General features: G+C 43.5%; 1 protein-coding gene across 4 annotated transcripts; it reads left to right on the top strand.

Annotated features, from left to right (window-relative positions):
• Positions 1-65,984: 65,984 nt before the first annotated feature.
• On the top strand, positions 65,985-116,318 carry NGF (nerve growth factor). 4 transcript variants are annotated; one of them, XM_045546892.1, is made up of 4 exons: positions 65,985-66,020; positions 102,607-102,693; positions 108,840-108,963; positions 115,444-116,318. In XM_045546892.1, the coding sequence occupies exons 2-4, from the start codon at positions 102,665-102,667 to the stop codon at positions 116,179-116,181; spliced, it is 891 nt and encodes a 296-aa protein (XP_045402848.1). In that variant the 5' UTR covers positions 65,985-66,020; positions 102,607-102,664; the 3' UTR covers positions 116,182-116,318. The 4 variants fall into 4 exon arrangements, with proteins under 4 accessions (XP_045402848.1, XP_045402850.1, XP_045402849.1 ...); XM_045546894.1 differs by lacking the exon at positions 102,607-102,693 and having other exon boundaries at positions 65,992-66,020; XM_045546893.1 differs by lacking the exon at positions 65,985-66,020 and having other exon boundaries at positions 102,499-102,693.
• The last annotated feature ends 27,861 nt before the right edge of the window (positions 116,319-144,179 follow it).

Here is a 144,179-nt window from a genome sequence, read left to right as displayed (position 1 = left end):
GCTTGAGAGATTTTACAGATCTCAGCTTTCTTACCTGTAAAATAAGGGCACCTCACAACCAGCTCTGAATGTTGCATTCTGCTCTCAGCTGGGAACCTGGGGCTGCTGCACATCCTGCAGGAACTGCCAAAGGCTGAGCCCCAATGTTGCCCTCTCCTTTGGTTTTATTCTTCCTTGAAAAAGAAGTAAAATCCGTTAGCTTTAGAAACTGTTGGTAGGAGACTATATGTATACTATGCTATGGGGAAAATCCTATCAAGACTATCTTTCATTCATCATCCTGGGAATATTCATTTTTGTGGGGAGAGGTAACTAAATACTTACATATCTTTATATTCACTCCCTGCAGAGAAATCAGAAAAACAAACCTGTTGGCAAGAAGTGGAGGTTGAGAGTTGACTTCCCTTCCTTTACTGCACCTCGCCCTTCCTTCCCCACCTCCAGATCAAGTGACTGTATTTCAAATTCTGTTATATCCTGTCTCCTTCACCACTACCGGTTCTCAAAATCTTCCATTCTCACTATTATTTCAGATACCCCCTCCCCAACAAAGGGTAAGTAAGAAGGAGTTAATGGAAGTATTGAGGGAAAAGAAAAAGAAATAAAATATTAGATTAGACAGAATATATCTCAGGCTTTTTACTAGTCACTTAATATGTGCCATTTGATTTAATAATGATAACAATTTTGCAAAGTAATTACTGTTATCACCATTTTGCAGTTGAGGAAACAAATGCTCAAGGAAGTTCAATAATTTGTCCCTTGTTGCATAGTTGGTATTAGTCAAAGTAGGCTTTATAGCCAAGGTCTGCTCAGCTTGAAAATCTGTGCTTTTTTTTTTTTTTTCTTTGCTCTATCAGTGATCCAAGACTGCTAAACAAATTATCACTAAAACTTAGTTGCTTAAAACAACAAACATTTATTGCCTTGTAATTTATACGAGTTAGGAATTTGAGTGTGGATTAGCTGGACATTTTGGATGCAGGGTCTCTCACAAGGCTTCACACAAGGTGTTGGCTGAGGCTGCCTCATCCATCTTGAAGCTCGATCTGCTTCCAAGCTCTCCTGTGCTGTCGGTAGGCCTCAGGTTCTTGCTGGTTGTTGGCTGGGTAAATTCCTGGCCATGTGAGCCTCTCCATAAGGTACCTCACAACATGGCAGCTGGCTCCCCTCAGAGTGAGTAATTAAGAGAGTGAGAGGAGGCACCCAAGACGGAAGCCACAGTCTTTTTATAACCTATTCTTGAAAGGACATCAGATCACTTCTATTGTGTTCTATTCCTTGGAAGTGATCAATAAGTCCATGCCATACTCAAGGGGCAGTGGGTTACACAAAAGCATGAATACCAGGAGGTGTGGATCATTGGGACCTTGTAGAAAGCATCTTTCTGAGATCACTTTTATGTCTTAAAATATTCTTTGATTTATAAGAACTATTTTTGTTTAAACCATCTCTTAGGTAAAACAGCCTTCTACCTGTGTTTAGCTCCTCACGTGAACTATTCTTTACGGTATATTTTCAGGAAAGAATTTCTGAAAAGTTCACATGGACTTTGAATCAGACAGTTCAAAGTAAGTTTAAAAGATGTAGTTGTGCATATATATTATTTATTACACTATATATTATACAGTACATCTTATATAATGTTATATATATTATATATACAATATTGCTTTTGGTGTGTGTATATACACACAAGCTGCAATGTATAAAATATAATAATAACATAATAAAGATAAGCAGCATCTGGTACAATGTTCATTGCATTGATGCAAGTTTTATTTTGCAAAGATTTCTATAATGTTATAATTTTCATAAGAATCAAAAGAAATATCTTAGTGGCCACGTGAACTATGCTATGTACATATGTGTCCCCTCATGAGCATCTTATTAATGTCCAGAATTAACCAAGAACATTTACCTACTACCTACTAGGAGCAGAGTCCTTTGGTGAACACATGATAAATAAAGCTCTTTATAACTCCAAAGCACTATAATCCAATTGACTAGGCTGAATTATATGAACCTCATAGAACCTAATGGAAAAGGCAGTATGGATAGACATGGAGCACTTGCACAAGTCCTTGGGGTCCCAGAGACCTGGCTTCAAAAGTCTGCTCTACTGGCTGGGGGTTCTTGGGAAAGGGCTCTTACCTGAAAATAGATATAATATAACAATACCTACCTGACAGGACAACTATGAGCAAAGACAGCGTAGCCAAGTGGTTTAGATGCATGGCCCTTGGAGCTGGACTGCTCGAGTTCAGTTCCTGACTCTGCCACTTACCATGGGCAAGCCCTTAATGTCACTGCTTCAGCTCCCCAGTCTGAGAAAGGGAGATACGATGGCATCTACCTCATAGGTCTGTTGGGAGGATGAATTGAGTTAATATGTGCAGAGCACTTAGAACATTAATGGGCACTTGGTAAGTGTTAAATCAATAAGGAAAAATGAAGTCATTTGCGTAAGGCTCTTAGCAGAGTACCTGGCATAAAGTAAGGAAATTAATAAATTATTCTCAATTTTTAACCTTTAATTTCTTCACCTGTAAAATGGAGATATTAATGCTTATCTTATAGAGTTCTTATGAAAATAAAACCAAATAATATATATAAAGCATCTAACAGTTCGTGGTCCAAATAAGGACTTAGTAAATGGTAGCTATTTTTATTATGAATATTCACAAGCATTTATAGAGCTAGCAATAAGCGGGAGTTGGGAATGTCAAATAACTTAGTGCAAACCCCCTCCTAAACCAGGAAGTAAATATCTCAGCTTCAAGTAAATGCCTCGCTCTGAGATTACTACAAGATGTTCCCCTGCTGTCTTAGTCTGGATAGTAAGTGCTTTCCAGAGTTCCTTTGGGGCTGTATGTATCCAGGGAATTGTGAGTCTGAGAATGGTTTCTTCTGGTTTCTGCTTGGTATTTTAATTGGTATATTAAGTCTCTTATCTACTTCCCTTTTGTCTTTTTAATAATACCCCTTTGTGGCTGCAGGCTGAATGCAGAAAGAATGAATTAGGAATAACCAGTAGAGATCAATGCCTTAGGTACATGGAGGGCTTGCAGCCTGGGATCCTCTGGTTCCAAGCAGTGGGAACTGGCTGTCAACACTGTGAGCTGTTTCTGGAGGGCTGAACTCACAGAGTGACAAGGAGGGGAGGCCTGGGGACACCCAAAGGACCAACTGAAACTCTCTCATTCTGCTTTCTCATGGACTGCTACGGGGCCTTGTCTCCTCTTCTGAGAGTCCCACTCAAGAATGCTCAATGTCTGGGACTTCTCCTTCAAGGCCGAGAGTGATATTTAATAGGTAGCACTAGCTTGGGTAGAAAAGAATGCATTTCTCAAAAACACAAGCCTGTCTTTGGCCCTGCTAATGATAGCCACAAACCAAGGGGGAAGGAAAACATTTTTAAAGCTGGTTCTGGGAAGTAGATTGCCCTCTGACCTCCTCCCCAGGGCCAGAGCACCAACTATCAGACTGAAGGCAAACATACTGCAAAACAAGACAGCGGGGGACACCACTTCATGACTAATTGGCTTTAGGAACATAGAATAAAGGAAAAATATATAAACAACTATTTGAGCTGTGAAAATAAACACTGCGAAGGACTATGGATTGCTCATATGATTTCGTTTTTATTAGAAATACCAACCCCGGTGACTATCACTGTCCCACCCTAGTGGTGCATTCATTTGGGATGTATCATTTCTAATGGTAATCTTCAACTCAATTTGGAATTTTACTTGTTTTGGATCCTCCTTTCTCTTTTTTTTTTTTTTTTTAAACCTGGTGGCTTCAGAAAAGCCTCATTAGAGTTCACTTGGCAATAATTTATGTACCTTAAATCAAGTAAATTTCATAAAAGTCCTAACTTTCATCATCTTTCAAATGGCATTAGCTTGGTCCTAAATTCCTTAGTTGCAGAATCTCAGTGGTAAAGGATAAGTTCCTAGTATCTGTTATCAACTCCCTATTTGGGGATTAGTGCTGTGTTTTCATGTGGGATATAAACATATCCGGATAATTCTCCTGAGCTTCACTTGTTGAAATTTGACATTTGTCCTATCACTTAATTATAGCTTAGCTTCCAGAAAGCTTTGCTGGCACCTCTCTGACAGCTGCCTGCCCCTCTCTCAACACACACAACCCGGTCCTGGCCACAATCCTTCCCTCAGCTGAGGAAGCAAAGCTGATAACAACATACATTCTAGAAGTCTTCCATCTTGAAAGAGGAGATAGTCTTTGGGAGGCTTGGGGCTGTTAGCTACAGAAAGGTCAAAACGTCAGATATTTGGGTTTTCCTCTCCTGGTTTGGTAGGGCTCACAACTATTTACCCCCACCCTGCCTCCTGGCCACTGCTCTCAGCCTACCATTTTAGCTTTCCTCTCTGAGAACTTGTCCTGTTTGGTCCCAGGAGTGTCTTTTCTAGGGAGCATTTGCTTCCTCCAGTGTTGCAGAAACAGAAGCTGTTGCCCTCTAACTTAAAAATCTTTTGGTGGAATATAGAAACAGAGGACTGGAATTAGTAGAAAAGACCAGAGAGGAGAGAGTGAGTTTTTATGTGAGATATTTGCAACTTGAAAGGAGCATACAATGATCTTAGCAGTCAATTTCAGTTCATGTTATAATCCTCGTTTTATTACCATAAAATGTTTTCTTGCTCTGTGAACTAAACCATTGGGTTGTATCAAGTAGAATGCTGGTAGATGTGTAAAAACTAGCTCTTCAAAAAACGGAAAAGTGCTGATTTATAGCATTTGCTGATGTCCTTGGTATAAATATTTCCACATGATAAATTTCAAGATGCCAAAGTGAAATCACTAAACAAGGACTTGGGAAAAGATGCACACAAGCAGCTTTTGCCTCCAGCACTGGTGGAGCCCAGCACAGGGGATGGAGAAGGCCAGGAAAGGGTTTATAGAGCAAGCACTTCTGGAGCTTGAATCTAGAAAGGTGAGTACGTTCTAGTGGACAGAGAGACAGGGGAAGAGGGCAAGAAGCAAGTATTTCTGGCAAAGGGTGAACAACTTTGGCTGCATTCTAAGCATACATGTGTGTAGTGTGCACACACAGACTTGTGTGTGTGGCATGTGTGGTGGTGGGGGGACAGGACATGTGTGGCTCTAGCCATGAGTCTTAATCACCTACGTAATTCCAAGGATTCAACATAACATCTAGAGTCTCCTTTTCGGACTATTGGTTCCAAATCAGGAAGAAAATCTACCAACTGGACTCCTTTCAAAAAAGTTGTTTCAAATACAGGCATACTTTGTTTTATTGTGCTTTGTTTTATTATTTGCTTCACAGATACTGCATTTTTTACAAATTAAATGTTTGTAGCAACCTGCATCAAACAAGTCTATTGGCACCATTTTTCCAACAACATGTGCTCACTTTGTCTCTGTGTCACATTTTGGTAATTCTTGGAATGTTTCAAACTTTTTCATTAACATTCTAACTGTTATGATTATCTGTGATCAGTGATCTTTAATGGTACTATTGTAATTGTTTTAAGATGCCATTAACTGTGCCCATGTAAGACTATGAACCTAATCAATAAATGCATGTGTTCTGACTGCTCCACCAGCTGGCCCCATTTCCCCATTTCTCTCCCTCTCTTTGGACCTCCCTGTTCCCTGAGACACAAATTAGGCCAATTAATAATCCTAATATGGCCTCTAGGTGTTCAAGTGAAAGGAAGAGTGGCATGTCCCTTACTTTAAATCAAAAGTTAGAAATGATTAAACGTAGTGAGGAAGGCATGTTGAAAGCTGAGACAGACCAAAAGCTAGGCCTCTTGCACCAGTTAGCCAAGTTGTAAATGCAGAGGAAAAGTTTTTGAAGGAAATTGAAAGTGCTACTCTGTGAACATACAAATGATAAGAAAGCAAAACAGCCTTATTGCTGATATGAAGAATGTTTTAGTGGTCTAGATAGATCAAACCAGCCACAACATTCCCTTAAACCAAAGCCTAATCTAGAGCAAAGCTTTCGTTCTCTTCAATTCTGTGAAAGCTGAGAGAGGTGAGAAAGCTGAAGAAGAAAAGTTTGAGCTGGCAGAGGTTGGTTTATGAGGTTTAAGGAAAGAAGCCTTTTCTATAACATGAAAGTGTAAGAAGAAGCAACAAGTGCTGATGTAGAAGCTGTAGCAAGTTATCCAGAAGATCTTACTAGCTAAAATAATTGATGAAAGTGGCTACACTAAACAACAGATTTTCAATGTAGATGAAACAGCCTTACATAGGAAGAAGATGTCATCTAGGACTTTCATAGCTAGAGAGGAGAAGTCAATGCCTGGCTTCAAAGCTTCAAAAGACAGACTGACTCTCTTGTTATGAGCTAATACAGCTGATAACTTTAAGTTGAAGCCAGTGTTCACCTACCATTCAAAAATCCTAGGGCTCCTAAGAATTATACCAAATCCCCTCTGCCTGTGCTCTATAAATGGAACAGCAAAGCTCAGATGACAGCATATGTATTTATAGTATAGCTTACTAAATATTTTAAGCCCTCTGTTGAGACCTACTGCTCAGAACAAAACGTTCCTTTCAAAATATTACTGCTCATTGACAATGAAGCTGGTCATCCAAGAGATCTGATAGAGATGTATGACAAGATTAATGTTTGTTTTCATGCCTGTTAATAGAACATCCATTCTGCAGCCCATGGATCAAGGAGTCATTTTGACTTTCAGGTCTTATTTAAGAACTACATTTTCTAAGACTGTAGCTGCCACAGATAGTGATTCCTCAGATGGATCTGGGCAAAGTAATTTGAGAATCATATGGAAGTGATTCACCCTTCTAGATGCCTTTAAGAACATTTGTGATTAATAGGAGAAGGTCAAAATAGCAACATTAATAGGAATTTGGAAGAAGTTGATTCCTTTTATTGTGCTCATGGATGACTGTGAGAAGTTCAAGTGGAGGAATAATACACTTCTTGCCTTCAGTGGAGGAAGTAACTACAGATGTGGTACACACAGCTGGAGAACTAGAATTAGAAGTGAAGCCTGAAGATGTGATTGAATTGCTGCAATCTCATGACAAAATTTTAAAGAAAGGAGTTGCTTCTTGTGGATGAGCAAAGAAAATGGTTTCTTGAGATGGAATCTACTTCTAATGAAGATGCTGTGAACATTGTTGAAATGACAACAAAGGATTAAGAGTATTACATAAACTTAGTTGATAAAGCAGCAGCAGGGTTTGAGAGGCTTGACTCTAGTTTTGAAAGAAGTTTTACTGTGGGTGAAATGCTATCAAATAGCATCACATCCTACAGAGAAATCTTTTGTGAAAGGTGGACTCAATTGATGTGGCAAACTTTACTGTCGTCAAAACCCCTAAGGCAATCACAGCAACAATAAAAATAAATGAATGGGACCTGATTAAATTAAAAAGCTTCTGCACAGCCAAAGAAACAGTCACGAAAATAAACAGACAGCCTACAGAATGGGAAAAAATTTTCGTATACTACACATCAGATAAAAAACTGATAACAAGAATCTATTTAGAACTCAGGAAAATCAGCAAGAAAAAATCAAACATTCCTATCAAAAAGTGGGCAAATGACATGAATAGAAATTTTTCAAAAGAAGATATAAGAATGGCTAACAAACATATGAAAAAATGCTCAACATCCCTAATCATCAGGGAAATGCAAATCAAAACCACAATGAGATACCACTTAACTCCGGTGAGAATGGCCTTTATCAAAAAATCCCAAAACAACACATGTTGGCGTGGATGCGGAGAGACAGGAACACTCATACACTGCTGGTGGGAATGCAAACTAGTGCAACCCCTGTGGAAAGCATTATGGAGATACCTTAAACAGATTCAAGTAGACCTACCATTCGATCCAGCAATCCCATTATTGGGCATATACCCAGAAGAACAAAAGTCATTCTATAACAAAGACACCTGTACCCGAATGTTTATAGCAGCACAATTCACAATCGCAAAGATGTGGAAACAACCCAAGTGCCCATCAATCCACGAATGGATTAGTAAACTGTGGTATATGTATACCACGGAGTATTACTCAGCTATAAGAAATAACAGTGATACGACATCTCTTTGGTTCTCCTGGAGAGAGTTGGAACCTATTATATTAAGTGAAGTATCCAAAGAATGGAAAAACAAGCATCACATGTACTCACCAGAAAATTGGTTTCCCTGATCATCACCTAAATGCACATCGGGAAAGGGTACCAATTGGATATCAGACTGAGACGGGGGTGGGGGGGGGATGGATGTATGCCTACATGATGAGTGCGTTGCGCACTGTCTGGGGAATGGTCATGCTTGAAGGTGCTGACTCGGGGAGGTGGGGGGGGAGGGGATGGAGGTATGACTACAAGGTGAATGCCAGGCGCGCTGTCTGGAGAATGGACACGCTTGAGGCTCTGACTCAGGGGGATGGGCGGGACATGGACAATGTATATAACCTGAGCTTTTGTACCCCCATGAAGAGCTGAAATAAAAAAAAAAAAAAAGAAATTGCCACAACCACCCCAACCTTCAGCAACCACCACCTTGATCAGTCAGCAGCCATCAGTATCCATGGAAGACCCTCCACCAGCAAAAAAATTACTACTTGCAGAAGGCTCAGATGATTGTTAGTATTTTTTAGAAATATGGTATTTTTAAGTTACGGTATGTCCTTTGTTTTTATAGACATAATGTTAATCCACACTTAAAAGACTCCAGTGTAATGTAAACATAGCTTTCATATGCACTGGGAAACACAAAATTTGTGTGACTCACTTTATTGTGATAATTTGCTTTATTGTGGTGGTCTGAAACCAAACTGCAATATCTCTGAGGGATGCCCGTAATCCTTTGGTTACAATAGTCAGTGAAATAGTCACTAGTCTAGGAGCCAAAATCAATACGTTATTACGGAGAAAGGCCACACAACAGGGCACAGCAAAGCCAAGGAAGAGAGAATTTCAGACTGAGAGGATGTTAAAGGTCATGCTGTGATTTGGTCTGTATAGGAAGTGGAGAAAGTTTAAAGGGTAAGAGTGATGCACTTATTTGCGTCAAAATAAGAGCTCTGTGTAACAAGAACTATTTCAGAGTGGGCTAATTACCAACCTTCTCCATCATATTAGCTTCCTTCCAAAGGCTGTTTTTCCTTTGTTTTATCCAAGGGCAATTCAAAGTATTGCTCCACGGCAAGAATTTTATTATTCAGAACTCAAGCACCGGGAGGTCTAGCTCTCTAACTAAAACCACCAAATATATGGAGTGGCATCCCAGCCCAAGTTGTCAGGTTGATTCTCACTCTCAGCACGGCATCCCAGGATGCTGAATGTCCACCTGTCACCACGCACACTGGCTTTTTTGGGCAGCCAAAGCTTGTCAGCTCAGTCCACTCCTGCTTCTTGACCTACAGGGCAGGCTCTGGGGCTTAAGCATTCTCAGATACGATTTCTCTGGCTTCTTTCCCTTTCATGAAGATTTTAGAGTTTAGCTTTTGTAATTCATTTAACTATTTTTTGTATAATTTAACTGTATTTAGACATATAATTGAACTGGAACTAGATAAGAAATATTATTATATAAATATAACTGTAACTAATTTAACTATTTTATAACATGGACATGTAATTAGAGGCCTTTGGGTAAGGGGTACTTTAAAAATGAACCTCCACAAGTCATAATATATCAGAAGCACAAGTTGAATGTCTTTTTTAAGGTCTCTTTTTAAAAACAGGATTTGCCTTTTTTTTTTAACTATGGGAAAAATGCTAATTTTCTTGCATTGGAAACTTTAACAATCCAATTACAGTAAATAGTAAAAATAGTTTCCTAGTGGGAATATATTAAGGGTATTGAAATAAAAACTTACTAGTAGCATCAAATATCAGCTAAAGTATATGGATAATTAGGACAGAAAAGTTCTAATAAAAGGCAGAAATAAGAATTTAGAAATAATTTATTACCTAAGTCATCATTTTGGTACCTGGTCCTGGTGGCCAGCATGGTTCTTTCTATGTTGTTTAAACAATGTTGTACCAGGATAAACATGAGATTAAGTTTATATTATCCTAGTGCTGCTGTCAGCAAACTAACTTTTCAGTGCTATTTTCCCTTCGATTACTAAGTAGTTCCTAGAAAATATCTGGTAGCCAAGGATGGCCATTATGAGACACTACTTCCCTGGTACAATTTTACAAGGTTGGTTCCAAAGGAGCTCTGAGTGAGTGGAGAGCAGCCCCTGCTAGAACCCCAGGCTCTAGAGGCTGTTCTCTTCAGGATATCATCCTTATCATCTGTTCCCCTCACCTTAAGCCCAGCCCCATGGCACAAACAGAGGAATGAAGGTGGAGAATGAAGTCATTCTCTAGCTCTGAGCTCTGGAGCTGCGTCTCTTCCTAAGCCAATGGTGGTCCAGAGCTCATCTCTCCCATTCTCAATGGTCCTGAAGGAATGGAAGAGCCAAGTGTTGAGGGAGACTTCCTTTGGAACACAGCACTCGGAGGAAGGGGGTCATCCGGTGTTCGCCTCTTACAGCTGAGTAAGCTAGGTGGGCTGTTCAACCCCTCTGAACCTGTTTCTTCATCTGTAAAATGGGGTTAAAGGTATTAACCTTACAAAATTATTTGAAGGGTCAAGTGAAATAGGAAGGTCAAGTGCTTGGCACAAAGTAGAACCCTGTCAGTGGTGACTCTGGTCATACCTCAAAGCTACCTCAAATCCTCTCCACAAAGGAGTTTCTTACTCTCCCCTCTCAGTTCCTTTTCACCCTCCTCTCAGGAATAAGAAGGAATGGCCATCTTTTCATTGCCTAGAATCACCACAGGCAGTCAACTACAGACTGAGCATGAGGCTGATGGAGAGGAATCTCCCACATGTGTGGCCAGCTAGAGCCACGTCTAGATAGCTCTAGAGGGGCCGGCTGTTCTGAGGCCAAAGGTCACATGGTGGGGCAGGAATACCTTTCAGTGGACACGAGCCCAGCTCAGTAAAGTAGGGCCAGGTTGCATGGCCTGAGAAAACAGGCAGCCCCACTCTTCCAAAAAGAGTCAAAAACATCCTGTAACATTCTACCACTTGGCTGAGATGCGGAGTGCTTGAGCTGTCCAAAACTATCTATGCTACACACTGTGTATATTGCTGTCTGTCTGTCCGTCTGTCTGCTTGTGTTTGTTTTCAGTGTCTTAGCAGATTGGCTCTGAGTTCATGCTGCATGTTGTATTTGGCAAGAGGAGGTATTTTAATATCCTTGCTTGACTGGAGCTATCTCAATGGTGGTGAGTTCTATTATTTTGAATAGGATAAAATATTGCCCCAGGTTTCTGCATAATCATAGCACAGAATAGTTCAACTTTAAACTTGGGTTATCTACCTTAGAAAATTCTAAAATAACCACAGCTGGAGTGTTCCCCTACAGGTTCCTGGAGCTCTGACCAACTCTTGGACAAACTATGCATGTCAAAACACACTTGATCTTTTATCTGACCTATAATCTGGGGAGGTAAAATTAATAGAGCACCTTTGTCCCTACCCTTAACTTTACTCTGTGAGTAGCTGTAATCCAGCACCTTAAGTGGGTGAGACCAGTAAAGATATAACACTTATTTTAGTCAAAGTTTCTATGATTTATATTCAGTCCACAAAGGATGTGCCCACTCACCCAAATGAAATGAAGCTGAATCTATTCATTCATTCACAAATATTTTATTGCATCCCATTTGTGCCAGACACTTTGTAGGCACTAGGGATACAAATGCACATGACCCAATGCCTGCCTGAAGGGCTCACGGTCTAGCAGAAGGGTCAACGTTGAGGGTCTAAACAGGGGGAATAATCAATTGTAAATCAAGAACAACTTCATAGGAAAAGGGACACTTTTTCAGGGTCAGGGGTTCAAATCAAGAAATCTTTTCCAATTTCCAGTTGTCATAGTATTGACTCCCATGAACTCAGGATTATTCTAGCAGCCAGTAAGAATAAATCACACTGTGACAACTTTTCTGGCTTGAATTATACATGTAGACTGTTAGAATGACCCTAACTTCACTAGATAATTGAATAGTTACTGATTTTGTGACATGAGTTCATCTCTTAAGTCAGCAAAAGAAACTCTGCTTTGAAATTTGACAATCTCAGCATTTCTAGCCAACTCTATTAAAGACTCATGTGATCTTATTCTATAAACAGAAGCATTTGGGAAAAAGAAGTACCTGAAATTGTGCCCTTTGTATATAACTCATCTCTTCCTGAGAGGGAAAGTTAAGAGGTCGACTTTTTAAAAGGTTTGAACTTAAGATGAGCTGCCTAGTGTCAAGAGTGAGGAGGGATGGAAGACAGGAAGTGAGTATCAAGCTCTTGGCAATGAGCATTATGTCCGAGGCACTTCATGTTTCCTCCCAAATGTTTCTCACACTTCTAAGTGATGATACCTGAACTTCCATTGGTAGATTCTCATTTCTTTATTACAAGATTTGATCCTATTTAAAATATGACCATCTCCACAGATATCTTTTATATCTCAGTATGAATAAATTCATCAGACACTTTCTTGAGATCACTGGCACCCTCGGTGAAAGAGGGGTTGCTGCTAGGGTGGAAAGAGAGGAGGAAGAGGGAATAAGATAAAGGCTGGGATACCCTGAGCTTTTTCACTTGCAATTTGCTAAAGGTCAGCCCTGGCCACAGTTTAGAAAACATTAAAATTCATAAGTGAGAAATGGTGCCCAAGACTTGGGATTATAAGGTGCTGCAAGACAGGCAAGTTTGATGGTTTTGATAGCCAAGACTAAGACACCCCACCCTTATTCCCCTGCCTCAGCTTGTTGTCACATGATAGTTTCTGGTGCAGAACCAATCAGATTGCAGTAGGCACCTGATGACATGGCGGGATGTCACCTGTCCCTGTAGCACTCTGAGAAAACAACCACAGTCACAAGTCCTTTAACAAGGATGTTCAGAGTCATATTTCACATTTTTATTTTTATTTTTTTAAGTTGTATTGTGACTCTGTATTCCTTGTTCTCAGTTCCTATTGTTGTGCAAAGCATCTCTCATTTCTCAGTCCCCACCCACAGGCCAGTGCAGACCTGCCAGGAAGGGGGTGAGTCAGTGTCTCAAAGCCCCAGTACAGTCACCAAAGGAACCTTCCACTCCTACCTGGGCAGAGCATTTGTGCCTGCACACATTCATCCAAAAGTATGGATTGAATACTCTCTGCATAGCATAGTGGACTTGCCCCGTAACAATATCAGAACAGTGTCAGACACAGTTGTAGTCTTGTGTTTAAGACTGTACCGGAGAGGCAAGTCATAAATGCATGAAAGTTTGAGTCACATAAGAAGCAGTAGGGGACTAACTATCCAAAGAGAACTATAGAAGGTCAGGGAAAGGAGCGATCCCCATAGGCGGAGGAGGTTAATCTCTGTGAAGTCAGGAATCATGGCTGGCTGTTCCTCATCATATCCTCAAGATTTATCACATGGTGGGTACTTAATAAATGTTTGTTGAATTAATGAGTGGATGTGTGGATGGATAAATGATGAATAGATGGTTCTTATGAAATATTCCATGAAAGAAGTGTTTTTGAAAGTTGGCTAGGCTTTTGAAACAGAGGATGTCTTAGTCTGTTTGGGCTTCTATAAAAAATAACACAGACTGAGTAGCTTATACACAACAGAAATTTATTGCTCACAGTTTTAGAAGCTGGGAAGTCCAAGATCGGGGTGCTAACAGATTCAGTGTCTGCTGAGGACCTACTTCCTGGTTCATAGGTGACACCTTCTTCCCGTGTCCTCACATGGTGGAGGGGGCTAGCTCTCTGGGGTCTCTTTTATAAGGGCACTAACCCCAATCATGAGGACTCCACCCTCATAACCTAATCACTTCCCAAAGTGATTCCCACCTCCTAATGCCAACACCTTGGGGGTTAGGATTTCAACATATGATCATTCGGGGAACACAAACATTTAGACCACAGCAGAGGAGAAGGAGGAGGGTAAATCAGAACAAGTTCTTCTTCTAATGTTCCCCAGAACATTTGGCAGGATTGAGATACCACCAAGATACGGTAAGCATCCAAATACCTGTGGCAAATCCTTAGCCCCGAGCATGCCACAACTTCAACCACAGTGGTGGAGACTACCACCGGTAGGCATTCAGAATAGTGGTAGCCTAGAATCCAGAAAGAGATGAGAGATAGAAAGTAGAAGGGAAGCTTCTTCCAAACACAGCCTCGATGCCTCTGGGCTCAGGTCTCTTCCACCAGCAGCTCATCAATCTACAGAGCAGGCTCACAGAGAGCCAGAATCACCATGATTGCCTGAGTTCATAGTAACACTAAAGAAACCAGAGCCAATTTGTATCAGTCACAAGATGGGCACAAAGGTCTATGAGAAAACAGGAATTCAACCAGTTCTAATTTTTCCCATCTCTTTCTGGGCCTTGCCAGGTTTGGGCTTCCAATCTTAACCCTGACATTCCCTCAAGCCAATCCACTCGATCCACATCCACAGGCTCTTAATACCGACTACTTAACACATCCAAGCACTGGCAACAGAATCAGGCCTCTAATAAGACCCATTAAGCACATCCTGCCAGCTGCACTTATGCCCATGGCTGGCAGCAAGAGGTATCCACGCTGAAGGCAGGGACTATGTCATCTTTTATATTCCTAGCATTGAGTACAATGCCTGACACAGAGTAGGTACTCAGCAAATATTTGTGTGTTTTGTTTGTTTGTTTGTTTGTTTGTTTTTTCTTTTTTCCTTTTATTTTTTTTTAATTTTTTTTTTTTTCTGAGACAGAGTCTCGCTCGCTCTGTTGCCTGGGCTAGAGTGAGTGCCATGGCGTCAGCCTAGCTCACAGCAACCTCAAACTCCTGGGCTTAAGTGATCCTACTGCCTCAGCCTCCCGAGTAGCTGGGACTACAGGCATGCACCACCATGCCTGGCTAATTTTTTCTATATATATATTTTAGTTGGCCAGATAATTTCTTTCTATTTTTTTTTTTTAGTAGAGACGGGGTCTCGGTCTTGCTGAGGCTGGTCTCGAACTCCTGACCTCGAGCAATCCACCCACCTCAGCCACCCAGAGTGCTAGGATTACAGGTGTGAGCCACCGCAACCAGCCAAATATTTGTTTAATGAAGGAGTAAAGTAGCTCTGGACCCACAGAGCAGGTCAGCCTTCTGTTCATCTTCCCCTGCCCCAAACCCTACTATAGACAACTGGACTTCCACAATTGCTCTGTTCTGATAAGCTACCATTAAGAGTAGGGTTCCTGCTTTTCTTTTGTATATCCAGGACCAAACTCTACCCTAAGATCCAAATCTATTATCTATTTCCTAGATGGCAAATTGTTTGCATTTCTCAGATATTGTTTTCTCCAAACCAACTTTGGCCTCTATTGTGCACAGATCTTCAAATACATACTCATTTTTCTGTCTATCATAAACTCTCCTTCTCTTTATTAGGTTTTATTCATGTTTCAGAGCTCATCTTGACTGTCACGTCCTCTTGGAACCCTACCCTCTTATGCTGTGTACTCTCCTCCCTTAGCTTCCCAAGGCCTCCTGACACCTCTCCACTCCCACTGCCTATTAAGGTGCATTACAGTCACTGATCCACTCATCTCTTCCCCACACTCGACTGTGAGCAAATGGAGGAAAGAGAATATGTGTATGTCTTTGTATCCCCATCATCTATAAGTGTCCAGCATGTAGTATTTCAATAAAAGTTTGTTTAAAAAATGAGTGATTGAATAAATGAATGCCTTCTACCTGTCAGGATAACCTGAGCTGAGACCTGTTTTTGCCCTCTGTCCTGAATGTCCCATGTTGCCTCTCACACTAACTATTCCTTTATCTCTGTCCCTATAGTTCAAGTGCCTGAACTACTCCCTGCCCCTCCCACTTACCACCCCTGCCACGTGTTTGCCTGTTATGTCATGAGTTATGCACTACTATGTCCCATGATAGGATGCTTTGTTTAGCATTGGCCATGGTGGAGTCCCATCAGACGCACATTTAACATTTATAAATTCAATTCTAGGTCATTAAATATGAAATGTCTGATTTTGAATCAAAAGTATAGTTTGTTATATCTCAAACAAGAGGCAGTACAATTAATCAAAATATGTACCTAAACTATCAAAATAGTTTTGCCATCTTAATGGTATCTTGTTTATGCCAGCAGCAAAGAAGCCTGGAGAACAAGTGGCAATGAAATTGTGAAAGGCGTTTTCCACAGCTTGTTAAGAATGATATATTTTTCCTTGCTAGAAGTGGTCCAAAGCCTGGAGGAAGTGGTAGCCAGCTGGTGCAAGGTCTGGTGAATACAGTGGATGATAGAGAGTTTCCAAGTCCAGCTTCTGTAGTTTGAGCAGCGTTGTTTGTGTGACGTGTGGTCAAGTGTTGTCTTGCAAGAGGATTGGCCTGTCTCTATTGACCAATCGTGGCTGCTTAATCAAAGCATCCTCATCATGTCATCCAATTGCTTGCAGTAGACATTTGTTGTAATGGATTGACCAGGTTTCATGAAGCTGTAGTGGATAATACCAGCACTGGACCACCAAACAGACACCATTACCTTTTTTGATGAATATTAGGTTTTGGACTCTGTTTCAGCACTTCGTCTTTATCCCACCATTGTGCTGAATGTTTTCATTTGTCAAAATGAATCCATTTTTCATCACATGTAACAATACGGTGTAGAAAGGGTTTGCCTTTATGTCATGATAGCAAAGAATGGCAAGCTTCAAGAAGTTTTCTCTTCTGATGCTTGTGTAATTCATGCAGTACCCATCTGTCCAGCTTCTTTACCTTGCTGATTTGTTTCAAATGGTTCAATATCATTGGAATAGCAACATCAAACCTTGCTGCTAATTCATGCATAGGTTGAGATGGATTCGCTTCCACTACAGCTCTCAGCTCATCATTATCCACCTTGGTGTCAGGTCACCCACATGGCTCATTTTCAAGATTAAAATCACTGGAATAGAACTTCTCAAACCATCCATGTACTATGTGTTCATTAGCCACATCCTTCCCAAACACTTTGTTGGTATTTAGAGCTGTCTGCACTGCATTGTTTCAACAATGGAATTCATATTCAAATATAACATGAATTTTTGACTTATCCATGGCTTCACAAAAATTGCCCTAAAAAAAATTTGACAGATGATCACAAGCCAAAACATGAGCTTGAAAGACTGAGGATGTACCTTCACAATAAAAATAAAACAAGAAGTTTTATTTAAGTGAAATGTCAGAGATATCAACTGTCAAACTTAGTACTTAAGGAAATTGGACATTTCATACTTAATAACCTAATGTGCCCTGACTGCTTATGATTTCACAATTTAATAATATAATTTTTTAATATAACTTGGCTTCTAAATATATGCCATCTATTTTATTGGCACAAAGACACACTCATTTGTTCCAACAGTAAAGGGAAAACTGTCAGATTTATTTAAAGATGGTTGACTCTGTTCTGCACTTTATGGACAATTTAAAGGATTTTTCAAGGATAATTTTTGTCTATAAAAAATTTTTACTTTACTCTCTGATTTAATCATATTTTTTAAAAATGTCATTTGTTTGGTTTAGTATGTATCTCCAAAAGACAAGTGCTCTTTTTTAAACATAACCACAATGCTGTCATCACACAAATGTATCCAGTAATAATTCCTTAATATTATCAAATATCTTTGAATGTCCTATACATTAATATATTTTAGTTTTATTTTTAGATTTTTTTTCTAAGTTGAAAGTTTGAATTGGGATCCAAATTAAGTCCATACCTTGCAACTGACTAATATATCTCTTAAATTTCTTTTATTCTATAAGCTCCTTCTCCATTGCTTTTTTTTAAATTACACCTTCTTGTTGTTGTAGAAACCACACTGTTTAACTTATAGTTTCCCACAGTCTGGATTTTTCTGATTGCTTCTTCATGATGTTCTTTAACATGTGATTTTGTTCCCTGTATATGCTTTAAATTGGTAGTTAGATCTAGAAGCTTGATTAGATTCAGATTTTATTTTTTAAAAAAAACTATTTTATAGGAGATGTTGTGTTTCAATCAGGAGGTACAAAGTGTCTGGCTGTCTTCTTTTTATGATGGTAGTAGCCAGTGATGATTGTTACCTAGATCCATTATTTCATTAGGTTTTGCAAACTGGTGAAATTCTAATTCCATTATTTCTTTTTCATGTATTAACTGGGCTATTCTAAAAGGCAAAATTTCCCTCATGTATTATTTATTTACCTTAAGTTACAGTTTGTTTAGGAAAGACAGAATAAATACCTGATTATTTTCTTTCCCAGTTTTGTTTTGTTTTGTTTTGTTTTGTTTTGTTTTGTTTGAGACAGAGTCTCACTTTGTCACCCTGCCTAGAGTGCAGTGGCATCATCATAGCTCACAACAGCTTCTAACTCCTGGGCTCAAGTGATCCTCCTGCCTTCAGCCTCCTGAGTAGCTGGGTCTATAGGTATGCACCCCCACGCCTTGCTAATTTTTCTATTTTTAGTAGAGATGGGGTCTCGCTCTTTCTCAGGCTGGTCTCAAACTCCTGAGCTCAAGTGATCCTCCTACCTCAGTCTCCCAGAGTGCTAAGATTACAGGTGTGAGCCACTGTGGTAGTTTTAAGAATAATAAGTTGCTTTTCTAACATCCTTTAGAGGGGATTAATGGAAAAATTTTAACTATCATTATACACTCATGGATTTAAACATGTTATATTTGATGTATTTCATTTCATTGTGGTTATTATCCTTATTAATGTTCAAATTGTTCCCTCTTTACCCAAAGGGAGACTACTTACCTGGCTCCTGAGCTCTTTTCACATGGCCCTAGTAGTTGCAATTTGGATTATAAGATTTTTCAGGCATATTTTGTACATTTCATGCCCCAGACCTGGAATCAGCCATTTATTTCTCCAAGAAGCCCTAGTTTCTTTCAGTGGACAATAGTATTTAGAGGCAATAATTTGGGCCTTCGAAGTGCTCATTGTTATTGACTTGCTCATTGCCTCTGGATCTTCTGGTGAGCTAGAAAAATCATGAGTTTATAAAGATAGCTTCAGTTCAAATTCAAGACTACAAAGTTTCTTACTTATCCTTATTGCTCTTACTTCTGAATTTCCTTTCTCCCACAGCAAAAATCTAGTTTCTGAATGACACTACATTATTGTTGATTTGCTTTATCCCACATTACATACATAGTCTTAGAATAACAATATTACCATAATAGATTATTGAAAATAATTGAAATTTTTTAGTGTTTTTATTAATTTGCTTTTTGCTTTGGGGTATATACTATTAAGGATGTATGGAAACATTACTGTGCTTTAAAGTCACTTGGAATAGCTCCTTTCTGTGTGGTTATGCCACCAACTAGAGATACATCCCTAGATTCATTTGTTTCATTTTACTTTTGTTTTTAGATATTGCTTTTGCTTTTGAAATTTTAATTTAGGTTTATAATATATAAAATACTTGCAAAGTTTTAAAATAAAATTTACACAGAACATAAATTCAAAAATGTCTAGCTTCTCTACCTGCTCCTTATTCCCTCCCTCCTGATAAACAAAATTTGAAAATTGTATGGCTTATTCTTCCAGATTTTCAATATAAACATATATGTATGTGTGTTTATGTGTGCCTTCCGTTCCAATATAAAAGGTGGAATATTAGACACAGTTTTCCTCACCATGTCTTTCTTTACTTAGCAATATATTCTGGAGATTACTCCACAGTAGTACAGTAGGATAGAGAAAGATCCCCGTTCCTTTATACAGACGTCCAGTGCTCCATTTATGGACATAGCACGGTTTCTTCAACCAGCCCCCTAGCAATGGATATTTGGGTTGTTTTTAGTCTTTTGCTATTATTAGTAGCACTGTGATCAAATTGTTTTATGCAAATATCTTTGCATAGTTTTGTGCTAATGGGTATATCTTTGGGAGAGATTCCTAGAAGTAGATTGCCAAGACAAAGGGTAAATGCATAAATAATTCTACTAAATCTTGCCAAATCCCCCTCCATAGGGGCTCAACCTTTTGTATCCACACCTGCAATTTATGAGAGTGCCTATTTCCCCATAGACTTGCCAATAGCATTTGCTATTAAATTTGAATTTTTGCCAATCTGATAACATGGTTTAAATTTCATTTCTCTTATCATGTTTAGGGTTGAGTATCTTCACATAACTTAAGAACCATTTGCACTTTTTTTGATCAATGGTCTATATGTATGGCTCATTTTCCTATAGGGTTATTGGCTTTTTTTCTTCTATATTTCTATAAATTCTTTATATATTAAAAATAACAATTGTCTGTAAGTTGCAAACATTTTTCCTAACTTATCGCTTTTCATTTTACTTATGATGTATTTTTCCACTTAGAATTAAATTTTTTTTAACATAATCACATTTTCAATCTTTTCCCTTAATCACAGTTAAAGTTTTCACTACTCTTAGGTTATAGAGGCATTCAACCTTGTTTTCTTTAGGTGTTTGTATTTGTATGATGCATTTGGAATTTATCCTGGTGTACAATGTGATGTATGCATCCAATTTAAGTATTTTCCATGTGTCTATTCAATTATTCTAATATCACTTTCTAAAAAGATGACCTTTTCCTCCACTGATTTGAGATGCTGCCTATTTATTGTATAGTAAATATCCATATGCAGTTGAATCTGTTTTTTGTTTGTTCTGTTGGTCTGTCTACTCATGCACTAACATTAAACTATTTTAATTATACAGGCTTTATGTATGTTTTAGTGTCAAGTATGTCAAGCCCCTCACAGTACTCTTCAGAGTTGTTCATTTATGCTTGTTTGTTCTCCAACTGAACTTTATAATCAAATTGTCTACGTCCAGGAAACAATCCAGTTGCATTTTATTGGGATTGCATTATATTTATAAATGAACTTAGAACTGACATCTTCACAATTTTGAGTCTTTCTCTCCAAGAACGTGGTAATGTCCTCATTTGTTCAGATCTACTTTTGAAGCATTCAGGAGAGTGTTACAGTTTTTCTCTTATAATTTTATGTCTAAGTATTTTATTTTCTTATTTGTTGTTACAAATGAAGTTTCCTCTTCCATTATACCTCTAACTGGTATTTGTTCATATATATGTGTGTGTGTGTGTGTGTGTGTGTGTGTGTATGTATATGTATGTGTATATAGTTTTTGTTCATATATATGTGTATATGTACATATATATGTGTGTGTATATATATATAAAGGCTATTGATTTCACATTAATTTTATAACTTGTTACCTTACTAAATTCTTTTATTATTTTAATAGTTTTTCTGTTGATTCTTTTAGATCTTCCAAACACATAATTTAATCATGTTACCTGAAAATAAAGATACTTTTACTCCTTTCTTTCCAGTTTTTATGCCTGTAATTGCTTTCTCTTGTCTGATGACATTGATTAATTCCCCCAATGAAATACAAAAGAGTCAAGGACTTCAAACCTAACATCAATGTAAGAAATTACTTCACTGTATTTTAAACAAACTCTGTCTCTAAGAGAGAAAGAAACCTCTGGAAGTAAGCTGCTCTCAAAGAACACTATGTGGTTTCAAACACATAAACTGGAAGCAGAATGCTCACATCAAAGCAGAGAGATGGCTGGCTGGCCTGGCCACAGGCCACCAAACACTGAAGTTAGTGGGTTTACTATTCAGTAGCTGTAGGTAACTTGCAAATATGAAGGGGGAAAACATCTTTAGCTATACCAATTTGTATAACGTCAAATCACATATTCTGTAATAAATCTGTAACAAATTCTGTAATAAATCACATATTCTGTATCACTCATATGGTATCTCTGATCAAACAAATAGGGGTTGGGAAAAAAAAGTGATATAAACATTGGTGCTGGAAGTGGGTGCTGTTGTAACAAAACCTAAATGTATTGATCAGGGTCCTCCAGATCACAGGACTCATAGGATATATATAGACATAGAAGAGGAGATTTATTATGGCAATTGGCTCACACAATTATGGAGGCCAAAGAGTCCTACAATATGCCATCTTCAAGCTGGGAACCAGGGTAGCCAGTGGTATAATTCAGTTTGAATCCAAAGGCCTGAGAACCAGGTAAGACAATGGCATAACTCTCAGTTTGAGGCCAAAGGCCTGAGAACTGAGAAGTATGAGTTGGGGGGGAGATGCTGGTGTAAGAATCAGAATCTGAGGGCCCAAGAACCTGGAGTTCTCCCATGTCTAAGTGTGGGAGAAGATGTATGTCCCAACTCCAAAAGAGAGAGTGAATTTGCCCTTCCTCTGCCCTTTTGTTCTATCCACGTCCTCAACAGATTGGATAATGCCCACCCACATTGGGAGCTCAGATCTTCTTTACTCAGTCCACTGATTCAAATGCTAACCTCTTCTGGAAATGCCCTCACAGACACACACAGAATAATGTTTTACCAGCTATCTAGGTATTCCTTAACCCAGGCAAGTTGACAAATAACTTTAACCATCACAAGTCCACTCCTTGTCAACTTGGCATCCATATGCATCTTCTAAACCATACTCGATCTCCAGATAAGACAATAACACAGTGAGAATTCCACCTAACATGACATGACTGTTCTTCATAACAACCAAAAACACGCTAATCCCTTCCCCAAAAGAGGAAGTCCTTGAATAATGTTTACTCTTCTCCTGATATCCTGTAGCTTAAACACTATGATGTAAAATGAACATAAATGTTTGTACCCCCGTAATATTCTGGAATGAAAAAATAAGTAAATAAAATGAACAGTCCTTAAATACTGATATAAAGTCGATACATCTTACGTTACATGATAAAGGAATAAGAGAAGAAAGAAACAAAACAAAGATATTTGCTTAATATATGCATATATACACACACAAATGTATAACAAAATAGGGAGGAAATACTCATGATAAGTATAGTCTTTGTTTCTGTGACTGACCATGTGTTCATAGCTGGTATTTATATAACCACCTTCTTCTATTACCTATTTTTTAATTTCCTTAAGTTTCAGCAAGAACTTCAACTGGCATGGTTCTTTACCTGGTGAGATCATATAAACCTTCATTCCTGAAAGGTCTGGGCCATTCGCAGTCCTGCCTAGATTGGGTTGTTGTAGTTTTCCATTTACCTTAATCACAGGGCATAGTAATTCTAAGAGACATCCCAAGGGATTGTATGTATTCCAGACATACTCTTCAGAACTACAAAAAACAGTGTTGATATTAGTGGAAAAGATACTTAAACAACTATTATACATATGTTCCTTGCTATGGAATGAAGGAATAAAGATTTCACCAGGTAAATACACAAATAATTTTCTGTATATTTAAATTCATTTAAAAGATTTTAAATCCATTTAAAAGTAATACATAATTTAAAACAAAATTAATAGTATATTGTGATGTTTATAACATGTAGAAAAAAAAGTATGACAATAGCATAAAGGAAAGAGATGTGAGGGAAGTGGTAAGATTTTCATAATATACATGATGGGTATAATAATATACAAAGGTAGACTGTGATGAGCTAAAAATGTATATTGTAAACCCTAGAAAAATCACTAAAATAATGAAACAGATATAGCCAATAAGTCAATAGTGGAAATAAACTTGAACTACAAAAAAAAAATTCATCGATTAAAAAAAGGACTAGTGAGGAAAATAGAAACAAATAACAAGATGGTAGATTTAAACCCAACTATATCAGTTATTACATTATGTTAAATATAATTTATCTAAGCATTCCAATTAAAATGCAGAGACTGTCAGATTTTACTTTAAAATAAGCAAAATTCAACAATAAATTATCTACAAAATACCCATTTTACTATAAAGACACTGATAGATTAAAAGTAAGAGAATGAGAAAAACTATACTATACAAACACCAAAAAAAAGAACTTATATAAATGGATATAAAGTATCAGAAATTTGATTCAGAGAAAGGAAGAGTTGCAAGTAATAAAGGAGGATATTTCATAATGACAAAGGCATCAATTTATTAAAAAGACATGTAATCCTAAATATATATGCACCTAACAACAGATTTTTTTAAAAGCAAAAACTGATAAAACTGAAAGTAGAAATAGACATCTACAATTGTAGCTGAATATTTCAATATTCTTCTCTCAGTAATTGAGACAAAAGAATCAGTAAAGATACAGAAGACTTGACCAATACTAATTAATCAACCAAACTAATTGACATTTATAGGACACACCACACAACTAGAGCAGAATAAACATTATTTTCAAGTGCACATAGAACATTCACCTAGATCATACCCTGGGCACTAAAATTGGTCTTAATAAATTCAAGAGGATTGAAATAACACAAAGTGTATTTTTTCACTGCAACAGAATCAAACCAGAAATTAATAACAGAAGGTTAGCTGGGAAATCCCCAAACATTGGGAAATTAAGCCATAAAAGTAAAAATAAACCATGGGTTAAAAGAGAAATCACATGGGAAATTAGAAAATATTTTGAACTGCATGAAAATGAAAATACAACATATCAAAATTTGTGGGATTCTCCTAAAACAATGCTTAGAGGGAAATTTACAATATTACATGATTATATGAGGAGGAAAAGGGTCTTAAATCAATTATCTAAACTTCCACCTTAAAAAGCAAGAAAAATAGAAGCAAATTAAACTAGAAGTAAGTTAAAGGAAGATAACAATAAAGATAAGTATGGAAATAAATAAAACTAAAAATGGACAAATAATAGAGAAAAAGCTATGAATCCAAAAGTTGGTTTTTTGAACACATCAATAAAATTGAAAGGCCTGTAGTTTAGATTAACCAATTCATTCTGGTTTGTCTAGGACTTTCCCAGTGTTAGTCCTGGACATCCCACATTTCAGAAACCCTCTCAGTCCTGGGTAAACTGGGATGGTTGGTGACTTTGCTGTAGCTAGAGTGATCAGGAAATAGAAAAGACACAAATTGCTAATATCAAGAATGAAAAAGACATGATTATAGATCCTAAAGACATCAAAAGGATAATAAATAAGAGAATATTATGAACAACTTTATGCCAACAAATTTGATAACTTAGATGAAATGTACAAGTTTCTTGAAAGAAAAAAACAATACCAAAACTTACTCAAGAAAGTGGATAATCTGAATAGCCCATTACCTATTAAATAAATTAAATTTGTAGTTCAAAGCTTTTCCACAAAGAAATATCCAGGTTTTCACTGGTAAGGTCTGCCAAACATTTAAAAAAGGATTAAAACCAATTCTACAGCAATGACCCCATAAAATAGAGAAAGAGGAAAGACATACCAAAAGGAGACAAAGAATTACAAGAGAATAAAACTATAGATCAATATATTTCTTGAACATAGATGTAAAAATTCTTAACAAAATTCAAGCAAATCTAATCCAATAATATATAAAATAAATAAGAAATCATGATCAAGTGAGTTTTATCCCAGGAATGACAGTTTGATTTAGCATTCAGAAATTATTAATGTAATTCATCATATTAACAGACAAAAATAGGAAAATAATATGATCTTCTCAATAGAGGCAGAAAAACCATTTGATAAAATTCAACACCCATTCATGACAAAAATTTCTAGCAGAGTAGGAAGGGAAGTGAACTTCCTCAATATGATAAAAGACATGTAGGAAAAACCTATAGCCTATAATATAATTAACAATAAAAACAGTAAAATATTGAATGCTTTCCTACTAAAAAAAAGAAATGATGTCTGCTCTCACCACTTCTATTTAACAGTGTACTTGAGATCCTAGCCATTGCAATAGGGAAGGGGAAAAAAGCATACAAATAAGAACAAAAGAAAGAAAATTGTCTTTATTTGCAGACAACATGATTGTCTATGTAGAAAACTCTAAGAAATCTACAGAAAAGATATCAGAACTAAAATGTGGGCTGAGGTGCGGTGGCTCATGCCTGTAATCCTAGCACCTTGGGAGGCAGAGGCAGGAGGATTGCTTGAGGCCAGGAGTTTAAGACCAGCCGGAGCAAGAGTGAGACACTGTCTCTACAATACATAGAAAAATTAGCCAGACATGGTGGTGTGTGCCTGTAATCCCAGCTACTTCGGAGGCTGAAGCAGGAGGATCACTTGGGCCCAGGAATTTGAGGTAGTATTCAGCTATGATGATGCCATTGCACTCTAGCCAGGGCAACAGACCAAGATTCTGTCTCAAAAAAACCTAAAATGTGATTTAGCAAAATTATAGGATATAAGGTCAATATGAAAAAATCTATTGTGTATCTATCACTAGTAACAACAATTAAAAATTGAAAATAAAAAAAAGCATCAAAAAATTTAAATACTTATAAGTAATTTTACCAAAATAGGTGCAAGACTTGTACAGTGAAAACTATAAAATGTTATTGAAAGATATTAAAAATGCTTAAATAAATGGCACAACAGATGATATTTATAGATTAGAAGACTCAGTAATGTTAAGAAATCTAATTCTCAGCCTGACCTGTAAGCCTAGCACTTTGGGAGGCCAAGATGGAAGGATTGCTTGAGGCCAGGAGTTTTAGACTAGAGTGGTCAATGTAGAGAGACTTTGTCTCTACAAAAAAATTTTAAAAATTAGCTAGGCATGGTAGCGCACACCTGTAGTCCTCACTACTTGCAGGGCTGAGCCAGGAGAATTGCTTGAGCCCAGGAATGGGAAGTTGGAGGTTGCAGTGAGTTGTGATTGTGGCACTGCTCTCCAGTCTGGGCAACACAGCAAGACCCTGTCTCAAAAAAAGAAAGAAAGAAAGAAGAAGAAGGAGGAGGAGGAGGAGGAGGAGGAGGAGGAGGAGGAGGAGGAGGGGGAGGAGGAGGAGGAGGGGGAGGGGGAGGAGGAGGAGGAGGAGGAAGAAGGAAGAAGAAGAAGAAGAAGAAGAAGAAGAAGAAGAAGAAGAAGAAGAAGAGGAAGAAGAGGAAGAAGAGGAAGAAGAAGAAGAAGAAGAAAAGTTTAATTCTCCTAGGCCTGCTATAATAAAACAATATACCACACACTAGTTAGCTTTAACAACAGAAATTTATTTTCTCACAGTTCTAGAACCTGGAAATCCAAGATCAAGGTGCTGGCAGGTTTGATTTCTTCCTAGGCCTCTCTCCTTGGTTTGCAGATGGCCACCTTCTCTCTGTGTCCTCACTTGGCTTTTTCCTCTGTGTACACATCCTTGTTGTCACTTTGTCTTCTTATGAGGACACCAGTCCTTGGATTAGGACCCCACCCTAGCAGCCTCATTTAAACGTAATTGCCTCTTTAAAGGCCTTATCTGCAAATACAGTCACATTCTGATGTACTGGGGGTTAGGGCTTCAACATAGGGATTTGGAGGGTACAAAATTCATTTCATAGCACTCCTTAACTTGTTCAATAGATTCAAGGCAATTCCAACAAAAATCCCAGCAGATTTTTGTAGAATTTGACAAGTTTGTTTTAAAAATTTATATGGAAAATCTAGGACCTAGAATAGCCAAAACAATTTTGAAGGGGTTAAAAAAAGAACAAAGGTGATGGCTCTATACTACCTAATTCTAAGAGTTACTATAAAGTAAGTCAGTAATCACAAAATGCAATTTTGGCATAAGGATGGACATATAGATATATGGATCAGGCATTGGCAAACCACAAGCCACAGACTAGCTGCCTGTTTTTGCAAATAAAGTTGTATTGGAACCTAGCCACTCCCATTTGTTTATATATTGTCTATGACTGCTTTTGTATTAAAACAGCAGAGCTGAGAGGTCATGTCAAAGATAATGTGGCCCACAAGGCTAAAATACTCTCTGTCCCTCTAAGTAAAAGTTTGCCAACCTCTAATACAGATCCATGAAATAGAACAGAGTCCAGAAATAGCCTAATACAGGTTTTCTTAACAGCTGCACTGTTGACATTTTGGGCTGTGTAATTTTTTTCTGGAAGCTGTCCTGTGCATTGCAGAATGTTTGACAGCATCCCTGGTCTCTCCCCACTTGATGTCAGTGGCACCGCCCACTTGTGACAAGCAAAACAGTCTCCAGACATTGTTACAAATGTCCCTCAGTTGAGAACCACTGGTCTAATACATACATGGTCAATTCATTGGCAACAGAAGTGCCAAAGTAATTCAATGGGGAAAAATATAGACTTTTCAATAAATAGTGCTGGAACAATCAGATATCCTTACAAAAAGTAAACTCCCACTATATATTAAAAAAAAAAACTTTACATGGATCATTCACCTAAACATAAAAGCTAAAATTATTTTTTAAGTCTGTAAGAAAATGTAGGAAAAAAAGTCTTTGTAACCTTGGGTAAGGAAAGCTCTTTTGGATAAGACATGGAAAGCACAGACCACAGAAGAAAAATAGTAAATTATACATCATCAAAATAAGACTTTTGCTCGCTCTTCAAAGAAATTGTTAAGAAAATTAAAAGTCAGACTTGCCCAAAACAAAATACTTGCATAAACCTATATCTAATAAACAATTTATATCTAGTATACATAAAGAATTTTACAACTCAAGGAAAGCCAAACAACTCAATAAAATTTGGGCAAATGATTTCAACAGTTACCCCACCAAAGAAGATATATACAAATGGCAAACGAAAACTCATAAAAAGGTCCTTAATGTCATTAATCATCAGGCAAATTTAAATTAAAGCCAAAATGTGGTACTGCTATATAACCATTGTATAGCATGAATGGCTGATTTTCTTAAACAATGAAAAAACTTTAAACAATCTGACAACACAAAGTGTTGGCAGAGATGGAGAGCACCTGGAACTCTCATAAATTGCTGACTTGTATACAAAATGGTACAGTGCCTTTAGAAAACAGTTAGAAGTTTCCTGTAAAGTTAAACACTGTTTACTATAAAACATTTCCACTTCTTGTTATATTTTCAAGAGAAATAGAAACATACATTCACACAAAGACTTATAGGACAATATTCATGGCAGTTTTGTTCATAAGTGAAAAAAAAATAGAAACAATCTAAATGTTCACCAACTAGCAAATGAATAAACAAATTGTGGTGTATTCATACAACAGAATACTACTCCACAATATAAAGTAAAACAGGTATTGATGCCACAATGGCATGAATGAATCTCAAAAGCATTTTGCTAAAGATCAAAGCCTAACACAGAAGTCTATGTATGATGTAGTCTTGTATATGAATTTAAGATTTATATGAATTCTAGATTCACTATAGTTACAGAACTCAGATCAGCAGTTGCCAGGGATTAGGTGTTGGGGAAAAGATTGATTGCAAAGAGGCACAAGGGAAGTTTTTGGGATGATGGAATTGTTCTATATATGTGACTGTGTACGACTAGATAGTCCCATGAAGTAACTAAAGCAATCAAGGTTTTTGTGATTAGAGGGGGCAGAACAGATGGTGGTGGTGGCTGTGGTGACAGTAGAAGCAGCTGTAATGACTCTTCATTGTGCCAGGCACTGTGATAAGTCCTTTAGATGTATTAATACTATCTCATTCATTCTTAAGAATACCATTTGAGCTGGGTACTACTGCTTCCCATTTTTACAGAGAAGGGAACTGAGCCCCAGAGTCTAAGCAACATATCCAAAGTCACTCTTTGTTCAGTAGGTCTGGCTGATCACCAAGTCTGTGCTCTAAATTATGGACTTATCCTGCAATCCACAGGATAAGGATAACACTATTTATCCTTAACAATACGATACCGATATTCTTTATCCTGATCTGATCCTTTGCAATATAAGCTTGTGTGAGTGTGAGCCTAGACACAGATGGCTAGAACATTTCAGCCTAAATTGAGACTCCCTGAATTAACCCTTCTTTGGCCATCTAGGAAAAGACACTTCAGGTCTTCCTGTGTGTTGCAGGTTGTGTTCTCTGGAAGCAGCTGCTTCCAGATTTGGGGTGTTAATTCTGTGATACCTGTGAAAGGAAGAGAGTGAGCAGGATTGGGCAGAAGCAGAAGTCAGACCACAGTGTAGACCCAGATAATGTTGGCCAACCCGATGGGGGATTCTGGAGCAAGTATTACCCAGCAGCGCAGCCCACACTGGGCCGAAATGATAGAGCTTTTTATTCCTGCTGCACTCAGTCACTGGCTAAGGGTTGCCCCGGGAAGGGTAAGACCACAGGCAGGGCAACTCTTTGCAGCTGAGCAACCCTGAGTTGCTGACGGCTGCCTGCTGACCACGTCATGTGGTTGGGGAGAAAGTCCTCCCTTGAAGTGGGGTGCATTTCTGAGTCCACAGCATGTTGTACCATCTTAGAATGCTTCCTCGTGGCACCGCCATGTTACTAAATTTGCCCAAGTCCTCCCAAGAGTTTCTTTCGTAAATGCTTACAACATATTATTTTAATGCACATCGTGATACTTGAAAAAAGTAAATAAAGTCCAGAAAGTGTTGTCTTAAGGAACTTGTTTTAATGATTTGAAACAAAAACGATTCAACGTAATATCAATATTTTCCTTGTAACTAGGTGCTACTAAAGGATAATAAACTCAACTCTTTTACCATTATCATTCAGTTATTCATCTGAAGTGTATGGAATACTCCTTCTATGCACCAGGCACACCACTGACTATTGAAAATATGAAAACAAATATGCTGAGAATAAACAAATAATCTAAAACGCTTGCTTCTTAGCCTCCAGGAGCATTCAGTTTACCATGCGAGGACAATAGGGAATCAAGTAACAATACAACAGTGCCTGGCCTCGGAGCAGGTGGAAGAGAAGACTTTGTGGCATTTGAGATTACCCTGAGGATGAACTGTTGAATAGAGAATGGTAGAAGGACATTCCAGGCAGAATTGCAATGTCAGCAAAGTCAGAAGTGTGCACGGTCCAGTGTGTGGAAAAGAGGACTGGCAGGATGAGGGTAAGGAGCCTCGAAGGCTGGTTGGGATGGCTTGTGAGTGGCCTTAAACATCATGCTAAGGAGGTGGATGGATCCCATGAAGGCTCTGGATAGATCAAGGCAAATCCATTCCTAGGACTGGATGACTCAATGCATGTGTCCTTTTAGGTTAATGGCACCCTTCCTTTTCTTTTATTTTTTTAATATTATTATTATTTTTTTTTTTTTAGCAAAGCAAAGCTTTCTTTGGTCCTTGCTTAGGCCTTATCCTTCCATGTGTTTTAGGACTTTTGATTTGTTTTCATTTCAAAACCAACATATTCTTATTCTTCCATATCATTTCTACCTACAGCTTCTATAAACATGCCCTCCCATCCCTTTGTTAAGCAAGACAGGGATTTCAGGCCACATAAGTAACAGCAAAACTTTGAGCTCAATGAGCAGCTGCTGCCAGTCTTGCAATGGAAACACCATCATCCATTGCACGGCAGGCAAAGATGTCTACATTTCGGTCACGTCCTTCTCTTTTGACCAGTGCTGCATGTTATGTCTTCATTTTCTCTTGCAGTTTTCTGCTCCATCCATATGGCCACTTTCAACAGTGCTAGATACAAATACTTTATTTTGACACGATCCCTTAGAAATCAAAGAGAAATCTAACAGATTCACTTAACTCAATCAATTTCTAGAAAATCTGCCTCTGAATAACACAGCTGATTTACATATGGCAAGTAAAACAGGAATTAGCAAATATTTTCTGAACTTGTAAAATGTTTTTAAGACACTCTGATGAGTCAGTGTTTAATCTCTTCTCCCATAAATAGGATGAAAGATCTTTGCCATGTTTTCTCTTAAGTAAATATATTTTAAAACTGTGCCTACATGGTGTTCCAATTTTCTTTTCAGCTGTCACTGTGAATGGACATAGCAGCTGGAATGAAGGATAACACATCACACCTCAACTTCGAATTTCCTGCCTTTTGTTTTCTTGAATCATAGCCTTGATGTTGTTTAAATAGTGCTCTGTATATTTAATTTCCTTCTTCTCTTCACAAAGACCAGACAATTTTAAAAAATCACCCCATCTTTCACAGCAGGTTATAAAAGTGTTCTTGAGCTGTAATTGAACTGGTTTCTTATTTAAACATATAAATATCTACTTAGGCAGTTTAATACACTGTCATTTATTTTATTGGTTGACTACTTGTGCACATTTTATCCATGTCATGTGCTTTGCATTTACAGATAACAACACTGATAGTGATTGCCAATTGTGTGCACAGATGGTTGAGCAAATAACATGCATCTTCCAAGGTACGTGTGCACGAAGTCTCTCCTTCACTATTTACAGACTGTCATTTGTGACTCTGCCTCTTCCTCTTTGATCCTCCCACAAGAGCCAAAGACATGTGGAGTTAGAAGGATATTTAGATATTATTTAGCCTGACTACCCAACTGAAGTATGTACCCAACACTCTCCAACCTCTGCTTGCAAATTTCAGTGATAAGACATTCAGTTCTTCAAAAAGGCAGCCCATTTCATGTCACTCATCTCTAATTATTAAAAGTCTTCCTTTTATTGAGCCAAAGATTTCCTTCAACCTATTTTTAGTGCCCTTTGGACCTACACAGAATAAGTATGGGGGAGTTTTGTTTTGTTTTGTTTTAATTCATTTAACTAAGAGTACAGAGAAGCCTTTGGGAGACAATTCATACATTTTCTCTTTGGTCCTCTCCAAATGAAAATTTCTCATTTCCTTCAGCAGTTCCTCACTATCCTGATAACTGCATCTGAACTCATATCAGTTTGTCATCTTTGCTCTTTTATGTAGTCCTGAAAACCCCTCCTGTGGCCTGACCAGTACAGTAATACAGAGGAACCCAATACATTCCCCTTTCTTCTTTTCTCACCCTTGTATAACTAACTTATGCTCCAAAGTTTTACATTTTTTAATAAGCAATTAAGTCATATCTATTTCATCTAGTATTTGTCCATTTGAATATCGAAACTAAATTATAGGACTTTGCATTTAAATCCCTTCTTGCTTCTTTCTTCCTGTCCATTTGTCCAGAGTTATTTTTTCTGATTCTGTCAACAAATATATTAGTTTTCTGCTCAAGCTTGGTTTCGTCTGAAAGCTGACAAACATATCCTTTATGTCTACATTTAAGCCATGAATGAAAACACTGCATAGGATGGGGCTCAATATGGAACTCCTTGCTATGCCATTGAAGACCCCCCCCCAAGTTTGTCCCAATTCGTTCATCAACAACACCCAGTGAATGGTCTTTCAACCAGCTATGTCTGGCCAAATTTCTATCTTGTTCAAAAGATATAATGAGAAACTTTTTCAAATGTCTTACTCAAATCATGCTAAGTCAAAAAGCACTTTCTTGACCTACATTTTAGCAATCCAATCAAGAGTAGATGAGATGTTCCTCCTAAGTGCTTCAATAGCAAACTATGCTCATGCTGTTATAGCAATTAATATGTTGCATTATAATCATTTATTTATATTTTTTGTCCCAATTAGATTGTAGGCTTTTTGATGGCAGGGACTAACTCTTTTTATTCACCGTCATATCCCTAAATACTTACTGGTGGGGTTTAGCATGTAATAGGTACTCAATAGATACCGGTTAAATTAATGAATAAATTAAGAGTGAGATGATGTAACACAATGGAAGAAGCCATTTGGCAGGATATGCCGAGTTTGAGGTGTCTGTGGGTAAGTAGAGTAGATTCCACATTAGTAGGTTATCTATACAGGTTTGAAATTCAGGAGAAAGGGTTGTGTCCCTTTTCTTTGCTGCTATTGCCCTTCTGCCTACTGTGATATTTACCCTTGGTACGCTGTTTTGTCATTTTTTTGTGTATGTGTTTGGCTCCTGCACTAAACCGTGAACTTCTTAGGTAAAAGGCTGTGTGTTAATTCTTCTTTATAGTCATAGTTTCTAATGTAGGGCTTGTTATATATTCAGATGCTGACTGAATGCACGCTCGAGTGAGTTGAATTAATGCCCATATTTATAGATAATACAACTAAGGCACAGTTTAATTAAATACTAGTCTATATTCTTGAAGTGATTGTCTTTAAAGAAACGCACCCCACCTGTGTTTTAAGCACTTACTGGCAACATGGTTGTCATATTCACAAACCCTGGGACACGGAGGGCGAGTCTTCAGGTCCAGTGGCAGCCTTCTCGTCACAGCACCAGAGAGGAGTGTTAGTGACCAGACGGTCCTGAGAGACTGGTGACTAGAATATAGATTCCAGAATAATTCAGGTAATAAATGAAATTGAAACCAAGGCCATGAATGAGATTGCTTAGGGAAAGAGTGTTGGGTAAGAGGAAAAGGGAACCAGTGAGACACAGTGAACAAGAACATGGAATTCTAGAGTCAAATTGCCTGAATATAAATAAGTTCAGCCACTTCCTGAACAAATAATAACCTCACAGGTCTTACACTGGAAGAAGTTTCTGTCAAGATGTAGCAGGAGAAGATGGATTTTAGCGTCCAGAGGAAGTGCTGGGAGGTAAGCAAGTGGAGATGGCATGTGTTTATAAGGCTCACTAAGGCTAATGGTCGTGGAGAGAGGACAGGGGCTGGAAGTCAAGGAATTTCATTGCTTGTTTTATAGGCTAGGCCTGACCTGTACAGGGCTACAGGCTGGGAGAGAGGAGCCATGAGGGAAAAAGAATCTGGCATTACAGAGCATAAAGAAGATAACTAGGTAAGAGCAAGACCCAAGGAGGTAGGAGGAGGGCTCAAAATGAAAAAAGGGGGACCTTTGAAACTCATCAGCCTGTCATATCCTGATGACAAAGGAAGTATAGCACTTATCTTTGTGCAGCAGATAATTAATAATATGAGACTATTTCCTAGGGTGGGAAGAAAGTATGGTATAAGAAGATGCTGGGGTGAGGGGCAGCAAGTTGATGAGCTCTGTATTGTCTGTGGAATAAGCAGTGACGACATCTGAGACAGAGGAGTCTAGGGTTGAGCAAGCATCTTGGAAGGAAGAGTTGAGATGGATCCAGAGGCAGCAGGCCAGGACCAGAATGAGGCTAATTGGTGGAAGCAAGGCTGGAGTTGATTGTTCAAAATTCAACATATACTTACTTACTGAGCACCTACTATGTGCCAGGCACTATTCTAGGTGCTGGAAAGATAGCAGTGAACAAAATAGACATTCTCCCTGCCTTCATGAAGCTCAAATTTTAGTGGAAGGGACAATCAGTACACAAATAGGGATAATGTCTACATTGTAGGTGTTATGAGGAAAGTTAGCAAGGGGATATGATAGGCTTTGAGTAGAGTTGGGAGGGATACCGTTTAGATATAGAGTAATCAAGGAAACCCTCACTAAAAAAATAATATTTGAGTTAAAACCCTGGCACTCAGGGAAGATTAATTGGCTCTCAAAAGAGGAAAAATCACACCCTATTTATAGTTTTGCTGATTATTGTGGTGAAAATGTACAACAGCTAATTTCCAGGTATTGGCATGACATCAGCGAAGGCAGAGCTGGGAAGAGAGGAGCATATTTGGCTCCACGAGCCTGGAGAAGCCATGTCTAGCACACCACAGGAAGAACATTCCAGATGAAAGAAGAGCACGTGAGAAGGCACTGCAGCAGGAAGGAGCTCAGGTGACCGAGGAGGGAGGAGTGTGGGAAGTCAGAGAGGCTGGCAAATGCCAGATGCTCCAGGTAAGAAGCTGGATCTTATTTTAAATGAAATGGGACAAGATCTGATGTACACTGTAAAAAGATACTTCTCATTGTTATGGGAGAATGAATTAGAATAGGGGAAGGTAGCCAGTTAAGAGTTATTGAAATTATCCAAGAATTAGGATGAGAGTGGTGGAGACGAAAGACTATGAATAAATTTGGAAACATATTTTGGAGGCAGGAAAGAGGAATTATTGCTCAGGGAAGGGGGCACTAAGGAATGATTCCTAGGTTATTATCTTGACCAACTGGGAGGCTTCTGAAGACATTTACTGGGATGTGGAAGAGTGGGAGAAAATAGATTTTGGTTTTGAAACTAATCTGAAATGCACATTAGGCATTCAAGTGAAAATGTCAAGTCAGCATTTAGATATATGAATCTGTCACTGAGGGAAAGCTATAGATTTGCATGTCATTTGCATAAAAGGTGACAGTTGGACGACGGGACTGCTTGGAATTACATAGGGTATATTGATAGAGAAGAGATTAATCTCTGAGGAACACAAGCATTTAGTGGTCAGCTAGAAAAGAAGTGAGCAAAGGAGGCCAGAGTGCACAATGAAGAAAGATAGAAACAAAGTCATTGTGCTGTCACAGAAGCCTGGAGGAGACAGTCTTTCCAGAAGGAGAAAGTAATCAACTGTATTGGATGCTGCTGAAAAGTCAAGTGCTGTGTAGATGGAAAAGTGCCCATGGGTGAAGCAACATGGAGGTCATGGGTGACCTTGATAAGAGACATTTCAGGCCCTAGTGATGCAGAATGAATCAGGGCTATGTCACCAAGTCTGACGGGGCAAAGCAGAAGCCTGCCTGAACTTCTCTGTCCCAAAGTTAGTCTCTCCTCTGGGGAAGCTGGTGCAATGCACTAGGGAAGAAAGCAGGAGACTAACAGGCTGTCTCCACCCACCCACTAAATAGCTGTGTGATCCTAGCAAGCCAAGGAACCTCTCTGGACTTTCATCTTCTCATAGGTAAAATTAGATGCTCTGAAATTTTTTAATTCATTTACGCATTCAGCAAATAAGTATCAAGCAGCTATTCTATGACTGGTCCTGAGTATGACAAAGACCATGTCTCTGCCTTTGGATAATTGTCTCTGATTTATTAACTTGCAGCATAAACTTTTTTGTGTATGTATGTGGCTTACCTCCCCAAACAGATGGTAGGGTCCTTGAGGCTGTATCTTCTTCATCTTGGTATCCCTCATAGGACCTAGTATAGTGCCTGGCACATGCTGCACCCTTAATATTGGGGTCATGAATATGACGTGCTATTAAAAATATTTATTATTTTCTGATTCATGTACAAATCCTGACTCTGCCATTCATTATTTGGGCAAGTTACTTAACCTCTTTGTGCCCCAATTTCCTTAACTGTAAAATGGGAATAACAATAGCATCGACATCATAATGTATTGTGAGAACTAAAATGGGAGCCTGGCACATAATAAGCTATTATTCTTAATAATACATGCTCATGGTACAAAATTCAGAAAAAAACAGAATTTATTAATATGAAGTAGTATAAACTAAATTACTCATGATTTCATAACTAGAGATAACCATTGCTAACATTTTGGTATGTGCTTCTCACTCTTCTTTCTGCATGATACAAAGAATTATGTCCTGAACTCAGGTGGCTCAAATGGCAATTGAGATGATGGTGGTTTTATGGAAATACTGTGCAGAGCTATTGATATCATTCTTTCTGCTTTCCCTTCATGGAAAATAGATTAAAATTATGTGCAATGCTATTATATTTTAACATATATAATAAATGCCAGCAGTCATTTGAGTATATAGTTTGAATTCTAAGCATTTTACAGACATTATCTAGTTGACTCGTCACAACAACCCTTCATGGTAGGCATTATCCCCATTTGACTGATGAGGGAAACGAGGGTGGAAAATGTGACATTGCTCTCCAGTGTCCAGTTCTGCTTTCTTTCTGGGCACACGAGAGTAGCTATTCTCAGCCATATTGATACTAGCTGTGGTCATATGAATTTTGGCTAATGAAAAGTGAGCAGAAGTGATGTTGTTACTTCTGGATAGGAACATTTAGTTGCTGATGCTTAATTCTCCACTTAACCTTTCCCCTGCCATGGTGAGCCAGGAAAGCAGTGCAGATGTGGAAGGTTAATTCTGAGAACAGCTGGGCTGGGGAGCTGCCCTGATCAGATTTCTCTTGAGTAAGAGAGAAATCTTTCTTGTTGTAACCCATTGACATTTTGAGATTGTTACTGCAGCATAACTTGGCATACATGGACCAGTGCAGAGCACTTAGATTCCCCAAGGCCACAGAGCTAGTCAGTAGTGCAGCCAGAATTTGGAACCAGAATCGCATGCCCCACAGCCCATGTTCAATAGCTCATCTAAGAAGGGTCCAGTGAAGACTGTGGGAAATGGAGACTAGACCTACCATAGCAGTGCTGTCATCAGCTTTCTTATTTCACCTTGGTAATGATAGCATTATCTTATCTGCACATATTGGGGGAAAAAATAAGCAAACAAAATAACCTCACCATTTGTGGTGGGATATATGTTTTAGACACTGTATGAGAATAAGGAAAAAAGTCACCTTAAACTTGCAAAGCAAGAAAAAAAAAAAGTAGGTATCAAAGCTTGGGAAACATCAAAATGAAATACTGTTAATAAAAATCTTTTACCTGGAAAGAAGTTTTAATAACAAATCCTTCAGAGTAAATCTCTGGGAAGCTAACCCAAAGATCAATGAGAAGCAAGGGTGATAAAATTGGTTAAGTTAAGCAGCTAGATAAAAGGTCTTTAACACAGAAATTGCTGAATACCCGGCCAGCTTGAGTGGTTAAAAGAGGGAAAAACAGGCAGAATACAAAAACAGCATAGTTTTCAGACTACAACTGTTAAAACAGCATAAAGCCCTGTATTGTATGAAGAACCATAACAGGAACCCCATAACTTGTGGAAAAATCCTTCACCACAAGCATCTAATTGCTGGCATATCTCTTCCAAAAACTAGGGCAGAAGCCATGTGGTTAACTTTTGGTGATTTCATCCTTCATGATAGAAGATATATTAAGATTGAATATGGCTCCTAAGTTATTCAAAGAAATTAAAGACAGCCTCTTCTTAGTGTCTCTACCCCATCATCACAACCTGATCAAATTAGTCGTTTCTTAAAGCCACAACATTAATAAATAGGAAAAGGGTCCCGGCACAGTGGCTCACACTTGTAATCCTGGAACTTTGGGAGGCCAAGGCAGGTGGATAGCTTGAGATCAGGAGTTTGAGACCAGCCTCAGCAAGAGTGAGACCCATCTCTACCAAAAATAGAAAAAATTAGCTGGGCGTGGTACCATGTACCTATAGTCCCAGCTACTAGAGGGGCTGAGGCAGGAGGATCGCTTGAACCCAGGAGTTTGAGGTTGCTGTGAGCTATGATGACACCACTGCACTCTACCCAAGGTGACAGAGTGAGACTCTGTCTCAAAAAAAAAAAAAAGGAAATGACTCCAACTGTCTATTTCCCTGATCCCAGGACAGGATATTTTCATAGTTCAGGCACTCTCCCCATAGCGATAGACGTGATGAGTGACAAATGAGGTGTTAATGGCTCCCCTAGACCAAAGTTTAGATGTATGTGGGTCTCTGCTACAGCTCTTGTCCAGGGAGAACCGAAGGAACAGTATTGGGTCTTGGTGCATCATCCAAACACAATGGAGGTAGCACCAACTGCAGTAACCCCAGGCCCTGACCAGGGCTCCAGCATCTTCTAGTGCTCCTCACAGCTCCATTCATGAGAATTAGGCCGACTCCTTCCAGGGCTACCTCCACTGTGGCTTCATCAGCACTGGTTTAATTGCTTTATCTAAGACATTTATAATGAAGAATGAAAATATTTATACGGTCAAGTTGTGCTAAGCATTACAAGGTTGTTTCTAATTTCCTGACATCCTAAACTAATAAATTTTCAAATGCTAAACCTAAACATACTCAAAATAATGTTCATTCCACCTTTTCTCAATGAGAGGTAATCATGATATTGTATAAGAACTCCTCACCATAAGGAGTGCTTTTGCCGTCTTGATGGGATCTCTTTGGGTTAGTATTGCATGTGAAACTATCATGCTCCCTCATCAGCCCCTCATATGGGTATGAAGAGAGCCCCATGCACTCAGAGGTCTGTTTATAATTTCCTAGCTTGGTGGCCACAAGCACAGCTTGGGTTTCCAGAGACACAGGGCTGGCCACTAACTGGTGGCTTGATGACATTAAGTCTCCCCAGCTAAAAGCCAAAACTTGCCTGCAGTCAGAGTTCTGTGTTTCCCAATCAGCTCTCAGCACTTTTCTGTTTGCAAAAGGAAAATTCCAATTTCTGTGCTGGCAGGAAGTATATAAAGAGTCCACACTCATCCAACAAATGTTTATTAAACACCTACTATCTGCTGGCCTTGTGCTAGATAGTAGGGACTCAAATTTAAATTATACTTCCTTCCAAATAAGTAGCATGAACTTGGAGTTGGATAGAATCTGGATGATTGGAATTTTGGCTATTTTTTACTAGCTTTCTGACTTTGTGCTAGAATCTTAACCTCCCTGAGCTTTTGTTCTCTTATCTCTAAAATGTGGACAATAAGAGTATTCATCTAATTAGGGTCACGCAAATATTTAGTGAGTGGACATGGTGAGTTAGAACAGCGCCTGGCACACAATAAGATCTCAATAAATGTTAATTCTCCTCCCTATTATTATTCTCATCTTATCAGGAAACTGAGGATGAGAGAGAGGAAGTAATTTGCTGATAAGAGCCAGAGCTAGAACTTAAACTAGGCCTACCTGAAACCGTGCTATATCCTGCTTTTTCCTGAGAGCATCAACATCTTGGAAGGCCTAGATGCCTTCCCTCTCTCCATTCCTCCCTTCACATTGCTGTTTCCTCCTAAACCTGGTTCACATCATGGTCGTGGGACGGCTGTCGTAGAAGGCAGGGCTGCATGCTTCCTGGTTTCATCCACTTGGAGAAAAGATAAACCTCATCCACGTGTCTTTCATTTGAGAGCAAGAAGAAACTTTCCCAGCAAAACTCTTCTGCTATCACTTTGGTCAGAACTGGGTCACCTGGCCATTGAGCCCATCATCTGTAAGGGGATGGAAATGTCCTCAGAGTTTTGGGGCCCTTGGGATTTTTCAGGGTACTTCCTTACTTCCTCACTTACTTACTTGATTTATATTCATTATAACCTTTAAGGTTGGAGAGATTAAATGTGTTTAACTATCTATGGTTCAATCTGTGACAGATAATTGATTATAACAGAAAAAGATGGTAAAACTGATAGTGTGTAGTTCCCATGAATGAGGAAGGAGAAAGGACCAAAGCTCAAGTGCAGGGAGGACTGTCCTCAGGTAGGGGAGGGGCCCCTCCTACAATACGGCAAGAGACAAGAGGGAGCAGATGGGCTCCCATCTAGGCAGGTGACTCTGGCCAAAATCATTCCCTTCAGAAGTCTGGGTTGGAGCCACCAACACACTTCAAGCCACAAATGCTTTCAAAGGGACAAGTTCTCTACCTTCTGGGCTGCTGCCCTGCCCTGCCTGAAGAAATGACAGAAAAGTGTGCCCTCACAGCGCTAGCATTTCCAGCTGGGCTTTTTTTCAATCAAGGTTTGACATGGTATGACATGTTCTAAGAAGCATATACTGTTTAGTTTCCTCTTTAGACAATGCCTTCTCTTCTAATCGCCGGTCCCTCACGGCAAACTCTGGCTCTGCTTTGGACAAAGTGGCCCAGAAACCCACAGGCTTGTGGGGCAAGATAAACTAAGAAAGCTAGGAATACACACTTCATACTTATCAAAGTTCCACTAAAGAAAGCACTCTCTCCTTAGTTATTTATTAATTACAAAGGAAAAAATCATAACTTTGCAGCAGAAAAACCTGGCAGACACCAATTAGCCCACTGATCAAAGTTAATATCACCAGTACTAACACATATTGACTTCATATACTCCCTGATATGGTGAACTCAGAAGGGCACAGCATTTTTGTGGTATTTATGCCAATAATGCATTGCCACAATCTAATAGTGAGGAAATATCAGACTGACTCAAATCAAGAGAAATTTCACAAAAAACTGAACAGTACTCTTCAAAAGAATTGAGTTTGTTCAAATATCCTTCAACAGCTGAATGCTCAATCAAACTGCGGTACATCATACTGTGGAACACTACTCATCAAGAAAAATGAACAAATTATTGATCAATGCAACAACTTGGATGGATCTCAAGGATTATGCTCAGTGAAAAATAACAGTCTCAAGAGGTTACATGCTGTGTAATTCTATCCATATGGCATTCTTGAAATAACAAAACTAGAGAGCAAGAGAGCAGAGTAATGCTAAGGGATAGAGAGTGAGGGAGGAAGGGAGGTGGCTGTGGCTATATGAATATAGGGCTACGGATCCTTGTGACAGAACTGTCCTTTGGTAGTGCCACATGAATCTTTGCATGAGATAAAACTGCATATAACTAAACAGACACACAAAGATACACATGGGTCCATGGAAAACTGATGAAATCTGGATAAGGTCTGTCTATTGCATCAATGCCAATTTCCTGGTTGTGATATTATGCCACAGTTACGTGAGATGTTACCACTGGGGGGAACTGGGTGAAGGATATAGGGATATCTCTATTATTTCCTACAACTCCATGTGAATTTATAATTATCTCAAAAAGTTTTTAAAAGTATTTTGAGGTTGTAAAAGTCAAGGAAAGATTTAAGAACAAGTCCATGTTGGAAGTGAGTTAAGTATTCATGATAACTAAATGCAGTTTGGGATTTGGATCCTGAATTGGATCCTGAACTAGAAAAATGACATTAGTGTAGTAAAGTCTGTAGTTTGGTTCATAGCATTGTACCAATGTTCATTTCTTAGTTTTGATCCATGTATTACTTGGTGTGTACTATGGTAACACTAGGGAAAGCTAGTTGAAGGATATACAGGAACTCCCTGTACTATTTTTGCTAATTTTTCTATAAATTAAACAAATTTTCAAAATAAAAAACTAAAACATTTCTATAAGGAAAGGTTTCTTTTATTCTAATTAATCCAAAATTTGATAACTGATTTTTAAACATAAGTTGGAAAGCTATCAAATTAAAGTTAAGCAAAATGAATAACAAAGAGAAAACAAGGGACATATATAATTTCTTAATAGTCTTACCTATAGGTTTCTTCAAGTTCAGGACCAGTTATAGCAGCCGTAATACAAAAGCCTATTCTAATTCTGTTTACAGGAGATTCTACAATCCATTTTGTTACATTTCCCTGATATGATGCTTGTTTCTTACAGCAACTGTCCCTGCTACTGACTGTCCTGTCCTGTGAGCAAGCCATCTCCTGCTCTCCTCACCTGCCCTTTACCGTGGAAACCCAAGCTGGCCTTGTGGCCACTTTGGCTGGTCCCAAAGAACCCACTCAGGCTCTCTCTAGTCTAGATGGATGACCTGGCATAACGCAACACATTTTTCAACAGGATCGGCTAGAATGCTTGGTAAAGTGATCCCTCCACATATCATAAATATGAGATAGATTCTTCCACACCATGGTCTTGGTGTCACACTCTCAGGTCTAGGGAACTCAGAAGGGACAACCAACTCCCCCCTAGCAGTACGCACTGTGCAGGCATGTTCTAAGGCTCAGCTTCTGCCACGTTCCTAGGCCAAGTCATCTAAACAAGCCAGGTTTTGCTGTGTGGACTTTTTTTTTTTTTCTTCCTTTAAATAAGTACTTTTCCAAGCATGGAATTCAGAGGAGAGGTCACTTTTTTCTGCATGGGAATCTGTCTGCTTTCTTTTTATGGTCATTTCTATATAGAGAAGGTCCCAGGTCCAGTAAGCCACGAGGTACTCTAGTAAAGCTCCCCTGAGCAAGTGTCCCCGTGTTCACTTGCTGTCTCATCACGAGTTTCACTGAGACACCACACCCTTCCAGTTCCCTTAGTCCCTGATTTTTCTGCTCAAGTGGGGAAAAAACACATCTAATGGTACACCATTTGTTTCTTCTTTGGATGCTTATCTGTGCAGCTCTGGTCCACGGCTGGACTGGTCTGGTTTTCATCCATCTGACCGTAGAGGTTATAGCAGGATGGACAGAAGTTTGGACATAGTGGTCTGGGAAAACTTCTCCTATAAACCTGACTTGATACATCTGTCCTGCTGGCAGCCAGAGGCCCACCAGGCTTCCAGCTGGCTCTTTGCCTCCTAAAAGAGGCTTAGATGAGGAGCTCCCTAATATTCTTCACTCTGGCAGATGCAGGCTTCCTGCCCAAGACAGCCCCAGAGGGATAAGCATGTCATAGGCCCAGGTGTGCCACCAGCATTCTCCCCCTTCAGCAGGTGTACAAGAAAGAACTAGACATTCAGCAATGAGAATAAGAGTCGGGGATCAGATTTTACCAGCCTTTGCATCTTCAGAACAACATTCTTCTAAAAACACAAAAAACAAAGCCCCCACTTTCAGCATTGTCTGGTTCCGCTAGGTGAACCACTAGAACATAAATCTAAGTTCCCAAAGTTCAGACTCCTGAATAAATACATCCATTTTTATACAGAGGATCCAGCCTAGAATGTCAGGTACTTCATTTCCAAGCCAAAGTCCAGTGGCGGCAATAACTCTAAAGGAAATCTACCTGTCCCCTCAAATCCCACCAGTATAAAAACCATATTCACTAAAATGTTAAGGAAATCCACTGCACAAATATCTCAGGGTGTGTAGCTGGCCAGGGTGTTGAGCACAAGGGATAAGGGTAAATAATCCAGGACAGGGGAGGAGCTGGATGATATTATTTCAGGCTGCCATCAAGGGTCTCTGTCACTTGGGTGATGCTGCCAAGCTAGAGGGTCTCCAGGGCTCATAGGCTGAGCTCATTCTACTGGCAGGCTGCTGGCACTTACTGAGAGTTGGCCAATGACTATCACATGGCTGACTTTAGATCCCCTGTCCTGGGGCTTGCACCACACTGCAGCCACAGCTGGAGGTACAAGGTGGTGCTTGGAAGGGGCAAGCCACTGACATTCTCACCCAGCCTCTCCCTGCACCTCTGGTGCATCTGGAAGGTCCTGCAAGGAGGGGTTTTGGGGCCCTGGCCCACGGGCACTGTAGGTGGGGGAAATACTTCATGGAACTCAGTGACATTTTCTTTCTGTTTACTCTTTATGTTTTAATGGAATTCTGTGGTCCAGACTTGGTTTCAGGCTTTGTGCTCTCAGAGTCAGCTAAAGTACAAAGGGGAAAAAAAAGAGAAAGTAGTGGGAAAAATTAGATTCTTGATTTGTGTCCAGATGGTACTGGACAAAAATAGACTCAGAGATTCTCACTGCAAACTTGCCTCTGGTATGAAGCTCCCCCCTTCCCCCAGCCTTCATTTAAAGTCTTCTTGGTAGAAGAGGGAATGGGAATGGGAAAAATACTGGGAACGTTCATTTTTCTTTTTCCCAGCCATATATTAAAAGGCTTGCACAGGTTCCAGTTGAGGACGTTTGTGGAGCACCAAGAGTCGTACCCCATGCAGGCGCCTGGATGATGTGATTTTAACCAACTTGGAAGAGACCCTCAGCTGGCTGGCCTGAAGGCAACACAGAGCCCACGTGGTCTGCACTAGGTGGCCCCATGTGTGATCTGCTGGGAAGCCCAGCAGCAGTGGCCAGCCCACACTCCCCGACGGTGCCATGTCCAAGGAGCTCACAGCAAAGGAGCTATGCGGGACAGGCCCTGGGGCTCTGCGTCCACTGCCTGCAGGGAGCAGCAGCATTTCACACACATGCCCTTCTCCTTCACTCAGGGAGAAGCTCACAGGGCTTTCCTGGTGCCTGCTGGAAGGCCAGCTACAAAGCAAGCATAGCGTGGGGAGCGTTGAGAAAGTTACCTGTCAGAAGCAGGAAATGCCACAGATTTAATGGATGGCTCATTGGAGATTCCGCAGGACCAGGTAGAGGCCATACCTTGTGGTTCTCTCATCCCAGAACTCCTGTCATCCTTTGATGCTCACTGGGAGCCCAGTCCTGCAGCCACCACACAGGGTGGCTGTCCTACAGTCTAGGATCTCCTCCACCGACAGGCAGCCCGGTGGCGGCCAGTCAGATGCCAATGAAATGATCAGTGGCCTGGGAGAAGGAACTTTTTTTCAACGCAACTTTCTCACAATTGAGTTTTCACCCCTCAAATGTTTAGATGGCCTTTGGGTGCTGGGGCTAGGCATGGGAGTACAGCCAAAAATCTGAGAAGCAGGGATGAGGCAAATGTCAGAACCTAGATCCAGCAAACAGTCCCAAAAAGACATCATCTGAAGGTCAGGCTGCAAGGTAAGAGGCAGCACCGAGGTGACAGGGCTGCCCCCAGCCCCCAGGACAGACATTGGGAGAAGCACAGCCCAGAACGTTGCCCCAGACAACGGGATTTAGATGTGGGGATCTCTTCAGAGTCTGCCTGTGGCCACATCTAGGTTCCAGCCCTGATGTCTTCTTTCAGAGCTTAAGGGTGTGAACTAGTATCTTTAAAGCTCCTTAAGCCCCTTACTTACATGTTTGGTGTTTTCTCAATTTCAGCTCAGCATGAGGGGAACTTCATTGTATGGACAATGCTATCAATACATCTGAACAGAGAATAATATTTTATATTTTACTGTGCTTTATACTTGACAAAGTACTTTCATATTTCTTCCCTCATTTCTACCATGTGAGGTAGAAGGGAAAGAACTACTCCACAAACCTTTGGGCTCTATGAGGGCAGGGACTCTTCTGTTCATCATTGCAACCCAGCACTCTATGCTGCCTGGTACAGAGAACATGCTCGAATAAACACCTGCTAAACAAAGGGGTGAATGGCTTGGCGGGTGGGTGAGAGGGTGTCTGGATGTAGGGTATTTGCTTCAGTTTTCATGATGGATTCAATTCCTGCTTCTGCTTACTAGTGAGTAGCCTTGTTCAAATCTCTAAACCTTATTTTCCTCAACTATAAAACTGTGGTGATGATATTTCTTCTGCTACCACAGTGGAAAAAAGACAGACTTGTTGAGCGTCATAGTGATTAGGAACAGAGCCAGGGCTCAAACCAGGACATCCTGACTTTTAGGCTACTGTTTGTCCCAATGTATATGGCACAGGGAGGAAGGAAGCTGTGTATGAAGTGTTGATCTCTCCGGCACTGTTTTAGGAACTTTACAAGCCTCATAACAGCCCTATGGAGTAAGATTTACTATTATTATTATTCCCAATTTACAGATGAAGGAACTCAAATTCAGAGAAGTAAAGTGACTTGTCCAAGGTTCCATAGTTGAGTTGGCATTGGATCCCAGGTTTACTGACTTCAAAACCCAGTTTTTTCTCCACCTGCCATATTTTTGTAATAGCTCACACCAAGTCCAAGGTTGGAGGCCTCCCAGGTTCCCATCCACCCTGGAAACAAGAGTGGCAATGCCTGCCAGCAACTCCAGTCGTGCAGTGAAGCAGCCCCTTGAGCAGTTACCATAGTTTTAACTATTGACCAACACATACAAATAGCCTTCCAAATTGGAATATTTTTGCCAAAAACATGGCTATACATTGCCACATTCTAGATCATCAAACTGCTCTCTGTTTGCTCAATTTTTTTATTCCAGACAGTTTTGAAAAACAGCAGTTAATGGTAACCTTTCTGAGATGGAGTCTATGGATCCATTTATGGCCCAAAATAATCACAAAGTATATGAAGATTTATTGTGGAAATAGTCATAGTGCAGGAAAACCTGGCGGAAAATGAAAACAGGGCTTAGTCTAAACCTTTTCATAGTCTTTCTATTATAGTAATTGGTTGAGTTACCTTCCAGCCAGAAAGCAGGTATACAAAGCAACTTACAACTCAAAACTCTGATTCAGAATGTTCCAATGTGGGGCACACCTGTGCTCAGGAAAAAGGAAAGAAAAACGGGGTGGAGGAGACAGAAAAAGCTTTAATCCTGGAACAAATGGAAATTTAATGGGTGGAGCTCACACATGCTGGTCTCTTAGATGTGTTTCTCTATTAGTTAAAGCTCAGCTACAGGTGGCAAAGAACCCAACATAAATTAGTCTAAAGTAAAATGTTAATGTATGAGTCCATATAACTTACAAGTCTAGAGGCAGGTCGCTGTAGACTGATGTTTGTGTCTCCCTCACATTCATATGTTGCAGCCCTAACCCCCAATGTGAGGTATTTGGAGGTGGGGCCTCTGGGAGGATTGTGTTTAGGTGAGATCATGAGGGTGGGGTCCTCATGATGACTTTAGTGCCCTAATAAGAAGAGATGGGAGAGTGCCCTTCCCCCGCCTTCTCTGCCAAGTGATGAGAGAGCAAGAAGGTGGCCATCTGCAAGCCAGGAGGAAGGCCCTCACCAGAACCTGACCATGCTAGCACCCTGATCTTGGACTTTCCAGTCTTCAGAACTGTGAGAAATAAATGTCTGTGGTTTAAACCACCCAGTCTATGGTATTTTGTTATAGCAACCCCGGCAGACTGACACACGAGTCTAGCTTCAGGCATGGCTAGCCACAGGGGGTCACGGATATCGTGATTTATCTCTCACAGTATCTCAGCTCTCCTTATTCTCTCAAGGCCATTGTCAGAGGAGCTCATGCCCCAGTGCAACCGCAGCGGCCCTAGCTTACATTGCCTCGGGTTCAAGTTGGAGGGGCAGCCTAGTTAGAGGCATCTCCTTCTGTCCCAGATTTCTGCAAAATCTCACTGCATCTAAATGACTCTATTGGGGCCACATGCCCATTCCTGAACCAATTCCACAGCCGGGGAATGCGATGTGCTGACTGCCTCAGGCCTAGGCCACATGCTTCAGCCCGGATTCTGTGGGTGGGGCCCCACTCAAAGAGCACAAAATAAGGTGAGGTGATCAAATCACCAAGGGACATTGGGGGGTGGCACTGAAGACACAAAGAGCACATATCTACCAAATAGCTTAGCAGAGCCTGGGTGGGGGCCAGGGACTAAATCTCAAAAGCAAACCCCCAGGATCAAGAGAGCAATGCAGCAAGTAAACAGACAAACACCACCAAATAAAAGGCTGACTTGTCTCAATAAGCTCCTACACTGAGTTTATTATTAAGCCTTGAAATGTTTTATCCCAAACCATACGTTAAAAGGGGGAGTTTGTTAAGATGAAAATTCACACCTTCAACTCCAAAACTCAGCACGTGGGACTCTGTAAAAAGGTAGTTTATCCTATAGAAATGTTTTCTAATTAAATAATTTACAAGTGTGCCTCCCTTTACACTGTGCATTCATTCCTGAAATACTGTGTGTAAACTGAATTTTGGATTTTGTTTTCAAATTTGGGGCATTAAAAGGGCTATTGCAAAATGCATCTATGATGTGAAAAAAATCTCCTTTATTTTCCCTATAAGTTTGAGTTGTGGCCTATTGGCTTTTTGTAAAGGGAAGCCTCTCGTGGCATCCTTCACACACACACACACACACACACACACACACACACAGACATCCACTGGCTACATAGCAGTACCTGCAGAAGAAGCTTGACAGTTTTTTTTTTTTTCCCCTCTACAATCTTTTTCCATATGAGTCCACCCTTGTGGGAATAAATCTTTTTAAATTCACTTTGCCAGACTGTGTCTGCCAGGACAACAACTTCCATAAACAAATGGCCCTTCAGCAACTTGACAGCAGAAAGACTCCAGGAGCCAATACTCCCCGAGCCAACAAACAAAAATTCTGTTTCAATAACGTCTGTTTCTGTCCGATCAAAGTTCAGGCTTCCGCACATCTTGATGGTACCAATTAGCACAGCAGTCTGGCTAAGCTAAACAGATTTCACCAGCAGAATCTAACCCCTAGTGGTGGTGCCACAAGGACAGATGCCAAGCTGCGCATAGACCGTGGACTGTTCTGATTTGTTGATTTGGAAATTTTATTTGAAGTGTTGATAAAAGTTGATATTCAATCAGTACTAGAACTAAAGTTGTGCTTATTAGGAATTTGCTTTCAAATAGGCTGGGAACGCAGAGGTTTCCTTCAGCCAGGGGAATGCATGGCAATCTCTTCCAGCTGAAAAGTTTTAGGATACATGACTGTGATCACGATATAAACTTCTGAAAGCAGCAAGGGCAGAAAGACATATTTTCAGCTTCTGTACCATAGGTCGCTTTTCAAGCAAAAAGAGGGAGGAGGGCAGACTGCAAAGGACTTACAAGTGCTTGTTAATCCTTATTTCGTCACCCCCTGTGACCCTCCTCAGGAAGGAAGCAGAAATGGTCTTTACTGGAAGGAGCAGGTAACTCTCTACTCAATGTGGTTTCCAGGGGCACTTGAGCTTCAAACCCAAGGAGTATCTCCCCAAACTGCTATCCTGTTGCCAAAGCTCTTTCCACAGGGGTCACACTGCTCTGATCATAAGAGGAAAAGGCAACTGTTCTAGAACATGCTGGCTTAAAGCCCCTGACACGTAAAGCAGTGATGTCAGAGCCTTTCCTGAGAGGCAGCCTCGATGACACTGGGCATTCATTATGGGAACCATCTCATTTAATCCTCCAAGGAACTTTATGAAAATGCATGCTATCATCAATATCATTTTACAGATGAGGAAACTGACTCTTACAAGATGAAAAGCTTGCCTGGGCTACACGTGGTTTTAAGAAGCACAGAGGGGCTGGGAAGGGACAGAAAATGATGAGAAGAGGTAAGCGTTACCTGTTTCACCACTGTTCCTAGGGCTGAGCCCTGCGACAAGTCACAAACATAACTCTCTCTGTTCTCTCAGTAAGAGAAAGAGGCTTGAACAGGCACAGGGCGGGGTGGGGGCAGAGGGTTTCCAGCCAGCACCTCTATGAGTAAACAAGTCAGCAGCATTTTCCCATAGGTGAAAAAGAAGCAACATGATTCTCCCTTCTCCCCTGTCAGTCGTGAATATGCTTCCATCCCACTGACCCCGTACACTTGAGACTTGATGCTTGAGTGTAGCGACAAACAGGAAAGGGATTCCCCACAGGCCTTGCACAGAATCAGATGCTGGCAAACAGAATCAGGTCCAGCAGTAAGAATCACAGTGCCTGATACTCCCCGGGTCTACCCTCACCACTATACACCTTAAAGGACTGCCATATGTAATATGTTTAAGAACATGAACATTCTCCTGTGTCCTCGCTGCCAAGAATTTTCTCTTGGTATCTACACTTTGCTTTGTAATCCTAAGCCAGTTCCACCACGGAAAGCTCCAGTGCACCCTAGATGGGACACATCAGGAAATTGCTGATTTCACAGAGCTCCCTCAGGCAGCTGACCCACCTGTCTTACATGTTGAACCAGAAAGTGCTACAACGTCCCAGGAATCCAGATGCTCCTTATTAAGATATTTCAAGTTTGTGCTGTTAAGTTAATTTGTCCAATCACAAGGAAAAAATCTGACTTGGATAGCTCTCTTTGCAATTTCCCACACTTCAGGGGCTCAAAATTCCCTCCAACACACCAGATAGGGTGTGCAGTTTGACTTTCACTCAATGGGTTTCAGAATGTCTCAGTCATTTAACAAGCCTTCACTGAGCAACTAATATGTGCCTGGCCCAGGGCCTGCTGCTGGGCCCTTAGGACTCCCCACAGCAGAGAGACTGCAAACAAATTGTGCAGACACTGGTCAAATCATGGTCATGCCAATTCGCAATAGCTACAGGCATACCTGGCACCCAGGGAGCAGAGTGTAGGGTTCGAGGCTGCAACCGAGGCTAACTGGCCAATGGAGTGTTTGTCCTTAGGAATCAGACTCAGGTTTCGTCTGTACTCTGACATCCACTTATACTCAGATTCAAAGTATCCAAAGAATGGAAAAACAAGCATCACATGTACTCACCAGAAAACTGGTTTCCCTGATCATCACCTAAATGTACATCAGGGAAGGATACCAATTGGATATCAGACTGGGATGGGGGGGTGGGGGGAGGGGATGGGTGTTTGCCTACATGACGAGTGCATTGCGCACCCTCTGGGGAATGGTCATGCTTGAGGGTGCAGACCCGGGGAGGTGGGGGGGGAGGGGATCGAGGTATGAATACATGGCGAGTGCCAGGCGCACTGTCTGGAGAGTGGGAGCGGACGCGCTTGGGACTCTGACTCGGGGGGATGGGCGAGACAGGGACAATGTATATGACCTGAACTCATGTACCCCCATGATGAGCTGAAATAAAGAAAAAAAAAAAAAAAAAAAAAAAACAAAGTGCAGCAGGAGGCTTCCCGCTCAAATGAGCCGTGCCACCCATCACACATCATACATCTAGGAAGTCCCCACAGGGGTGGAAGCAGGTGCTTCAGGGACCCTGAGCATGCACAGTTTGGCCAGGTGGGGGGAGCTGGCCCCTTTACAGTCCTCCCCATGCTGAAGTCTGGAGAGCTTGGGGGTAGGGAAGGGGCCAGAGGAGAGTGAGTGCTGCTGGCCAGCTTGCCCAGTGCGCTAGTCATTCAAGCAGCCGCTCACTCGTTTACTCAGTAAGTATTAACATTTATGTTGTGCCTATTGCATGGCAGACACTGCTCTGGGATCAGGGCTGAAACAGGACAAAAATCACTGTCCTGTGAGCTTCCATCCTAGCGTGGCAAGTCAGACAACAAACAAGAATAGCAGATGCCATTACCGTGTGCCAGCCCCTGTTCTCCCTGCTTTGCGTATTTCATCTTCACCACCACTCTATGTGGTTGACACTATTATTAACTCTGTTTTACAGACAAGAAAACTGAGGTTCAGAGAAACTAAGTGACTTCCCCAAGGGCACTAGCTGGGAAGTGGAGGAGTTGTGGACTTGAACCTGAGTAACGCAAAGCTCAGGCTTTCAACTCTGCCACGAAATAAATCAGTGAGTTGTGTGTTGTGTTAGAAGGTAAGTTCAGTAGAGAAAACAGAGCAGAGAAGCAGAATAGGCAGAGAGGGGTGTGGTGGGGAGAGAGGGTAGTTTATATTTTTAATTACAGTGGTCACGAAAATCTCACTATGAAGGGGGCACTTGAACAAAGACTTGAAGAAAGCAAGAGAGTGAGCTATGCAAACCTCTGGGGGGAGAGGTTCAGAGAGCAGTTTGCAAGTGCAAAGGCCCTGAGGGGTGCATGCCTGGGGTGTGGAAGGAGCAGACGTGGAGGGAGAGGGCAGGTACAGTGAGTGCGATCCGAGGGGTAATGGGGTCGGGGGACCATGCCAGGCAGGGCCCTGCAGGACCCCATGAGCAGGACATGGGATAGCTTGTGGGTGAGATGGGAAGCTGTGGTAGTCATCATGCTTTTGGCCAAATATTTCCACTCTTTCCCTGGCCACATGATAGGATGGCCCTTCCTTGTCCCTTTGAAGCTGAATATGGCCACGTGCGTGACTTGCTCAGCCAACAAAACAGGAGCAGAGGTGGTGAGGTCACTTTAAGGCAGAAGCTTTAAGAACTGTTGTGCGAATTGCACTGTCCTTGTCCCTCCTTTCCAGTGATCGTGGGAGTCTCCTTCATGCCCAGCCCCCAAGTGACCATGATGAGCAGAGCCCTTCTGCCATCCTTCCCTGGACTTTTAGATTGAATGAAAAACAAGCTTTGTTGGGTTAAGCCACTGAGATTTTGGCGTTGCTTGTTACCCCAGCATAATCTGGCCCAAACTGACTAATACAGTTGGGTTTGGGGAAGAGGAGTTTTAGCAGGATCATTCTGGAAGGAGCTGATGTTCACAGTGGACTGAAAGGAGATAAGATTGGCAGCAGAGAAAGCAGCTAAGAGAGTGTTGCTATAATCTACGTGAGAGATGACGGTAGTCCATTGGATCATTGGTAACACTGGAGGTAATGAAAGGAGATCATATTCTAGACATATTAAGTGGAACCACTAGGATCTGCAAATGAATCAGGTATTGGGTGAAAAGAAAGAAGTCCAAGATAACCTCAAGGTTTTTGGTGTGGGCAACTAAACGGATAAAAGACTCTAAACCCTGCAAACCACCTCCTCCATAGCCACCACCCTCCCCCCCTCACACAGAGGTTTCAAAAACACAACTCTGTTCTTCATTTGGCAGGAAAAATGCCTGAAATTTTGCCATTAAACAGTCATTCTTCTTGGACAAATATTGCCATTTTCAGGTAGCTTATTTTAAAATGAAAAGATCCACGGGAGAGGTTGCCTTATTGTATATCAATTTATTTTAGCAACTTCCAATTCAAAGAAATCCTTGAAATTATCTTTTCTAAGCTTCTTGTTTCATTTGAAGAAACCGAGGTTCAGAGAGGTAAGTGATCTTGCCCAAGGTCATGTAGAAAATTAGAGTTGAGCTACGAGGCAAAGAGGAAGCTTCCTGACTCCTAAGGCAGTGCTTCCTTCCTGCCCCACGTCCAGCCTGGACCAGGGGAGGTCTTGGAGGACACGCAGGGAGGAGAAGGGCAGACATTTAAAGGTGCATTACCTCCTTCGCTATTTTGTGTAGACCAGTCCTAAGCAAGCCTCAGGGACCATCTTCCATTAAGGTTGCAAATACTTCCATCATAGTGACCTTGACTTCACAAGTCCTAATCCAAAGATTAAACCTGAGAAGAAAAATTATTAATATGAACTAAAAAAAATACATCCTGCTTTGTTTGTATATGTGTTTGATGCCTACAGAGCATGGGGCACATTTAGTTCTCTTCTTCCCTCTGTCTTGTTTGTTGTTTTCCAGCCCTGCCAGCTTTGTGCCATTCTTTTCGCTGCTCCCCATGGGTTGGGCACAGCTAAAAACAGACAGTGCCAACTGTCTTCATATCCTAGTACACTGTATCCTAGCACACCAACTAGAGTCGTTTGTATTATGCACTTCTATGTCATAGTTTAAATTTGCAAAGTGTCCAACTGTAATTTTTATTAGATTTTTATTAGTAGTTGTACCTTTTAAAACAGCTATTTGAAACCATTAACATTGGCATCCTTCTCTGGCTTTTTGCAAACCTTGGACAATGCCCATTTTTAGTGACTATTGTTGGAGACCTGCTCTGGGGTCCAGGGAAGCCAAACCACCTTTTTAGGTAGTTAGCAATTGGAAATTTCCCAGGGGTGGCAGAGTGGTAAGAGGCAACGAGGAGGTTTAGACCCGAATCTCCTCTTCTAAGAAGGCAGCAAAGAATTACCTGCAAAAGAGATTCACAGCCTTAGAGGCCAAATGGCAATCCTCAGAGCCATCCACAGCCAGAGGGACAGCTTGAAATGTTCACCAGGCCCCAGTATTTGAAAAATGTGTAGAATAAACTGAAATAGTGTTAACTTCTCATTCTGAAATTTAAATGAATATCTGCATTATATAAAAGTGCTGAAAAGTATATCAAAGCCCATAAAAATGTTAACTAAGACAGGGTGTCTCCAGTGAATTTGCTTTCATTGGAAAAGAAATGTCCCCATAAAAAGGCATGCTCAGTGCTTCATTTCTCTATTGAGAGATCTGCAAATACTGCACTTGATGTGCTGGGTAAACCTCTCTTTCTTCCAATGCAAACCAATTTTTTCTTTCCTTGCACATGTGCAAGGAGTGTGGAAAGATCACTAAAGCCACAGTTGGAACAATGTGACATTGTACGCTGTTCCTGGACACACGACCTGTTTCATATATTAACTGCATTCTAAATTCCATTAATGACAATGCCATATGTGCTTTCTTCAGCTTTTACCCTCATTTATACCTTTATTCTCTCCTAACAGATCCCAGCTGTTATTAAAGAACATGGTTTAAGGCCCATTACAACAAAGATTTTTCTATAACAAATGATCCCAAACAATAGCCCATTTCTTGGAATAATTTTACTCAATTCAATTTAATGACTATTTCTGAAGACAAATTCTTCCAAGTACTGTACTCAGTTCTGCTGATGCAGAGAAGAAAAAAGCTGAATATCTGATCTCAGAGGGTTCAATATTTGAAATGACAAAATTCCAACACAACAAAAGAACTGTGGTTATCCTTTGAACTTTATTCTGATGGGACCTAATATAGGATTCCAAGTGGGGATGCTGATTTTATACTACAGGAATTTGAGACTATTATTTTTTTCTCCTTCCATTTCTGCAGCTTTTTGTCAGGGGCCTATGGCTTCTAGGTTCTGTCACCAGGTTAGAAGTTCTTTATCTCCAGCTATTCCTCTGCTATAACACAGACTTATTTCCAAGGGGGACTAAGAAGTCCTCCCTGTCATCTTAATCATGCCCATCAGATCTGACAACACGATATTGGCATTGATACCACACAACTGAATTGGGATTTATCTGCACCAACGTACACATCAGATGCAGAGTTTAAGCCAAGTCTTTGTCCCATCCTGCAGCCTTGGTAGCAAAATAACTCTTTATTTCATCTCTGTCTGATGAAACTACGTCACACACAAGAGATTTTCTTCTCGGGCCTCTTGTGCAAGCCTTTTTTCCCTCACCACAAATGTTTTCCTTTTTTTAAAAAAATGAACTTGTTGCTCCAAGCAGCTTGGTATCTGGCTCTGGGTCCAGAACTTGAGGGTAAGTGGTGAAGCTGAAATGTGTTTCTAGATCCTGCGGTTTCAAAGTGGTTACTCTTTCCAAACCAGGGTGGGCCCTCTGCAAAACTGTCAGGTTGGCGAAGTCTGCCTCTCCCCTTTTGGGGGCTGCTCTCTCATCACCTCTAGCTTGATCTAAGCAGAAGGAAATGTATCTGCAGTATCCAAGAATAACCCCTTGACGAAGCACTCACTATGTGCCAAGAAACATCCCAGAAAGCCTTACCTACATTGTGTCGTTTAAACCTTCCAACATTTCTAGTGCAGAGCTTCCTCCTCTGAGGAATTGGATGCTCAGAGAGGTTAAGTAACTTTTCCAAGATCACAAAGGTAGGAAGTGGTTGAGGAGGCTGGATTCCCAACCTGGGATAAAGAAACGTTGAAGGCCACAGGCTCAACCTCTATGCCTTTACAGTCTCCTATAAACTCCAGCCACGTTCTTTATGCTACATGGTACAAAGATGTGCTGTTTTTTTAAAAAAGACAAAGAAGAAACATTTCTGGAAAAACATATAATTCAGCTTTCACCAAGTTATTCACAGTCCTCCTAGGACATCAGGAAACCCCAGGACTCACTTGACGCCTGGAACTTGAGCTCCTTGCGGGAGACGTTGCTGGTGCAAGCAATATACGGCATACACCTGCTCGCTGGGGCCGGAGAAGCCTGCCTGTCAGGCAAATGCCTTCCCCTAACGCACTTCCTTCTTAATTAAAATAACATTTTGAAAGTAAAATTATACAGTGTGTAGAATAAACAGTACAACAATAGCTGTGATTAATCTGTCAGAGGTTGTATAATGTGATGCTAATAGGAAGAAATAAACTCCTGCTGAAGATCAAAGTCATCTCTGCACATGGGGAACTTTTAAAATTAGAATGCCGATAAATGAATCTCCTTCCTAAAAAAAAAAAAAAAAAAAAAAAAAGCTCTGCAGGCTTGCAAAATGAGGGAGAAAAGACAGCTTGAGGACATCCCGCAGCCCAGAGGAGCTGGGAGCCTGGGGAAGAAGAGTTCTGGTCTGAACCCTCGCCTTCTGTTGTTCCCAAGCATCTGGCAGCCCCTCTTTCTTCCACCTTGTATGGGTCACTCAAGCCTCCCCTAGTCTACCCAAGTACTGCTACGATCCTGCCAGGCTCAGCCCGTGACAGAGCGTGTGCGCGTGTGTATGTGTGTGGGGCTGTGCATGGCAACGTGTGCCTGGAAGTGCGGTGGAAGAGAGGGTGCGCCCAAGTCCGTGCTGAGCACCCACTGAACAGACCCTCTCATATTAGGTATCATTTTAATTTACATGCATTGGACTCAATAAGTGAAAGAGCTGGAATTTGGAGCTCACATCTTCCTGGTTCTAAAGCCTGGGCTTTTTTTGCTTCTCTTGGGGGTAAGGTCTATGCTGATAAAATATGATTGTACATGCTCTACTTACATCCACAGAAAGGTAAACAAAGAATTGAAGAGTATGCATGTAAACATATGGCTGAGCAACAATTAAGAAAGGAGTACCTGCCCTGTGCAGCCGTGGTGTTAGGTGCTGGGGATGCCACGGCCCCTGCTCCCTCAGTAGCTCGTGAAGTGGGGTTGGGGGAGAAGGAGGACAACAAGCAGACAAGCCTTGGTAACGGAGTGTGGCGTGTGGAGCTGTGAGGCCCAGTCTGAGGGGACAATGGGGCCACAGAGGAGGAGACCTCACACAGACTTGGGCAGTCAGGCTGCCTTTGGAGGCCACATCTGCACGGAGCCCTCAGGGATGAAGTGGGATCAGAGCAGAGAAAATGTCCCAGGAAGAGGAGGCAGCATGTACAAAGGCCCAGGGGTGAGACAGAGCATAATCCATGGAAGTCAGTACAGCCTGCCAACAACCCTAACGCCTAAGCACAGTGATTTCAGGGGCCTGCCCTCTGACCTTCTGTTCCCCCAAGGATCTCCTTCACTCGATTTACAAAGTAGCTCTTCCTTCTCTTGAGTCAGCTCTACACCCACTAAAATGCAATTGCCCCGTGAGAACCAATAGACTTCGGACAGTGTCCTCTCAAGGCAGAGAGTACCCCAGGCCATTTCCTGAGAGTGGGATTGAAACCTGAGGGCGACCTACGGTCCCCCAAACTCAGAATTTGGCAGAAGTTGAAGTCCTGCTTAAGGCAAACCTCTTCTCAAATAAGGGTGATGCGTGTTTCCCATGTGCTGTGCAGCAGCTCAGCCTGCAACCCCACACTGAGGAGGAAGCACATCTTCAGTACCTGAAAGGGGTCCCGGGAACTCCCCCCTGGTCCCAAACTGCCGCTCACTTAACAGGAATGCCGCTCTGGACTGGGCGGGGCTAAAGGAACACGGCCATGGTCATGGTGGAATTCAGTTGGCCAGCACACCTGAGTGACTCACACAGCCTTTCTAGCTTCTACCATACCGACAAAAAGTGATTTGAGAGGCCGAAGACTTGGTTCTTTCAGAACTGTCCCATATATAGTAAGATATAAGACTGAGGGCATGGATTTGTAGACCGACAGACTAGATTAGTTATTTGCTAGTTATTTTCCAGCTGATTACTCAAAACCTGTGAGATTCAGTTGATTCATTCATATATTAATAACATGCATTTATCGAGGGCCTATTGTACTCCATGTATTATGATGGGTATTAGGAATTTAAAGTTCCTAAGGATTTTATAGTTTAGTGGGGATAGCAGGTTGTTACCTATCATATGAATGTAATAAGGAGTGTATATATATTCTCATTTGCATGTCCCAGTGTGTGACCTCCCCCCATTCCGCCAGAGGCATTTTTGTAGGGTACCTTTGGGTTTGTTGCAGCTGAAATGCAGAGTAAATATTCAGCCTTCCACACCCAGAATAGGATTTCTAGTCCATGGCAAGACAATGGTTTTGAAAGCCAAGCATTCTCATGAAAGGAAAAAAAAAAAAGGTTTTCTGAATTTCTTAAGCTCACATAGAACATCAACAGCCAGGCTTGAGGACCTGATCAGAGTTTTACTGTGAGCCTGTGGTGGAGACAGCTCAGGATGTGACTTAAGAGAAGTTCTGACTGAGAGAGGAAGAGGAGGAAAAAGCACTTCCCCTCAACCCAGAGGAGAGAACAGGAAAGGGAATGCTGGGAAAGGCAAGATGATCACCTGCCAGGGTCCTCGCTTTCTCTCACTCTTTGGCCTGCAGAGAAATGAGCAGGGAGGAGGGAACCGGGGAACAGAGTGATGCTCCGTTTCCCTTGGTTCAGGCTCTGGGAGATGCCCCACGGCTGGAGGAGTGAGAGTATGGCTTTGACACGGAGGTGAGTCCTCAGTGGAGACTCTGAGATGATGCCTCTGGTTCTTTTCAGTGTGAACACAGCGTGCAGAGACCGCCAGCCTCGGCATCACTCCTGACCTCCAGCCTGGTGCATTGCACATATGCCTTTGAATGTTCCATAGGCCGCACAAAATCCTCAGACCTTTGCTTCCCACCCCCGCCGCCAAAGGGCCTGCCTTTGGATGCCCATCGTCATAGTCGGCACCACTGTTTACCTGGCCAGGCAAATCAGGAATGCAGGGGGCATCCAGGAGATGCCTTCCTCTCCCCCACCCATGCATCCGCCCATTCCCCACATCCTGATGAACTTACACCTGAGTTTATTTTGAATGTGCCTCCTCTGCATGCTTAGCTCCCAGTGCCTGGATCAGGCCACTATCATCACTGTCCCCCTGGACCAGGACTACCAATCCAGGTGGTCTCCTGCGTTTGGTTCCACATTCCTTAATCCAGGCCTTCTTTGGCCTCCCCTGCGACCGTTCCAGCTTCACCTCCTGCCCCTTCACGCCCCGTTGGTTCTGAATTGGCTGCAGTTTCCTGCACGCACCATACTGTCTCACATTTGCCTGCCTTAGCTTAAGTTGTTGCCTCTGTCTCAAATGATGCCCTTCCCAGCATTCTTCTCCTGGCTGTTACTCAGCTTCCAGGCATAGCTCAGGCAATACCTCATTTAAAACTATTTATTAAGCATGCTCTCTGGGCAATACAGAGTGTTGCAGAAGCACCTAGAAAGGGCACGCAGTCTTGACTTGGGTATCACAGGAAGCACCCCACCGGAAGTGTCATCAAAGATTCTATGAGATGAGTTTCAAGGGACGAGGAACGGGCCAGATGAAAAGGAGGTGGGGGGAGGGACAATGGGTTTTGAGGCACTGGAAACACTACACAGGGCCTGAGGTGCTGGCACCGCCTGTGAAACGAACTGAAAAAAAATCACCATGGTTGGGGCTAGAGCAAAGACAAGCAAGAGGAAGAGAGGAGGATGGATGGTGGCGGTGGGGGGGGGGGACGCAGATGGGACATGTCCTCATAAATCTCTTTAAAGAATATGAAATTTATGCTAAGTGCAATGGGACAACGAAGAGTCCCTGAAGCTCCAAGTTGGTCAAATTCCCCATCTCCCAAGCTTCTATATTTTCCTCTACAGATTTCTCTCCAGTTTATGTGTCTGCTTCCCCATTGGACAGTAGGTTCCTATATGGCAGGAAACATTTCTTCTTCATCTTTGTTTCCTTGTGCCTACCACAGATCCTGCCCCAGAATAGGATTTTAATAAACGCATTGAACTTAGTGTCACCACTGAGGTGACAGACAGCCACCAGGATGCGGCACAGCCCACCTCTCCCAGTCTCCTCCACATGGAGGTAGGAGGCTGCTGCCTGCCTCAGCACCACAGAACCCAAACTCTCTGCATGACCCCATGTGATGGGAAACAGTAGCTATGACACTCTGCACCTGAATTTGATCACTGGGGAATCCTGCCCCAGAGGCATCTCTGGGGTGGCCCCAGGAGGGATGAAGGCCAGTGAGGGCTGTATAGTGAGGTAGTGGCAGGATGCCTTGGCCATGGGCTCATGAGGGACCCTGAGGGCTTTTCCCAGTGGGAAAAGACTGGGAATATCCCAGTGGTCTCTGAAGACAACACCAGTGAAGGCCACAGGGTCACTGGGGGCCCTTGTAGGGACAGAGTCAGACCAGTATGAGAAGGTGGAGCTTGCAGCTGGTTGGATCAGAAGAGCAGAGGACACGATCCAATCCCCAGGGGGCTCACCTGACTCTCCTCACACCTAAGGAGACCACTGCCTGTGTCACCACTGCCTGTCTCTGCATCTGTCTTGCTCTCCTGTCCCGATCAAGCTCACCAAAATCACCATTTTCTTTTTGTGGGTCTGGCACATCATATACATTAAGTAATGTACATTTATTAAATAGCTGAAGCAAATTACTCGAATTTAAGCTCCATGTGTCTAAAGCCTATTTTGTTCACTTGCTGAATCCCCAGCACCTAGAATGGGACTCGCATGTAGCCAGTGCTTGAAAATTATTTAATATATTTAATCAATAAAATTATAAGTAATTATGGTTATTATGGCTCAAAGAGGATCGATCTTTTTCCTAAGGACACACCATCTTTGAGAATAGATGGGATAGATAGCTAAATCTTGCCAGTTCCAAGCTGCTGGCTTTCCTGGGCTGCGGTGCCCCCGCAGGAAAAGAGCTGAACTGTCCTTGGCTCAAGTATTAATAGATTGCCTGACCTGAGGATCGCATCATAGGGTGGCTGCCTGGCTGAGCTCAGAGCAAGGACTTTGGATGGAGGGGTTGAGAGTCAGAGGTGGGAGGGAAACACAGTCCTTGCCAGTGCCTGTGCAGGTTGGCTGAAACAAGAACACTTTGCATGTAATGGACACTCAAATGTTGGTGACTGAGAGATCAGAGTTGAAGCTGTGGTTAGAATTAGTAGAGAACACGTGGAAGAATGAGTGTGGAGGAGAATGCAAAGCCCCAGGACTGAGTTGTGGGAGGCCCACACACACCTAGGGCAGATGGAGAAATCAGAGCAATAGAGAGTAAGCCAGGACAGTAGAGTCACAGAAGCCTCAAAAGGAAAATGTCAGATGCAGAAGGTCATCAGGAGAGGAGACAAGAGGAGACTAGGACTGGCAAAGTCAGCTGAACTTGGCTGAAAGGAAGAGGAGGCATGACATTTAACAGCAAGAGCTTCACAGTTTTGGGTTCAAATCTCTACTCAGCCATTTGACTGGGCCTGAGACCTGGGAAGTGAATTACCTCTTAGGGCTTCACCTTTCTTATCTACAAATGGATAGGACCTACTAACAGGGTTCATAAAAGTGCCTTGCCCAGTGCTTGACAGAAGGCAAGCACTTGATAAATGCTTTTAGGATTATGTTGGTGGTGTTGTTATTGCAACTGATGATCTTTAAAAAGAAAATATCAGTTCAGAAGGGGGAAGGGAAGGGGAGCAGAGGAAGATGGGAACCAGACTGTGGAAAGTTAAGGAAAGCCAAGGACACGGTGGGTGTAGATAACTTTGCTAAGGAATTTGGTAGTGAAAAGAAGTTGAGAAATCCAGTGGTTGGGCCAGTAGTTTCTTTAAGAGAGAAAAGGCAAATGAATGTTCACAAACAAAGGGGAGGGAACTGGTAGAGATGAAGAAACCGGAGACATGAGAGAGAGTGAAAGCTGGGAGCAGGTCCCGGGAGCAGGGGCACAGGGCCTGCCCCTGACTCCCTCTGCACCCTGGCCTACCTCTGCTCCTTCACCAGCTTTTCCCCCACAGAGGCCATGTGGGCCAGTTTTTTTCTCAGTCTCTTTCAGGGAGTATAGTAGAAAGAAAGCTTGCTTAGAAGTCAAGAAGCTGGAGTTCTGGTGCTGACACTGGCCATTTGTCCTTCCTGAGCCCTTGTTTCCTCATCCATAAATAAGGTGGCTGGATGGATCCCTTCTGTGATTCTGTAACCATGCCATAAGCATTATGAAATATTTCCTCTTCTGAAGTTTTTCTTCATTCTAATTAGAAGGAAGAGGAAAAAAAAAATCTTTGAACTGAAGCTATCATTTCATTCAGCAATGGGAACAATATTTCTGTATTTCACACATAAAACAAGCAGATCCAGCGATTCCACCCTTGCTGGCAGACCGCTGCTGAGCTGCTGGTGTTTTAAATAGCATGTGCACTTTGTCCTGGCCTTCTGGAACGAAGCAAGAGAGAGGCAGGAGGTTTGTGCTAGGCTGAGCTGCTGTTGATGAGGCACTCAATGGCTGCAGGCTTCTGAATCCTCAGAAATAACAACAATTACTATACACGCCACAATCTGTCCTCCAAGTCAGCAAATGCATCAGCTGCTGGTTATTTTGATACCCTGGATAAAAAGCTCTTTCGAGAAAATCTAGTGCAGAAAAACACTCTTGTCCTCTGCTTGTCTACACCACTCCTCTGGCCACTGCCCGCTCGGCTATTGTTCATTCCTGTGAATGAAGCTGGTCCAGGCCTTGAGGTCCTTCTCTCAATGACCCAGGAGAAGGACATTTCTATTTGAGCCTTTCATGAAAGTGGAAGAGGCAAGAGAAACGGCACCTGGCTATGGTCTCTGTGCCAAGACCAGCCTGACCTGGAACCTGCAGGAAACCAATGCAATGTGGATGGGTTGTCTGACAGCCACAAATGGCTCTGACCATTGTTGGATTCAACAAACATTTACTCAGTACCTACTATGCAACAGGTGGTATGCTAGAGAGACTATGATACGATAAACATGGCCAGGCCTAATAATGAAGCCCCCACTAGAACACAAATCCTCTGAGAGCAGATATCACAGCCTGGCACATGGAAGGCTCTCAGTAAATAATCTTTGGAGTTTTTGTATGTTTGTTGTTTATATGATCTTATTTACTCAAGATCCTTAAAGTCCAGGGACAGAAACAGAGCTAGTTAGGGACAAAAAGGAGCTCTTATTAAACCAACATGTGCCATAAGAATATGATCAACAATTTAGGGGGTAGGGGGCGGGCATATAGGCAGGCTTATATTCTGCTTACATCATTTTTAAATTTCCTTCTTACATACCACATGAAAAAGAACCACAAGTGCCCCAAATCCTTTTGTTCTTTTGGGTGATACCACAAGGACACACACAAAAGCTCTGCATTCAACAACCAAATTCTCTGTTATTCTAAAATTTTTAACTTCATCCCTAAATTCTTGGGCAGCTATTATGTAAGGCTTGGGGCTGATCCTTTCAAAACAAGTTTACACATGACAAGATTGATGAATGAATTTGTCCCGTTGTCTGGAAATTCTTTTGTTTAATTGACAATGATAAATTTCCTAATAGATTCCCCTGACCATGATGATACTTTTGCCATTTGTGGTGTTCCCGGGCCTCTTGCCTTCACCTCCAAAGGGTGTTCATACACCAGGCTATATGTGAATAACTCCAAAGTGGACAAGCCTTTGCTGGGAAATAACGAGGTCACACCAGAGCTAAAGTTGACTTCCAATTCTAGGGCTTTTTTCCTACTTCGTCCTTCTCAGGGCACATATACATGGGATGAACTTACTTATGGAGGCAAAGGTGAAAATAGAAGCTGAAACCTCAGTCCAATCTGTGTCAAGGGAGTTGGAAATGCCTGGGCAGGGCTTCATCTTGCTCAAGTGCCCTCCACTGGGGGCAAAGGACCACTGCTGGGCTTATAACAGGCACACTGCACCTCACTAAATCCCAGCACCCTGGAGGGTGCCCTTCCACTTAGCTGCACTGGCATGGTGTCACCAGCAATAGGGAGATTCAGTGCCTCCCCTTCCCTCTCTGGTACTCTCCCCACATACCGTCCTCCTCTGTGGCATCTGCACAGGGTAGAGGCCTTTGCTAAAGGAAGAAGTGAAGACACCTGACAAGCTCAACACAGAAGAGAATAGCGCTGTGAATTTTCAAAGGGCTATGAATCCCCTAGAACATTATTACAATTAAAGACGCACATTTGGTGAAAAATCTGACCTCAGGGATATTTGTGCCTTGCCAGTGTTTGGCTGGGGTGGGAACAGCCTGGGCTGAGGGGCAGGTGGGAAACAGGCAAGCTCCCCTGTCAGGATCTGCATCCGGGGAACCCAGAAAACCTTGGAGGGCCAGCTGGGAGACCCCACTCCATTTAAGGTCCGCACGGTGGATATAGGGCGGAATTTGGGTAGGGCCTGCAGCGGGGCTGAAGGTCTGCTGTTTATGTCAGTTTGGGGTCGCAGATCCCTTGCAAAACTGAAAGAAGCTGCAGACTCTCGAGGACCCAGAAAAGAAAGAAAGAAAAGAGCCCTGCACACAGATGGACAAGGCGGCCTACAATTTCGAAGGGGCTCAGGACCCCGAAGTTCGGGGAATTCAGGGCCTTAAGGTAAGGCCGGGGTCTAGGTCCTGACTGCTGAGGTCCTCTACTCCCGGACTCCGTGCCGGACTCGCCCCTGCCCGGGGGCCTCCTAACAGGTTCTGGCTCACGGAGCCGCCGCCCTCCGTGTGTCAGAGGAGCCCGGGCACCTGCGTCTCGCGTAGCTCCCCTGGGCGCTCACCTGTCCCGGGGTGAGGGGGGGCGTCCCGGAAGCACAGCTCCCTCAGACGGCGCAGGGAGCAGCGATGCCCCGGGGCACCGAGGGCCACGCAGGGCAGACCCGGGAAGCGCGGGCGGCGGGCAACTGCGGGGGCAGGGCGGGAGGCGAGGGGAGCTCCGGGCGGCTCCGCCCAGCCGCAGCCCGTCGGACCCAGCACCCCCAGCCGGAGCCCTGGAAAATCCGCGTCCGGGCTTGGAGCGCGCGGCCCCTGCGACCCCAGCGGGTTTCCCTTTGACCTCTGGAGGCCTGACTCCTTCCCGGGCCGGCGGGGTCTCCGAGAGCGACCGCTCTCTCGAGCCCAGGACCCCCTTCAGCCGGGCACCTCAGCGCAGCCAGAGCAGGTGCGGGGCTGGGGGTGGGGAGGGGACGGTGGGGGGCAGGATTGGGAGCGGGTGTGACTCAGGAGCCCGGGGGGAGGGGCTAAGAATTCAAGAAGCCTGTGTTGGAGCAGCTCGGCGCTCCGGCACGGCAGAGAGCGCTGGAGCCGGCGGGGAGCGCAGCGGTGAGTCAGGCTACCCTGAGCCGAGCCCCGAGAGGGGCGCAGCGCGGGCGCCGGCGCGGGCACGGGCCGGGCGGCAGGGCTCCTCGGCACAGGGCGCATGGACCCCGGGCTGGCGAGATCTCCGGGCACCTCCGAGGGTCCGAAGTGCAGCCCCGAGAGGAATGTCCCGAGTGGGTGTGGGGGCGCGGGACCCTCGCGGGCGGGCGGGCGAGTCGGAGGGAGCCGCGCTCTCTGTGGTCGTGGAGTTCCCGGTGCCGGGATGGCCCGGAGTCCAGGGGGCAACCCTCCCGCCTGCAGAAGCCGCAGGGCCATGCCGGGGACTAGCGCGAGGGCTAGAAGGGGACAGCGCGCGGTGGAGGGAGAGTGAATGTGCGCAGAGATGCGCGGGCTGCGTGCGCGCCGGGCGGGGGAGCGGTGGCTCGCAGCGCGCGGGCTGAGCTTGTCGCCGAATCGGGGAAAGTACTATGCTGCCCTCAGGTAAGGGGACGGACGAGCAGGGCAGGCTGCTCTAGACCTAATGCAGGGAATAGAGCCAGGGCTCCTCGGCGCGTCGCAGGAGGGCTGGGAGTCCGGACTGAGGGCCACGGGGGTGGACACACCAAGTCTACGGGCCAAGTGCGGGGGCCGGCCAGGGTACCAGGGCCCTCCACGGAGCCGCGTTGGACGTTCTCAGGTCGAGGTCGCCAAGGCTAAACTCTGTTATTTGTTGTCACTCGCCTCAGCTCCTGTCTGAGCCAGGTGTGGAAGAAGTTGGCATGGAAGGTCGAGGCGGGCAGCGCCAGGGTTCAGGCGGTGAGGATCTAGAGAAGGGAGAGAGAGAGGACTCAGGGGTCAGGGAGCTGCGGCTTTGAGCCAGCATAAACAAGCGGCTTAGCTTAGTTTGATTACAACGCTCCTTCTTAAAAAAAAAAAATCTCTGAGATTCTTATGGAAGATGTTTTCTGCTTGAACTTTCTCTTCTCTTGCGACTTGAGAGATTAAAAAAGAGCGTGCTTGCTAGGCTGGTTTTTCCAAGTTGTTCCAGGTTGGAAGTTGTAACAGTTCGAAGGATAATTTATGGGTGTTTCATGCATTAAAGTGTATTACAGCAAAGTCTTTTGGGTGCTGTGGGTATTAAGGAAAACTTAGTGCACGTTCCCAGATGGAAACCAAAATAGTGCTCTCCTGGGTGTCTCTGCTCCATCTGTCATCTGAGGCCAATGGAAATCCTGGAGAAAAGGCACTTGATTAATTGCCCTGGCTCCATCCTCTGGGCGCACCCACCGCCAGTGCCACTCCCCTCCCTACACGGGCATGGCCAGCCGCATTCTGCAAATTCAGAAACGGTGGTGGAGGGCCCACCAGCAACTTCTCTCCAGGGTCTTCAAACTCTTGAAGCTGTCAGTTAAGTCTGCTGGAGGGGACTATTTCTTCCTCTCAAAACAGTGCAGCAGGGCAGCAACAGTTGGCCCCTGCCAGCCCTTCTTGCCCAGTGTTTACAGTTTCCTACCAAATGTCTGAAACTCTCTCCTTCTGCAGAGTCACAGAAGAAAGGCTATATTAAACCTGACGCATCTCTTTTGTTGAATAATACGTCATATGTCAACCTGAGCAATCCAAATGTCACTTCATGATGGGCAGTGTTACCAGAGGTTCAGAGGGGACTGATGGCTTGGGGTTGAGAGTGGTCTGGGGGCTGAGACTGGCCCAGCTGGCATTGAGTCATAGAAGTAAATGCCCCTCCTGTTGAGGGGGGAGATGGGGTTAACGTCACATGCTGCCAAACCCCTCCCCAACTCTTTTCCCAACATTTTTATGCAGGTGAAAAAAGGAAGCCTTGAAGGGAAAAATGTTAGGAGGCACCACAAATGGGAAACAAAGATCTCTGGGGCATGGGGACACACGAGTTGGTAGGGAGGTGAGAGTACCTCAGAAGATTTTATAACCCCCTCTTGGTACCACTGCATCTCCTGGGCAGCCGCCTTACCCCTGCAGCGGCCCAGGCCCACCAGAGAAGAAAGAACTGCCACTCAGGGCAGTCGTGCTAGTGTTGGTGGCCTTTTCCCCACTTTTCATTTTTGTCAAGGAATGAGGTTCCCTCCTCCTATTGCCCACCCCACAGCTCCCTGACCCTGAGGGCCAGTGGGAGCAGGGGATGAGGCTTCATGCTGCCATTCTCTTCCAGGGAGAAATCTGTGCCTTGGCCAGGAAGGGGGCCCCAGCTGCCGGCATCAGCAGGGAGGGTAGGGCAGGGCAGGGCAGGGCTGGAGCCTGAGGGAAGTTTCTCATCATTACTGAGATTAAACTGATGAAAAAAATCAAACAACTTTCCTTTTAATGAATGCTGAGCCCTACTGCTGCTCATTTGTGGAGTGCCCTATTGGAGCACCCTGCATTGGAGCCTCAGAGAAACTACAAAGATATGCAGCATCTGCTCTTCTCTTTTGGCATAGAGCAGGGCCAAGGCCAAGGCCCCCAAGCAGACATCAGTGCCAGACTGGAGACCAGGGGCCCAGCCATTTACCTTCTCCCAGTCAGAACTTGCAGGGACTGCAGGGTCCAGAGTAGGCCTTGGAGACTTGCTGGCAGCAAATACTTTCTGCTTTCAGGAGGCAGTGGAAGGTTTGCTAAGGGTTTGCATAAAAATCTCTAGATATCTGTGAGCAAACACCCATGTTCCCAGAAGACACTTTTCTTTGACACAGAAAGAGTCACAGTCTCTTTCTTTGACTGGCACCTCTGATCTTGCAAACCATGAGCTCTCAGGCATAGCAGGTCCTGTGAAATCAACTCTGTAGTGGACCAGTTTCATAGAACTGTGTATTGTGCCATCAGACAAATAAATGAGGATGAAAGACTCCTATCCACTTCCTATGTGACCTCACTGCCTGACAGTGGGGAAACAGTCAAGATCCTAACTCCAAATAGCAGTGAGACCAGAATGACGCTGAAGCTGATGTGCAAATGGCGACATTGAGGCTTTGGGGTCCTTGGCCTTTCAGTTGGGTGTGCACGAGCATGGAAATGTTGCTATTTGAGCTGAGGGGAATAGACCTTCAGCCACAAAGTTTAGCCATGGCCAGAAAAATAAAAAGTTACAGTAGAGAAGAGTTTCTCGTGGTTTGTGATGTTTTCATTGCTTCTCTACAGGCTACTTGACATGCTTTCGAGGAGTTTCTATAGACCATTGGCCTCAGACTATGACACAATAGGAATCAGATTAAAATGTTGAGATGATCTCTTGATATTTTTTCGCCTGTATTTTGGGTAAACTTCCTGTGGTAATTTCTAAGTTATGAGAAAAAAGGAAAAATAGCTTTATGACCTTTAGCAAGTCACTAAGATTCTCCAGCCTCACTTTCCCAATCCATAAAGCAAGCATATTGGATTAATATTGTTTCTCAATGGGGCTATCAGTATTTTGGGACAGTTCTTGAATAAATGTGACCAATATGCACAGTACAGGAAGTTTAGTATCCCTGCCTGACCTAGTAAATTTCAGAAATCATAGTGACAACCAGAAATGCTCCCCATATGGAGATAAATGCATGTCTTAAATGATAATGCTGCTCCCAGTTGAGAACTCCCTTGGAAATTATCAATAAAGGCCAGGCCCTCTGTTGGGGCATCTATGATTGATTATTGAATTGGGCTTCATAAGCATAGCCCTGGCTTCATCCTTCAAGAGCCAGCATATCAGACTCCAGGCTGCCATCAGCAGGAACCTCTGTGCTGTGGCCCCGCCAGGCATCATCCTTTGCCTTTTGCGAGTAGAGTGTGACCAAAATTGACCTATAAGAAAAGGAAACCAGGAAGAATGGGGGTAAGGGACAGGTGCTGTTAGAGCAAAGCAGCTTCCTTCTCTGCCATATGCTATTAAAAACACAAGCAGACTGCCTGCCTGGGGAGTCCACAGCTCTGGGAGGAAATCCTCTCTCCTTTACTAAATGGATCACACTCTGGCACCAGGAGGTCCCTTCCCTGAAGCAGAAGCCTCCCAGTGCTGACAGCACTTAATACAACGTGAATACACGTTGACATCAAATTAATACAACTGTGCCCAAGCTGTGAGAATAAATGAGAATCGATAATGTGACATTTGATTGAAAAAAATAGGCTAGTAATGCTATACTGGAGAGATGGTGCTTGTGGCACTGGGTTTTTTCTCAAGCAGAACAGCTCACGTTATCCTCACCTCTGCCCCAAGGTCTCAATGGGGGACAAAAAAATAGGATCATTGTTTATTAATAGCACAAAAAAAATAAAATAAAATGAATACTATCTTTGGAGGATATTATAGGAAAATATACTTGCTACTAATGCCCAAGTCATTATAAGTAGGAGAGAAAATGAACCGCAGAGCTTGGAGCTGATTCCTAACAAGGCAAAAAAAGAGAGAGAGAGAGAGATCCCCAAATAAGATTGGTCTGATGATGAAATCTGTCAGGTGGGACTAGCAACAATGCTTTTTGAATTGCCCAAGAGTTTGGTGAACCTCTTTCACGTGCAGGAAGTCTTTTTATTAGCAGTAGTATTAGTCAGAGTCAGACAGTCAGGATTTTCCTGAAAATTCACCACGAGGCTAAGCAGATTGAGATGTTTTGGCACTGCCTGTGGTGGCTTCTGCAGGTGGAGAGCCCTGCAAGTGGAGGAATCTGGCTACAAAGTCAGTGGGAAGGAACAGCCCAAGTTTCATACAGAAGCCGTCCCACATCGGCAGTTACAATCCGCTACTACAGGGATAGTTTCCCAATAACCACAGAGTATTTGCTGTCTGTACAGACAGGCAGATTTCCCTTTGGCTGGTCCTTCAGCATCCAGGCTTGGTGGTGTATATCACCTTCCCTCTGCCTGCTGCTCCTAAGGGAGCCTGGGGAGGACTGTCCCGTGTGGTAGAAGCCTCAAGAGCCCAGCCCTTGCCCAGGTTGGGGGTGGGGGGAACTGTCCTGTCTTCAGTTTGTCATCACTGGGGATTCTTCATAAAGTGACTTCCATTTCTCACTTGTTCAGCCTAGTGAAATGCCATCCCATTTTTGGATCTTAGCAGACCTGGCTCAGACGTCAGCAGACGGAGGTGCCACCTCGTCATTGTGAATGACCATGTGTGGAACCCCCATGATGTGCCCCCAAGAGGGGCAGGCTCCTTCTGGATTGAGGATTACAAGTTTCAAAATTGTAGGAGAAGGACAAGTGCTGGTTTCTAGCTGCCTGAAGGATGCTAGACTAGCTGAGCGGGGAGGAAGGACATAGCACCCCAGGAGGACAGAGACACAGGCGGGCCTCCCCTGTACCTGAGTTTCCTTATCTGTAAACAAAGTTAGCAGCAGCAGCTACACTGTCATCTGGCTGTTGTGCACACTGAGTGGGCTGGCGTAGGTAGAACATCAGCACAGCCCAGCATGAAGCAGGTGCCTGACAAACATGAGTTTCCTTCTTTCATGTTCTCCCCTGTTGGGGCTCATCTGAGGGGAGCCCTCCCTTCATGCTCTTTCATTTCAGGTAGGACAACATCATCTTTATATTTTGGCTTTTTTTTTAATGTCTCTGTATATATAAAGCTTTGCTGCATGGGGAGAAGAAATCTTTTTGGTAGCATTGAAGGCTTCTCTAGGAATTTACTCACCTACATTTTGACCTTCTGTAATTAACATTCTCATTTTGATAGAATTTTAGCCAATCATTTCATCTTCTGAATTATCTTCACCTCATAATATCCGGGTAAGAGGAGACTCATGGATTCTCCTATAATTTTCTTTCAGAGGCAAACTTCTCAGACTTTTATTTCAGAAATGTTATGCAATGCTCTCTAAATAAGGAATTTCTTAAGAATGGCCATTTTTATTGGCAGCTTTTACTTATGTTTTGGTTCCTTACCCCACATAACAACTCCTTTCTGTCTTCTGGATTTTAAGTTTCTTAGGATAGCTTCAAGTCTACAGGAGAAGGACGGAGGAGAAAGTGACTTTTGCTGTGGCAGCAGGGCGTTTGTGCACTCTCAGACCCAGGGCCAGGCTTGAGCAGCTGTTGCTGCATTGGTTTAACCTGTGGCGGAAGGGGAGGACAGTCCCTACCCGACAGGGGAGGTAGGAGCCATGTATCAGGCTACTGGATTGATCTCCTTCTCTCAATTAGCATTTTTATTAACATGCTACCTGGGGGACTGGGTACTATGGGGACACAAAATACATGTAAGTCATGATCCTGTCCCAAGGAGCTTGCTCAGGAGTCCAAACCAAAATGGCTTTAGAGGCTCATCAGATAGTATAAATGGGGTAAGGCCATGGGTTGGTAAGGACTGTGGAAAACCTGAGAGGATGTGCCCCACCCAAAAGGGACAGGCCATCAGTCGTTTTGTAGGATTGTAGGTCTAATGTAGCCAGATCTTACAACTTTTCAAGAACAGCCAAAACTTTGAGATTGAATGGATAATTTCTTCACTTTCAAAACATCCATACAGACCAAACCAAACCTTCTGCAGTGTTTTTAATCTTATCTAAATGAACACACTTGGAGTTACTGTGAGCGATACCAAAACCAGAACTAGCTGAAGAAGAACTAATTGTGTGGCCATGAGACCTCCAAGAAGGGCGAGGTCTTAATGTCAAGGAGACCTCCAGGGAGGGCGTCTTAGAGAAGGGGGTGTCCTGCATGCAGGCAGGTAGGATTTTGGAGAAGCCCTGGCACAAAATCAGGTAAAACTGGCTTTGGGTCCAAGTTCCACCTCTTGTTAGCTCTGTGAGCACATCACTTAAACCCCGTAAGCCTCAGTTTCTTCATCTGTGAAAGGGAATCGTAATGCTGACCTCAGAGGGCAGCCGTGCAGATGAGAGGAGAGAATGATGAAAAGTCCTAACCACAGAGTCTGGAACACAGCAAATGCCCAGTGAGCCTAACCTCTGCTCCTAACGCTGGGCGTGTGGGGTGTAGCCAGCCCAGAGGGCAGTGTGAAGGAGGGGCTGGAGCCAGGAATAGGCAGGGCCCTCACTGAGCTTGTGCACAATTGCTTTTCAGGGACTGGATTTCGATCGCTTTTTCTGCCCCCCGGAAGAGCACAGAAGGCATAGATTATTTTTCTTCTCCCCTGCCCTCTTCTTGCTGCTCCCCAAGGCCTGTGGCTGCTTGCCCAGTGCCCTCTGTCAGAATCCCACCCTTGAAAAACCAGACCTGGGCCACAGCAGAAAAACAACCCTACTCAGTAAGGAGGAGAAGTGCTCTGGGAGGCTGTATAGACACGCACGGCAAATATTCAAGGAATTCTTAGGAATAAAAAAAAAATTCGTAAATCTGGATTTTTGCATGAGGCCATCCCAGGAACATGTTTTCTCAATTAGCGTGCACATTGCTTGGAGTGAAGTCACCCAGTCCGCAGCCTGTCAGTGCTGACTCGCGCTGAGCCACCTGATCGGGACCTCACTTTCCATGACCTAAATCTGATTCAACCAACCCAGCCACTGCCCCCAGCTACTGAAACAACATCATCCCCCAAATCCTAAATCAGGGTGGAGATATACACACTCCCCAGAAAAGCAATCTAATTTCAGATCCTGGTTGTTTTCACCCAAAATTGAGAAAGACAACACTACTCTTGATGGTGGATGGATGGAGTCCCCACAACCCCTGGCGTGTGTCTTTTCCCTTACCAGTTATTGTTAGATGGTGACTGTGCATTGCCCGTTAGAGAAGATGAGTTCTTTAGGCTCTGAAAGCAGAGAAAATAGTTTCTTTTGCAAAAGCATGCATCAGCCGCCTAAAATATTACCAGTCGGTGCCTGAGATCTGTGATTATGTATTCTGGATGGTTTCCTGGACTGACTCTTTTCCAAGCAAACGGCTTTGTCAGATATTTGTAATTTCTGAAATATTTTATTAATGATGTCCCCTCGCTAGAGGGATGGTACAGAGTACACAGTTAGCAGCGTGCCTCAGAAGCAAGATGCTGCCTGGGATCTACCAAGATCAAGCAGGAGGTTAAAAAACATTTCACATCAACTGTTATAGAGTAGAGGAAGGAAAATGTTTTTCAAAGTATTGGATGAGACCCATTTTCAGGTCATGAGATCAATTTATTAGGGAAAAAAATGAGAATAGAATAAAATTTTAAAAAATCAATATACATCATGTATAGCAAGGGAAAATGTTCACAAACTTTTTAGTTGTGCTGTATATATGTATATGCACATATATGTGCACACTGGCTCAGGATGGAAGATGTATTTTTTTACTGTGAGTCATAGTCAAAAAAGTTTGAAAGCTGCTGGCATAGATGACAGCGTGATTTAGAAAAAGGCCTAGCTCGGAAGCCAGACAAGCTCGGGGTTAAATCCCAGCTCTGTGATTTGTGGTTGTATGATCTTGCATAACTTTAGTTCTGTAAGCATTGGTCTCCCCGTCTGTAAAGTGAGATTAATTCCTCCCTTGTAGAGCTGTTGTGTAGATCAAGTGACGGAGATGTACAAAGTGGCTGGTACTGTGCCTGCCACCAAGGAGGCCCTCAGTAAGTGAGAGCTGCCATCATCCTCTGTCTTCTACCCATTCCCCCTCCTTCTCTTCTTTCTCTTTTCCTCTTCTTCCTACTCCCCGTCTCCTCTTCCTTCCCTCCTTCTCCTCCTCTTCTTCCTCCTGCTTCTTCCTTGTCTTCTTTGTGACTACCCAACCTCCTCAGAACTATGACTCCCTTAAATGTTTTTATCTCTGAGGTTTGCTTTTTCTTTGCAAACCCAGCAAAGAAGCAACAACAATTATATCCTATATTTGGCCCCACTTTCTACACCATCTTTCTCCCATTTCGTGCTTGGAGAGCCATCTTTCTGTGATTCTGTTCCCCTAGACATAACCATGACGGTAATTGTCCAAGAGGCACAAGACATCCTTCTCCCTGTCACTACTGGGCACTGTCGGGGGCATCATGTCCTTTCCTGGCCTTGTCACCGGGATAAATGCTTTGGTATGGTGACTTTGGAAGGAGCTTCTGTTCCCACAAAATCATAACCTTCCCCCTCAGTATATTTTTGTAAGAACAACAGACCTAAGATACTATTAAAATGTTGATATTGTCAAAATTCTAAAGAAGTTCCCAGCCAGAGCAGAGAGCCTAACATTTTCTCATGAGCAAGGCTCCAGGCTGCCCCAAGGCAGATGGTTTAAGTTTCTCTCCTGGTAGGAGAAGCTTAAAGGTTTTTAATGTGGACACTGCAGCTGACACTTTCAGGCAAACCAAACTCTAATCCTAACTCCAGCCTTCAACCCAACCAGCAATCTGTCACTGACCTCAGACCTTCAGTTCCCAGTGCAGGGCACGTGGAAGGGTGACCCCCACCAATATTCAACTTTAACACCACAAAGGTGACATGTCCCAATTTTCTTGAGAGCCTGGCTAGGGCAGCCTCTGAGGACAGAACAGTGATGACAAACTGCCTGCCTCTTTGTTCACAGGGAAGCTTTGCCTCCCTGCCCCCTTCTGTATTTGCCCTTGTTCCCCTGGGGCTCATTCCAGCTCTCTTCTAGTAAAATGCCCTCCCACTGGGCCCCATTTTCACCACTAGGACTCAAAGAGGATTATTAGTGACATCTCCTCACATGCTGAATTCCTGTTCAGACCAAAGATTTAATGTTCCTTTCCAGGCAGTTAAGACATCTCTATTTGAGGTTACAGGGCAGTGGGACAGAAGAGGAGAAATGGGACCCGTTCCGCAGATAATTTTCATTTCTCTAGGAGTATCCTCCTTTCCACCACTCATTCCACTATTCCCTGTAAAATTAATGTCAGCAGGCTAGTTGCACATTTTTAATAACATTTATAGCAGAAAAGAGATATGTGTCACCTCATACCCAGCCCCCACCCCCTAGCAGGTGGATGACATTGAGCCATACACCAGGGAGCTTGAGTGGACTGCAAACAAGCCAGGAAAGAGATGTTTAAATTCATTGCTGTTGCACCTGTTTTTTTTGGGAAAATGCAAATGCTGATTTATTATTTTTGTGCTCAAAGTGGAGGAGAAGGGGGCGTATATTTCCACCCTTTCTGAAACTTCCCATGACAAACAGAATCAATTGTCCTAGATATGACACACCACCAAGAATGTTTCTTATGCATGAAACAAATTGTCTTTCTTTTCACCTGGGTTTAAGAGCGTTGTGTCTGCTTTCACAGGGAAAGTGTGAACACTTGCAAATGTTTTCATTTTCTTTTTTGAAGAGGTCAGACACCAAAGCCTGACTCCAGATTTCATGCCCATGTGTCAGCATCTCTGTATCTTGGAAATGAAAGAAAATATTTTGGGGGTGGGGTTTTTAAGTGCTGTTGTTTTTGAATTTTTCCAAAAAAGAGCAGGAGATGTCAGAAATCAGAGGGCTTAATAAAACAACAACTATGTTTCAAAGGTTCTTTTTAAAGCATCTTCATGATTAAGCAAAAACAAAGTAATTTTAAGTTGGCATAGTACACAGAATATTCATCTTCCAGTCATTTCAACTTCTTAAATGATTATGGACCTATTACAGAATTCTGCCCAGCAAAACTCGTGCTTAGAAAAATTCCACAAGCTTATCTGTAATTTATTTCTTTTATGGATTGAGAAAGGTGTTATGTAAGAAAGAAAAATGGTTAAGTCATGTATAAACATTTATTTCAATTCAGTAATACTTAAATTTAGAAGATAAGGGATTTTTTCCTGGATCAGACCCTTACAAGCTGTTTAATTCAGGCAAATCATAGAACCTCTCTGAGGCTCTGTTTCTTAATCTGTAAAGTGAGCATAATAATATTGCCCTGCATAGCTCGCAGGGTGTTACACTGGATATGGAAGCAGGGGGAAACACCTTGGCTATAGATCACTGTAGAGGTGAGATGGGAAAACCTGGACAAGAACTGTGAGACTCCAGGTGCTGGCTCTGCCCTTAGTTGGATGAAGAACACTGGCAGTGCCTTGCCCGGCTCCTGCCTGCCCATCCCCAATGCCGTAGCAGACAGGGAAGCACTCACGTATGTCTGGGCAGAGATGAGGTGTCCCCGCCGTGTTGGAACGGAGGCCTGTGCCAGGCACTGAGCAGGCCCTGTGAGGCAGGGGCCAGGGGCTCCGTGGAAAATGCACCAATGCATGATCAGACTCTCCAGGGTTCCGGTCCCAGAATGCATGGGATGGAGAGCAAGGTGCTGCAGCGCTCTGCATTTTAGTTTCCTCAGCTGTAAAATGGAACAAATAGCATTTACTTCTCAGTGTAAACATTAACCAAGAGTGACTTTTGCTAAATCACTTGGTTGTCCAAAACGTGGTGACAGAATATTATGGTGGTACAGTATCGTCGCCAACAATGCACACAAATGAGTGCCTGAGGAGCTCTGGACTCCCAACTGACGACAGCAGACTGTCCTCAGGAGCACAGTCCAGGGCAGATGTAACGGCACTGCCAGGATGCCCTGGGGACACGAAGCTCTCCTAACCTCCCTTCTGCCTCACTGGTCCTCCTCCTCTGTCTCCTTTGCTGGCTTCTCCTTCTCCTGACCTCTATAAATAGGGAGCGACCTAGACTCAGTCCAGGATCCTCTTTCTTTTCTAGATCACTCTCTTCCTCGGTGATCTCATCCTCCCCAGGCACCAACTATGATCTACAACTTCTGGATGTCTGTTTCCAACCTGGACCTCTCCCTCGGGCCCTGGGCTCTTATATACTACCCGCCTGTCCACTTGGAGATCTAACGGATATCTCTCATTTTTTGACCTCCAAACTACCCTTCTCCTAGTCTTCTCTGTTTTAGATAATGACATAATTATTCCCACAGAATAATCTAGAAGTTATCCTTGATTTTACCTTGCCCCTCACCTTTCATATTCAATTTACCAACAAGTTTGTTGGCTTCACCCTCAAAATATATTCTGAATCCAGTCACTTCTCACCATCCACTCCTGCCCCTTTCGCCCAAGCCAGGGTCACCTGTCCCCCGGACCTCCTCCTGGGTCTCCCCACCTCCACTCTCCTTCCCCTACAGCCTTTTGACCCAACAGCAGCCAGAATCTTGGTCTACTTTTAAAAATGTAAGTTGTCACATTATTTCCCAGCTCTCAGGCCTCCCATGGCTTTTCATTACGCATAGAATAAAATGCATCCTCTTGCCAGGGCCTCATTTCAGTGGTTCTTAACTGGGGGTGATTTTTCTCCCATGAGACATTTGGCAATGTCTGGAGACAGTGTTCGTTGTCCCAAGGGGCGTGGGGTGTTGGGGGGTTCTACTGGCATCTAGTGGGTAGACGCCAGGGATGCAGCTAAACAGCATGCACAGGACAGTCCCCCACAACAAAGAATTATCTGGCTCAAAACGTCCACAGTGCTGAGGTGGAGGAACCCAATGTCTGGTATCACTCTTTGCCTTGCCTGCTCTGTGACACCCACCTTGACCTTCTTGCTATGTCTTCAATGTGCGAACCTTGTTACTACCTCAGGGCCTTTGCACTTGCTGTTTCCTCTACATGGAACACTCCTACATGTCTAGCTTCTGCTCAACATTTAGGTCTGCTCAGATGTCACCTCTGGGTCACCCTAATCTAAACTATCCATCTCCACCCCCACCTACTCCTGCCACTCTATTCCCTCACCCTGCTTTATTTATTTTATATTACTTAATTTTATGATTTTTTTTCTTGTTTTCCTATCTGTCTCCCCCACAAGAATGTACAAATGAGTTCCAGAACTCTGCTGTGTTCGGCAAGTAGTTCACCACATAGTAGGAGCTCAGTGAGTCTTTGCTGAGTGAGTGATTCAACAAATGACTGATAAGGATGGCACAGACAGGGCTTATTACAAAGGGTTAGGAAAAGAAGAGGAAAACAGGATCCGGCATTTGGGGAAGTCTTCCAGGAGGAGGCATGCCATGAGTGACACTGCAAGTTTCCAGAGGCCCCCCACCTCCAGATGAGGTGACCCTAAAATGGAGAGGGGCTTCCTCGCAAGCATAGGTATGGCTGGTTGGCCTTGTAGGGCAGAGACAGCTGTGGATTTTGATACGTGATAGGATGGGGAATCAAGCTGGAGGGCTTGGGGGTGCAAGCTGAGATTGAAGAGAGAAGTCAGGAGAGAGTAAATGAGAGAGAGGCAGGACCAGGAAGGAGACATCACAGCTCAGGCTGGCCCAGGTCAGGAGTGGGGCCCAGCGTAGAGGGAAGGGAAGGAACAGCAGACATCAGCAGAGATCTCTGGGTCAGCTCATCCTAGGTGTGAGGGGCTTCTCCCACCAGTTTGCCAGGAGCCAAATGAGAGGACTATGAGTTGGATCTGGGGTGCTGGAAAGGCAGGCCGATGAGGGGTGAAATTAACCCTCTCGTGCAGCCAGGCAGAGACTGAGTCCTGTGTGGACATAGCAACCTGTAGAGAGCTGCTACGACAGGAGATAACTATAAAAAATGCAGTTCATGTACAGTCTTGATTCTAAATGCTCTGATCCATCATTAAACATTATTCTTGGTGTTTTGCACCCCTTCCATCCATGTGAGCCCCCTGTGCCATCTCAAAATAATGATATTGATGTCCAGTTCTGGAGGGAGCTGAAGTGGGGGTGGGGCAGATCATGCATCACACTTCCAAGGTCCCAGGATTCCAGGTTGTACAGATTCCAGGGTTTGCAGGTCACACACTCTGCCGTGGGAGAGGGATGCCTGGTGGCAGGAACGCAGCTCCGACCATCCAGCCCCTTCTCTGGGAGACAGGGTATGGTCGGGGTCTGTGCCCTCAGGGCCACCTCAGGACACTTACTCATAATTCTGGTTCATTTTGCTGCCTGGATACTTCTGAGGAGATGACTGCATGAGATTAGCTGGCCAACACCTCATTTTATTGGTCTGTTAATGTAGGTTTAAAGTAACACACCTCAGATGTAGACAGCTTACTCCAACCTACCAAAAATATCATTATGAAAATTTACAAGGTCTAAAGAGTGATATAATGGTGATGAAATTCAGATGTGTCGGATTACCCTAATGTTTAATTCAGCCCTGACTCAGTCCATAGAAATATGGATTTTCCCGCAGACGTAGTCTCATAGCCGCCTGGGCGCTGTACGCCCTGCAGGGCTGAGGCCATGAAGTTGCCTGTCACATTGCCTCGGGTAGTCATAAAACACCCCTAGTGGCCATCTCTTCCTGCCTCCTCAGAGAGCCGCTGACACACCACTTTGACTTTTCATTCACAAAACCCATCTGCCAACTTGTCATGGAGCTCCCCTTCAATCATTAGGTCCCCGTCTTCGTAATAACCGATTTGATGCTTTCAAACTTCTACTCCATCAAAACATGATCTCTGAACCTTTATTCCTACGAAGAAATACACGCCTGATAAAGGCTCAGACCAGTGCTTATCCCAGGAACAGATGCTTCTAGCAGCTGTCAGATTCTCTGGTTGGAAGGTGATAAACCTCTCACAGGCAATGGATCGACAAAAGACAGGCCTTGGTCCTTCCTTCCCACTAACTGTGTGACTTTGAACAAATTGTATAAACTCCTTCTCAGTTTGCTGAACTGTAAAACCAGCATAATAATCTCTCTCTTGTGAAGTCGAGATTAAAGAAGAGAATATATGTAAACATTTAGCACAGTCCTTGGCACATAAAAGCTGTTCAGTGAATGGCAGCTATCCTCATTATATCATTAAAATCTTGGAAAGTAAAATTGCAGACATCAGTCAATGACTCATGGAAATACTTTGGAGCTTGAGGTCTTTGCAAACTGAGAGGGCAAGAGAGTGGAGTTTAAAATGTGAGGAAATCCCTACACAAGGAATACACAAGGTTGATGTCATGGTAGCACTGCGTGACTTACCACTCATTTGTGGGGTAAGCCTCAGTTAAGCCATCCACGGAATGGGGTAATAGTAATGTTGCTGTGATTATTAAGTATAATAATGTTTATAAAATGGTTAACATAGCTCCAGGCATACAAGCATCAAAAAATTTTTAAAAATTTAGTGTTCTTTTTATCACCACTGGTCTTCCCTTTCAAGCTCCTCTATCATCTCTTTATGCTAGCCCGGCTGCTACCTGGACAGGTCCATTCTGGGTTCCCAAGGCACTATTTGGGAATTTAGGCTGGGACAGTGCAGCCCCCGCCCCAAAGGTCTCTTCCTTTCACAGGGCATTGACAGCCACTAAACATCACTCCGACAGATTTCTGGGGACCACTTATTGCTGGCTCCGGGCACCTTTGTCACATGTAGAGGCAATGTCATGTTATGCACAAACAGGGAACAGCCCCCTTCCTTTCTTACCGTGGGCCTGGAGTTGGTCCCACCTGGCTCTCGCCCCGCGATCCTGGGATGGTCCCGAGAGCAAGAGAGCCATGCCCCCCAACAGGAATTTATTCAGCAGCCGGCACAGGGCAAGGCGCCCAGACTTAGCTTTTGCCACTGGCCCTGCCAGAAAGTGCTGGGCCAGGATAGAAAAGAAATTCCAGAGACAAGGGTTCTCTAGCTTCCCTGGACTCGAGGGGAGGAATAAATTGTAGGGTTGTCTCACGTATGATCAAAGCTATCAAAATTTTTTAAAATGTTGGGAGAATATTTCTGCCTGTGTTCCTAAGCAAACATATAAAAATGGAGGAACTTTTTGGTCCCATCAAAATTGGTAATTAGGACTAACTCTTCCCACAAGGGTGAAGTCCATCTTAAAGCTAATTGTGCAGCAAGGATCTCTGAGCCTCACTGTGTGCACCCACTGATCTGGGCTTTAGGGGGCTGTAAGAACATTTAAGACTTACACCTGCCCACAAGGGGCTTGCCATCTGATTGGCACTTCTTATTTCAATTTTAATTCCAAGGAAGTCTTGAGCCTTTCAGGAAAAGAATCACTGGGATGAATCTACTAACACAGGGCTGGCTGACAGGCAGATTCCTTCATAGCCCGGTGGCCTTGGACATGAAAAGGAAATGAAAACATTTCACTATAAGCCTTCTTGTCCCCTATAGCATTCTTCTGCCATCTGCCCTTGCCTTGCCCCCCCACACACACCCTACAAAAGTGGAGATGCTCTGAGGCAACTGCAAATATTAAAGAACTGCAGTCCCTTTCTGACTCAAAGATCCATAGAATCCTAGTGTTGAAAGGATCAAGAGAAATCATGCAGTCCTTTTTTATTTTTTAATAAATGGGAAAAAATGAAGGAAAGAAAATTAAAAAGTTAGTGGATGAAGTTCCTTGTCTAAAATCCCAGTGTTAGCAGCAGAGCCCAGCTTGTGGCCGAGTTCATTTCTTCCTTTCATTCATTTACCAACTATTTGTTAAGCACCAACATTGTGCCAGGAGCTGTGCTTGGCACTGGTGATACAGTAGTGGACAAAACCTGTACACGGTTCCCTCCCTCCTGGTGAGGCTTACATATTAGTCAGGAAGAAAATCAGTGATCAGTAATCACACAAAGAAATGGAAGTTTCTATTCTGATAAGTGTCATGAAGGAGAGATCCACACACTGGTCAACGGTGTGTCTTAAGGGGTCAGGGCAGGCTTACCTGGAGGAAGGTGTGATTCATTTGAGGTCTGAAAGGTAGGTAGGAGGAGGAGAAGGAGGGATGCTCCAAAGAGAAGTCTTCCTTCCTCATCCAAGAAAATGTTCCAGACAGTGGTGTGTTGGAGCCGGCTTATACAGGCTCGTACCTGCTCCGTTGTGAACTTCTCTTCCCAACTCCACGCTCATGAGGTCACGTTGGCAACTTGAAATTGGCCACGGAAGAAGTATTTACACCACAGGAAGCAGCAGAGGCTCCAAATTAGGGCTTCCCCTTTCTCTCCCTTTGGAGAGCCATTTTTACCAGCATTTCACAGGCTGCATATACAGTAGTCCCCCCTTATCCATGATTTTGTTTTCTGAGATTTCAGTTACCCAGGGTCAACCACAGTCCAAAAAAAATTAAATAGAAAATTCCAGAAATTAACAATTTATAAGTTTCAAATTGAGCACCATCCTGAGTTTCATGATGAAATCTCACACCATCCTGCACCGTCCAGCCCAGAACATGGTGACTCATCCCTTTGTCCGGTGTATCCACGCTATCTAGCTACCTACCCATTAGTCGCTTAGTAGCCATCTCGCTTATCAGATCAACTGTGGCATTATTGCAGAACTTATATTCAAGTGACCCTTATTTTACTTAATAATGGCCCCATAGCCAAAGAATAGTGATGCTGGCATATTGTTATAATTGCTTTATTAATATTTTATTATTAGTTGTTGTTAATCTGTTACTGTGCCTAATTTAGAAATTAAATTTTCTCAGAGGAATTCATATAGAGGAAAAAACATAGTGTATATGGGGTTCAGTACTATCCTCAGTTTTAGGCATCTGCTGGGGGTCCTAGATTTTACCTCCTGTGTATAAAGGGAAACTACTCTATTCCACTTGCTTCCCAGCTGTGGGCAGCACAAACACTGCCCTTTGAGCTGCCAAATACCTGGTCTCAGTCCTGCAGAAACTCTATACCAAGTGCGTATTCCCAGAAAGGCACTGTCAACAAGTCAATTGGGCCTTGGGGCTGTTTATTTCAGACCCTGGGCCATCTGGCTCCTCCTGGGATCCAGGACATCCCAACAAGTTAATACCAAGCAGCTAAGAAAGAGCCTGTTCTTGTGGTCTTCGCCACCCCCTTGTCATCTAATGATATTTATCAACCACCCCCGCCTGCCCAGCGCTGTGTGAGACACTTGGCCAGGCAGATCTCAAGTCAGGCTTTGACCCCTCAGGAATTCAGGGCCTGGCTGAGGCTGCTAGGCTGACATTGTTCTTCCTTAATGTAAGGAAGAACTCAGGCCGCTTGGGGCACGAGAGCCAGGGCTGAGCGCCCGGCCGAGGGCATGAGGTTAGGAGATGGTACTGCTGCTGTTTCAGTTTGTTTCTAGGCGCAGGCAACACTAGGTGAGTGAGGGTTAGAGTTCACACTCTGTGTGATTTGATCAAGGTTTAGAAACGACTGCTTCTACCACACTTGCACCCTCACTATTGCCGCAGTTCTCTGAAGAGATCTGCCAAAAGAAAAGGTGAGTTTTGAGTTCTTATGAAGATAGGAAGGAAAAATGAGTGGCCATCCCAGAGGTGGGGGTTTTAAAGTGGTAACATCTTTGTTTTCCCACGTACATGTGTGTTTACATGTGTACACCTGCGTATGAGTACACATGTGCACGTGTGGCGTGTGTGTGTGTATAGGGGTGTGTGTGTCCACAGTGCGTGCAGAACGTGGAGGGCATCGGTGCCTGTGCAGCGTGCAGGTGCAGATGAAGCGGTCAGGCAGGGCTGTGAGATCGAGAATCTTGAAGAAGGCCAGCCATGGGTTCTGGTTGGGAGAAGTGGGGCATCCTGGAGGGACAGAGTTCCCTTCCCTCTGATCATTTCCCAGCTCTGGGAAGCAAGCAAGTGACTCTCACTCTTGGCCCGTGCTGGAAAAGTCACCCCCTGCACAAAGGAAATGCAGCCATTTACTATCTTGACCTTTAGTGAGATCTGAAAGCTGGATAAGACCTGTAAATCTCTTAGCCAGGATCTCAGTGGGAGCCAGGCAGGAACATGCAGAGTGCGGTGTGGGGAGTCCTGGGAAGCCACTCAGCATTATCTGCCCACAGCCCCACCGTGAGCACCACCTGGGGCGACAGTGAGTCTCCAGGAGGCTCCCACCCCAAAAGCAGAAGTGGAGAGTGACCAGGGTGGCACTGCCAGCTACTAACAGCAAGTCTTGAATTCATTTCTCAGATCAAGCTCCCTGCTTGGGGGTGGAGAGCGGGTGGGTGTGAGCTGAGGGGGAAAGGCTCTCAGGGAGGGGATTGTTGGGAGAGCAGGGACCAGCAGGTGGGCTGCCAGGGAGGTGGGGAGGTGGGATGCAGAAGGGTTGCTATTTGAAGGGTCTGTGTAGAGTACAAAGGAGACAACAAAGAAGAGAGGGTGGCTGGAAATCACAGAACATCTAGGGGAGGAGGTTGGTGCAGGCAGAGCAGCCAGACAGTTGGAAGGAGAGTGGACGTGAAGATGGCCCTTGGCTGCCCTGCAGAGGAGCTTTGTCCTCGCCTGGCCCTCCTTCCTCCTTTGTCCTACACTGAAGGCCTGCTGGCATATCTCACACGCTGCCCTTTCTCCTGACACTGCACTCACCTTCCGCCTGTCTGGCTGCTTCTCTTCTGCCAACCTTTCCCCCTAGATATTCTGCCTTGGAGCCCGGGGTTAGCTAGTGACATTTCTGGCAAGGTGCAGCTATTTGAGGGTCCCGGCCCAGACAATGGCAGTCAGCGAGAGAGTCTGGAGGGGAAGCCCTGTCCAGTTCTCAGCAGCGGGACTGTGGGCAGAGTCACCATGACAGTTGTGCAGGTTGTGTCCTGTGTAGGGCCTCTAGCCAAGGGCACAAGTGGGGCTCAGCTCGCCTGGCATGGAACTGCATCTGCCCCAGGAAAGGGCACCTTCTTCTGCTTCACACAAAGGCTCCGCATGGTCCAGCTACAGCCCCGTCCCTGGCAGCCCCTGCAGGCCGTGGGAGGGAGGCCCCAAGAGAGAACGGAAAGCCCAGAGAAGGGGAAATAGTGTATACAGTGGGCTCTGGGGAAGGAAAGGTGAGGGCCAACATTACTCACTTTACAACGTCACCTAGAGCCAGCACAGGGCTATCAGTTTACTCCACTGAAATGCATGTGGTCTAAAGATGAAGGGATGTTTTCCTTATTAACGTTGAAATAATTAACTTGTTTATGTTGTTATGCTCATTGTCTAAACATTGTTCAATAAAACATCTTATTGCTGATAATTATCCAAATGTTACAGTAAACATGGGACTCCTGCCAGCATCAGGGTTGCATTTCCAGTTACACAGTGAGCACCCAAGTGTTTACAGAGTCACTTGACTGAGGTCTCCTGACTATGGCTCAGTGGTAACTTCTTATCAATCCCAGGTGAAGAGCGCCCTGATAAAGAGCAAATTATTCTCTGTGGTCAGATCCCAAAATACGTGGGTGACACACACAGTGGCATTGTTTCCTTGACTGCGTCTTGTTTTCCATGTGTGGGAGGAATTCCAGACTGGAGAATTCTGCATTCAGACTTCATAGATTTTTATTTTTTCTATTGAGACAACACAACTAATGATAAAGAACAATACCAGCCTGGCTTCTAAGCTCCAAAAGGCTCTGGGTCAAAAGTTGACCTCCATAGGGATTGGAGAGGATCCAACAGCAACTACGGTCTTTTGTCGTCAAGCGGGACCACGGGCTCCATGAGACCAACTTTCCGTTGGCTTCTGGAGCATGGAGACAGAGCAGATGTGCCTGCCTGCTAATGCACTGTAGGATGGAACTGCTCTCCCAGCTTATTGAAATCAGATGTACAGTGCTCAGAGCTGCCCTGCAAACAGATGGGGACTCCATGCAAGCTCCATCACACTGGAAAGTTACAAGAGCTGTGATTTCATGTCCTCACCACCATGCAAAACAGCATTTTTACCAACTGGGCAAGAGAAAGTCCTTCCCTTTTCCATTCATATAGGCCCATGTAAAATTAAATACTTCTAGATAGCTAAAGTAGTGTAAAAATTTGAATAAAATAGACAGTTTTGGAAGGATGTGCCCTAAATGTTAACATTCGTTATCTCTGAGTAGGAGGAATTGCAATTAAAAAAACAATATGACATATCTGGAATTGTGCATACTTGTTTGAGAAAACTACCCTCAATTCGCAAATGTAATAGTATTCGACTTGTCTTAAAGAAATCCTGAGGTTATTCGGAAATCTTTTTTAAAAAATATGCAGTATCCTTCAAGAAAATTTTATCTTAAAATGCTGGTTAATAAACTATTTCAATTGCTCTAAATTTTAAAAGTTTAATCTAAATTGTATTGAGTTTCTTTGAGATTTCCTAGGTTAAAATTGTGTAATCTGAGTAAAACATTAAGTTAGAGTGAGTTTGTTGGTTAATTTTTGAGATTTACATAAGCAAATTGTGTGTGTGTGTGTGTGTGTAGCTTTGGTTTCTTCCTCTGTGAAAAAAATAAACTCTATTCATAGGGCTATTATGAGCATTAAGTGAGATCATCCATTTAAAGTATTTACCGCAACACCTGACACATGCAAGATATTTGAGAAATTTTGGCTATCATTAGCTATATATATATATATATATATGTGTGTGTGTGTGTGTGTGTGTGTGTAAAATGTTTATTTTCTTTTAAAGACGTTGCTAAGATCTGCAAAAAAATAAGTAGGCAAATGAGCAGCTAGCAATTGGCTTATTTTCTGAATTTCCCTGACGTAAATGTAAGTGAGAAATATCTAGGGCCCAACTGAAGAAGTCCTCCAGCCTCCGTCGGCTCCTAGATCTCATCCCAGCTAGCCCTACAGATAATGCTTACTTTGCTGTGTGGACCAGAAGGGACCTTAGAAATAATCAGTCTGGATCATTCTACAGATGATGAAGCTGAGCCCAGATGGGTGGTGACTTACCCAAGGTCGTAAAGCAGCAAAGACAAGACTTGACCCTGGGGCCCTCACCACCTATCTGTCTCTTTTCACTCTGACAGATGGTCTCTCAGTTCCTCTTCTGCTTGATGTATAATGACATCAACTCCCCCCCCAGTGATTATACTTCTCTGAAATATCGCATGTGCAGCACAGCCCTGGGTGCATGGTAGATACTAGATAAATGGTTTACTCAATCCTCTGATGTGCCAGGTGCATGCTCAGCAGCATAAGAGGTAGGAAGCTAAACAAGACAGAATCTCTGCCTTCAGGAACCTTCCAGAGACTGATCAGGGAAGGCACAGCAGGGGATGAGGGGCTCTCAGAGAAGAGAGACTTACTTAATTTCATCTACAGAAGAATGAAGGTCAGAAATCAACTCCCATAACAAACCTCAGTGAGCTAGTTCTTCAAGCTACTTACGCCAGACAAGTCCCAATGCTAGATACCTCCCAAACTTATATTTATAGCCCTTGATCTCTCTTTTAAATTCACCTTTCCATATCAACAGCCTGCTCAAACTCTCCACTTAAATGTTCAATATAAGGCATCTTAAATATAGGTATACCAATATCTAGGTAGCTCAAATTTCACATGTCCAAACCCAGATTCTTGATTCTGCCCTTCAATCTTGCTTGCCCTCAGTGTTCTCCATCTCAGCACATCTCACATCTGTCCAGTTGTCTACCAAGAACCTAGGAGTCATCCTAGGCCCTCCTCTTCCCTCATTCCACATCGCAGTCCATGAGGAAATCCTATTGGCCCTATTCCTCCAGCACATCCCACTCCCAGTGTTTTCTCACCTCCCTACGTTGCCAGAGCCCACCCAGCCCATCACCACCTCTCACTGGGATCATTGCAGAAACCGCCTGAAATTCTGGGTTCTACCCCAGTGTGCATGCTCAGCCAGAGTGCTCCTTTAAAAATATATCCAGTCATGTCACTTTCCTGCTTAAAGCCCTCTAATGGCTTCCTGTCTCCTTCAGAGTAAAGCCCAGACCCGCCAGGGGCCATAAAGCCATGCAAGTGCCACTCATCTCTTACCACTCTGCCCCGGCCACAGGGGCATGTTTGCTGCTTTCAGCCAAGCATGCTCCTATCTCAGGACCTTGAGTCTGGATATCCTTTCTGCCCAGAATGTCCTTCTCACATTTGTGCATAGCTTTCTCCCACACTTCATTCAGGTCTCTTTGTAAACATCACCTCATCAAACACCTTTCCTGACCAAACTAGCACTCCCCCAGCTTGTAACTCCAAAACCCTTATTGTGCCTTATTTTTTCCAGCACTTATCACCAACTGACATTTTGTTGGTTATTTGTTTTTTGTTTTCTGTCCACCTTCGCTAGAATTTAAGCTCCCTGAGAGCAAGTGCTTTTCCATTCCGTTAACTACTGTATCCCCAGTATCTAGAACAGTACCTTGCTTGGCACATAGTAGGTGCTCAATATGTAGTTGCGAAATCAGTGACTCAACAACATACTTTCATTCTATATCTCAGTGTGGTTGTTTGTGTGCTTATCTGTTACCCCACTAGACCAGTCTTATTCACCTCTGTGATTCCTGCAGTTCCAAGCCTGGTGCACCTGCACAGAACAGGTGCTCATTACATGTTTTTTTGAATTAAATTGAACAACTGCCAAGCATAGCCACAGATTTTGTGAGTTCAATCCAGTTCATATCGTCTACAAGAAGTGTTGTGCCCAAAGGGTTTGTTAATGTCTCCGAGAGACAGAACCCATATTTCATGAGAACTTAGGCAGCAACTCTGGGGAGAAGAAGTGACACAAATAAAGATTTGTGTGATGGAGAAAACAGGGAGGTGCAGTCCCAGGCAGAGCTGTTGGCAGCGACCCTTTGTCGGGCCTGAGCATGTAAAGTCAAGCTCTGGGGAAGGGAACAGAAGGGTTGATTGGATCTGAGCTGCTGAGGTCACAGGGTCTGTCTTGGAGGGAAAGCGCATGCCATATGTCTGCCACAGAACCATGTAGACAAACTACGGTGAGTCAGACAAACTAAGATTTTGCTCCACAGAACCAGACTGCTTTGTTCCTTGACTTTGGAATCACGTCCATGTGTTTGAGGTCATGGACTGGGGTCTCTCCACAATGCCATCCTCAGGACCCACACCCTCAGGCCCTGGTGTAGGTGAAGCTGTGCTATCACGAGGTCTTCTTAGTAACCATCTCCTTTGGAAGGAGTTCAGGTGCAGCCCAAGTTGTACAAAATTCAGGGTTATAAGTGGGGCTAGAATATGATACAATGTACTAGGAATCATTTTACAAATTTATCTTAAAAATCAAAGCTACTTGCAAACAGATTTTAGCTCTGCCTTCAAATGTTTCTTCAGGCTGGAATGTTTAAATAGAAATAATTCGCAAAATGTGTCACTGTTCGCTTATATTTTCTCCTCATGGCAATAGAATGTTACTCAACTCCCCAGGTCACCATCAGTTATTTTTAAACTGCTTTGTCTTTTAACAAGGACCCTTTGGCGTCTAGAAGACTTTGTTTCAGTTGATCAGTAAAACAATTGTACATTTGAAAGATACATTAAACTAAAAAAAGAAAAAGCCTTTAATAAGGTAAAGAAATATGATGGGTATTTTTGCTTTTACCTTTTTAGTCGGTTGGTGCCCATAAGTGATCCTTATCATTGGAAACTGCCAGAAAATCCTCCCAAATTAAAGCAAGTACAGATTTACAGAAAAACAAACAGCAGCTGTCCCAGATCGTCTAGGAGTCTGGGGCCAGCAGTCTGCTGAGAAGACATCAAGCCTAGTTGAGCAGTTCAGGGCAAAAGACATTTAAAAAATAAAAGTACAAGCCCACTGGGAATATTAAGAAAAGACTCATCCAAATTTTTAAAAAATGTGCATCCAAGGCTCAAAGCATTACAACAGACCAAAGCAGTACTCTAAACCAGAGCTGCAAAAAGGCCACTTATGAAAGCTACTTAAGTGAAACATGAAAAGTGTATAGGTCTTTGCTTCACTCAGGACTGGCTTAGAGGGACAGAACTTTCATTTTCCTCTCTCTAGAAAATTCCCAAATCACAATTGTATGGGTTCTGTTATACTGGTTTTCAAAGCATTGGTCAATTCAAAAGGCCATTTTCTTTGGATGGTTTAGATTATTCTTAAGGTGAATTTCTTGGCATGCTGATTCAAATATATGTTACAAAATTCTTCAGTAAAAAATGTTTCCGTGGTGAAGTAAGTATGATCTCAAATAAGTTAATCCTTCTTAAAGATTCCCAGTGTACACTGGCATATGGAAAGCTCTTGAATAAAGAAAGCTACATCTAACCTAACAGTTCCCAAATGTACTTGACCGTGGGACCTTTGTTCTACCAAATCTTTTGACATCCCAGAGGTGGGAAACACTGATTTAGACATTCCTGTGACTTCAAGGTCAAGATCAAAATTCACTTCCTGTTGAGATCATTCATTCGTGTATTAAGTGGACATTCGTTAGTTGTCTTCTACAGGCCAGGCTCTACCTAGACACCAAGGCAAATATAAAGAAGAATACGTCTAGATTCCTGCACTCTAGTAGCTGTCACTGTAACGGGTGAGATACGTAAATATCAGCATTTCATGTGATACAGGCTTCTTTGAACTCCTTCATTACTGACAGTCTGTGCAACACAATTTAGAACCCAAGTTGTTCACTAAATATTTCCTGTACATTTGTCTTATCTCCTCCCCTATACTGTTTATTACTTCAAGGCAAGGCTCCTGCCTTATACTTCTCTAGTATTCCCTATGGTACCTACCATAGGATTAGACACATAGTATACCTCATCCAGTGAACATTGGTTGATTAACTGATTAAACTAAACTAGATGATCCCTTCTCCTTTTCAGTTTTGCAGTTCTAAGAGTCTTTCTCAAATATTGGTGTAATCTTGTGCCTACAAAATTATGGCAAACCACAAAAGTATTGCATAATTCATTAGTTCTAGTTTTCCAAGAGATGTCTTAATGCCACAAAGTAACAAAATTAATGCTTGCTGCCCCTCCAAATAGAAAAGCCACAGCAAACTAATTTACCTTCTACTTATAGACACAGCTTGTGTTAGAACTTAAAACTTAGTGATTTGACCTTGTAATTGGAGAACAGCCATGTTCTGATTTAACATATGGGAATCCTGGAAATCAAGTGAATGTTTAGATATTCATTGCAGAATTTAATACAGATTAGAGTTAGACACAGTTAGTAACACTTGGGGAGTTGTTAATTTCTTGCTGGCAATTTCAGTGTAAACTCTCTTCATAAATTTCAGATTTAAACTTGGCATTGTCATCCAGATTTTATGCACATTTGATTTACATATGCTGAGTGGTTCCTAATTATATGATCAGTAAACAAATGACACCTCCAATGCTTTATGTATTTGAAAATTTTTCAGAGTCACAGAAACTAAATTTCTTATTTTATTTTATTTATTTAGTTACTTATTTTTTGAGGCAGAGTCTTGCTCTGTCACCCTGGCTAGAGTGCCGTGGCGTCAGCCTAGCTCACAGCAACCTCAAACTCCTGGGCTCAAGCAATCTTTCTGCCTCAGCCTCCCAAGTAGCTAGGACTACAGGCATGCACCACCATGCCCAGCTAATTTTTTCTGTATATTTTTAGTTGTCCGGCTAATTTCCTTCTATTTTCAGTGGAGATGAGGTCTTGCTCTTGCTCAGGCTGGTTTCAAATTCCTGAGCTCAAACAATCCGCCTGCCTCGGCCTCGCAGAGTGCTAGGATTACAGGCGTGAGCCACTACACCTGGCCAAGAAACTTAATTTCATAAGTGAAAGAGGAAGTGAATTTAGTGGGGATAAATTACGCAGGGTTCTACTATGATATGTCAGGGTTTCTCAACCTCTGTACTAGTGACATTTGGGGCCAGATGATTCTTTGCTGTGGCAGGCAGTTCTATGCGTTATAGGAAGTTTGCATCATCCTTAGCCGCTTCTACCCACTTATGATACCAAAAATGTCTCCAGACATTGCCAAATGTCTCCTGGGCAGGGGTGGGAGTCGGGGGAGTCTCTCCTGGTTGAGAACCGCTAATGATAAAAGAACTCCTGGTGACTAAAGTCAGTCTTAGACTAATGGTAAGTGAATTTTTCATTTTGTGGATTATCACTTAGTATGTGCTCAGAGAATGAAAATCAATGCTTACTGTGCTTTGGAACAAGATAAATCTATCCTCTTTCTAGGCTGTCTGGCTTAGGACAAGTTATCTAGCCTCTCAGAGTCTCAGTTCCCTTATTTATACAAGAAAGTGGAATGCCTATTTCACGTGCAGTCCCACCCACACCCGCCCAAAGCCATCAAATAGGACTGGTCTCTTACTAAGCAGCACTGACTGAACCACTGCCTAGCGAAGAGCCCAAGGACAGGCGCCATGGGAGGGGGACAATGACATGAAACGTATCTGGTGTAGTCCCAAACCTGAAGAATTTACAGAAAGGACATATGGAAGGGGTTATGGACCTTATGTTCATTATAAAGGCATTATAACAACATTATGAGCCATTTGGAAGATGGGGGAGAGAGGTAGGCGATCACCCAAAGTTCTAACACTCAGTACAACTAGTTTCATTTTATATATTTACTTCCTACACATGTGATTTCCCTTGGCTGCAATAATTGCATACATATTTTTCTCTAATCTTTTTTTTCTCCCATTTTGCACTAGACCACAAGCATTTCCCATTATTCTTATTGTCTTTACAGTTTTCACATTTAATGACTTCATGGAAACTCTTGAAGGTTTGCTGCAAAGTAACTAATTAACTATCCCTTTCTTGAAGACCACTTGGCTTCTGATTATGCAATTATAAATCATTTAGTGAGGGGAAAAAAATCATGAGTATAACTTTTCTCTTTCAGGAGCATTTTCTTAGGATAAAATCTCAAAAGTGGCCTTCACAGGTAAAAACTATGGACATTTCTACAATTTTAAATATAATATTGTCCAATTATTTTAAAATACATTATTCTGTTTATAAAAGCTATTCATATATAAAGTATAAAGAATAAAACAAAAATCACCCATAACCCTTTGATTCAACTACTGCTACATTTGCTGCATTTCCTTACAGTCTTTTTTCCCTTGTGTCTATCTTTAACAAATGCATCTACCTAAAATTTTGGCTCCTAAATGTGTGGTTACATAAGGTACAAGCCTGACCTAAGGCAGTCAGGTGAGTAATGCTAGTCAGCACAGTAAAGGGGTCTTGTTAGATGCACAGGATGGCACCAGATTGCTTCAGTACACCCAGTGGCCCTCTCCACATCATTTTGCTAAAGATCATCTATCTGCCCTTCCAGCAATAGGACTGTCGAGACTTCCTATCAGATGGAGCCTCGTTGATCTCATGCAGGGCTGCACTGTGTAAGAGGCCTGTGAAGTGTAGCCACATTTACCTTTGACAACCTCTTAGGAAGGTCCCATGTTGGAGAACAACGTAGTTCCTCTCACTAAGTCCAACCAGCTAGTTATTCCTCCAGTGTAGGAACTGGTTGCTTTCTTTGGTTGGGGACCAGAGTAGTTGCCTTATAAAGGGACCATATTGTTTTAAAAATACAAATCTTTAACACCAATATCTCAGAGAATGGAGTTCAGTGGGAACCAACTCTGACTGAGGAATGGTACGTTCAGGTCTGTACCTCACACACTCATTTGGCGGCATGACACGAGGAATCACCCTTGCTGTTTAAATGATTATTCCTTTCCTTTCTTTCTTTCCTTCCTTTCCTCTTTCCTCCCTCCCTTTCTTTCTTCCTTCTCTCCTTCTTCGCTCCTTCTCTCTTTTAATTGTTTTCCAATTGCATGTAATCGAATCTATACAGTTTAATGCTCCTATAGCAGGAGGCCATGAAGTTATTCATCCTGAATTGAACACCACTCCTTATGGGGAATTCTACCACAGCTGACAATACATTCCTTTAGCTGAATATCTTCAGAAGCCTCGTGCTGAGGCAGCACCTCTTCCAGTACTGCCCATTCATCTCAATTGTGTTGCCTGGAACAACAAAGAGCAGTTCTTCTCCACTCCCTGTGAAAGCTTTGTTGAATTTGTAACACCCCTACTTCATCCAGCCATTTTAGTTATGGGTGGTTTCCAATGTCTCACCTTCCTGGTTTGCCTGTAACACTTGCCACACTGGGAAGAGGAGGACTGTGGGTCTTGGGCAGAGCCTGTAGCTTCCCTCAGCCTGTTCACTGACCAGCTGCACAGCAGTGGCAGGGAAATGGCAGTGGCACAGAGGAAGGGTGGAAGCACATCACCGAGACAGCCCCTCTGTAGCCCCAGCTCCGGCAGCCTGCACCCCAGCTTTATCGACGGCACCTGGTAAAGCAATGATGCAAACTCAATGTGAAATCCAAATATATCATCATCTATCTCTGCTTGGATTTGGTTTGGGGTTTTATTAATGACAGAGGATGTGATTAAACAAAGTTTACACTGTAACTAACTCCAGCTGGATCCAAGCATCAATGGGAAACCCCAATTCCCCTGATGTTGTCCTTTTGTCCTTTCTACTCATGACTTCTTTTCCAAGGCATTTTCTCTGAATCTGATAATGATGAGGTCATACAATCTCATTTATTTTAAGGGCCGATCTGGCACACCCAGCTCAGTGGCCCTGCAATGAAGGACTCTTGTGTTGGAGATGCTGTGAGCCCTGGGATGTGGCCTTGTCCTAACCTATGGGGTGAAATCACTGTATCGTTCTGCCAAGGCAATGTTATCATTGGGCTTGGGCTCATATTTGGAATTTCTCCAGCACAAATCATGTTCTAATAGACTGTTAATTGAAACATCATCGGGATTATCTTGTAAGGTTACCAGAAGCCGGTTTGATGAAATTTGGGTTCTTTTAGCAGAGTTATCACTTATTATAAATGGCTATGGTTACCTATTCCTTGGGCTTTTTCTCTAGGAAATCCAGGAATCACATCTCACCAGCACAGGCTGAGGACTGTACGTGGGCAGTGATTTCTTCCTCCTTGCAGGAGCTGAGGTTGAGGTCATCTTCACAGTTTCTCAGTTTCTGTCTCCTTCTCTGGCTACTCTCTCGGCTACGCTCTCTCTGGCTGCTGCTGCTCCTTTGCCTTTGGGTCTCCCTCTCCACCCTCCTTTTGCTTTGCCCACTCCCCTCTGTCATTTTCTTGGCCCCATTTACTGCCTTTGCTTCCTTTCTCCATCTCCCCTCCTCCCTCAATTGCTTCTTACTATAGCTCCATCATTCTCTTTCTACTTTTTCGGTTTTCCTCTATAATGACATCAGGTTTCCTAAGGTAGGATGGTTTCTCCAGTGCCTGCAGGGTTGGTCTGAGTCCATCTGGTCAGGACTCATCCATTCATGCCACCAGACTCAGCAAGTTCCAAGCTGTTGGGAAAAAAGGTAGCCGTTCCTTTTCCTGTCCCTGACCTGGGCTCAGCCCCAGGATGGCCCTTAATTGGAATCAGCAGATCCAGCACCAGGGCTAGGGCCATCATCACTGCCAGCATTGGTCAGATACCCCATGGTTTCCTGTGGGGACCGGGCCAAGCCACATAATTAATGGCCAGTTCTCACCCTTCTGATGTGTCTGCCAAAAATGTCATTGTTATGCTGGAGTTGACAGCCATTGCTCACTGGTAAAGAGCCTTCTTCTGATTTGCACCCTCATACTCACTATTCCTGAGAAGCTAAAAGAAGACAATGGCTCTTTCTCTCTCTCTCTCTTTTTTACTTTATTTTTATTTGTTTATCTTTCTTCTTTTATTTCAACATATTAGGGTGGTCCAAATGTTTTTGTTATATAATACAGAAGTCAGGGCTTTTGGTGTGCTCCTCACTAGAATAGTATTCACTGTACCCAATAGGTAGGCTCTATCTCTTTCAATGAGAGTTTCTAGAGGCAATAGGCTGATGAGCTAGGCTAGAGGACTTCCAGATTTTTACCCCAGGGCTTGCAATAAAAACCAACTATCTGCTGTATACATAGCAGCATAATTCCTAATATTAAGCCATCTACTCAATTCATTACGGCAAATAAGAAGAAGGGGCTTTCTCTTCTGGCTAGGTGGCTTGTATGTTTTTCATAGTGTGAGATTTTCATTCTTCTAGGAAAAGGCCATTTCACCTGCTAGCTGTCTGCCTTAAAAAACAAAAAGCAAAAACCATTGATGATAACTCAACCTCCTCTTCTTTGCCTTGTGATCTGTTACATGAAGCACTCACTGCTGAGAGCATGAAGCCTAGACAATTGAATCCTGATTGAGCAATTCATGTGAATTCTGGAAAATAAAGTCAACAATTCACAAATTGAATCCACTTTTGAATGTACATCCACCGAGGACTCTTGACATTTGATCTCTTTGCATTTCTGTTCAATGTTTATTGCTTTCCACTCGTCCCTCAAACCAAAGTCATTGCTTGGTAATTTCTTGTTTTAGAAAGTGACAAACAGAGCACAAAGAGAAAACACTGTATGTTTTGGACTAAAAATGAAATCATTAGGGTAAGTTTCTATTCTTGTCGACTGGAATTTTACTCTGGTTCTGATTAAGCTCAACAAAGATATTATATCCAATGCTTTCCTGTAAATATATGAGATGGTTTGCTATTGCATGTCCATGAATGGAAATATTAACAAACCCTACTTGGCTCCATCAGCCCCTGGCTTGGTCTTCACACCCAAAAAGCCAATCAACAGAGAGTCACATCCTCAGCCCAGAGTGAGTAGGTCCTGTCTTGCCTGTGGTTTTTCTTCACAGTTTCAGAATTAAGGGTAAAGTTTATCCAAAACGTACAAGAGCAAATGGAATAGCCACATCCTATTTTTGTGAATTCCTCAGTAAGGAACAACTACACATTTCTAAGCATCTATCTTCCATGACTGTATTTCTATCAGATTAATGTGTCTTGGAGTATTTCAGGGAGGAGGGAGTGTGGTCAGTGGGCTACCTTAAGGGTGTAAACAAGGAGAGTCTCATGCAGATAAGTAGAAAAGTCGGGGTATTCTACAAACTAGAAAATCAGCATTCTTTTTTGGGGGGGATAGTAATTAGGTATATTTAAGAATAGAAAATATGCAGAATCCCATCTACACATTATTTATATCACAGAAGCAGAAATCAACCCTCCATACAAAACCTAGAGGAAAAAACTGTCGTTCCTTTGAATCGGTCAGGTCTGTGAGCAGTGCTGGGCAGGGAAAAGAGGAGTGGACCACAGAGCAAGGGACCTGGGCCATTGCCCGTCGTGCATCCGCTAAGCACCGTGACCTTGTACTTCCCTGCTCTGCTACTGAGGTGCAGTCTCCTTATCTGCAAAATGGAGATGTTACTAACCTCAGAAGATTTTTAATGAGTATTTTAAAAGGCAATAAATATATAGAAAGTAATTAGTACAGTGTCTGGCACATAATACACCACAAATGTTATTTATTATTAGTGGTAGCAGTTGTATTCCTTTCTAACCCATTAGTGAAGTACTTAACATATTTTAACATATCGCATCACACTACATTTAATTTTACACCTAAACTCACATCCTTATCAATACCTCTCCTACAGCTTATAGGCCTAAGAGGACTCTTTTGGGGACTTCTGTCCCATCCCTGCCCTTTCCTCCCGCAAGCCCAAACTCAAACTGCCACTTTTTGCATGCTCACCCTAGTGACCCAGAAGGAAGAAGCTCCCCACTCAGTCTGAACAAGTGGCTGAGGAAAAAGCAAGCTGTCCAGGCCTCTTCCTCAGATGAATGGCGGGACACATCTCCCACTAGGGAGGGTCAGCAGAGCGCTACTCCGGGCCTGGCCTTTAACTCTCAGGGAATGCCCCTCTTGCAAGTGGGAGCCCATTCCTGCCATGGGATTGGACTGCTCAGAGGAGCACCGCCTTCTGCAGGCTGAGGGGAGGGGTCAGGGAGAGTGTTCTCTCCCTGTAGAGGCCCAAGCACAAAGTCCACTTGTCTTCAGAGGTGAAGAAATGGAAAAACCCAAATGGTCTGCAAAAACTGTGTACCTATCTTTAATAGACTGCATCAGGCAAATGGAAGAAACTGCTTTATTTATGAGGACAAGGGTACATAGTTCTTTGTTTGCTTTTAAAATATGTGTGTATATACGTGTATGTATCTATGTATACATGTACTTACGACTTACAGATATTACTCTTTTGAGATAATTCTAAGATTTATCTAGGCCTAAACTGAAAAATGTTGTCATCAACATTACTGGAAATATAAAGTTGACAAAAGAAAACACTCAAGAGAAAGAAAGAAAGAAAAAAAAAAAACAGCTCTGGAAGGAGTGCTAGAACATAGTATAATGGAGTATATGGGAAATCAAGACTACTGATTCACCACTCAACTGGATTATATGGACCTAAATAGTTCATTTAACTACTCTGGAAGAGACTAAATGACCTCAAGTCTTGGCTATCTTCTGCCTTTGGTGAGTCTACTGATGGCCTAAGAGGAGGCCTTGGGGAACACTGGTCAAAATTCCACGACTCCAAAACGTTCTTTAATACTTTGGAGGTGCTGCTGGTGGTGCTGGTGATGATGGGGGTGCTGGTGGTGATAGAGGTGGTGGTGGTGATGGTGGTAATAGTGATGGCAAAATGTTGGAAGTGGTAATGCTGGTGGTGGTGACGGGTGGTGACAGCAGGTAGCAGTGGTGGTGCTGATGGAGAAGGTAGAGGTGGTGGTAGCAGTGGTGGTGGCTGTTAAAGATACTGCTGCCATGCTCTATGGTTCTGAATAAGAGACGTGACTTACATAGATGCTGTGATAGATTTGAGAAGTGAGCTGAGTGCCGTGGCTCACTCCAGTAATCCTAGCACTTTGGGAAGCCAGCGTAGTAGGATCGCTTGAGGCCAAGAGTTCAAGGCTGACCTGAGCAAGAGCGAGACGTTGTCTCTACAAAAAATAGAAAAATTAGCCAGGCATAGCTGTGATTGCCTGTAGTCCCAGCTACTCGGGAGTCTGGGGCAGAAGGATCGCTTGAGCCCAGAAGTTTGAGGTTGCAGTGAGCTATGATGATGCCACTGCACTCTAGCCTGGGCAACAGAGCAAGACCCTGTCTCAAAAAAAAAAAAAAGATTTGAGAAGTGGGCAGAGAGAGGTCCTAGGTCCTAAGACTTAATGGACACAAATGCACAGAGAGCATTTGGTGCTGGTCTCTGCACCACAGCACGGTCCTTTTGAGGTGGTTCCTCTGTCTGGGACAGTGCAGGCGAAACACGCACACTCAGGCAGATATACACTGTTCTACTGGTTTTGAAATTTCTGGTTTTTTGTTTGTTGAGGTGTTTTCATTTTATTTCTTAAATTTTAATTAATTTTCACTTTTTATCCCACCCCCAAAAGTTTGAATCTATACTTTGAGACTGTGGAAATCAGGTCTGTGGAAAGAAGGAAAAGTAGAAAGTTAAGAAAGCAGGGCTGAAAGTCCCGGACATGGGTGTGTGGACACAACCCAGGGAGACGGCAAAGCGGAAAGCCCTGCTTGCACAAACCAAACCAAACGCTGGTTAGGCAGAGCTTAAAAACAACTGAGGCCAATGCACAACTACACTGGATGGGTAAGTGGCGCTGGGACAAAAGGTGACAGCTGGGGCCACCAGGCAAGCGCCCACCTTCCTGCGGACAAAGGGCGACTCTCTTTAGACCAAACAAGGCAGAATGAGTCCCTGAAAGGCCTTTGAGGTGCAGCTCCCTTCACGGATGGAGGCCTGGTGCCAGGAACTCGGCTGATTCACAAAGAAAGGAGTGAAATGCTAACAAATGGTTTTCATTATCATCGCCCAGACTCCACCCTCATTCTGTATGTGTGTGCTCTGCTTTTTTCTTTCTTTTTTTCATCTTTTCATGAGTTGTAACTAAACAATGAGGTGACTGCTGTCCCAGTGGATTGCACAATGTAACCAGAGGCTGGGTTGGAACAGAGCCTTCTCCAAGGAAATTCTGGACAGGAAAAATAAGCAACTGGAAATAAGGATGAGGTTTGTTTTGCACAACACCTGTGCACAGTTTTTAGCACTTGTAATGAAGGCAGAGTGAGGGTTTACTTAGTATCTTAGTTCCGCAGCAGCGCACCTGTCCGGCAACCAATATGGCACCCTCCTTCTTAAATAAAATGCCACGTTGCCAACGTGAAAGGGAGGCTTGCCCAGTTAGCCAGGAATGTGAATTGGGACCACGTGTTATTTCCCGGTATAACATGAAATAATGATTTACTTTGGTTGAATAAACTGGCGCAGCTGTGTGAAGAGTTTTCAATTCTGTTCAATAAACATTCATTAAGTGCCTACTCTGGGATAGCCCCGTGGATAGAAATACACCTAAGACCTCAAGAAGTTAATCCAGCAGATGCCTAAACTTGTCCCAGATTTCTGGATAACCAAGCATAAATTTGATCATGAGGATACCCTCCATGTTGTGTTCTCCTCGTGATTCACGTTTCCTGTAAGGCAGCAATTACCCTAAGCAAAGATGCTATTAACTTTGCAGCGTGTGGCAAGTTTTAGTGATAGCTAAAGATCACTGCGCCCCGCCGAACGCAGTCAGAGCTGGGGCAGCTTCCTTCCTCTGACTGCGACATGGCTGAAGAATGGATCATTTCAAAAACAAATGTTTCAGTTCGTTACTCAGCATCTTTGTTGGCAAATGATTGCAGATAATCGTCCCGCAGCTGCAGACTGAGTGTTCTACAATTGCTCAGGTCCACTGAGCATGCGCCTGGCCAGCCATTCCAATCACGACTGAGACACAAAGCGACGATTTCTTCCTGCCAAAGAAGGCCAGATGGGGGCATGGGCCGGACACGAGACATCACTTCCTCTTCTGCACCCCGCTCTGCCAGTAACTAGCTGCCTGATTTTGGCCAAATGTCTTCAGTGATATTAATAAGAATAGCTTAATATTTATGTAGCACCAATTAGGTGTCAGGCACTGGGCTAAATGCTTATTCTATTTAATCTTCTCAATAACCTAATGTGGGGGGTGTAATTATTCTGATTTTTGAGAGGAGCTGCTGAGGCACAGAGAGGTTAAGTCTCTTGCTAAAGGACACACAGCTGATAAGTGGGAGGGCTGAGATACAACCAGCCCCAGGCTTCAGGGCCTCAGTTGGTCCATCTGTCAGAAAAAGCAGCTGGACTGCAGAGTCACTAGTGGCCCTTTACAGTTCTAACAGTGTATAATTATGTAAAATAACATAATTATAAAGATTCTGAAATAAATTAGTTCCTATATCTCTAAATCTTAAACATGCAAATGTCCCTCTTTAGAAGCAAGAGAGTGAGTGGCTGGTTTCTTTCTGTGTGTGTGTGTGTGTGTGTGTGTGTGTGTGGTTACTGAGTGGGGAAAACTGCCCTCATCTCTGGAATTTCTAATTACCCACAATGTTCTGGGTCTCTGGAGACAGATGCATTCTGTGTATCTCTTGTTAGCTCTGGGGTAAATTTCCCCAGTGCAGAGTTTTTCCTTTGTTCATGTTATGGTCAAATAAACCCTAAAAGGAGAAATACTAGAAGATTGGGAATATGCTGAAATATAATTATATGAGAATCAAGTGATTTTAGAAGGGACAGCAGGTTTTCATCTTCCCTGACTTTTCCTCCTGAGATAATTAAAGAGCTAGATGAAACTCCTTAACATAAACTCAAAACTGTCCCTCGAATAGCCCTTCATTATAATTACCCACCCCGATGGCATTCCAACATTCCCCGTCAGTCGTGTATGTTACTGCATGGTCAGAGCCCGTTTGGGACTAGGACAGTTAAAGCCATACGCAGGAAGTAGCTAAAACAGCACAAAGTCCCCTGACAAATACACACATGGAAATAAATTCTTCACTTCCAACTCTTCTCTTAGCCTCGGGTTACCTGAGATCTGCATGTACTGCATGCCCGGGCAAAGCTGGGCTGAGTTATCTCTTTCATGCCTTGAGTCAGATTTTCTGGGTGTGAAGTCAGCAGACAAGCCAGGAAATGTCAGCACAGAAGAGCAAGGGAGCTCCCAATGCAGTGGCAGCTGTCAATCCAGAGTGGTGTGGAATGGGAGGGCACCTGATGTGTCCTCGGGACTCCGTTTTCCCCTTGATGTGTTTGGTGCTGGCTACTTGTGATCCGTGTTTTCTTGGATGCAGGTTGGTTGTGGTGCAACGATTTTTGCAGTGACACTGATATCCAGCTGCTCAAACAGAAATGGCCTCATCTCATGGACACTTTAATGAGTAAGGGTGGCATTTTACTGGAATCCTTACATTCAAGTCCCATGATTCATTCCTGATCCCTCCTTAATTGAATCCCTCCTGCCTTTTTAAAAGCCCCAGAATCCTGTGTGTCTGTTAAGCCAGTATTTTTTCTGATCTTTTTCAGGGCTGTGGATCCTACCTTGTCTTAATTTCTGAAGTTACATCTGAATTGCATTATGGACTTATGCGTTGTAACATATCTTGACCTATTGCTTGGAAAACATACCACACACTGAGAGGAAAAGGCCAGCTCAAGAAGAGCTGAGGACATTTAATCCTATAAAGCAAATAGAATAAGGGCTTGGATCTGAGTTAACATTCACTGGCACTGTTTTGTTTTCATTCATGTATTTAATCCTAGGTGGTCATTCAAGGTCTATAGTGGGCTGAAGACCTCAATAGGTGCTGTAATTATCAAATGTAAACTTTGACTCCAACCAGCTTGAGAGACCCCTTTGTCCCCTGCTATCTACTATTAGTCCCAAGTATGGGAACAACAGACCAGGAAAAGGCCAAAAGCATAGTTGAAATAGGGTTTTGTTTTTGTTTTTTTTTTCCATGGTTTAAGTATCAGCCAGTTGGAACCAAGGAGATATTTTCTTAGGGTCGAAGAAAAGTTTGAAAAACTATTGGATTGTTTTTGGCACTCAATGTAGATTATAGATATATTATTAGTATTACTAAGCTGATGGGCTATACTACAAGAACTGTTATTTAGTAGTACATTCCTGCAAAAATATTCTGCCCTCAACTCTATATGGAAGGCTGCTGTGTGTTTAGGTGTCTTATCTTCTACCACATTAATGCTGTTGTCGTTACCCATACTTTGAAAACCTCCCTGTGGTGTGGGCTACTACACAGCTCATGCATTACTCCAGTCAGGTAAACACCATACAGACTGTGGCCAGCCACACACAACAGATGGCCACTCACATTCACAGCAAACGCTCTGATTCTGAAGTTCAAGGTCAGCCAACCACAATGGCTTCTTTCTCCAGTTGCCTGATTCTCTGGGGAAATGCTGGAAAGGGTTTTGTAATTTACCCCAGAATCTGCCAAAGAGCCATAGGTCCATTTCTCTTTTAGGAAAATGTGGCAGGGCACTTTAGAATTGTCAGCATCGAAACTTTCAGGCAAAAAGAATAGCAATTTTGCTGAACTTTAATGTCTTCCTAAGTCGTTGGTGCCAGATGCACTATTTTCCTATTGGATATGCCAAAACCACTAAATAGTTAAAACACATCAAATTATGTGATGGCCAAAATTCATTCCCCCCCCAACCCTAAAGAGCTCCTAGTCAGCAAACCTCACAGTTATATTCCACACTAGAAAATATTTCAAATTCCTTTTCCCTTTGTGTACAGGCTCAGGGTAAGAACTAACAGAGGAGAGAATTAATGGGAATGGTTGCAGCAAGGAAAATCACAGCAATAGCACCGGCAATTACTATTATATTCTCACCAACATGTTCTTAATCCCCGATGTTTCCTAGTGAATTTTCCCACTCACAGAACTCTGTCAGGTGGAAACTAGGAGAAGGGGGTTGCAGCTGCCCTGGCATCTTTGATGCAGTGCAGGCTGCCCTTAGGACTAGCCACTGCTTTGGAGCACAGGGGAGGAGTGGTCCAAGGGCTCATTTTGTTCAAGCATCCCCAAATCTTTGGTATTCAAAATTTCAGCATGGAAGAAGCAAAGAAAAAAAAAAAAAAAAACCTTCCAATTCACAAATATCAATTGTATCTAGACAATTCGGTGGGATGGGGAGGAAACAAAGGGCTAACATTCCCTAGAGATTCTGCCAACTATATTCCCCTACTTTCTTATGGCTTATAATATGACCACACCTGCATTTCACATTTTCTCAGATACATTAATTTCTTGATCATTCTTCTAAATTACTAGCTCATCAAAGTCTATGCCAAGTTTCCCATTCATCTTGCACAGCAGTGGCTCTCAGCCCTGGCTTTATATTGGGATCACCTAGGGAATTTTACAAAATCCTGATGCCCAGGCAGAATCTCTGGAGGTGAGACACAGGCAGCAGGAGTTTGGAAAGCTGCCCAGGAGATTCCAATGTGTGGCCAAGGTTGACAGCCTCTGCTGTAGAGGACTTGGGGTGGGGTGGGGGACAGCAGAAAGTAGATTCTAGGGAGGTAGAGAGAATCTTCCACAATGTTCCAGCATGGAGGGCTTAGAGGGATGCTGATTGACAGAGTTAGCAGGTTTCAATAGCTCCAGCTAATGCTCATCCCTCCCTGATAAACTACCAGCAGAGGCACAGTTTCCTTAAACTATGTATTGACTGGATTTTGAACAATTTGCCATTAATCAAAGTTTTTTGGCTGAAAATGGGCCAAAATAGCATTGATTACCCTCAGGAGTCTTCAGAAGAGCCTTCTGTCCTGTTAGCTGTAGCAGACTCAGGGCTGGTTGGGCAGTGGTCCTGGGGTGATGGGTCCTGGGAGTGTGGTCTAGAAGGAGGAAGGAGCCTGGAACATACCTTTGACTGTCACATGGCAAGTCACAGTCAAGCGGGCAGTCCACAGCAGTAGACCGACCCTGGGTTGGCACTCTCTCTGCATTGGATCCCTCACCCCGTGGGGTGGTTGGAGTTGGAAGAAGGCCAGGGTAGAACCCCTAAAGGAGTTTTTCTTAAACTTAAGTGAACATCAGAATCACCTGTAGGGCTTGTTAAACCACATATTCTTCTGTTTCACTCCCAGAGTTTCCCATTCAATAGGTCTATGGTGGAGACCAAGAATTTGCATTTCTAGCAAGTTCCAAGATACTACTACAATTCTACCATGGACCACACTTTGAGAATTAGTGCCTTAAAACATGAAACCCAGGACATGTCGGGGTCTAGAATCAGTACACTAGACTTTAATAGGATTCTTTTTTTGCCCCATAAGAAGGAATAGAGTGTGGTCCTGAAATGAGCTGGGATTTATTTGCATGCATTTATCAAAAGTGTGGGAGCCCTCTGATTTCTGCTTAAGTGATTACCCCATGAGAACAGGTAGAGTTTTAAAAATAGATATGTGTTTGGGTTGTTTGTCCCTAATGTCTTTGCATTAGAAATAAGTAATATTTAAATTGGATTTAATTTTAGAGCCCCAACCTTCACTAGCATGAGAATAAAAACAATGATAACAATACCTATGAAAACCATTTAGTGTTTCAGTATTGCAGACAGAGAATTTCTGACTCAAGTAGTGAACTACCCACACCAACACTGAATAATAGAAGGCCAGATGCATAGGGGATGCTGGACAGGGTCTCGAATATAGCAATTAAGCATCTACATGAGACTGGCAGGAGACCCCGGCATGCACCAAGGTGACTTGGGCCAGAAGTTTCAGATAAAGGGCCAGGAAACCTGTTGTGGTTGGTTTACAGTTGGATCCCTTATGAAGGCAGGTCTGCCTAGGTGTCGTGAGACTTTTTATTTAGATCAAACTTCTCTCTTCTTCTAATCATCTAAATTGGAGGCCGTCCTAGCTTGTAGTAAAATATCCAGAATATTTTCAGGGAGAGTCCCTGTTACTTCTCCAATTGTTTTACAAAGTAAAAGCAAAGGTTTTTCATGTCCTGTGGGAAGCAATCAAGTGAGTTCTGCAAGTTGATTAGCACCTACTGCTATATGAGACCCAATGCATACTACTTTCACCCTCCCCAACACCTCTTCCTAAGCCATGTTGGAGCACTAGCCAGTTTTTGAACCCTGGGGCTCTGTAATGCCTTTCCTTATCTTCTTTCCTAATGAGCTCCTATTCCTTCTTAAGAACCCAGCTCAGATGTTTCCTCCTCTATGAACATGTCTCTGACTAGTCTGGCCAGATAAAACCAATTCCTCCTTCCACTATGTTTCCATATCATGTCAAATATACATCATACGTATCACATTGTACTTGAAATGCTTGTCCGTGTGCTTGCCTTTCCTCACCTCTAGATTAGAGCTCTAGGACATTAAATATTAGGTCTTACTCTTCTTTGTATCCCTAGCACCTAACACAGTGGCTGGCACAGGATCTGCAAGTTTAAGTGTTTAATTAATGACATGAATGAATCTCAATTGTTGGGTAGGGAAAAGCATTACTTAAGCATCCAGTAGGGATTTGGGCTGGAAAACATTCACTATCAGAGACTCTCAGATGACCAGAGCCAGAGGGACCTTAGCTATCATCTGTGCCCACTCCTCATCCTATAGAGGAGAAAGCTCAGAGATGCTTAAAGGTGCCAAGTGACTTACCCAAGAATCTGAGTGAATTGGATCAGGATTCAGGTCTGTGGGTTCCAGCGTTGCGACCCATCAGGTTTAGCAAACCCCAGATGCAGGGTCTGTGGACTAGATGAGATCATCTTTCCCATGAGTAATGGAACCAAATAATGCCCACCTCCTCCCCTGGGGGACATGCCATCCTCCCTCTCCTGTGCTAAATCCAACCATGGAGAGCATGAACATGTCCTTTGACATAGAATATAACCTCTTTAAGAGTGCTTGAGTAAGTTTTCATCTCTAAGCCTCAACTTAAGTTGAGTATTAGAAGGTTTTTCTGGTACTTTCTGAGGCAAAAAATATTTTAAGCAGGGTAGGGAAGGAAGAGGAATGGAGATGCCCAGTCCTTAATTGCATGATTTCCAGTAGCATGAAGGCCACTCCAGAGGCCCTTTCTACCTCCCAGTTCTCCAGCTCCTCTTCGTTACTGGGGTTTAGGGAGCCGTGGTAGCTTCTCTGATATTTGCATCCATAGCACAAGATGAGAGAGGCCTGAAGGAAGAGAAGTGGTGGGGGGTCCCCACTGGAAAAAGACATCATGGGAAGAGGATTGTTATAGTTGGAAAGAGAACACAGACAGGAAAGATAAAGGTGTCATTGTAGAACTTTTTGGGGGGAGCACCCCACCCTACAACAAATTCTGTGATAGACATAGTAGTTCATTCATTCGTTCATAAAATACACCATGTTGTGCTTCTTGCTTCAAGCCCTCTACTCCCTTCCTGTTGCCCTGAGAGTACAACCGTAGCTCCTTGCTATGTCTCTGCAGACCTGCCTCTTTCTCGCTCTCCAACTCACATCCTAGGCCTCTTCCCTTCATGCTCAGCCCCTTTGATTTGTTTCTATCTCAGGGCCTGTGCACTTCTTGTTCCTTCTGCCTGGAATGTTCTCTCCCTCATTCCTTCTCATCCTTCAGATCTTAACTTGAAGGCCACCTCCTCAGAGAAGTCCTCACTGAGCATCCTGTCTATAGTGGCCCCTTGATGTACCCTGCAGTTGCCTCTCTCATCAGACCCTGTTATTTCCTTCATGGCATGCAAAGAATCTGAAGATACCTTGTTGAGTTACACAAGACTATAGGCTGCATGAGCATACAGACCTTGTTTGACCTATTCATTTCTGTGTCCCCAGCACCAAGAAAAGTGCTTGGCATATAGTAGGTGCTCAGGAAATAATGTTGAATGCACCTACATATACCAGGTTTATAGAAGTGAGGGGAGAATAGAAGCCTTCCATTACTTCTAGAAACTACAATCTAAAATTGAATAGAATTTTTTTCTCATTGTATCAGCTCCATAGCTTTCAATCTAAAATTTGACTTTCAGCATGGTGCTCTGACATTCATGGCCCAGTTTGTAAAAGCTCCATGTTCTCTCTCTGGTACCCAGGTTGTCTTATTTGTCACCATTGCTCATCTGCATTTTCATCAAAGCACCAACTTGCTCTGAGTTGTCAGGACTTTTGCTTCTGTATAATTTGTCTTAGGCAGATTTAAAGTTGGGCCTACCATATCTGCATGTGTAATGTACAGAATAATTTCCATTTTGACATTAGGTGAAGGATCTGCTACAGTAGGACTTTGGTGTGGGTCTGCAAACACCTACACTAGGTACAAGATCGGCCATGGACTGTGTCCAGGCTGAAACCAAGAGCTTTGGCACAAGAGTGAGAGGCAGGTGCCACCTCAGGTCTGTGCAAGGTCAGGGCCCTGGCAATTTAAATCCCAGAACTTGGAAATAAAACTTGTCCCGTTGGCATATTCCTCCCTGCTGCCTGGGTCAGAGGTATCCCTCTGCTGGGGAATGGGGTGGAGTACACATCTAATGCCAGCTCTCCCCCTCCACAGAGTTTTGGCCCGTGGTCGTGCAGTCCAAGGGGCTAGATGGCATGCTGGACCCAAGCTCAGCTCAGCGTCCGGACCCAATAACAGCTTTTCCAAGGGAGCAGCTTTCTATCCTGGCCACGCTGAGGTAAGCGCCTGAGCAGCATCTGCCTCTCCAAGGTTCCTTCTGGCTCTGGAACTGCCAGAAGCAGGGGCTTCAAGTGCTAGGACCGTCTAGCCCCAGAAGGAGTAGGGGGAGTCAGATCCAACCGGAGACCAGCAGTGGGCCTGCAGTAGCTTTTAGCAATGCAGCAAATGTGGCCCTCCTAGCCTACCGGGAGAGAAGTCCCTCATGCCCTCAGGCTGGCCCATGGCTTCCAAGGACACATCAAGAGTCTGGGCTGCATCAAGCATCTAAAGTATCAGAACACAAGGCCTCGAAGACATGGCATCAGTCAGACCCTCCACACAACTCTCCGGTCTGTCTGAGCAGGTGGACCTTGTGCTTGTGCGATGGAAGGTCCACAGTCAGTCTTTACGCCTTGGCCAGTGGCATGGAGGAGTGGGGAAGAGTTCCAGATCTGGACAGGCAGGCCTGGCTCTGAGTTGCACTTCCACCTGGTGTGTGCTTGCCATCAAGTTACATAATCTTAGTGCTCCTCTGTTTCATCTGTAAAATGAGATAACAAAGCCTGCCTCCTAGGTTGTTGTGATGGCTAATTAGACAATTATGCCCAATAAATAATAATGATTATAGTCATTATCTCACCTCATTCATTTTCAGATATGTCTCTAAGGGTTCAGACCAGTAGATCTGGTTCCCATTCGTGCAGCCAGCACGCCTGTCCTAGAGGAAAGGAGCCCAGGAGCTCCCACACCTGCAAGCTAGTGCCTTCTGGCTGCATATGTCTATCATGGGCATTTTAAGTGCTTTTGGATCAAGTCTACATGATTCCCAGAAATCTGATAAACTAGGTATGAAAACAATTAAATATCTCAGTGTTCCCTAATATCTGCATTTGTGGCATCAGGAAGGCAAAACTTACAATCCGTTGAATGGAATTTTTGTTTTGATATTGGGGATGAGTAGATGCACCCCAAGACCTATCAGCTGCAGCATGTGTGCAGCCTCAGGCCTCTTTCCTCTAACAGGTGCTGAGGCCAAGCAACAGGCCAGGCACCCACAGGCTGACTCTGCCCTTCCCTAGCTGTGTCACCCCAAGTCACTTAGCCTCCCCCAGGCTCATGTGTGTCCCCTACAAGGTTAAAGAAGTGGGCTAGATTAGTGGTTCCCAAAATGTGGTCGCCAGACCAGCAGCATCAGCGTCACCTGGGAACTGGTCAGAAATGTAGATTCTCAATGCCCACCATACCCCCAGACCTACAGAATCAGAAATTCTGCATCTGGGCCAAGCAGTCTGTAGTTTAACAAACTTTCCAGGTGATTCTGATGCCCTGAAGTTCGAGGACCTCTGGACTTGAATCTCTGATGTCCCTTCCAGGCCATGCCTCCTCTCAATAAACGCTGTCTGGGAGATGCCAACAGAGGCTCTGGAGTTTATTGTCAATGCCTGTTTAGACCAGGACGCCTCCCGGGTACCCAGCTGGGGAATTGAGGAGCCACAGCATTCCTCTGACACTACACGCAGCCTCCAACAACCCAGAGTGTCTGAGTCCTTACAACTGGAGATAGCAAACAGTTAACACTGAGAGTGAAGGCCAAGTGTAAAACAAGAAATGACCCTTGACCTATGCTCAGAATGTGGCACATGAGATGGAGGAGGAGGAGGCTGGATTTCCTTGGCCACAAGAATTTCCTCTCTTGCCAACAGTTAGTGACCCGGTTCACTGATCCAGTCTTGAGCCCAAGAATCACTAGCTGCTCTTGGCACATTTCTCTCTAAGGCAGGAATTCTCTTACTCCCTTCCACAACACACCTCCCCAGGCACGCTTGCCAGTCTCCCAGTGCCATCGGCCCTCCTAGCTGCAAATAGTTGCCATCGGTCCTTAGCTCTGTCTAGTAGCTTCATCACCTATTCAGGCGAGGTCAGAATCTGTGAAGATCATTTACCTGGTGCAGGAAATTTCTCTTATTACTGGAATATGTGAACTACTGGAAATCCACAGAATATACCACTGGCCCAAGAAGGGGCAAGATTGCTGGGCAGCCCACCCATAGCTGGTTGTAAAGGCATCCTGACCGGCCTCCCCCTGCTAGCCAGGATCTTCATTCTGCGTAGGAGCGGGACAAACAAAGCATTCGCACAGCAAATGGAACATGTCCCTTCATGTGAGCCCCTGACTGCATCCTCCCAGCTGATCATTCAGCCTGCAGAGCTCTGCTCAGTGGAGCCACAAAGAGGGCTGTCATCTGCACAGGAGAAAGGCTTCAAAGGTTGTTTTTAAAAATAAATAAATAGATCTCCTCCCTGGGTTGACATCAACCAAAAAGAGAATGTTCTTTTCTAAACTGTGCATTGTAGTACTAGAATAGAAAATACACTAGTTTTGTTTTCTTTTTTTTCTTTTATTTACTGATGTTTTCTTAAAAAGAGACTTTTAAAACATTTTTTAAAGGTTATAGGAGTAAATCAAATATTATTTTTAAAAAAAATCTTTTAATCTAGAACTCAAATGAGATATATTTGAGACATTTTCGAGTATTAATGAAACAATCTGTCCATGATGCAAATCTCCATTGCAATTAAATGTCACCAGGCACCACTTGGTATCTTGACAATGAATTGAGAAACAGCATTAGACTTTAAGAACTTTGTGAAGTTAATTCAGTAGAGTCAGCAGCTGCTAGGCAGAGTAGAAAACTTCATAATTGCTTAAAATCAAAGAATGTCAGAGTTGGAAGATACCTACCTTAACATCATCACTCAGATGAGAAATTAAGGAACACAGAAGGCAGGAGACTTGTGTACACGCTCGCTGGTTCTTAGAGTGGGGCCACCTGGGAGTGCTAGGTCACGTGGAGACAACGAAGATGAGTATGACGCTTTGCTGCCTATGGGGGGTTTGCCCTCTAGGAGGGAGGGTAGGAGGAGAACACAACTGCTGTAAGACAGCATAAAGGAAAGGCTTTAAGAGATGGAGAAGGCAGAAGGTCTGTCACGTTGGAATTAGAAAAAGCTCCCCACTAGAGGTGGCATGGAAGTTGTTGAAGGACAACAGGAAGGATTCTGCCGGCAGAGGTGGAGAGCAGGAAGGCACAGGGAGAGCAGGGTACAGGCCAGTCGGGAAGAGTCTGAGCACGGCAATGGTGGGCGAGCACAGAGCAGGAACTGCCCCCAGGAGTTCTGTGTGCCAGGAACGCAAACTATGTGAGGGGAGCAGAGGAAGCAGGGCCCCTGTGCCAGGCTGAGCAGGCCCTCCTGGCTCGCTAGACAAGGGGCTCAGCACCAGCTCCTTTGAGCAGGGAGATGTGATCAGAGCACGGCTTTAAGAAGCCAAATGGGGCGGCCAGGGATAGGAGGCAGTGGAAGAGGAGATGAGGGTCCAGGACATCAGGTGGGAGCCTGTTTCCATGACCTGAACCAGGGGCCCAGAGGTGGAATATTAATAGAAAGGAAAATATAGTTTCAAGAGAATGCGGCCAAAGCAGAACCAAAAGGGCTGGATGGAGGGCAGGGAGGAAGGAACAGAGTCCAGGGATGAGCAGAAGTTGGGAGCTGGTGGATGAAGGAATAATGGCTCCAGTAATGGCAAAAGGAAGCTGCAGCGAAGCACGTTGAGGAGAACGGGGAGAGAGGATCAAAGGCAACAGTAGCTGTGAGACTGCTTTGTAAATCACCACGTGGTCCAAAGTGGGGCTGCTGCCGAATACAGAGGAGGGAGAGGGGAGAAGATGATCCTAATGAGGATCATGAGTATGAAGAGTTTTGTTCTGGATGTCTTGAATTTGAAACGCCAATATCCGTGGAGAGTTGCTCTCAGGAGTTTGGAGGTTCAGAACTGGCTCCAAAAGAGCAGGTGAGCTAGGGATCCAGCTTCGGGCATCAGCTGCACAGAGATTTCAGTGGACTCCTTAGAAGAAGATGAGCCCACCAAAGGAAAGACTGTAGGATGGGGTGGGAACCTCTGCCAATGGGGAATAGGGAGCAGTATGTCCCCTTATTTCCATCAAAACCCTAAGTTTTGGTCAATTATTTTCATTTCCCTACCCAAATTCTAACAAGTGTTACTAATTTCTTATAAGGGATGAATTTCAGTTTTATTTCTTCTCCTTTAATCTACCCGATGAAAGATAATGTGTACTGAGAAGAAGAAAGAAATGAAACAAGAAAAGGGGCAAAAGCAAAGAGCTTGAACACGCTGCCAACTGAATATTTAGTTCTGGAAGAGTTGGCAGGACATTTATCTGCAAGACCCTTAGCCAACAGAACTGGTGATAGTCAAAAGCCCAGATATGCCCCTGCCTCCTCTGCAGGGTCAGCTGGAGATTGGAGCAAATAGAAATATTCTTCAAAGTAACCAAAGAGAAAAGAATTTGGTGGTTTCCTTCTTGGTATCTTACCAAAGAGCTGCCTATTTCCAGCTGAATAAAAGCACAGTATCGAGGAGGAGAATGCATTGCTTTAAAACAGATTGGGAAAGCAGTGTGTAGCCATATGCACAAAGTCCAAAAGAAACCATGCACCATGGTGGCAAAAGGCAGGCGGCACTCTTCTCTGGCCACTCCCATTCACTCCATTCATTCTCCTTATATTTTTTGAGTACCTACTGTATATGCCAGACACTGTACACGGCCCTGAAAATACTGAAATGCAAACCACACAGCTTCTAAAGCACTCGCAGGGAGACAGGCACGTGTAGATGACTATCCACAGCACTAGGAGAGGTGAGAGGGTTGTGCACAAACTGCCCTGGGAGACAAGGGAGAGCATGCTGAGGGTACAGTAACCAGACACACAGGGAAGGAGACACAGCTCTGCCCTCCAGGACCTTACAGTCGGTAGGGACAATACTAATGGCTCTGAGTCTGAGAGAGGTAAAACCAGCAGTAGAACTGGAAAAATACAAAGTCCTTCACCATAAGAAGATAGAAATAACTCCTAATTAACACATTTTGTGAGCACCCACTTAATCCTAACAACTCTGGGTAATAGCATTTATTGTCCTCCTTGTATCAAGAAAACTAAGGCTCAGCACAACTAAGTGGCTTCCTTCCGCTAACAAGTACTGGCAAATTTGCTATTCTGAAGTTCAGAATGGAAAGAGATCACTTTTGATTGGAGTGATCTGGGAAGGCTTCAAGGAGCAGGTGGTATATGTGCCAGGCTGGAAAAGTGGGTAGGGAGCAGAAAGACCTGAGAATGGGAAGGAGAGACAGAAGAAAGGAGAGAACTGGAAGTTTGGAGAACATTATATAGGATGCCTCCAATCCTACCCAGAAGGTCTAGGGAAGCTTCACGAAGGCGGTGACATTTGCTATACATCTGCAGGTGTGCAGAGAAGCTCACTGGGTGAAGAGCAAGAGCAGAACTAATTCTATGATTACCTGACTGAGGGGGTGGTGGGGTCATGTGGGGGCCACTTGTGGGGTCACTGTGGGGTAACTGCAGCACAGTGTGGAGCCCTCCTGCGGACAAGTAGATTCATACCATTTGGCCTATACTCTATTAAGAACATACTCCAGAAATAATGAAAAGAAAAGATGTTTAAGAATGAAAGAGAAAGGAAGGGAAGATGCATGGAAGAGCAGATGGCTTAGTAAGGGTCAACTTTGGGTTCTATTTTTGGCCCAGTTTTTATTTGTGACTTTAATGTTTTAGTGGTCGGTTAATTTTCTGTGAATCAGCTTCCTTATATGTGAAAGAAAGATGATATATCCTAACCTAACTCACAGACTAATGAGAAGATAGAAGTGAGCACATTTGGAAAACGTAAAAACATCGCACAAAGACGAATCATTATGCGTGTCATGTTTATATGTGTAGGGTGGGGGCTGAATAGATTCATGGACTAAGATGGTCCCAGAGCCACAAGTTTTAGGCCAAACATGATGTTTTGCAGATGCATAACAAGGATTCCAAGTCACCGGATCTTAGAGTGACCTAGTGTCCGAAGGGGGCGTACCCAGTGTCGAGGCTTCGAGATGTGTCCCCAGCTGCTCTTCCCAGAGCCTTCTCAGGGGATTTAAAGTTTGGCAGGATCAGCACCATCACTTCAAGGCACGAGTGCTGCAGAGGGGTGTCGAACTCATCCCACCTGCCTCCCTGGAACATGCACGCACACACACCACCTCCCTCAGCTGCCTCAAGCTGGCAGTCATAGAACTCAGAGCATCTTCCCAAGTTCATACCAAGCTACTGGGCAGAATTTCAGGGGCCCTGTCCCTTCCTGGAAAAGCTCACCCCATAGATGGGGTGACCAAATACCCAAACTGTCTGAGTCAGCCCTGGTTGACGCCTGTTGTCCCCGTGTGAGTATTGCCAGCACCCCCCTTCACTCTCAAAGGTCGCTCCAGTTTGAATGATAAATTCTAGGGTCTTCTTACCCATAGACTACCAGGTGAAACCTTGTGATTCTCTTGGAGGTCAACTCCGAGGGATCCAGAAACTGCGTTTTGAAAACACTTTAGTACTCGGTGGAATAATCCTCATTTCTTTCTCATTCCAGGTGCATAGCGTGATGTCCATGTTGTTCTACACTCTGATTACAGCGCTTTTGATCGGCATCCAGGCAGAACCCTACCCAGAGAGCAATGTCCCAGCAGGACACGCCATCCCCCAAGCCCACTGGACTAAACTTCAGCATTCCCTCGACACAGCTCTCCGCGGAGCCCGCAGCGCGCCTGCGGGGGCGATAGCGGCACGGGTGGCAGGGCAGAACCGCAACGTCACCGTGGACCCCAGGCTTTTTAAGAAGCGGCGACTCCGGTCACCCCGCGTGCTGTTTAGCACCCAGCCCCCGCCCGAAGCCGCGGACGCCCAGGATCTGGACTTGGAGGTCGGTGGTGCCGCCCGCTTCAACAGGACTCACCGGAGCAAGCGGTCGACGACCCACCCCGTCTTCCACAGGGGGGAGTTCTCCGTGTGCGACAGCGTCAGCGTGTGGGTCGGGGATAAGACCACCGCCACGGACATCAAGGGCAAGGAGGTGATGGTGCTGGGAGAGGTGAACATTAACAACAGCGTGTTCAAACAGTACTTTTTCGAGACCAAGTGCCGGGACCCCACTCCCGCGGACGGCGGGTGCCGGGGCATTGACTCGAAGCACTGGAACTCGTACTGCACCACGACTCACACCTTCGTCAAGGCGCTGACCATGGACGGCAAGCAGGCGGCCTGGCGGTTCATCCGCATCGACACGGCCTGCGTGTGCGTGCTCAGCAGGAAGGCGGCCAGACGAGCCTGACCTGCCACCCCCCTCCCGTGCCTCCCCCCCCGCCCCTCCCTACCTCAACCTGTAAATTATTTTAAATTATAAGGACTGCATGGTAATTTATAGTTTATACAGTTTTAAAGAAATCATTATTTATTAAATTTTTGGAATCATCCTGTGCGCCGGTACTGAAGTCATTTTCCTAAGCGAGACCGTCAGCGGGTCTTGGGAGGATGCCGGGCGAAAGGTCCGCGGCCAGCCCTGGCTCCCTCTGGGGGGGGGGGGGGGCCCTGGAGCGCCAGCCCACCCCGCCGGCGGTTCAGGGAAGGCTGACCGGTTTCAGGTATTAGCCTCAGCCAGCATGTTGGGGAAGGGAGGGCTACCGGATTGCGACTGTGTCCTGCCTCCCGGAGCCAAAGCTACCTAATCCTTGGATTGCATGCCCCGTGGCGGGACCCGGGAGCCTGATTGCTTCACCCGGGGAAGCTAGCGGAGCTTCACCAGACCACCGCCCCGGCCGCAGAGAGGCCCAGGCTTGGTCCTGCAGGGACTCACTCTCCAGGCAGGAGGAGGCTTGCACCAAAGACCTGTGAGGCTGCCTATTTTTAGGGGGAGATCTGCTGTCTGGAAAAGTTGTAACAGAATAATCTCATGAGGCTGTCACGGTAGATCTGATTTCATGTTAAGATTGCCTTAGTACTAATGGCTGCCCCTCAGTTTATCCCTCAGTGGCTTCCTGCAGAAAGACTTCATTACCCCAAGAAAACATTAGGGCCTCCGACACTCTTGCCACCCACTAACAGCCGCACCAGGGACTTCCAGTGGCCCCAGCGTTGGCCCAGCAGCCAGGCAAGGCGGAGACCTGTTGGGAAAGAGCTGCTGACAACTTTTTGGTTCTGCATCGGTTGATTTCCACAGTGACCAGAGGCCGTGGGACCTGAAGAGAAGGGGTAGGGGAGAAAGACTAAGGCGAAGGGAGTGAGACCAACAAAATAAATCGGGAAGATGCGGCCCAGCCAGGAGGCGGCAGTGGCTTTCTGTTCCTCCCTAAGAGGGGAGATGAAACAGGGGACGGAGAGAAGACCAGAGGGGTGTGGGAAAGGAGAGGGGAAGGCGCAGCAGGAGGAGGAAGGTGTGTCCTCTCACCTTCACCGGCATCCCCCTGCCTCCAACTAAGGCAACATCCGGGGCAGTGTTTGTGGGGTTTTTAAATGCACTCATCACCACTGACTGTATCAAGAGCATCTTAGAGAGAGGCAGAGGCATCAGAGAGACCGCAGAGTTCAGCCCGGCGCAGGGCTCCACCCAGCCTCACACTGCCACCTTCCCCTGCAACTTGCATTTGGTATTTTCCCTGAAACCGCAATTTTCCCCCCAGACAAAGCACTTACATTTGACACAGAAATTTTACTCTCCCATCCATCCCTTCTCCCCCCGAGGATGAAATGCCTACTCTGGTTTTCAAGAGAACAGGACCAAATTGTCCATCCGACAAAAAAGCAAATGGTCGTATTCATTCCCTCTGTAAGGCTCGCTGTCTGCCCTGCCCCCACCCCATCCAAATAGGGCAAATTAGAAACGTAGGGAGCTTTGGCACGAGAGCCATTTGATCAGGGCAAAAGCATGATGAAATGTGCCCTGTTTTTTTCTATCAAAGCTACTGCAATTGGAATAAAGATTTATGTTCAAGAAATACCAACCAGAACATTCTGTGCTGAGATAGTTGGTGCGATAAAGGCCTGGGGAGGGAGCCCTCCCACTGACCTGGGTTTGTGGCTTTTTACTGGGCTCCCATGGCAGTGGCCTCGGTCATTCTGGGCCCCCTATAAACAGTTCCGAGGGGGGGGGGCTTCCTCTTAGGGCTGGACAAGCCTGCAGGTCCTGGACTTGGGGAGAGAGGAGTGGAGAGGGAGGCTCCCACTGGAAGGGTTTGTTTGTGAGCAGCTACAAGAGCAAAGACAGTCCTGGAGAGCTGCTCCCAGCACTGCCAGATACTTAGGACATTGAAAAAACATCTTTGGCTTCCATGGGCTGCCCAGAGGGAAGACCCTCCGAAGGAGGAGGGAAGATGCTCTGAGGGAGGACGCAGGCCAAGGGCTCCTCATTTCCTCCTCCCCGTAGGTAAGAGGAGGGCCTCCCCATCCCAGGAACACCACCCGCCCTCCCAAAGGCAAAATCCGCTCTAGGCCGAAACTCTGGAGCCGCAGCGTGGGAGACAATGTTTTCACTCAACACGAGGGGATATCAGTTTGGCCCAACAGCCTTGGAGCCGTCCAAAAACAACCCGAGCGCAGTGGTTTCCGCAGCTTGGGCTCTGCTCCCACTCGCGGGGGGAGCTCCGTCCGGCTTTCAGACCCACCCGGCTGCCCCGAGAGGCCGCCCAGGGTCACCAGGGCCCAGACACTCAAGCACATTGAGAAAACAGCTCCCAACCGCCCACTGCACTCTGCAGAGCAGCGGCAGCTGCACGTCCGGCAAACTTTTCCTTCAAGAGCCTCGCTGAGATTTTTCTGCCCGGGTTCCCCAAAAGCCCAGAGGGTGAGAGCAGATCCCTCTCCCCTGGGCGACTTCCTCCACACGCCAAAGAAAACTAGCTTGCACCCCGGCCGGGCCTCCACCCCACACGGCCCTCTTGGCAAGGCTCGGGTTGCCTGGGCAGGAGGCAGAGCTCCTGGCTCTGGGTGGGGAGAGCGACAGGGTGCCTGACTCTAGTTTTCATTCCCAGTCTGTCCCTCTGACCGCCCCTGTCCCCATCCAGACTGCCAGCCTCCCCTGGACCTGCTCTCTCTGTTAGTGGAAAGCTCGGGACAGATTTTCAGCAACAACCAACGGCTACTTCTACTCCACTGGGAAACGGGAGTGTTCCTCCTCAAGGTCTCGCCACTCGCTCCTCACTCAGCACAAGATGCATCCTGAGAGGAGGATCCACTCAAAACCTGGAGTAGAGGACAGGATGGCAGGGCCTGTCCCCCCTGGGCGGCGTGTTCTTTGCTCCCTGGAGAAGACACAGTGAGGCAGGAGAAGCAGCCCTGAGTGGAGTGTGCACCGTCAAGAACACGGGCCTGGACTCAGTGCTGACCTCTGAGTCTCTTCCACTGGCCCGAGTGAAGCAGTGGGAGGCACGGGTGTTCAGAGCCGAGGTCATTGGTCACCTGTGGTGCTGAGGAAGCAGCCTGGTGTGACAATACGAACTCTGGGCTCCGTGTCAGCAGGGCTGGTTCTGACCCCAGCTCCCCCATTTCTATCTGTGAAACCTTGGCAAGATACAGCTCCTCTTTGAGCTCAGTTCTTGCAGCTGTGAAATGAAAATAATCATTCCTATATCTCAGAGTTGTGAGCATGAAGCAAAACCATGTATTTTGAAAACAGTCATGGTCCATACAAGTGTGAGGTAGAATAATTGATTGCAAACTGAACAACTCTCTGTTGATCATAGGAGAGAATCAGCTATGTTGGTGCTCACTAAATATTTTCTCATTGGCAGATGTGAAGATCAGGCGAGGAGAACCCTCCGGTCAGTGGACATCGTGGAATATAGATGTGGCAGGTCCAGCCTCAGGAGGGGAAGAGCAAGGACAGCAGCTCTTCAGCTTCAGATCTGGCCTAAATCTGGGCTCAGGAAGGCCACCTGGGTTCCAGAAGTTCTCGTGCAGCAGTTAAGAGCACAAGCTTTGGAATTAGACAAACGAGGCACTTCTGCTAAGGCTGTGTGACTTTAAGGAGGCTGCTTAACTTCTGTGACAACTGATACGTGGAAACTCTGACAATTTCTTCATCTGTGCATGGGCATAATAATAATGCTTTCTCAGAGGGCTGAGAGAAAATTAAATGGAATAGTGTACATTAATATACACAGTTCCTAGCACTTAAGGAGTGTGTAATAAACTTCAGCTTTGAAAAGCAGATTGACTGAGAAACACTGAAAGAACGTTAGAATGGGATGGAACAGCTTTCCAGAATTCGAGAAGGTTCACGAACAGATAGTTTTATAGATGTATCATAGGTTCAGTTGTGACAGGCAGTGCTAATCGTGACTGTTAGCATTTATTAAGAGCCTGCTGTGTGCCAGGCACGCTGCTAGGCACTTTGTGTGGATTAGCTCTGAGTAAGCCCTAGGGTTCTGACACTGAAGACTGCCTCCTGTTCATGTGTGCTCTGCCAGAGATCCGCTCCCCAGCTCCCTGGGATGTGTTTACTCCTCCAGCCCTTGGCAAGTTTATACGCCATTGGTTCGGAGAGTTTCCACGTGCCAAACCCGTGGGATTTGTTTTGTTCTAATTCACTTGACTCTGCAACTGAAAAGCTCTGCCCTTCCCGAAGTTCACCTGGGCATGTGAAGATGGCTCAGGGGGCCCAAGGCCAAAGTAAGTTGGGCAGACCTTCCCACACACAGCAGCAGCCCAGGGAGAATCCCTCCAGCCCAGGGCTGCTCCTTACCGTCAAGGATGTGGCACATCTGTCTGGACCTGGACCCTGTCTCGCATGTGGCAGGCAATCAATGCCTTAGGGCAGGTGAGATAGAACTCAGTTTTCATCTTTTTCTCCATCACCACCATCCTCACCCCTGTTCCCTACCCCCTGCCCCCACCTGTGTCAGCAGTAAATGCGTTAATGGTCTGAGTTGAAGACAAGGTCCTTCCTGAGGTGTGGGAAGTCTCTGAGCAGCTTCCAGAGGTCGGTGTTATAGTGACGAGTGAGATTGGACTGTCAGGGTCAAAGCCTGGCCTCACCACCAGCTTAGCCAAGCGACAATGGACAAATTACTTAAGACTTATCTCTCTGCACTCGAGTTTTCTTATATGTGGATGATAATAATAGAACCTACTTTGTTGTATTGTAAAGCACTCGGCCCAGTGTTTGGCACATAGTAAATTCTTGTATATAAACCATATGTAAATATACAGTATATGTATATATACAAGCTATATATATGCACAGATATACACACAATATACAAAGATAGCATGTCTGTGTGTGTGTGAGAGAGAGAGAGAGAGAGAATAACCCCTGAGAGCTAAGAGGCTGCCATGAAGTGGACATTCTACACTCACGTGCACCCACACATTGACTTAAAAACACAGAGCAACACACAAACCCATCCAATAAACATTCTAAGCGATAGCTGCAGTAGTAAGAAGCAATCAGATGGAAAGAGTAAGCCAGAAAAAACTTCCTGAAGGATACAACATTGAACGGTGTTTGGAAAAGGAAGTTGAGTGAAATTATTGTCCTGTGCTGGGACTCATTCCAGAATTACAAACAAGGTAAAATCCAACCAAGAGGCTGCCCAGTCCTGGGGGGGAGAGAGAGAAGAGCTATCTCTCTTCTCTCACCTGATTCTGAGCTACAACTGGCAAAGGAACTAGCTCCTCCTGCAATCACAGACCTTGGGAAAATTCAGAGAAGAATAGCTATGTGAAATCATGTAGGAACACACAAAGTCCCCGTATGGTTTCCACAAAATCTCGTCTCTGTTCAGACCAAATACTGAAGAGCTGGTCAAATATCTTTCTGAAGACAAGGCCTCCTCCAGCCACATCATCTGGTTTCCTTGATCCCCAAAATAAGAAGGAAAAAAAGGTTCTCAGAGTAGGTGCCATGTGCCCCTGGCTCCGGGGGCGGACTTGGGTGGGAGGCCAGCTCGGCGCCTTGGCTAACGTTTGGTGCCACAGCTAAGTGCAGTCTCCAGCTTGGCGGCCTCTCCCCCTTTATCTCGCCCCCACCATTCCTTTCACTTTGACATAATGAAAGTGCAACTTGCACACTGTCTCGAGATTGCATATGATAATTGGAAACATGTGTCTGAGCTGGCATCCCTTCAAAGGGCTTTGGAGCTCTGACTCGGGCCGTCTTCTGATTGCAATAGCAATCCCCCGAGCTGGCTCTCCAGCCCTCACATTCCGTCAGCTGCACCTTAGTGTTAACTCTTGCCAGGAGAGGGCTGCTGCAGCAGAGCTCATTCCCGGGGTTCTGCAGAGGCTGGCGGTAACGGTTCACGGAATGCACGGCCAGGCTCTGGGCTTGGCATCTGGGCACCAACTTTTCAGACAATAACAGCGAGAATCAGCAGGTCCATTTTCCTTTCTGCAGAAATGGCACGTTGATGGGTTGGCACCCAGGCAGGAACCTGGGTCTTTGGGACCTTGCCTGGACTCTCAAGGCGTGTGAGGCTGGGATCCTCTCTGATCCAGCAGGGTGCTTTTTTTGCTGCAGTAAATACCAAAATGTCATTATCTCACCAGAAGACTCCTGAGGGAAATGCAGAATCAATGGTGACTCTCCACTATAATCACACCAAGCTGTGTGACTGACGGGAGAAGCTGAAGGGCCCTATTCAGTTCAGCAGGACTGACTGCACACCTGTGATGTGCAAGGTGCCATGCTAGGCCCGGAGTAGGAAGAGGGGTAAGATGGGCCCCCATCCTCCAGGCCCTCATATCCCAGCTGGAGGCTGAATAGAAGATTTGGGTCTTTCAGCTTTCAGTCTGGATATACCCATATACTATACACCCACAGCCACAGCTCAGGGTGGTAGCCTTGAATACCCCCTGATGTGAGCAGAAATCACCCTACCCTCCCCTACACATAAATACCTTGGCCTCCACCTGCTTGTTCCTAACCTGCTCTCACTCCTGTCTTACCGCTACTGAGTTCCAAACTCTCAGCTGGCCCAGTGCCCCCAGCCCTGCTCCTGCCTTGGGTTCTCTACAGAAGTCCTGAAGATCTGATTCGGTAGCTGAGGGATGGTGGACTGAGATCCTTCTAACAAATCCCAGGGATACCTACAGTGCCGCTCTGGGGACCACGCTTTGAACAGCAAGGTCCTACACCACATATGCCTCCCCTGGTCCAGACCTCAGTTCTCACTTAGGAACTTTGACAAGGCTCATCTCTTTGGTTCTCAGAGTCCAAGTTGACCTCGGGTAAAGCAGTCCTGGCTCTAACTCCACTACTGGGAATCCAACCTCTGCTATAAGCTCCCAGGCCCGTGTCCCACAAGGTCAGCCCTGTTGTCCTCCCTTGATGAGGAGAAGTCAGAAGGGGCCCATCTGACTAGTAGCACACTGGGAAGAATGTGATGTGTGTGGCACCCAAGTCCCAAGGAGGTAGGAACACATCCCAAAAGGGAGCTGGGGGTGGAGGCAGATGGGGAAGACGGTGTGGGCCGGGCCTTGGAGGTGTATTTGGCAGAGAGGCAGAAAGGGAGCCAGGCACCTCACACACAGCACCAGGCTTGCTCCTACTTGCAGGAAAAGAAGACCTGGTGACAAGCAAAGCACCACAATGGAGGGCCAGATGCAGAGTTTGTCCCTCTCAAAGTAAATCTGAGCAAGTTTCCTCTCTTCTCTTTCTCTCAGTTTCTTCTTCTTGATAACAAGCAAGGAAAGGTCACCCTCGTCAGTGTCAGGCCTTTTGGACTGTCCTAAAACTTCCCAGAGGGGCTGTTTTTACTGCACCAGGGACAGTTTACATAACACTTACATCAGCAATGGCTGTAAAAATGAAAAATGTCACAGTTCAATGTATAAAACAAGTAGTTCCCATCAGTCTCAGGGTTTGTCTTCCCTCAGCTTTCGGTAGATGAATTCCATCACCAAACCATGTCAGCAGTCACTGGAAGCACTCACAAACCCCACACTAGGCCTCTGGATGGCCATATGTGGAGTTTCCACCTCAGGCTCTTACCCGCAAAGGGAAATATACAGTTTACTTCCAGTTTGTCATATTGGAAGAATGTCATTTAAAAATAACAACCAGTTAATCATTCTATTCCTTCTCTCTTTAGTTGGCTCCTTTCTCGGTCCATAACAGTTACTGCTGTAATCACAATCTCTCTTTCATCCACTAAATAAAAATGTCACTGTTTTGGGTAAAAGATTGTGAACACAATAAAAATGAGGCCAATGATTGCCCTAAGAGAAACTTTGCTGGAAAAAGTATTGCAAAAAATTCAAACCACCTAAAGTCTATCAGAACAGATGGCCAGTAAGTTCTCTGAATTAATAGTTGCTCAAAGCAATAAAATCAAAGTAAATGTTGGCTGTGTGTGCCAGAAATCATATATTCAGATAACCCAGTGAATCTCTTTGGTTTACATCTAGGTATCTGGTGCCACAGACCTGCAGCCTCAGGTGGTAAATATAAATTTATCTGTAGAAACTATGTTGTTGCAGGAACTGTTTGAAGTTTTGTATGTTTTTATTTTTTTATTTTACAACATGATTCTACACAGAGCAAGAGCCAGAAGACCAAAATTTGGGCAAAACTCCCCCTAAATCAATCTTGCTCTCTTACTGCAGCAGCCTCTGTTCAGCACAGGCAGGGACTCCAGATGGGAAAGCTATCAGTTGGCTGCTGGTTTTCTTCTTCCGGGCTTACCTTTCACTTGGGTCATTTTCCTGATTTTTCTTCACGTGTTCCGGGAAGCTGCCCCTCCTGTTGGACAAGACTTCTCCAGTGAGCAATGAGATTCATGGCTGGGGAAAGTGATGATAAGGCAGAGGTCTATGAGCAAGAGGGCCCAACATACATCAAAGGGTTTGGATGATTCGTGCTAACAGCAAGCAAAACTCTCTTCATTGAGAGATTTATTTTATGTGGACTTTAATCATGGCTTTATTGGGTTGTGGTTTGTGTGTATTTAGTGAGTCACAGAGGTTTTTAGAAGGGAAAATCTTTTCAATTTTTTTACTCATTGTAAAAGCCTTTGCCCTATGTAAAGCCATGCCATAAAGACACAATTAAAATGGAATACCCAGATTCCTGTAGAACGAGAGGAGAGTGTCAGAAAAAGAAGACAATATTTAAATCAGAATGCTAGCCGTGCCACTGAGTGAAGGAGGCCCAGCCTGGTGACATGTGCAGACCACCTGGACGATGGGGTAGATCTGAGTGCTGTTTTCTTTTAACAAAGACACTGTGCCTAGGTCAGGTGGCAAGTAGTGGCAGGTCCAGAAGGGCACACTGAGCACCACTGCCCTCAACACACACACAAGCTACATATTTACATATTTATTTCTGCCCTATACATCTGCCCCTTATTCACTGGGAGAGCCTTATTCCGTTAGCCTATATTGGCCCAAATGCTAATTCACCTGTTTTTTTTGGGGGGGGGTTATAAATTTATATTTTGGTGGGAGAGAGGTGAGTATAGCAGAGACGTTAGGAAAATAGGGTATGAAAGCAGAATTCCTAGGTTCGAATCCTGGCTTAGTGACTATGTGACCTTGAGCAAGTTACCTAAGCTTTGTTTCTTTATCTGTAAAATGGAGATGATCGTTTACAGTAGGATCCAATATCATCTCTGTAAAGTGCTCAGCGTATTGTTCCTTGTCAATATTACCTTTTACTCACATAGAATTAAACCCCGTGGCTTCATGTTGTTAGGATGATCGAGAAGGATCAGAGATCTGAGATTGTCAGGGAAGAAAAGGTAACCCACAAATCAGTTCTTACCCTGAGAAGGAGAAGTAGCAAAGAAGATGAGAAGGTGAAGTGGTAAGAAAAGAGATCACCCAGTCCACTGTTGGACAGCCCAGAAGTTGTAAAGTCTCCTTATGTTGAACTAAAAATCTTTCCCCAACATTTCCACCCATTCACTCAAGTGCTGGCCCTAGGAAGTGTTCTCTGGAACAACACATGCAGTTGGCCCACATCCTTTTCTATATGAAAAATCTTTGAAAATAGCTATTATGTCCCCCCACCTAAGTCTTTTATTTCCCAGGCTAGACATTCCCCAGTCCTTCGATCATCCCTGTATGATGGGGTTTCTAAGCCCCTTACTATACTGGTCAGCCCTTTCTGGACACACTCTAATTTGTCCATGTTCCTCTTAAAATGTGGTGTCCAGAAGGAAACACAATACTCTAGATGTGGACTGGCCATCACCAATTACAATGAGACTATTAACTCTTTTGATCCTCAGAGCATATTTCTATTAATGGAGCCTAAAATTAAGCAAACTTTTTCAGCAACCACAGCACACTAGGTTTTCATTTTGAGTTTATGGTAAATTATAACCCTTCGGGGTTTTTTGTTTGTTTTGTTTTGTTTTCTTACTACTGTATTATTAAACCAGGACTCTTCCATCTTGTATTTTTGCCAGTCATTATTTAGCTTAAACACAAAAGTCTGGCTAACTAAAAAGTGAGACTTAAGGTCTTTGAGTCTAGCACAGTGCCTGGCTCACTGATGTGTTAGCTGTATCTTCTACCAACTACCTCCCCCCATAGTGAGAGCTTAAGGAATAAAGACACCAATAATGTGCTAGGCAAAAGCTTAATCTTTACTCCTAATCATAGCAGTAGCCCCCAAATCCTTATGATGCTTCCCATCCTGGCAACCTAGAGTAGAGCACTGCCATAGAACTTTTATGAGTTCATTCAAATAAGCCTATCTGATGGCAAACTCAACAGGGAAGGAAAAGGAAGGAACAAAAATCAAACTGTGCAAAACGGGGAGTGAATAAAAGAGTATTTGCTCTGTTCAGCTCCATTTACAATTGCCTTCTCTTTCCCGCTAAGTGCTCTACCACTTCTATTGCGGTCATCTTCTGAGAGGAGGGGTAATCCTTGGGCTCCCCCTAGAGGTTAGAGTGTGGGACTGATAAGAGACGTTCAATAACGAATGATCACTGACCTCGTGTCTTTCTGAATCTTGATCAAGTAATCAACATATAGATTGATCCTCTCAACTATCAGAGAAGTGTGCGTTTAGGAAAGATCAGGTCAAACCGGAGCTTTTAAAAGAAGCATCAATGTAAGTGACCTTGGTCCAGGGAAGTCACTGCAAACCCATTTTGTCTGAATACTTTACTTCCTTACACTTTGTTTGTTTGCTTGTTCCCACCAGCTTTGGACAGCAGGCAGCCTCCAACAGACTTTCAGGCTTTGCATTTGTTTAACTTGGACTTTAGATTTCTTATTAATTTATTCTTTCATCAAAACCAAGGGCTGTGCAGAAGCTGGGAATACAATGAAGAGAAAAATCAGACATGGGAATTATAGTCTAATGAAGGAGAAAAATAACACACAAATAAATGAAACACTACAAATAGAAGTATGTGGGTCCCTGAGTCACAATAGAGAGCTTTGACCTAGTTGGCAGGAGAAAGTGATGTATGAGTGAGGAATGAGTCCAATCAACTAGGTAAGGACGGAAGTGAAAGAGTTTCCAAGCAGAGACAATGGCCTTCTGCAAAAAACCTGGTGGATAAGCCCAACAAGTACCTGAAGCTGAAAAGACACCAGCATGGCTAGAACAGAAGACAGAGAGGAAGCTCAAAGGAAGATGAGGCTATGGAAGAGAACTGCTTGTCTTGTCACCAAGACCTGCCTCTAGATTAAGCCTGATCCATAAAAAGGGCTTTTTGAGCTTGACTGTCAAAGAATTTTTTAGAGATGGGGTCTTGCTATGTTGTCCAGTCTGGTCTCAAACTGCTGGGTTCAAGTGATCCTCCCACCTCAACCTCCTGAGTAGTTGGGACTACCTACAGGCACATGCTACTGTACCTGGATTTTAGCTTTTTTTAATTGTCAAATCACATCATCATTCAGCAATACTCTTTATTTGTTCAATGTGTTTTCTCGTTGGTAAGAAATATCAACTGGTAACCATGCAACCTGAAGCCTATTTTCTTCCATTTCCTGATTACTGAACACCAGCCACAAATTTGTAACCAAGCAGTAGCATCCTCTACTTTTATTGTTCATTCATTTAATCACCCATTTTCTCAACAAACACCTATTAAGTTCCTACTATATACTAGACACTGCAGATAACTATATTCATAAAACAGAATATTTGCCCTCTGGGGCTCACAGACAAGTGGGAAAACCATCCGTGACACAACTGATGAGTAATGAATAGATGTAAATGTGATAAATGGTAACGTGAGGTGAGAGAAAGCTCTTAACTCTGCATATGGAGGCAAGGAAGGCCTTCAGAGGAGGGGTGTTTGAGCCGAGACTGGGAGGAGGAGTGGGAGCACACCACCAGTGTGAGAGGAAGTGCCAGGCAGAGGAGAAAGCATGTGCAAAGTCATGGAGACAGAGGAAAACAGAGAGTAGTGAGTAACTGAAAGCAGGTAGCTTGGACAGAGGTGGAGAGAGATGAGGCTGGAAGAGCAGGTAGTTGTTGCTCATGACAGGCTTTGAACTCTATTCTCTAGAGTTTAGATTTTATTCCCTAGGCAAATGGTGAGCCTTTGAGGTTCCAATCTGCATTTTAGAAAGATCACTCAGGCAGCCAGGTGGAGCATAACTTGTAATCATGAAAACCTGAAGAGAATTTTAACTCAAGTTGACATCAATAACTGGTTGGTCCATCTATATTTGGCAGTATCCACAGGACATTACCTTGATTTGTTTGACAGAAATTCTAAACCTTAATGACAATTACAGAATCCCTGGAAAGATGACTAGAGTTGGCTCAGTTTTCCTTAAGTATGTTCTACAAAATGTTAGTTCTATGGGGTGTTAGTGGGTGCTAAGAAGGTGGAGGGGTGGAGAAATGTCTGCCAATTATATTCTAGGAAATTATACTTTAGGGTATTATGCTTAGGAAGTAAAGTTGCCTTACAGGTAACACAAAGGAGATAAAGCAAAGAAAGTGCTTCCATGTTTCTTCAAAAAGCATCAGAGAAGATGTATACAGGTAACTACAGACACAAACGTAGCCACTTGCTTCTCTTTCTGTGATGGCTTTCCTCAGACTAGTGCTAAAATGGGCTGATATTGGTACTCTCTGAGCACACAACTTCTCATAGTAGTTTTAACTTCAGCTGGGCAACAGAGAAAAATTAATTTCTAATTTGATGATTGATCGTGCAGCCAACTAACCCTCTCCCCTAAAGAAAGGGTCAGGCTGCGTAGGCGGTACTACCCAGGTTCATCAAAGTAAGGAGGAGGTTCAAGGGTCGAGGACAAGTCAGAAGGAGGCGAGACGAAGAGCAGAGAAGAGTGGACAGATCCAGGACTCAAGTGCAAAACAATGACTATGGGAAACTGCTTACGTATCAAGATAGAGATGCTGAATCTGACATTAGGCCTGGGCCTACAAAGACCAGTAGGAGACGAGATCATAATTAATGCAGAGACAGAGTAGAAGTTGGGAACAAGACGTGAATGGAACAAGAAGGGCTAGGCCTTTTTCCATGAATAGAGATGGGTAACTCAGAGCATCTTATGAGAAGTGGCTGTGTGGTATAAGACGCATTAAGGGCACAGCACCTGGGTAGGTAAGGGCCTACCCCTTAAATGGGCAAGAATCATTAGATTCATCATAGTTACTGCAGCATCCAATACAGAACTTGGCACAATAGTTATGATTTGCTGAACAAATGGATGAATAAATTCACTAAATTAAGCTTTCCTCCACATCACTCATTTATCCTGACCTCTGTGTTCCAAAGGAAGTTCTACTTAGACACAGAGTTTCTTTGTAGAGTGATCCTCTGAGTCCTTATCCCAACAGAAATGTATGAAGACCTTTTGTCCGTTTAGATGGTGACTTCCAATCTCATTAGAGAAATGATACCAGCTGGCAAGGCTAGCTCCTGGTAGAATACCAAAAGTGACACATGCTGCTGTGGTCCAGATGTTTGTGTCCCCTCAAAATTCACATGTTGAAATCTTAACCCCCAGGTGATTATATTAGGAGATGGAGCCTCTGGAAGATGATTAGCTCATGGGGCCCCTCACGAATGGAATTATCACCCTCATAAAAAAGGCCCAAGAGCTCTGCCTTGCTCTTTCCACCACTCAAAGGCACAGCAAAAGGCATCGTCTATGAGGAAGCAGTTCCTCACCAAACACCGAATCTTCCAGAACCTTGGTCTTGGACTTCCCAGCCTCCTGAACTGTGAGAAATAAATTTCTGTTGTTTATAAGCCAGCCAGTTTAAGGTATTTTTGTTATAGTAGCCCCATCAGACTAAGATACTTGCTGACCTCTCCTCTCCCTTTTTCTGCTTTGTTCCAACACTAGGCTAGACAACTAGGAAGCTGAGCAAGCAGGAAACATTGGCCCATAGGATGACTCCCCAAAGAGAGGCCTTGGGAAATTTTTAATGGTACTACTAAACTTAGGCTTATTGATCTATAATTATGTTAGGATGTCTAAACAATAGAAATAAGTTATATTGTGTTATTTTGTTACTTTTGTTTTTTCCTCAGCTTCTATAACCATAGAAGAATGTGGGCATGATTATCTTCTCATATAAAGGGAAGCAGTCCAAGTGCCAAGGAGTAGAGTTGTATGACCACTGGCATTTTGCCTGTGGTTCCAGAGTATAAGAAATCTAATAGTGCCCACTTCCTACAGAGCAGAGGATGACACTTCAGAGTGATTTCCACAGTGCGGTCTCCCCAGGGTTTGAGAACACAGGGAGGATGGAGGCAGCTGCTCCATGTATTTGCAGGAAGATGAAAAAGATAGAAACCAGGATGGTTGGCACTGAAGGTAAAAGCAAGTTGATTCTGTTGTACAAATATGTGAAAGTACTTAATGACCTTGAACTGTACACCTAACAAATGGTTAAAATGGTAGTTTGTGTTACATATATTTTGCCACAATAGTTGTTTTAAATGGGCAAATAGAATGGGATGAGGGGAGAAGCAACTCGATTCTTTATAACCTGCATGGAGGGAGGTGAGCAATGGCACGGTTGATCCAAAAACATCCTTATTTGGTTTTGAATGGAAACTTAGGAGCCGGTGTGTATGACTGATAATGTTCCAGGTGTGTTCCCCTTTTCCTCGGGCACACACCATCTGCCACGCTGCAGTGCACTGAGCATCATGGAAAGAGGACAGTGAGTAGTGCTGGCCACACACGATCTAACTGCGCCTCCACTCGGTGGAAAGGCCGGGCTGTCTGCGCACCGCCCACAGGGCTGATCCTTAGCTGGGCCTACCAGTCCATGCTCCTGGCCCTCACCCACAGCATGTGTGAGGGGCCTGGCCAGGGCTGTCCCGGAACACAGTGATAGGCAGAGACTTCCGCACGCTCACACCCAAGGTCTTGTCTTCAGCTCTTGTAGTCTCTGCCTCAGAAGGGCTGTCCAAGAAATCCTCAGTTCAGGGGCACTCGCTGTTCTGCTCAAAGACAAACAGCGACAAAAGTGTCAACACTTAGTGTCTGGAGAGTAATTTACAAGGATAGACTTGCAAAATTCTGCAGCTTCAGATGGTGGCGTCATTTGCTGCCTAATGTCCTCAGTTCAACATTAGTAATAGGACAATCTCAAGTCTGGCCGGGAAGAAAGCTTTTCAAGCTCTATCTCGTCCCTAAAAGGGGTCTCCCTTCCAATTGAAGAAACATTAATCAGATATGGACCACACAAACAAATTAGATAAAACCCCGGGATCAAGGCATTGCCAGCCCTCAAACTTTATGCCTGCAGGTTGTGGCCTCCCCTAGAGATGACTGGATCCCAGTCAATCCCTTGGCAAGTATTCAAGGCATTGTGCATACTCATCCCTGGTTTCTATCACCATGGGGACCCTCTCATCCCGCTGTATCCGCAGGAAACCGCATTCCATCGTATTCTCTCCCTCTGGCTTTAGCAAAAACTAACACTTCCCGAGGATGCTACTCCCGTCTCAGTTTGGGCTACAACAAAAATACCATAGACTGGGTAATTTATAAACAACAGAAATTTATTGCTCACAGTCCTAGAGGCTGAGAATCCAAGATCAAGTTGCCAGCAGATTCAAAGGCTTGCTCTCTGCATCACAGATGCCACCTTCTCGTGGTGTCCTCACATGGTGGAAGGGGCAAACGAACTCCCTCAGGCCTCTTTTATAAGGGCACCAATTCCATTCATGAGAGTAGAGCCCTCATGGACTAAGCACCCTCAAGGCCCCACCTCTTAATATAATATCACCACATTGGGGATTAGGTTTCAACATGTGAATTCTGAGGGCACAGAAACATTCAGACCATAGCATCCCCTGCCACCCACTGCAGGGTTTCCCGTTCTTCCATTCCCCATTTACTCCAGATAAGGGAGGTAGGCAGAGAGGGGGTGGCAGCCGGCTCCCATCGCTGTATCTAAGCCACGGGAGTCCTCCCCCCATGACAGGCTCCCCTCTGTCACACCCGGCCACCAGCTATGCACATCCAAGGTAGTGAATAGAATTTAAGTAACCTTAAGAAATGTCTCAGAATCATCAAGTCCTGCCAGTTTAAGCTTCTAATTTTCTCAGGTCTGCTCTCTCTCTGTGTCGGCCCTGCATTGGCTTCCTCACTGATGTCTCTGTGTCCAGTCTTGCTGCCCTCATACCTGCCCCTCCCTCACCCACTCATACTACTTAAAACCCAAATATTCCTGTAATACTGCCCGACTGATTGTGACCTCATAGATATAGCTACCATGTTTTGAGGGCTTACATTGTGCCAGCCCCTAGGCCAAGTGTTCAACATGTTACTTTTATTGTCCCCATTTTACAGAAGAGAAAACCATAGGCAAAAGATTCTTAGTCAAGGTCACATAGCCAGTAAGTGTCTCAGATGAAATTCAAAGACATAACTAAATGTCCAACTCCAGAGCCTACGTGCTCAACCAGTACGCCATTGAAAAAGAGACGAGTGCTAACCGTTACTTCCAGGTCTCTGCTCCCCCAGTACACTACCTTGCCCCTGCGAGTTAAGAGCGGCAGTGTTAGCTGCTTTGGTCAATAAGAAGTGCGTGGAAGTGGTGTCGATCACATTCCGTTGGAAGCATTTAAGCACCTGTGCAATTGTCCATGCGCTGCTTCCCTTCTGTAGTGAGCCCCAAAGTTTTCTGTTCAGATGACAAAATCATACTATGATAGAGCCCTTGTCAGCTTGCGTCCCAAGAGGCCAGGTTGAGTCGAGTTCTCCATCAACCCACAGGGTTGAAGCATAAACAAGAAATAAACCTTGAAAGAAGGGGGCGGAGCAAGATGGATGAATAGAAACCTCCAGGATCATCCCTCCACAAGAACACCTAATTCAAGAACTATCCAAGCAAGCAAGCACCTTCAGAAGAACCAAAAATCAGGCGAGTGATCATATGACCTGGGTTTAACATCCTATCAAGGAAAGAGGCCCTGAAGAGGGCAGAAATGACAGTCTTGCATTGCCTATGCCAGCCCTCCCCCATGTCTCTGCAATGCCCCGTCAGCACGCCCAGTGGAGACAGAAGCCGTGTGCCGTGGGGGAGGGAGAGTGAAGTGACAGTGGGCTTTGAATTGAAACTCAGGGCTGCCCTGGCACAGAGGAAAACAGCACAGGACAGAATTCTGCCAGCGCACACGGAGGGAGCATTTTGACCAACCTGTCCAGAGGGAAATCCTCCTCCCCAAAGCCCGAGTTCCCGCTAGCCCCGCCACAGGCAGGCAAAGAGCAGCCTGGGGCTTGGACTAAATCCAGAAGGCAGTGGGGCCACAACTGCTGTAGTCCTTGGGTGCTTCCTGTGACTGTGCTGGCACAGAGCCAGTGGTCTTGGGGTGCACATGACCCAGTGAGACACCAGCAGCTGCAGCCAAACCAGTGCCTGTGTCACCCCTCCCCCCACTATATGCCACGTGACTCAGGGAGAATCTTCTTCCACTAGAGGAAAGGAAAGGAAAGGGCTCAGAGGACTTTGTTTTGCAGCTTGAGTACTAGCTCAGCCACAGTAAAGTACCAAGCAGACTCCTTAAGCCTCTGAGTCCAGGCTTTAATTCCTGGATGGCATTTCTGGGCCCACCCAGGGCCAGAAGGAAACACGCTGCCTTGAAGGGAAGGCCCCAATCTTGGCAGGATTCACTACCTGCTGACTAAAGAGCCCATAGGCTTCAAATAAACATCAGAGGTAGCCAGGCAGGTAGTCACCACTGGCTTTGAGTGAGACTGGGCTGGCTTTGGGTGTGACCTGGCACTGGTGGCCACAAAGAGTGCCCACATCATTCCTCCCCCAACTCCATCAGCCCAGAACAGAGAATGAGGGAAGAGAGTAAAAGACTTTGCCTGGTAATCCAGGGAATTCTCTCGTATCTTACTCAAGCTTACCAAAGTGGTACCACCAATAGTCTGCAAGAGTCACAGCATTACTGGGCTTGGATCACCCCCAGTGTGGATATGGTTACAGTGACCAAAGACTTATATCACAACATCCAGTTCCCTTTGAATATCTGGAAGGCCTTCTCAAGAAGGATGGGTTCAAATAAGCCCAGATTGTAAAGATTAAAATAAATACCTAACTCTCCAATGCCCAATACCTAACATTCACAAGCATCAAAAACATCCAGGAAGGCATGAGCTCACCAAAATAACTAAATAAGGTGCTAGTGACCAATCCCAGAGTGATGGAAATAGGTGACTTTTCAGACAATGAATGCAAAATACCTGTCCTGAAAAAGCTCAGTGAACTTCAAGATAACACAGACAAGGAATTCAGAAGCCTAACAGAGAAATTTAACAAAGACATTGAATTTTTTTTAAAAAGCAGAAATTCTAGAGCTTAAGAATTCAGTTGATAAACTGAGAAATGCATCAGAGTTTCTCAACAGCAGATTGACTAAGCAGAAGAAAGAATTAGTGAGCTTGAAGACAAGCCTGTTTGAAAACTCACAGTTAGAAGAAAAAAAGAAAAAAGAATAAGTAAGAATGAAGCATGCCTATAAGATCTAGAAAATACTCTCAAAAGAGCAATTCTAAGAGTTATTGACCTTAAAGAGGAGACTGAGAGAGAGATTAGGGTAGAAAATGTATTCAAAGAAATAACCCCAAGGAACTTCCCAAACCTAGAGAAATATATCAATATTCAGGTATGAGAAGGTCATAGAACATCAAGCAGTTTTAACCCAAACAAAGCTACCTCATAGTATTTTATAGTCAAGCTCCCAAAGGTCACAGATAAAGAAAAGTTTCTAAAGAAAGTAAGAAAAAAGAAAACAATAACATGTAAAGGAGCTCCAATATGTCTGGCAGCAGACTTCTCAGTGAAATTTTTTCAGGCCAGGAGAGAGTGGCATGATATCTTTAAAGTGCTGAAGGGAAAAAATCTTAACCCTAGAGTATTATATCCTTCAAAAATATTCTTCAAATGTGAAGGAGAAATAAATATTTCCCAGACAAACAAAAGCTGAGGGATTTTATCAACACCAGACCTTTCCTATAAGAAATGCTAAAAGGATTCTTCAATTTGAAAGAAAACGACAATAAGAAAGAAATGAATAGTAAGAAATCTTCTGAAGGTATACAACTCACTGGTAACAGTAAGGACACAAATATAGAGTACTCTATTGCTATAGTTGTGGTGTATAAACCACTTATATCTTGAGTAGGAAGACTAAAAGACAAACCTATCAAAAATAACAACAACTTTTTTAGATATAGATAATGTAAAAAGATATGGACAAAAACAACAACAAGTTAAAAAGTGGGTGAGGTGATAGGAGTTAAACAGTGGAATTTCTGTTAGATTTCTCTTTGCTTGTTTGTAAGCAGAGTTGTCACATATTTAAGATACCTCGTTATAAAATATTTTTTGAAAGCCTCGTGGTAACCTAAAATCAAAAACAACAGATACACAAAAAATAAAAAGCAAGAAATTAAAACACACTACAGAGAAAATCACTTTTAAGGAAGACAGGAAGTAAGAAAGAGAGGACCACAAAACAACCAGAAATTAAATAAAAACAGGCAGTAGTAAGTTCTTACTTATCAATAACAACATTGAATGTGAATGAACTAAACTCACCAATCAAAAGACAAAGAGTGCCTGAATGGATTAAAAATACCAAAATATGTTGTCTTCAAGAAATACACATCACCTATAAAGACACAGATAAACTGAAAGTAAAGGGATGGAAAAGAATATTCTATGCACATGGAAACCAAAAAAGAGTAGGAGTAGCTATACTTCTATCAGATAAAAGAGATTTCAAGACAAAAACTATAAAAATAGACAAAGAAGATCATTATATAATGATAAAGGGGTTAATTCAGCAAGAGGATATAACAATTCTAAATATATATGCAGCCAACGCTGGAGCACTGGGATATATAAAGCAAATATCATCAGAGCTAAAAAGAGAGATAGACCCCAATACAATAATTCTTGGAGACATTGACACTCCACTTTCAGCATTAGACGAATCATCTGGACACAAAATCAACAATGAAACATTGGACTTAATCTGCACTATAGACCAAATGGACCTAATAGATATTTACAGAATGTTTTATCCAACAGCTGCAGAATTCACATTCTTCTCCTCAGCTACTGGATCATTCTCAAGGATATGTTAGGCCACAAAACAAGTCTTAAAAAAATTTAAAAAAAATGAAATCATACCAAGTATTTCCTCTGGCCACAATGGAATAACTAGAAATCAATAACAGGAGAAACATTGGAAAATATACAAACACATGGAAATTAAACATTATGCTCCTGAATGACCAGTGGATCGATGAAGAGATTAAGAAGAAAATTAAAAATTTCTCAAAACAAATGAAAATGAAAACACAACATATAAAAACCTATGGGATATAGCAAAAGCAGGAATAAGAGGAAAATTTATAGCAATAATTGGCTATGTCAAAAAAAGTAGAAAAGCTTCAAATAAACAACCTAATGATGCAGCTCAATGAACTAGAAAAATAAGAACAAACCAAACCCAAAATTAGTAGAAAAAAGAAATAATAAAGGTCAGAGCAGAAATAAATGAAATTGAAACAAAAAAATGTAAAAGATTAATGAAGCAAAAAGTTGGTTTGTTGAAAAGATAAACAAAATACACATACCTTTAGCCAGACTAAGAAAAAAGAGAGAAGACCCAAATAAATAAAATCAGAGATGAAAAAGGAGACATTACAACTGATATTGCAGAAATCCAAAGGATCATTAGGGATTACTATGAACAACTATATGCCAATAAATTGGAAAACTTAGAAGAAATGGATAAATTCCAAGACACATACAACCTACCAAGATTGAACCAGGAAGAAATCCAAAACCTAAATAAACCAATAACAACTAATGAGATAGAAGCAGTGACAAAAAGTCTTCCATCAAAGAAAAGCCCAGGATCCCATGGCTTCACTGCTGAGTTCTACCATACAGTCATTCAAAGAAGAGCTAATACCAGTCCTACTTAAACTATTCCAAAACAATCCAGGAGGAGAGGATACTCCCAAATTCATTCTATGAGACCTATATCACCCTGAAACCAAAACCAGACAAAGACACAACAAAAGAAAATTATAGGCCAATATCTCTGATGAACATATATGTGAAACTCCTCAACAAATTATTGGCAAACTGAATTTACCAACATATTAAAGAGATTATTCATCATGATCAAGTGTGATTCACCCCAGGGATGCAAGGATGGGTCAACACACACAAATCAATCAATGTGATACATCATATCAACAGTACAAAGGACAAAAACCATATGATCATTTCAATTAATGCTGAACATTCATTTGATAAAATTCAAAATTCAACAACCTTTCATGATAAAAAAGAAAAACTCTCAAAAAACTGGGTATAGAAGGAACTTACTTCAACACATAAAAGCCATATACGAGAGACACATAGCTAGTATCATACTGAATGGGGAAAAACTGAAAATCTTTCCTCTAGGATTTGGAACAAGACAAGGATGCCCACTTTCACCACTGTTGTTCAACATAGTATTGGAGGTTCTAGCTAGAGCAATCAGATAAGAGAAAGAAATAAAGGGTATTTAAACTGGAAAGGAAGACATCAAATTATCCTTGTTTGCAGATGATATGATCTTACATCTAGAGAAATCTAAAGACTCAACAAAAAAACTATTAGAACTGATAAACATATTCAGTAAAGTTGCAGGATACAAAATCAACATACAAAAATCAGTAGCATTTTGATATGCCAAAAATAAAAAATCTGAAAAAGAAACCAAGAAAGTAATCCCATTTACAATAGCTACAAATAAAATAAAACACCTAGGTATAAACAACCAAAGAAGTGAAAGACTTCTATAATGAAAACTATAAAACATAGATGAAAGAAGTTGAAGAGGACACAAAAAAATGGAAAGACATTCCATGCTCATGGATTGGAAGAATTAATGTTGTTAAAGTGTCCACACCATCCAAAGCAATCAACAGATTCAGTGCAATCTCCATCAAAATACCAATGACATTCTTCACAGAAATAGAAAACATAATCCTAGAATTATATAGAACCACAAAAGACCCAGAATAGCCAAAGCCATCCTGAGCTAAAAGAACAAAACTGGAGAAATCACATTACCTAACTTCAAATTATACTACAGAGAGGTAGTAACCAAAACAGCACTGTACTGGCATAAAAACAGACACATAGACCAGTGGAACAGAATGGAGAACCCAGAAATAAATCCACACATATATAGTGAATTTATCTTCAACAAAGGTGCCAAGAACATACAGTGGGGAAAGGACAGTCTCTTCAATCATGCTGGGAAAACTGGATATCCATAAGCAGAAGAATAAAACTAGACCCTTATCTCTTGCCATATACAAAAATCAAATCCAAATGGATTAAAGACTTAAATCTAATACCTGAAACTATGGAACTACTAAAAGAAAACATTGGGAAAATGCTTCAGGACATTGGTCTGGGCAAGGATTTCTTGAGTAATACTCCCAGAGTACAGACAACCAAAGCAAAATTGTACAAATGGGATCACATCAAGCTAAAAAGCTTCTGCACAGCAAAGGAAACAATCAACAAACTGAAGAGACAACCCACAAAATGGGAAAATATATTTTCAAACTACCCCTCTGACAAGGGATCAATAAGCAGAATATATAAGGAACTCCAACAACTTGATAGAAAGAAAATCAAGTAATCTGATTAAAAATGGGCAAAGAATCTGAATAGACATTTCTCAAAAGAATATATACAAATAACCAACAGGTACTTGAAAAAACACTCAGCATCATTAGTCATTGGTGAAATGCAAATCAAAACTACAACGCGATATCATCTCACCCCAGTTAAAATGGCTTTTATCAAAAAGACAGGCCATGATGAATGCTGGTGATGTGGAGAAAGGGAAACCCTCATACACTGTTGGTGGGAATGTAAATTAGTACAAACACTGTGGAAAACAGTATGGAGGTTCCTCAAATAACTAAAAATAGAACTACCATATGACCCAACAATCTCACTGCTGGGTGTATATCCAAAGGAGGGGAATTCAGCACATTCAAAAGGTATCTGCACTCCCATGTTTATCACAATGCTATTCACAATAACCAAGATATGGAATCAACCTAAATGTCCATCAACAGATGAATATATAAAGAAATTGTAGTACATATACACAATGGAATAGTACATAGCTACAAAAAAGAATGAAATCCTGGCATTTGCAATAACGTGGATGAAAGTGGAGAACATTATGTTAAGTGAAATAAGCCAAGCACAGAAAGACAAATCTCACGTGTTCTCATTCATATGTGGGAACTAAATACTAATATTAAAAACAGTTTATTTCATGGATACAGAGAGTAGAATGACAGTTATCAGAGGCTGGAAAGGGTAGTGGGGAGGGGGGATAAAGTGGGGATGGTTAATGAGTGCAAAAATATAGTCAGATATGGCTGGGCACAGTGGCTCATGCCTGTAATCCTAGCACACTGGGAGGTGGAGGCAGGAGGATTGCTTGAGGACAGGAGTTTGAGACCAGCCTTAGCGAGAGCGAGATCCCATCTCTACAAAAAATAAAAAAATCAGCCAGGCCTGGTGGTGCACTCTTATAGTCCCAGCTACTTGAGAGGCTGAGACAGGAGGATCACTTGAGCCCAGGAGTTTGAGCTTGCAGTGAGCTAGCATGATGGCACTGCACTCTAGCCCCAGTGACAGAGCAAGACCCTGTCTCAAAAAAAAAAAAAAATATATATATATATATTCAGATAGTTATATAAAATGAACAATATTTGATAGCACAACAAAGTGGCTATAATCAGCAATAAGTTAGGGTATACTTTAAGATAACTAAAAGAGTGGAATGGAAGTGTCCTTAACACAAAGAAATGTTAAATGCCTGAGGTGATGGATACTCCAATTACCTTGATCTGATTAATTCACTTTGTATGCCTGTATGAAAACATCACATGTACCCTGTAAAGATATACAACTATTATGTACTCATAATAATTTTTTAAAAAAAGAAATAAACCTTTGTTTTGCAAACCTTTCAGCCTCTGAGATTTGCTTATCCTTTAGGGATTACTGCCTCAACTCAGTTCCAATAACCAGGCTCTTGTCTTCTTGCAAACACCTTCTTATGCACCGATTTTTAGTTAATTGTATTTATTAGCTATGCAAACTCAAGCAAGTCACTTACCTCTCTGGGTCTTAATATCTTCATTTATGAGGGAGTAGAAGTAGAAGGTTAAATTAAATTTTAGGCCACAAAACACCAACAGAGAAAGTGTGGTAGAGGCCAAGCACCATGCTGGATGCTGGTTGCTATCGAAAGCCCTTACTGTATCTGATAGATAGCAAGGTTCTGTCCTGACCAGCTGCCTAGCACTGTCCTCCAGAGATCACTGCTGGAAACAAACGTGGGGTCAAGCCCTGGCTCTACCACGTACTAGACATGAGACCTTGTCCAAGTTATTATATTACTTAATATATCTGTCTCCATTTCCTCATTCAGTAAAATAAGCATATTTATTGCTACCTAGCAGGTCTGTTGGAAAGGTTTAAATAAAATAAAGTGTGTGTATATAACTCCATGGTTAGGTCTTTTGGTGATAGAAGCAGACAGATCTGGTTCTAGTCATGGTGGTCACCTCTTACTTGCTGTGTAACTATGACCGTATTATGTAGCCACTTTATACCTCAGTTTCCCCATCTATCATGAGAGAATAATAATGGGTACCTGTACCCTCTTTGGGTTTTAGTGAGAAATATTGAGCTCTTGACACATAATGGCACCGATCAAATGTTATATATTCTTAAGAAGCTGCTTCACCCACACTAGGCTGCTGTACACATGCATGCATCAGAGCTTATCACAATTATTTACTGAATGGATATTTCTCCTGCCTTGAAGATAGGAGCTGAGTCTTCTTCCTTTTCACTTCTCCAGTGCCTGGAAAGTGAAAAGGCACTGGAGCTAAGTAATTGCTTGGGGAATGAACCAAATCAATTCATCAAATTTTCTATTCTCTTCTTTCTAGAGTCCCAAAGAAAATGCAATCTCTTGGCCTTAGAAAATCACAGGCTCTTTTGGACACTGTCCAGCTGTCAAAGAAATCGCTCCTCAAAAATGTTAAATCTGACCTCACTCCATGCCTCCTGGACACAACAAACGGAGAGAAGGGGGAAGGGAAGGGTGAGAAGAAGTGAGCAAGATCCCCAAAATGCCTAAGTCTCTCAGTCAGGTTTTTCTGCAGTCTGAGAAGTTTTGTTTTTGATTTAAAGAAACAAAACAGTTCCCAAGGAAAACTCATTTTGCTATGGTTCAAAATCATTTAATTTGTGATATGATTTCCTCCGCTGAGCTTTCAACTTTCTAAACTCCTCTGAGGCTGAACAGCTCAGGGGCTGAGCGTGCTCCTGAGCGTGTAATGCCGTGGTTCTCTGCAGAGCCACCACTGGCTGCAGAGCCCTGAGACGCCGTTCTCAGAAATAAATCACTGCCCCCAGGGGCTTCATACAGATTGACGTCAGCAGGGTCCTTGCAAGTGGACCCTCCCACACCTTTCAATCATGGACCTTTCCCTGGGGAAAGTACAGGGTCTGTGGCTGGGCACAGCACCGCCAGGCTCAGGGCTGGTGAGGTGAGTATCTCTGCATGGTTTTGTGGCCAGCAGCTGGGGTTGCTTTATCACATCGGAGGGGAAAATCAGTGGAATCCCATGTAGTAGATGTTTGTCCTCACAACTGACAATCACAAGAGCACCTGCCTTCCCTCAAACCCCCACCACCCTTGGGAGTGGCCAAAGGAAAGCTCTTCCTTCACCTCATGGCCATGCTCCATATTTAAAAACTGTTCCACAAGTGACCCAGGGGCTTTTGAGGCTTTTCTTGAACAGAAGGAAAATTCTGCATGGGCCATGGAATTCAGCGATGTAAATTCTCCCAGGTAAGAGGAAGCCAGCCCTCTCCTCTGCACCAACACAGTGAGGAACAGGGCTCAGAGACCAACCTTCTCCTTACAGCTTGAGATGTACTGAACCCCCATGAGGAGGATGCTGCATTGAAATCATTTTTTGATCTACATAAAGGCTGAAATTTCTAGCATAGTTTCCTAAAAAAATGGACAATTTGACTTGGCATGGAGTGAGTTCCCCGTCACTAAAATTGTTCAATCATCAGGCAGAAAGGTTAAAGAATAGAATCAGAGAAATGAATGTTGACATTAAATGACCTTGGTTACCCCTTTGAATTCTAAGGTGCTGTGATGGAACTTAAATATGTTCACTAAACAAACACTGAGAGCCTGGCATGTGCACTATACTCCTTGAGACCTGGGGGAATACGTGAAGCCACAGTCCTCGTACTTAACCTTCCTTGGGAGATAAGATACCTGTATCTGTTAGGATCATCTGGTTATGGCTAATTTTGGAGACTTAGAACTATGAATGCTTACATTCCCATGTATAATACATGTCTTTCTTAAGTCATGGAGGGGGCACATCCATGCTCCCTGCCCTCCTCGTTCAGGGACAAAGACTAACAAAGTCTCAACTTTGTGGAGCACCCCAGGTTACTGCAACAACTGGATGTCTGTATAGGACAGTATGTAATCAAGGACTCAATGAAGAAAGTGCCAAATGACAGTTTGATCAATTAGTGAATGAATGAGAAATCCATGTGAGTTGAATAAGGGAAAATTTAGGACATGGATACACCATTACAAGGGAGTAGGGGAGTGAAGAGGTAGGAGGTGCAGGGAGGGAAGTGGCATCTCCAGAAGAGGTGAGAGTGACAGAGGAAGGTGGCAAGACAACTAAAATTCATACATCACCTATTATATTCCAAGGAGTTGGTAAGAAAGTTTGCATTTTATTATCCCCATTTCAAGGATGAGACTGGGTCTCAGTAAGATCATGAAGCTTATTCTCCTGCACACACACTCCTAATAAATACAGAGCTGGCATTCAAACATAAGTGTCCTTGACTCCAAAGCATGTGAAATTTTCTACACCACCACAAGAAAGCACAAAGCATTCTGTTTTTCCAGGACCATGAGAAGACGAGATTGTCTAAAGTAGCCCTGGAGAATAGTGGAAAATGAAGTTGCTGGAGGATTTTGGCTATGGGCTGAGTTTGAAACTGATAAGATAATCAACAGGGTATCACTGATGTTCAAGGTAAGTCTATATAACATACTACCAGAGCACCTACTGTTGTAATATTGCAGGAGGCAGAAATATTAGTGAAATATTCCCTTTCTTCTAGGAGCTTACAAAGCCTTAGGAAATAAAAGGCTTACACAGTAATACAGGCAGAATCTACTATTTCATAGCAGAAACAGAAGCATAAAGTGTAAAGGTGAGAAACACACTCTAAATGCAGGTGTGGGTGACAAGGGCAGAAAAGGAGACAGGTGGCACTGATGTTCCCAGGTAGAAGATAAGGAGAAAAGCCATACCCTATGTGGAATGTGCCTTCCCCAAGCCACACTGGCCACAGTAGGACCCAATACAAGAATAAACTTGTATTTCCCACCAAAGTCTTCTCAATTATTTCATGATGTCAGCAGGAGTACTTCATCTGTGCTCCCAAATACAGCCTCCTTTTCCACCATAGGACTGGCCCGTCACCTCCTTCTTTCCTGCCTTAGCTGAATTACAGGTGTTGGCTGACCTGGCTCACTAATAATTATAGTGATAACAATAACATCTAACATTTACAGAAGACAAACAATATGATCAGGCACATTACTTCGTTTACTCCTCACAACACCAAATGAGGAACCTGAGGTTCAAAAAGATTATACATCTTACCCAAGATCACACAGCTGGTAAATATCAGAGCCCAGATTCAAACCCAGATTTTCCATACTCCCCAGTACTGTCTGGAGA

This window comes from Lemur catta, chromosome 3 (assembly GCF_020740605.2).
Source record: "Lemur catta isolate mLemCat1 chromosome 3, mLemCat1.pri, whole genome shotgun sequence".
NCBI lineage: Eukaryota > Metazoa > Chordata > Mammalia > Primates > Lemuridae > Lemur > Lemur catta.
This window is presented reverse-complemented; position numbering and strand designations above follow the sequence as displayed.

Coding starts and splice junctions, on each gene's coding strand:
- NGF (XM_045546890.1), top strand. CDS start 108,796: ATGGGGTGGAGTACACATCTAATGCCAGCTCTCCCCCTCCACAGAGTT. Junction 108,964..115,443: donor TCTATCCTGGCCACGCTGAG/GTAAGCGCCTGA, acceptor TTCTCATTCCAG/GTGCATAGCGTGATGTCCAT.